Raw genomic sequence first — 144179 nt, 5'->3', positions numbered from 1 at the left:
AAGGCGTCCGACGCTTCATTAGCATATTATGTTTTAGGTAAGTAAGTTATTAGCTTTCCTATCCTAGTTGATGATAGTTAAACTACCCGTACGTTCAAGGAGCTGTTTATCTATTTCGGTTTTCATTCTTTTCCTCTACTAGTAAAAAATGTATTCAAAAACAAAATTGGATGATTAATTTTGCGCCACCTATTATTACACAATTGACGTCAATATAAACGTTTAGATATGATAAAACATAAAATACCTGCTGCTCCTAGGAAAAAAAACCTTAGAGTATCAGAAAGGGCTAAATATCTGGGACTTGTACTGGCTAGGAAGTTACAATGTTCACGAACCTCCTATCCTCAAGGGAAGAGTGAGAACGGGACGATGTAAGACAGGACGAGTCCATTCATGTTCACACAGATGGCTCGAAGCTCGAGAGCAGGGTGACGGAGGTGTATATTCCAAACATCTGGGTATTTACTTCATTTTCGGCTCCCGACTACTGCAGTGGCTTTCAGGCTGAACTGATGGCAATAAAGAAAGCCGCGACACTGGTACAGTGTGATGCGATACCTGGAAATGATATCTACATTTTAACGTTCACAAAGCAGTCGACAATCTCCAAGGTAGTTATGAAATGCCGCACATCTCTTAACGATATGGCTGAATCATTTTGCATAAAGTTAACATGGGTTCTTGGCCATTGCGACATTGAGGGTAACTGCAGAGTCGTTGAACTAGTGAAACTCAGCACCAAATTGATGGGTTCAAAGGCAATGACATAGGCATACCCTTATAGACATGTAGGCTACTTATCCTTGAGGAGCAGCGAACGAAAGATGGCGCATTGAAACCACATGCAGAATCGCCCAACAATTGTGGCCAACTCTCAATGCTAAACGCACAGAATCTCTGCCCAGAGGATGGGTGTACAAGCACATGGCTTCTGCAGAAGTTATTTAGATGACGACGATCTCGCACCTTCTATGCCATTGTACGGCTCTATCCAGACGTAGGTTTACTATTCTACTTATAGGTAGGCAATTTTTTAATTAATTGGAAGATATCAGTTCTACGGATATCAAGAATTTTCTAAATTTTTTGAAAAGCACACATAACCTTACCTGGTCCTAGATAGAAATATGTACAATCCATTTCAATACTTTAAATATTGCAATATTAGACAGGTAAACATGAAATTCATTCTTAAGATGTTGAAATTTAAATTTGAAAAGGTCGAGCCAAGGAGCACCAGGAGATTCGGTGGCTCCTAAAACACTCAGGCTAAAAAGCCCATTGTATTTAAAGCTCTGGAAAGAGGGTAGATAGTCAAGGAGGAAAGGAGAAAAGTATCAGAGAAAGAGACAGGAAAGAATAGAGACAGAGATAGAGATATTTAGTTCTGTGAGAATTTTCAGGATTCTTTGGCAAATCTGTAAACATCCTCCAGTTTTAGAGAACGAATATTACTTATTCTCATGACATCGGAACCCAAAACTCGTAGCCGTGCTCTAGCAAAGGCAGGACACTCACAGAGAAAGTGCTCAGTGCTATCCGCCCCCTCCAAGCATGAGAGGTACACTGGGTCCTCAGTGATTCCAATGGTGGTCAAATGCTGACCCCATGAGTTGTGGCCTGTAATATTATAATACCGACCATCAACCGAATATCTTTCCTTCCCAGTTTTAGTAGAAAGTTTGACAGATTTCTGTTCGGACTTGTCACAAAACACTTTGCAGTTCTGCAGCGTTCTAGACCGGACCATCGCTCTTTATGTAGATTGCCTACATAATCGCTGATCCAATTCAATATTCCTGCGAAACTGATTCCGATTATTGGCTCTAGCCCCTGTGGGGGCACCGTGAATCCACGGTTGGCCAATTCGTCGGCGATTTCGTTTAGTTGAACTCCGGAATGTCCCGGAACCCATATATGTATAAGCCTGTTTTGCCTTGCGACAGAATTAAGCTTTTTCTTACATTCTTGAACAATCTTTGAGGTTTGCTTCGCGTTCAGTGCAGCCTGACTGCCACTGAAAACTCCAATCTGTTTCCTGCTCCATCTTCTCTCGATTATCCATTCGGCTACTTTCAGGATGGCAAAAACTTCTGTTTGGAAAACAGTTGCCATTCCCCCATAGCATAGTGATACTTATTACTATCGTTTAACTACCATCCGGCTCCAGACCCTATCTCATTCTTGGGCCCATCGGTAAAGAAAATATCCGTCAAACCTACCTGCATGGAAATCTGACATCAAATTTCCTTCCAAATGAAACTATGGGTATCAGGTCATCTTTAGGTGCCAAAAACAATGGATACTACTCAGATAGCAACCTAAAGATTTCTATGTGTCCCAAAGTTCCATCTTCGTGCCAGAAACCATATCTATGGAGTCTACTCATTGCTTTTATTGCTTCCTGTTGTATCTTAAGATCCAGGGGAAGCAAATCAAGCATAGCATTTAGGACATCACCAGAGGTTGTATTCATGACACCCGTGATGCATAAACATACACTTCTTTGTAGCCTGTATAGTTCCCGGATTGTGGATTTTTAGATTTATTTAACACATTTTGATGGTAGATCAGCATAGGAAAAAAACTATATGATCCTCATATTTTAGATGTATCATGTGTTCAGCATTTCTATTTAAAAAACACTGGGGAATGGTTGTGTGAAACATTTTATCTCTCTAACTCTTTAATGGAAAGACGTTCTTGGTCTCTTTTGTGGGAAAGGCCACAAAATGCTCACACCAGGGGGATATAGCGTGCTAAACCAAAATATTTGCCCCAAATTCTACTATAAGTCCCTTAATACATCAGAGCTTGAAATTCAACTCAAGCGCCAGAAATACGTCAAAAATCATGCAAATATATCTGCGCACCACCAGTATTTCTTACTCTCGCAACTGTAGATGTACTAAAAATGTGCAGATCATACTTCAATTTTCGTTGACACCACGCGAACTTGTAAAGGGTTTTCCAATAAGAGGTTTTATTTTGATATTCAAAGAAAAATGCTATTTTTTAATATAAATGATCGTATATTTATTTCATTATAAAGACTAAGGTATGCTGTTAATAGTGGAAAATAGCATCAGGCAAATAACCACCACGACCACGCTTACAGGACAATATCCTTTTCATGAAATTTTCCATAACCGAATTGCAAAGTGGCCGCCCTATGTCCTCGATAGCCTCACGAATTCCATCTTTGAAGTCTTGAATCGACCCTGGGCTGTTGGGGTAGACCTTCTCTCTCACGTGGCCCTAAGGAAAAAAGTCACAAGGTGTTAAATCACAAGATCTCGGTGGTCAATTGTGATCACCTCTTCGAGAGATAACACGGTCTAGAAATTTTTCCCGTAAAAGATCTATGGTTTCGTTGCTTGTGTGGCAGGTAGTGCCGTCTTGTTAAAAATAAACGTTGTCCAGATCAATACCAACCAATTCTGGCCATAAAAAATCATTAATCATCTCTCCTGTTTAACACCTAACACCTGTATTGGAAAACCTTTTATTTAATTCCAATTGTTCGCCTGCCATTAATAAAACCAAATACAGGATTAAGCCGTGAATAGTCACACCTCAGTAAGATAGCATATATTTAGGAAAATTATAAAACGTTATGATGCAAAAGATATTATATGCTGTGTGATGCTATCTCAGTACTCTTCTGCTGTTAAACGAAAGACTTCAGCAACAAACTGGTGGTACGACGCACATTAAAGGAATACCAGTTATAGAAGGAGCACATAAATTATAATTATCTGAATGAAGCGCTTAGAAACAACAAAATCGATTAAATTATGTCTTCATGCGTATTAAATCCTTACGGAAGCAGCAAAAGGCCAGCAAAAGCCAGACGACTTGCAACAACAAGGCGAACAGCAGCAGTCACAGCCATGTACTTTTTACCAACAGCCGCTGCAAGACTCACAAACAATTTTCGTTCACTTTAAAAGAGTTAAAAATTAATTAATCTTTACGTGCAACTAAATTAATGAGCAAACGTATCGAATCGCGCAACAAATCAGCAAAAATGTTGCTTAGCAACCAGCGGGAAGGCAACAACAACGCGCAAAATATAATACCAACAGGCAAAATGCCTTCGCCAACCACTGCACGCACTCTTCGTCTGAATACCGCGACTCGCCAACATCCACTTGCTGACTGCACGACGCCTCACAAATTTGCACTTTGCGCATTGGGCATGCCATCTTGCGGTGGCCGTACTTTACTGGCCTAACAGCAGAAACGAAACAAACAAGAACAACAACGGGAGCTTATGGACGTAAGCCGCGTAAATTGGTTGAGAACGCCGACAGGCAGTTGGGGATGACCTCCGAATAAGTTATTTCCTATATCTACATCTCGTAATCGGTATGCGATATACCACATGTTGCATGCTGCATGCCGCCAACTGCATGATCAGTATGCATCATTTTTGCCGCATAAGGATTTATTTTTTACTTAGCTTTGCACGCACTTTAGCAAGTGGAAAATGTGGAACAGCGAAATTTCATCACAATTCTAAACTATGAATGCGTGGCCAAATCGTTTTGAAACCAACGTTTTGCAAGTTTTAGTAAACTATGAAATCAAGTGAATAGTTCTTCGAAAACTTTTAGTTTGGATTTGTTCTTGAGTATTTTTCCTCAAACCCACACCGCAGAACGCCACACCGCTAAAACCAATACAAAAGCAAACACCAGCAACTGGCAACTGATCTACACAAAATCCATGCAACCGTCAGAGCATTGTGTCAGTCGGTGCTTTTCTAGGCCACAAATATAATTATAGCGAATCCACAGTAATCATAACTTAGTACAAAATATGACCGACCATAATTTAGATCAGACACTAAGCAACCTCAAAGTGTAGTCCTTCACTGATGCGGCGGCTTGACCATCTGTTTGGAAGTGAAAAGTCACTCCAGCCGACCAAACCGCTAGCAGCGCACATTGTGCATCTCGCCCAACTCACGTTCTCAGCGGTGAGTCCAACTCAGCTGTGTTTATGCGAGTATGTGCAGTTGTCCTTATTGTTGTTCAACGCAACTGTTTGTTACTTGTTGTTTGTTGCTTGTTGCCAATTGCCAATTGCTTTGTTGGCGATGGTGTTGTACGAGTAAGTATTGGCTCGGCTGTTTAGCGAAGTGCAGTACAACAAAGCCATCATCACGTATTCGGTGTTTCGGTATATTTCAGTTAAGCCATAAACGTTGCTTCGTGCATGCCACGAAAACTACAAATACAATGCAACACAATGGCCAAAGTCAAATTACAACAAAAACAATGATGCATAACACAACAGCTACAGCCAATTACAACAAAATCACAATAGCAAATAAAAATATATAAAAAAGAACGAACTTTTCAAATCTCATACCGATATTTGAATACCCCAAACAACATTCAGGGCAGTTGTCTGATTAAGCACTTACTCACAACATAATCGGTAAATGACTAAAATGTGTCGGTGTACCGAGCTACAAGGGTGGGCCTAGCCTAAATATATATTTATTTATGCATTTAACAATCTAAAAATGCAGTAACATTGCAAACGAATTCGGTATGGCTTCAACTGTTTTGTGTTGATATTAGATTAGGCTAAGGAGATTATCATTCTTCTGTGAAGATATAGAGAGTCTACTTCGGCCTGGAGGCCCATTGTGATACCCATTGGACACAAGTCTCCTCCTCTATTTCCCGATATATTGAAACCACTGCGTTTCTCTGATAAGCGATGAAATACACCACACGAAAAAATTATACATCCAACTAAAATTTTTATATTTTTATTATCAGTTTAGGGCTAAAAGTATATATTTTTAATATTTAAACTTTTAAATAAATATAAATGATAAATGTTTTAAAAATAACCAGAAATAAGCACACATTACACGAAACGCAAATTAATTGTTAACAAAAGTAAAATGTGGAGAACGAAAAAAGTATAAGACCAATTTATTATTATGTCACTGTCTCTGTAAATGTCCGGGTTTAGCAGCTAGACGATTAAGCTCACTGGGTGCTCCTTTCTTCGGCAGCCTGGGGCAGTGCGGCAACCTAAATCCCATCAATATTCTCCATTACATCAATAGCGCTGGCTGGCTGTAAATATCTGTCTGTTGGGGGTCTCTTAATGGGATTACAACGGTGCTTTAGTGCTACTTGAGCAGTGCCAGACTGGGAGTTCAACCATTTCACCTACCTACCTACCTACCTAAGGTCAGGGCTGCAAGCGGCCCATTCTAAAATTGGTATTTTTTCGCCGCAAAAACTTTTTCGTTGCTTTGAAGGCATGAATGGCTGCATTGTCATGCTAAAAAATCCACTCCTCATCGAAATTATCATCAAAAAAAAGTAATAAGTATATTACTTCGTCTAGAAGTTCTATATTACTATTATGATTATTTTTATTTGATATCGCTCCGGATGGGGGCGCAAAGTGCTAATACAAATAAATTCCATTGGGGTCGATTTGCAGCTTTTGACTTTATCTGCGGCCAAGTAAGCGAGTAGTCAGATATCGTGAATTCGTCATACAGGTTTCGTCTCCATGGTCTTTTCGCCCATCCTCTTCGGCAAGAGCCTTGTGGATTCTAGTCTAGAGACATTCTGCTGATGTCAGCTGCAGGTTTACGGATTGTTTGGCATATCCATTTCCATTTTCGTTCACGTTTTTCAATTTCAACCGTCCCTTTTTCGTTTCGAGTAAGCGCAGCATAGCTCTTAAACAGCGGTTTATAAAAGTTTGGAGCTTTTTTGCTGTTGAAACCGCTACTGAACACGTTTCGCAACCAAACAACAGTACAGACTTTATATTCGAAATGAAAATCCTAAGGTTTGTTCTGGCGGTTAGATGCTTAGAGTACCAGAAGTTCTATACACAGTATTCAGACAGTACTCAGTATTGTTGATATGAAACATATTGGCGTTTTGCCTTCGACACTAATGGCTACCCAAACCATGACAGTACCCCCTCCGGAATTGTGTGCCATATTGTCCTCCTTTTCTTGCGTTTATCATGCCTATACATTTGGGAACCATCGCGTTCTGGCAAGTGCATAAAAATGTTCACCACTCTTCGCTTCCTCCTCGTTTCTGCAACTGCGACATTAGAGGGAAACTCCATACGCATCCCATGTGTTCCGATAAGGCAGCGCCCGGTAATGATACTAACCTCTGTACTAATGGAAAGTCGGTCTGGAATGATGAGAGATCTAGTTCTTTATTCACACCCTCTACGGCATACCTGTCTGGTTACCACACATGTTGGCTTTGCTGTGCATCTACTATTGGCCTGTGTGATGTAGACTCACCTGATCCAGAGCTCGTTTGAGGATAAAGGAATGCCCACAAACTGGGCAAAGTTAAATGGCTTAAGATAAGTTTCTCTCCTTTCCGAGCTTGTCTCCGTGTATAGGAACCCAGCCAACATTCGTTGCGCATCGCTTACCCAGTTCCATGGCTACTTTGGAGGAAGTACAAGGTGGCGCAAAATTAATCACCTTATAGGGAAACTCTTGGAAATGGCGACGTCTCTCTATCATGTTTGAAATTTGTGAACTAGACAGCCGCAGTATACAAACAACCAACTAATGCAAGGCGTAAAGATCACGATAAACAAAATTGGATGATTAATTTTGCGCCACCTAGTATAATTGTACTATTGAGATTTTATGGTAGCTTGACTTTCAGAGATCAGTTGTGCCACTGCGGATGAATCTCTGGCTCACAACGCAGCTTCTTTTACAGCTATAGCTAATAACTCAGCTTGAAATTCCGAGTAGGTACCACTCCCGACCCTATTATTTAGTCAGAAGCAAGGTCCTAAACTTTATCCCATTCACATCTTTCTGGGGTACCGGTGTTTATATTAATTTCATCAATTTATTTTTTCCCTGAAGATCGGCAACATCTTTAAAGTTAAGTATAGAATGAAGTTTATTTTGAGGTATTGTAGTTTTGCTGGGTCTGAAAAAATGCAGCCAGCTTATCAACTTTAAAAAAATTGAATACACAGTTGTATAGCCCATTAAATTAGAGTCTAATGAAATGCAAGTTTGAAGTAGCTCGAAATTCTCATTGTTCTCGTACCATTCCTTTCTTATTTACTTACAGATCTCTTCGTGAAGCATAGGACCTGTTCTCATTAGAGGTGGAGAACTATCGATAGTGGGCGCCATCGATATTCGACGATAGTTAATTTTGAACCATCGATAGTGTCGATAGCGCCATCGATAGTATAGCCCGACAAACAAATTTATTTTAAATGAATACAAGAAAATTATAGTTTATTTTAACCAAAAGTTACGGTTCAAAAATAAAAGAATGTTAACATTTTTTTCTTTGAGTCGGGTTCGCCTCTCTGAAATAATTTGGCCCGCCTTGCTGAAAGTTCTTTCGGATTCTACGAACGTAGCGGGAATGCAAAGATATTTGCAAAACAGCCTTTCAATAGAGGGAAATTCAGTTTGATTCACCTGGAAAAAAAGTAATATATTTAATTATATAGAACTTAATATATAATTCGTTTTTTAGGCATACCTTCATCCATAACAGAGGGTCCATATCTTGAGCGGCAATTGCCCTCTCCAGATATTGCCTTTTAGTCAGGATTGCATCCACTCGTGAGTTTCCAACTTTGTTCATCAATCGCTCACCCAAAATTTCAAACAAAGAGTCCTGGGAACTTGTATCTGGTGCGACGGGCAGATTAATTAGGGACTCTTTGACGGGGTATTCTGCTAGTTCATTTTCAAAAAATGTTGATGCTAGTTCAGCGTGTGAGCTGTGTTGAAATCCATTTTTTTTAAAGCGTGGATCCAATAGCGTAGCCATCCTGCAGACTGTCCTTTGCTCATATATGGAAAGGCGTTTCTTTATTGACTCCATTAATATTTTTGTCATAGTTTTTCCTTGCAAAGTTTGTAGCAGAGGTGAAACACTATCGATTTTGCGGAAAAGTCCATATGCCATGGGTATAATTAGGGATATGGTTACATACTTTCCACCAGAAATTTGCTCACTTGCTTGCTGAAAGAAAGCCAATACCTTTTCAATATCTTTTAGCGCAAGTATTTCCTCAGCAGTAAATGGCTGCGGTGCATTTGTCGTTGATAATAAGACTTTGGCAATGGCATCGTTCGTTTCTAAAATACGCTCAATCATGAAATAGAAACTATTCCATCTAGTGGGTGTTTCTTGCAACAAAGTATACGCCGAGACTTCTTGAGCTAATTCAAATTTTTCATTCGCTATAGTGCTTTTTTTAAAGAATCGAACAATTGATTTACACTTAATTACAACTTTTAAAGCATCTTGCACCACCAGATTAATAGTGTGCGCAAAGCATGGCAAATTGCTAATTTGCAATATTTCACATGCTTTAAGCATGGAGCTGGCATTATCTGTTACAATGCATACCGTTTTATTGAGGATGTTACAATCAATAAATATTTCTTCCAATGTATCTGCAATGTTTTGCGAACAGTGATTAGTTGTGCTTAACAGTTTTTTCGTAGCCAATGATGCTGTTTTTAATTCGTGATTACAAACAAAATGACCCGTCACAGTCAAAAAACTAGCATTGGCACTTGATGTCCACAAGTCACATGTAATAGCTATATCCGAAACATTTTGAAGTATTACTGATAACTCCCTACTTGGTGGTAGGGAAATAAATGCGGTGGCAGGAGGGGCTAGAATCACCAGATTCGTACATAGGGGCACACCGCAGGGCGGCGTCCTCTCGCCCCTCCTTTGGCTAGTAGCTGTAGATGAAGCCTTAACTCGTTTAAACGGGGGAGGGGTAAAGGTGGTAGCATATGCCGATGACTTGGTCCTGATGGTCTCAGGTCCCTTCCCATCAGTAATGGCTGAAATTTTGGAAGGTGCACTGGCTACACTCAGCAGGTGGGCCGCCAGTAGCGGTCTCAGAGTCAACTCTGACAAAACGGAGTTGATGCTATTCACCAGAAAATACAAGCCTCCGCCGTTTAAGCTTCCTAGACTTAATAACCAGTGTCTTACACTTTCATCGGAAGTCAAGTATCTTGGTGTAATACTTGACCCCAAGCTCCACTGGAAGCTGCACATAGAAAAACGAGTTAAGAAGGCTAACATAGCCTTCTATGCCTGTAAATCTATGTTCGGCAAGAAATGGGGCCTCAAGCCACGTGTCGTACTCTGGATGTACAACTTAGTGGTTCTGCCAATTTTGACATACGGTTGCCTAGTTTGGTGGTTAGCTCTTCAGAAGGGCTACAACTTCACCAAATTAGAGAGAGTGCAGAGAACTGCATGTGTGGACATCACTGGTGCCTGCAGAACATGTCCCACCGCTGCGCTCAACGTTATACTCCACTTAATTCCTGTGGATCTGCAGGTTAAATCCATTGCTGCTCAGAGTGCTATCAGACTGAGGGAGTTTGGCCTCTGGAGACAACTCCCTGTTGGGCATAGCAGCATCTTGAAGCAGATCTCCCCTTCCTTCTCAGATATTCGCACCGACCTCTCCATCCGCAAACTGTGCTTTGAGGGTTGTGCTAGGGCTATCTTTCCGAGCAGGCAAGATTGGAAAGAGGGGAGAGTTGTTGCGGATATAGAGGCCTCTGTTTTCACTGACGGATCCAAAATGGAGTCTGGAGTGGGAGCGGGGGTCTACTCCAAATCAGCTAAAATCTCGGTCTCCTATAAACTGCCGGAGACAAGCAGCGTCTTTCAAGCAGAGGTCTTCGCGATCCTGCAGGCATGCATAATGCTTCGGGATCGCTGTTGGGAGGGAGACATAAATATTTTTTCCGATAGCCAAGCTGCAATCAAGGCACTGTCGTCGCCGCATTGCAGCTCTCTTCTCGTAAACTCCTGTAAGGAGGAACTTAAACGCCTCGAACGGGCAGGAAACATCTCCCTCATCTGGGTTCCTGGGCACAGGAATATAGAGGGAAATGAAATTGCCGATGAGCTTGCCAGGAAGGGGGCGGCAGAACCGAGTCCAGCTGCCCTCTTCTCAGACATCGGTATCCCCTTGGCCGTCGTTAAAGGGAAACTACACAACTTCTTTCTAAGAAAAGCGCAAGACAGATGGAGGTCTGTCTCATCGTGTGCCATTTCAAAACCACTATGGCCTCAATACGACATAAACAGAACGCTTAAGGTGATGGGAACCCCCCACCATTCAATTTCCAAACTCATCGCGGTGATCACTGGCCACTGGGTGATCGGCACTCACGCGGAGAAGCTTGGAATTCCGTACAACCCCCATTGCAGAAGCTGTGGGGATCCTACAGAGAAAGAGACTGTGGTACACTTTCTCTGCAGATGTCCGGCTTTGGCGGCTAGGCGCTTGAGATTCCTCAGCGTTCCCTTTGGGGATGACTTGACGAAATTCTCCAGCCTAGATCCCTTTTCTCTCCTCCGCTACATCAACAGCACTGGATGGCTGTAGACGGTCTTATCTCCTCCCTTAATCCTTTCACAGGTAGTGGTCCACTCTATGGTATCAAAACGGCACGTAAGTGCTACTTGTAGCGTACCTGGGGTACTCTTGCCATCTTACCTACCTACCTACTGATAACTTGGCAGAGGTTTCCTTGAAATAATTTAACATAAGCACTTCTCGTAAGTGTGTCTTGCTCGGTAGTTTGTATCTAGGATCCAATACCTGAGTGAATTGTACAAACCCTTCATTTTCTACAATATTGTAGGGCTGCACATCTCTGGCAACCATCTCAGTTAAGGCTTTGTCAATGTCCGTCTTTCGCTTAGAATTCGAGTCGTACAAGACGGCTCTTTTGAAGTAGGACTCTACAGAGTTCATACTCGATCTGCAACTGCTGCTTGTAGACACAGTGTCGTTCCTTTCAGCACCTACAGCTCGTGTGCTAGAGTCTGGTTTTTTAATTTCCAAGCCAGAATGAAACCTTTTCAAGTGGTCGTGCAGGTTTGACGTATTGCCGCTTGTCTTGTATTCTTTGCCGCAGTCAAGACATTTTGCAAATTTTTTGTCGCCGGACCTCTTGAAATACTTCCAGACATAGGAAATTTTACTTTTTTTTGTAATACTCTGTCTATCTGGTTCAGAGTCAGTGCTATTGCACTCGCAGTCCTGCTTGTCGATAGTTGAGGGGGATACTCGACGTTTACCTTAAATTCCACACATTGTCGATCAAAATACTTATGTATAATATATTAAACATACCTATTTTTAAAAAGCGCTCCATATCTATCTATTTTTTCTTCTTGGAAATTGCTGATACAGAACAAGCGCGAACATTTTTTTTGGCGATGTGAGACGCCTGCTATCGATGGCACCATCGATAGTGGATGGCCCACTATCGCAAGTGTCTGCTGCTATCGATTGTGGCTCGACAGCGCCCAACCATTGATAGTTTTCCACCTCTAGTTCTCATCTGCCTTATTTGTGGGTTTTCTTGCAGCTACTGCTCTGTTTATGACTTCCCGTAAATTCTATATTTGGAGTTTTTATAAAATTGGTGCTAATCCATCCTTTTACTACCCGAGAACAATGTTTGGGATCGTTATCTTGCCAAATCCATTCAAGCGACAAACTATCGGAGGAATTTTCTACCAAGTGATGTTGCAAGATTTTCTCGTACATGATTCCTGTCATTCCGCCTTGAATTTGTACAATTGTACAATCTTTTTGTTGATTGGTCTACCAGAAATTAAGGGGGGACCCTCATTTATCGGGTCAAAAAAATCGATTTTTTGGAAATAATTTTAATCTATTCTACAACTATTTAAGAATATACTTTCAAAATTTCAAGTCGATATCTGTATTTTTGAAGGAGTGACAAAATTTTTAACAGGACGCGACGGGTGGCCTGATCGCCCGTATCCCAAACTTTAAACGCGTTTTTCTCGAAACATCATTTTTCGATTTTGTGTACACAATTGAGAACGCTGTATTGAACCCATCAGGCTTTACAATAGCTCATTTTAAAGATAATTAAATTGTTTTCAATGTGACATTAAGTGTTTTTTTAAAAAAAAAAAGATTTTCATATTTTTTTGTAATTTTAAAGTCAATTTTTATGCATGAAAAATCACTTTTAACATAAAACTGGGTAAAAAATATCAATTTCGACATTTTTTTTTAAATCAAAATGTCACATCGAAGGTATTATCCTAAAGTTTTAAAAAAAATTTGGTTTTTTTATTTCAGAAAAAAATTCAGAGCGCTAGAATGTACACAGATAGAATGAGGTGCCATGGACGAGGTGTATATTTCCATACTTAAAATGTTTTTTTTCTTCTCCGAAAATTTTTGTAGACAGTCAAGACATTTATTAAAGTACTTTATGAATTACAAAACGTTTGAAGTTATTTTACCTGAGAAAAAAATTCCCAAAAATGATGCATTTTTCGACCGTCTAAATGAGGGTCCCCCCTTAATCATTGGAATCACCACTTTGATGTGGCATTTGATACTCTATTAGGTCCATAAATAGCACAAATTTGTTTGGCCACCTGCTCCAACTGCTTAGCTTGGTCTCATTGGTACCGAAGAGTGCCTCAAATTTTCTCTTTCTTTAAATCCATTTTAGAGCGCTGCAATACACAACTGACTTCACCAAATACAAAATCATCCGAGAACTTTTTTGAATCATATGATGCATTCTATGCATCATGAGATATGGCTCAGTAAAGACATCTTGCCGAAAACATTTAGAACATTTTGCTTCATCTAATGATTTTTTATGCACGAAATTTGAATACACAAAAAGCTAAAAAAATATGTATTCTTTGAAACCAAGTAAACATATTGAAAAGCAATAAAGCATTTAATGAATGCGACAATGAAATGAATTAAGTTGCTTTATGGTACAAGATTCCTACTCAAATGCAAATAGCAATAACAAATAGTGAAAGTAAGCCATTACGACACAACAACAATGCAGGTCGAAAATTAAAACAATATTCATAATCACGCAAACTACTTACAACTAATTTTATAGCCTTTTTTTTTTTTGTTAGCTCATATTCAAGAATATTCATTTGTATTGTACATATACTCATACATCAATAAGCCCACATGTGTATGTATATAAATCAATTTCGCAATCGCAGACAGCATTGACTCAGCATTTCTTAATGTGTTTGTGGTGGCAACTTAAATGCGTCTGTTGTGGCCTATAGCTCTTGGCAACTGTGCACACCCCTGCTATGCAGAATATTCAGAACAAGGCTGGCTGCGGAGTACAAAACCAACCACGAGTAAAGCACGTTGCGCCTAAGGTTGTTTTCGGCTTCGGCAACAACACAACCTGTCCATCTGGCTGGATGGCTGGATGGCTGAACAGCACGGCCAGTAAACCAACAGACTGAGAACAGCAACCGAAGAATGAACTGGCTGCCTAACGAACTGCTTATGATCACTACAACGGAAGAAGAGATGGCGGCAATGTTGGCGATGGAGAACCAACCAAGACACACCGCTGCGACTTATACATACATACTTCTCACAAGGGGTGTTTTGAGGAAGGGAGATTGGTATTTGCTTCGGTTCGGACGTGCGCTGGTGTGTTGCAGACCGAAAACCCGTTTCGTGGGAATATTGCCATGCTGGACCTCAATCAGTGTGGATTGTGGGCTGTTAGACTGCTTGGTTGGACGTTTTGTTCAGCTGGTCAATTTGCAGTGCATATTAACTTAAATGCATATACATACGTACATATACCTATATGTAGAATAAAAAGTTTAGTGGCTTTTAGCGCTGTCGTAGATGATTGTCGAATTTGTGCTGTCTGATGGTTACCAGGTGGTTTGGTAAAAATATTCAGTAGAACACACATAAAGAACATAGTTATATTTGAATTCTCCGCTCTTTCATTTCCTGGGGTCAGAAAAAGGATTTTATCGTATTTTTATAGAGAAATAGAGTAAAATTGAGAGGAGCACTCCATTTCAGCTCAGTAAAGTATCACTAAACCTGGAACCCGCAGATGCTTGGAGATCACCTAATGAAGACTAAATGATTCTCGGTAGCCAAATTCTTAACTTATAATTACTCTTATCCATTACATAAGACTTGAAGTGTTTCAATCTTTCTCTTGTCAAGGTCGAGCATTCATGCAAAATGTGCTTAGATGCTTTATCCTCCTCGAAGCAAGGTCAGCATTTTGTCTCAATTGGCAGAACTGAGATATGCATGTGGCAAAGCGAGGGGGATTTAACACTGCAACTGGAAAGATTTATTGTACTCTCTTCATGGACTTAGAGTATTTCTCTGAGCCCAACTTCTGTTATAAGTTTTAGTATTTGAACCTAAAAATTCCATTGGAGTATATTCCCAGTTAGCAGTTAGTTAATCAGTGAATAGTCAGTATTAACTCACTTTTTATAGATAGATTTGAGGCTTGGACTTCAACCTCACGGTTTTTTGTGTTCTCTACCTCATCCAAACCCAGTTCCCTTATTAAACCTAAGATAGAACTGGGTTGCGCTGGGCGTATATGCCTTTCGTCTGGATGAAATTGGCCAGAGTCAGTGGACCATATCCCAATCCTGTGCAGATGGCCCCGCAATCCCGTGATCATTATCACTTTATCCTTAGGGAAGGTTATGAGTTCCTTAAATTACTGCCAGCTAACCTCTCATAAACTTATCTCTTCACCTTAAACTTCTCCTTGATGGTGTGATGTCTCATAAGAAGGAAGGGTACGAGTCCTATTAATAACGAGGCCGCATCCTCTCCAGCCAATGCGTTCGCTACTTCGTTTCCAATTATACCCCTGTATTCTGGAGCCCATATGAGTCGGACGCGATTGTGCGTTCCTAACAAACTCAGTTCGTCGATGCACTCAAGGACCAGTGAGGACTTAACCTGGCAAGATGGGAATACCTTTAATGACACCTAACCGTCGCTCAGAATGGCAATGCGCTCATTCCGGAGATTCCCATCTAGTATGATCTCTGCACATAGACTGATGGCACACACCTTCCCTTGAAAAATGTTTGGAAAACCACCGATGGCACAGAACGCTTTGTTCTGGGGTCATATATTCCAGTACTTAAGCCTGCTGGTGTTTTCGAGCCATCTGTATACCAGCACAAGGTACGCTCTAAGAGTTTCCTTTCAAGTGCACCTTTTTATTTTCATTCTTTCAGCGGAGCAACTTTGGAAGGCGAATAGTGAGGTCGATGAACTGTGAGAAATGTAAAGGAAAGTAAGAACTCAATTTGGTCTCAAATAAATAGATCTAGCATTATTTGGACAGTTTTTCAAATGAAGAAAGCTGATCTATTTGATGAATACAATTTGGGCAACGGAGTGGCATTTTTCTCATTTAAGCATAAAAGTACCAAGTGGATGGATTTATTTATTTAAATTAAAGTGCAGGTAGGCGGTCGCCGTAGCCGTGAGTGGTTGCATTTAATGTACAGGTTTGAAGCCTCGGGCGCGGACCACTAATTGATAGAATTGAAAGGTTTTTAATATATAATTGCGGTCGCTCCTCGGCAGACGATGGCAAGCCTTTCAGTGTATTTCTGCCTTAAAAGATCTTCTCATAAAAAAACCATTTGCCGTTCGGAGCCGGCATAAAACTGTAAGTACCTCTATTTGTGGAAGAACATCAATTCGCATACGATAAAAAGGAGGAGGCCCAATAAAGGGCCAATTAGTTTTGGAAACATGCAACCACCTTCTGCAGATCTGAATGGTATAAAGGACTCACCCACGCAACTTGTCCCTTGTCAAATATAGAGGATAAATTTTGAGGATTAAAATCTAATTTGCGAATAATTCCCTTACAACGGACAGGTTCCTTAGACAAAGTGGTCAAAGCAAATCGGGTTTTATATTTTACAAGGGACAAGGTGCATTGGGCGCACTCATAATTGGTGTCTACACCCTTTTTGGTCTAGCTCCTCCTCCTATTTGTGGCAAGCATCTTGATGTTGTTCCACAAATGGAGGGGCCTACAGTTTTAAGCCCACTCAGCCCGGTAAATTTTTTTATGTGGAGCTTTTTCATGGCAGATATACATACGGAGGTTTGACATTGCCCGCTGAAGGGCGAAAGCTGCGCACTCCCGGATAGTAGTCATGCAACCATCCATTCGGCTACGGCGGCCGCCTATTAACCTTTACTTCTCGAGAAAGCGTGATCTGAAAGTAGTAAAACTCTAATTGGAACGCATTGGAAATTTCTTCTAGTTTTAATATAAAAAACTGCCAGAGTCTCCTTTCTTTTAATCGTCTTTCCTTTCTCTCAGTCGTAAAGCTCCATTTAGAAATTCATCAATTTCATATTTGGCTTTTCACTTTTTGCCACAATTTCCCAGGCACCATTATTCTTTGCCTATTTTTCATTATAACCCATAGCATACTTCGCTTCGCTTTGGAGCTGCTTAGATAATCTGCACCGAGCGAGAAAATGTTACAACTTCTACCATGACGCCACACAGCAGTATTTTGATTGGCATGACTTGTAAATACAAAAACAAAAACTAGTTTTCTACACTCATACATACCATAAATACATACAAATTGATCCACAAGCTGAATGATGCTTTCTCTACCCCTCCTAAACTAAGTATTCAACAGCATCCATCAAAAAATTTCATCTTTGGCATGCCAATAGCAACAATCCTTGGTATATAAGCAAAGATCCAGCATCACCACCGTCATCATCGACAATATCAACACAGTCAGCAGCAGCAACAACAGAAACAAGCGCTTGGCAACGAGGCGTCTTCGTCACAGCACGCTTTGGCATGCAAGTGTCGGCAACTGCCAACGAAATGCTTCCTTCACATTAAACGTTCCGATCGAACTGTCAAAGTTAATCACTTGCGTATGTGTGTGCACATGGATATGAGAGTGTGTGGAGTTGGGATTTATTAATGAATGTCATGTAGCCAGTCAACAGTCATACGAAGCGAATGAGATATTAGAGCTGGGAGATTAAACGCTCCAAAACGTGGTTGATACAATATATGGATATTTAAGTAAGTGTGTGTGTGTGTGTGTGTATGCATACCCATAGATATATGTGCACTTTGAGGCAGCGGCAAACTTTTCAAATTAAAAGGCATTAGAAGCGTTTCAACGGCATCTAGGTGGGATAAATGTTGAAAGCAAGATTTGTTACTGGTAGTTTCAATGCCAATCTGGCACAGACTGCAATGGTTATCTTCACTAGGAAAACTAAAATTCCTCAATTGCAACTTCCATTGTTAAATGGTAAACGCATTGCTATACTCCAACACTTTCAAACAAAGTGAAGTACTTGGATATTGTTGTGAACAGAAAACTGGCCTGGCGGCACCACTTTGAGGGGCATCCCTGCTCTATAGCGCCGACAAAAACGTTCGAAACTTTACTTAGCCTTTTGATTGTCGTCCTATATCTTCTTCTTCTTGCTTAACATGATAGTCATGGGTGAGCCACTGCTTCCGCAACTATCTTCCACCAGATTTCTCGATTCGCTACTAAGCGCAACCAGTTTTACTCGTTCATCTCTTTGAGGTCGTCGATAACTGCATCTACCCAAATTTTCTTTGGACTGCCCTTAGTTCGCTTCCCATACGGTTGTTTCTTGAAGGCTCGTTTTGATGCTCTTTGTTCTGGCAGCGTGTTCACGCCAGCGTATTGGTTGAGCTTTTATTTAATTTATAATGTTTTTGCTTTTATGTATTTTATGATGTTTGCCCTCAGATAAGGTGTTTAAGTTCAGAGCTGTATATGGTCCTAAATATGGACGACTGAGCCACAAATATCAGAGATCTGACTTACTCAAGCTCGTCTTTCAGTTTCGAAATCGGTTTCCTCGCACGAATTCCCTCCGAGAATGAAAGCGAAGATGATTTAGGACTAAACTTGTTCGCTAACTGTGCAAGTAGATTCATTTACGCCATCGCAACGGTTGAAAATTTAATCAAAAACTAGGAAATGGTATAACTCACAGAAACTCTCACTTAACCTAAACTTCCAAGTTGACAAACCACTCCACCGTTTTTCAAGCTGAGAATGGAACAATAAGAGAAGCTCTCGTCAATAAGATAAGCTGCTCAGCCCTAAAAAGATATTCCTCTCACTTCCTCTCATTCAAATAACTCGACTGCCTTTTTGGTACCAGTTCTAATCGTATTTCGGGCGCACCCTTAAGGGGTTATACGCAGTTATGACTTTCAAAAAAATCGATTTTTTTATTGGATTTTTGTAATGTACATATATTCAAAAGTATACGCACGAAATTTGAAGTAGATCTAAGCAATACTTTCGGAGTTATACCTAAATATGTAGAGATGCCTCGGCACGTTTTAACTGCCAGCAAACTCTGTATTAAAGGTAACTTCGTTGAAGAGGAAAATGAAAGATAGTCTCTGTAACTCACTTATGGCACAGATGAAGAAGTGGTGTTATAAGAATGTGTATTAGTTTCACGCTAAACTTCGCCCCGTACGTAGTAATCGAAGGGATTAAGCTGTGGGTAGTTAGGCGGTCATAAGTCCGGTGTTATATGGTCATGCAAATTTTCATTTCTAATCATGTGACGCCTTCGCTTTGTGTGAAGGAGCAACGTCTTGCTGAAAGATGTATAGCCTGTCAACGCGTACACTATCAATCCAGGGTCTCACTAATGTCTCTATAACGTCGATATATCCATCGGAGTTCACTCGAAATCCTGGAGTAAAGAAGTTTGGTGGCATGACATATCCTGTGTTGCTAACAACACCTAAAGTCATAACAGTGGCCATTTGCCATTTCTGCGGTTAGTCTTTTGGTCTTCGTAAAGTTTTTTCATCAGTAAAAAGCCATAAAATCTTATGCGCTTCAAAGTATTTAATTTTGTTTTCATCGGATAACTTGTTGTTCTCGTTTTTGCTCCGTCAATGATCGCTTGCACTTGTTCAATAAATGCTGCAGATCGGACAGTGTCAGAACGTTCCTCGTATTTTTTGCGTTTTGCAACAGATTCTACCTTCTATTTTTTATCTTGGTGTAGACGATCAGTCACATTAACTATTTATTTTTATTCGATTGGCGTTTCTCTCATGGAACACATAATTCGACCACAGCATTACTAATGAAAACATCATAAATGAAACAGTTAATTATGTATACCTTCTCCCAACACTTCGAATACTGCAAACGCAACTGAAATATTTGGTTCATTCTGTGCTTGCAGAAGTCCGTTAGCCATAGCGTGGCTTTTTTAATTTCACAAAGCAGCTATGAAACTAAAATTTTGGAGTTATTGTCAGTCCAAGCGCCAGCTGCAATTCTTGGAGTATTACGGCTGCCCGCTATTAACCTTAATGAGACAGGAAAGAGTATACAAATTAAAAACGAAAAGCGAACAAGAATGTAAATAAGTGCATAAGTATGTAAATATGTATACCATTAAAATGCAAAGCAGAGATGAACGAGTATGTGAAGCGCAGCAATAATTAAATGATGGTTTTACCCCCAACTAAGAAAGTAGTTAAGCAGCTAAATGAATGGTCATTTAATTTTATTAAGGACCGCCTTAAAGATGGAAGAAGGAATGTGAGGTAGGTAGACTTAATGGAACGAATGCTTGATAAAGGGAATAAATATACCTGTATGTATATGTATATATGTATGTAAGTATGTAACTTGAAGTTAACGAAAATTTAAATGCGCTGTTTAACACAAAAAACAAAAAAGAATGAATATGCATCGAAAAGTCAACCGTTTAAGATAACATTAATTTTGCTTGCTCCTCACTTTGTCAAAGTCTTTCAACGAAATTTTGAATTAACATGCAACAGAAATGGAGTAAACTATACGCTAGAATTTTATTTTGTTTACCCAACAAATGCAATGAAGTAAACGGGGCGAGCGACAGTAAAGCCAGTGGCAACAATTCGTGTACTTCCAGCTGCGCTTAGGTAACTTTTCGAAAACGAATTTTTCAACCCGTTCGCTTATCTCTGGGGACATCAAAACTGTGATCAGTAGGCTGGCGTTGTTTAGATGTTATTTTTCTGCATTTACATATTTACACACACTACTTCGTATTAGGAGTTATGTGTATTAAAAACGAATCCATAAATCAATTGCTAAGTGTTAAATTATTCTTGAATGTGTGTTTATTATTTCAATTTATCTGTACACTCGTATTATATTGAGAATATTTACACAAAGTGGAAGTCGTGTTGAATAGCGATAGCAACCAGATTGAATTTGGGTGCTCAGGTAGGACAACTTAACCGGAAACGATTACACTAATAAGTCAGCTGGAGGAGGACCTTTCATGATATCTAGCGATCTTGCTATTATTAACCATTTCTTTATGGGGTTAGGGATAGTCAAATTTTTCAAAAAATATTGTTTTTCTTTGCATTGCATTTTCTTAAAGTATAATATCTTAAAAATATTGTCTGAAAATTCGAAGTGAATCCCACAAATACTTTTCGAGTTATTCAAAAATTAACAAAGGGCGATCGGGCGCTCCGGAGCGTTCGTATGCTGAAAAACTGGCTGCTGCACGTATGAAAGTGGCAGATAAGCGCGCAAACGATAACACTCGAGAAGGTAGAATGCTACATAGGCAACAGCAAATCCATATTTTGGAAGCTGCTATGACGGCTGAAGAACTATTATATGGCCCAGGAATAGATGACACAGTGTAAGTAATTAAATAATTCGTATAACTCTACATAAATCGATAGCAAAACTTTAAATGCGTTTTTCTCTAGACTATGTTTCCCTGTAACTTAAAAACTGCTTAGATTTCAATAAAATTTTCACTGCTTTTATCAAAACGGCACGTAAGTGCTACTTGAAGTGTGCCTGGGGTACTCTTGCCATTTTATACTGCTTTTGAAAAACATAAAAAAATCGTACCTGACCGAGGGATTTTTTTCAAAAATTTCGATTTTTTTAAAACAATTAATTGTCGGTTTCTTTCTCGAAAATCTGAAAAATATTTCCTGCGGCCGCCATATTGTTGATTTTGAAAAAAGATTCGACCAGGCACAAGATTATCTATTAATATAATAAAACTAATTTCTTTTGTCCGATTGATTTTAGATGAAATTTTGCTAAAGTCAAGTCGAAATATGTTATGTTTTTATTATTTGTAAAATAAAGCTATTGACTAGCAAAAAAAATTGAAAATCATAATATTTTCGGGCATCTGACTACCACTAACCCCTTATTCGGCGTTTTTTTCTTTTTTTTCTTTACCACTTCATACGGGCAGATCCGATGTGTAGAATAAGAATAGAACTAGCCTCGTAAACTGCCTTACGGAACGCCTGCCACTATTTCTGAGTACACCTCCTTTTGTTTTGCTCTAAAGCATCTATTTAATATAAACGATTCCATATTGGCAGTACATATATTGTTTTTGGTAGTTTATGAAGCAAACCTTCGAGCCAAACTTTATCGAATGCTTAAGCGATGTCAAGAAACATTACAGAACAGATTTTGTTGTTCTTCTGCTATAGTGTGGACTATTCGATATATTCGGTCGACTGTTAATTGCTTTTCACGAAAGCCGAATTGGGGTGAGGTAACTATCAGTTTCTTGCTTGTGATTATATTTTTTTAAAACCCTTAGCGAATATTTTTTTATTAAGTTTTCCCATCACCGGTAGTAGTGTAATTATAAGAAGCTGTTGTGAGGAATGCCCATTTTGACTATTTGATCCCCGATGGACCAGAAGCCAGTTATCACTGCCGTGAGTCTGCAGGCATACCTTCGTTTCATATTTGTCAGTATTGAGGTTTGTTTGTGATTGTGGATTAACCATAACGTTCTGCTAAATTTTCTTGTTGCCTGCCACAATCCAATCGGTATAGACTGTTTTGTCGAAGTGGTTTAGTCAAAGTGTCTTACTCCATTCCTCCCGAAATGGAAAGAGAGTGGCAAAATTCCTATTGTTCCGTTGCGACGATATAGTCAGTCCACCCCGAGGAGAACTAGACAGGCAATATTAGACAGGCATGACGATCAGTTTTCCCCTCCTTCTTCAAGGTGTTCAACTGTCTCTTTCTCTTCCGCATCCTGACAGCCTCTGCAATAGTCCCCAACTATTCTGACATGCCTTCCTATAAGACAGTACCCAGGTACGACTCATACAAATATTCTTAAGTCTGTGCTAATAAATTTGAGTAGACTGTTAGCGCGATGCATATTCCATTCTCGTCATGTCTTTATACTAATGCTACAGGTATGTAACTGTCTCCAGCGATTGTTAGCAATATTTATTGATATTTGCATGTTACATATTGCCAAGGGCAGAGGTATATCAACTTTGTCTTGAGCAATTCGAACCCGAGTGCCTAGTCTAGCTAACTCATCCGCCTTCAGTTACGCTCAATGTTAGTGTGGCCCGGCACCCAGAGCAGAGTTATAGAAAAAATCTGTGCCAGTATTCTTAATTGTTATGCAGTAACTTGGAAATTTCATTGAAATAAGTTGAAATTTTAAGAGCGTTGACTTTTTATGGCTTTTTGCACACCATCCCATATAAAAATGAATTTCTTGTGGAAGGAAATATGCAATTTCATTAAAATATCTACAAATCACAGAATGCAGATCGGGAGACCATTCAATAGGCAAAGGTAGCAGATCATTATTGTCCACCTACAACCACAAACAAAAATGAATACTGACAAATATGAACGAAGGCTTCTGGTCCATCGGGGAACAAATAGTCAAAATTGCAAAATAATTTAAAAAATCAACACCAGTTTTTAAAAATTACACCTTTTATATGAAAAAAAAAACGTTAGAAAAATTATTACAAATCATCGTGTTTTTTAAGCCACTTAAAAGGTGCAACTAAGAAATTTTTTGAGCCTGCATAACCAAAAAATTGAAAAAAATTCAAAATAAGAAGTCTAAAATTTAAATGAAAATTCGTTGAATTTTTCTAAATTTTGTATAAAGCTTGAAGGTTTGATTTTCATATTTGGATTTGATTAAAGCATGAAAAATAATAACAAAAAATTTATAACTCGAAAAAGATTTAAAGAAATAATAAAACACATTAAAAAATTCCCCTGCATTATGCCCGCCAGAGTAACATACATTCCGCATTTATGTAAATTTTTAAGTTTCCGTAAACGCGAACACTTCTATAAAAACGGTTAACATCAGTATATTCAGCTCAATGTCATAAAACAGCGCGAAGCCTCTGTCGTCACGGATCTCAAATGATGCGAGCAAAAACATCGACAAATCATTACTAATTGACATACTACAACTTATATACTTTTGTTTATACGTATGTAAATATGTATGCATACAAACAAGTGCATCATCATATCAGCAATATTGATCAATCATATGACCTCATATGGCCAGCAAGTTCTAAATGAACGGTTGCACTGCACACCGGCAAAGATTTGCATGGCTGTGCCCATGACTTTGGTTGCCGAATGCATTGACTTACGAGGATGTTGCTTGTATGAATCGATAAGCGCAAAGCATAAATATATACTTACATACATACAAATTGCCCGATGCGACATTGACGCTGCTGCTGCAAGTGCTCAGACTCATACTCGAATTTCCTGTTTCTTTTACACATCTTCAGATTTTGAAGTGCTTGCAATTTGCATTTGCATTTTCGATTAAATCAAGGTTACTGAGGGAATTTATTGAAGCAATTGACCCACAAATTTACAGTTACTGACTAAATATACTTTTAGTTATAACTGTACATAAGAAGGTACTAATTGTTATACCTCTGATTATAAGGGATCATTGTTCTAATGAAATAGCAAAACCTTGGCATCATCTGTCAGCTCAATTTTCTTGTTTTCTTTTTCGAATCTGACCTCAAAAAAGCCTCAGCACGTCAGATTGAATTTACTGAGTTTTCCGAGGTTCAGGTAGCATCAGCAGATAAAACTAAGTTTAGAAAAGCGTGCCAGACATCTCTTTCTCATGCTTACCGGCGTCTGTTGAACACACCAAGTGAAGTCAAGTCCTCTTCCTCCTGATCTTTCCAACACAAAGAAGGTCTTTCTCCTTCTTAGTACCCCGTCGCATACTATCAAAATTTATATCCATTCGGATAACATGACCTAGCCGAAGCCGCTGGATCTTTACACGCTACACTATGTCCATGTCGCTATAAAGCTCACTTACTTCGGCGAATATTATCATCATTGAAGTCAATAAATTCAGTAGATAACTCCTTGCAATTTTGTTATTTTTATTTGTAGGTGAGTTTCGCAACAAAAAATAGTAGAATACATACGGCCCTTTTTGAAATTAAACTATCTCTTGATTCTACATAATTTCAAATACCAGAACAGCAAAAGAATATCTCCGAGGTTAGCTTCGGCGGCACGTCAAAAACCTTCGCGATAGCATTAGCAGGTTCTTGAATCTGCTGACATTCATGGAAAACTCGCTTCGCGGTGGGCTGAAATAAACCACCATTAGTTAGACTTAGATCAGTTGAGAAACAATTGACGATATCGTCAAAGACGGCTACTTAACTTCAAACTTCTCGAAGCATTTTATTTTTGATTTGTTTATTGCAGGCGAATGAGTTCACGTATCCTTGTAAAATTACTGATATTAGTTTTAAATTATTCGGTAGCACACAATTGCGGCCGATGCTTCAAATCTCTGGTATAAGTTTTTGAATATTTTTTAATTATCGGATAGCTTTTAAAATACCACCGAGATTCAGTTTTATTGCATTGGTATTCCAACAAGCCAACGTAGCCGAATGGCAAAATCTCCGAGTATATTTCTTCCATGCAAAAGCTCCTCGTAACAAACCCATCTTCACTGTTGTTCTTAGCAGCTTACAAACAACTGTTTTGAGGAATAAGACTGTCAGTCATTGTCGATATCATTTAACGGTAGGCACTCAAAATGACCTATTTCGACAGCATGGGGCCAGAGGGAGAGGTGGCATGAATAGATTTAAGTGGGCATGTGAAGAAGGGGCAGCGAGATACCTTCACATGTCGGGCATACCCTATGATCATAAAGTACCGGGAATATTTAAAACAACAAAACAGAGTTAAATTTCAGCAAATTTATTTTATCTCCTTCAAAATATGATCCGTCTGAAGCAACGTGTGCCAATGTTTAACCCAGTCCTCCATGCACCCTTGGTAGGCCGACGAAGTGCCTTCAGCTCCTTTGTCGCATTTTCTTTGACCTCTATCGACTGAAATCTCCTTCCAAAAAGTAGTAAATTCAACTTGGGAAACAAAAAAGAAGTCGCACAGGGCCATATCAGGTGAATTCGGTGCTTCCACGATGGTATTTACTTGCTGTTTGGTCAAATAATCTAGCACAATTTGGGCTCGGTGCTATGGCGCGTTATCATCATGTAAAATCCAACAATTGTTTGCCTACATTTCCGGCTCAAATGATCCGATGGCGCTAAAAAGTGGCAGATGTGTGTCTTACAGTCTTACCTACATAAGAAAAATATATGGGCCGGTTCCCACGTGCGCGGTTCGTTTAAATTAAACATTCCCGGTACTTTTTGATCATAGGGTATGTATGTTAAGTACGTTTGATTCGATTCTGTAAGTCTGATTGTACCTGACATATCTGATATGAGTCCAAGTTCTTAAAAAAGCCATGAAAAAGCGCCTAATAAAAACCGTTCAAAGGCAGCAAAGACTGTAAATCACTCTATTCTATAGTATGATACAAGCATATCAAAGTTGCTAATGCAATAAATCCAGATGTGTAGCTTAATGTACTGCTATATATTTGGATGAAGGCTGACAAATAAGAGAACAGAAAGCGTACACTCACTTGGTATGCTTCGATAATACCTTGGATTCTGGTCACTCAACCGCACACTGTTATGAGTGTCACTTTTCAAAGATCCCCATAACTTAATTGACTAATTTAAAGATATCTTAGATTGAGTATTCTGGGAGGCAGGTAAGCCATACATTGAAACTGACTCGGAAATTTGGTACCCAGAGGCCAGAGGGATGATAGTACTCGTGCGGTTGTCTTTGGTCCGAGTTTTAAAAGATCGATGCCAATGGGCGGTTATAATGGGCGAAAAGATACTACTTCGAAGCGCATCTATATTTTGACAGACAACCCGGCGGGCTTATGAACATAACATCCTAACTCATTGAAGAATGCTCACTGTTTTCAATACCCTTACAGCAAGAAACACTGTCTTACTGGGCTGAGTATCAGAACATGAAGGTCAGACGACAGTGAACAGCTGGACTACCTAGCGAAATTAGGTGCGACATCAAAACTCTATTGGCCAAACCCCTTTAGTGAGTTTACTAAGGCCCAAATAATAAATATCATCAACAACTGCCAAGGAATCCATACGAGACTAGACGGAAGACTAGAGGAAGATATAGGACAGAGGCAGGCAAAACTGTTTATCCTCCATTTTTAAGGAGCGCCAAGTACGCTCTTAAATCTAGATAAAGAAGCCTTACGAACTGGGTATTATACGGGACGTTATAGTCTTTGTTATCATTTTAGAAATCTCGGATTAGCAGAAGATGCAAGATGCAAGACTCGCAAGATGAAGACTCATCCACTTTTTTGTGGTGTAACTTTAATCACTTTGTTATATAGAACAAAAAACCTAAAGAAGTGCTCAAATTCATAAAAAAAACTTCATATTTCAGTCATGTCAATGAACTTCATTTGAGGTCTCAGTGCACTATGACCCAATAATAATAAGAGTATTCCGTACGTTCGTAAATTATTGAATTTAAAATTTTGCTACAGCTTGGTAGTTTCAATTTATTTATGGTGAAATCGAAGTGCGGCAAATGATGTTTCAAAATTTCGGTTTTTTCGCAGGTTATTGCTTATCACACTTGACTCATATTTTTTTAGGAATTTTTTCCTCGAAACCTATTGAACTTAGAAAGAAAATTTTGTTGACAAAAGTTATAGAGAGCTAAGAGAACATTAATAATATATTTTTTAAAAATGGCTAGAGCTTGTAAAAAAAATTAATTTCAAATAACACTTTTCTGTTGCTATTTTTACAATTTTAACCCTAAAATATAATAATAACCCTAACATTTTAACAAAATTTACATTATAGCAATAAAAGACTATGTACAATTTTGGTAAAAATAACAGTAAACACAGCATTCACATTAAAACTATTTACATGCATATGTACATATCTACGTATGGATATTTAAGTGTCAAAGTGTAAATTATGCTTTTCGTTACAGCCTTTTTTGTACTTGTATTTGTAAAAGCCACTGATCGGCAACCGACGCCGGTTATGTTTACTTTTCGAGCTCATGAAAGCAATACGAGTAATCTCATTCATTGAACGCCATGCGGTTGGAAGTCATTAGCACCACTTGGGTTGAAGTTCGAATATGACTTGCAACATGTCGCTTACAACAAGTCCTAGCTCATCAAACAGCACCCATCAATGTTTTCAACTAGTTGCTCTTGGCTGCTGAGAGAATTTATCTCTTACAGTAAAAGAGAACCACAGTGGAACCACTGTTGCTACATAAATATGTAAAATAAGTACAAATACAAATAGTTATTATTCTCTGAATTGCGCATACGCATACATAAAAAATATTTGAGGAATATTTAAAGTAAATTCATAACAAAAGTAAATTTAATAATATTCTTTAGATGTCTTAATATATTTCAATTGAAAGCTCTTCATAAATAATATTCTCACTGGGCGGAGCAATTGAACGGTTTTATGCTCCTTCCGCTCAAACTATTGCCACATTGAATTAGGTAAAATAATATATTCAAACGCATACGATGTGCAATGATTTTAAATGAGAAGAGAATTCATGTCGAAGTTTTGGAAATGTGCCTATAAATTAAGCCATTAACCGGCTGTAGAGTACCACATCTAGCTTATTCAATGGAAGTTTGAGCAAAATACAAAAAAGTTAATTTCTTAAAATCTCCACAAATGGAGGAGCCTGTAGTTTTTAGCCGCCTTCGAACGGCAGATGGTGTTTTATGAGCAGCTTTTTAATGCAGAAATACACTCGGATATTTACCATTGCCAGCCGAGGCGCGACCGCTATTAGAAACATATTTTTTTATCATTTAGTGTTTCGTGTACATGGTTTTGGGTACGTGCATTTCCGAATGGTAGTCACCCACCAATCTACTGGGCAACGGCGACCGCTTCTTCTGATAGGGTGATTAATTTTGCCACACAGTGTTTAGGGTATTTTTTAATAGCTTGAAAATTTAAAATGATAATGCAAAACCGAAATTTTGTTGGAATGGATTTTTTTTGTTATTATCTGGAAGATAATTTCATGGCATTTATTTTTTTGAATATGATATCCAGCATATGCCCGCCGCAGCCACGAGTAAAGGTCCATTCAATCAATCCAATTCTGGCCGTATGGCATCAATGGAGGCTTGAATATTGCAATAAATCGATTGTTAAGCGCGATGCATGGCAAGTTTCGCCGCCTTGTTGGATCCAAATGACGTCGATGTTTAGCTAATTGATTTTTGGAAACAAAAATTCGACAGTTCCTCAATCATTTAGAAAGAAATCAGCACCAATTAAGCCTCCAGTGCTCTATGAACTTCGCAAACAGATTTTTTTTCTTGCAAAGCTAATTTCCACAATTTGGAAGCGTTGTTCTGGCGTTAAACCATTCATGTTGGTCTGCCAAACCTACTGAACAAAAAATTTTCCAAATTTCAAACCATAGTTATCGATATCGATAGTTATCACGCAGCTAAAAAAACAGCCTATATAAAGGATGGTTAAGTTTCAGTGTTGATTTTGAATAAAATACAATTTTTTTTGGAAATTATTGTCATTTCTCTTTATTATGATAATATTGGTATGGCTCAATTATGTATGAAACAAAGTATCGGCCAAATGGCCGTCGCGGCCTCGCGGCCTCAAATAACCCCAAAGAAAGAAGTCCAACGGTGTCGTTGACGTTGAGGTGTGGTTCACATTCAACATCGGCCCCAACGGTGGCACTTTGTATAATACGAAGAAGTATCCCTACCTTTATTTCCTTTTTACAACTTTTTGAGGTTAGGCTTGTGTGAGAAGTATGCATGAAAATAAACCAATTACAGCATTTTACTTATATTTTTATTATATTATAATATTATGTACAAAATTTCGCTGCCATATATTCATTGATACGCATTTTATGACATTTTTAAAGTTCTTGAGGTTGGGTTTGTATTTCGAAGCCCTACATTCAGCATTGCCCTTTGAATAGCATTTTTAATGCGTTTTTGAGGTTAGATTTGTGAGCTTCAAATAAACCGATCACCCAATTTTTCGTTTTTTTCTTGATTTACATATGTCCTTAAAGATTATAAATACATATAATTGGCACTTAACCCTTTTTGGGTGTTTGACTGAGCTGCTCCTCCTATTTGTGCTCCTCCTATTTGTGCGTCTTGATGTTTTCTCCGAATGAAGAGAACTTCAGAAGCCTTTTCATGCCAGAAATACACTCGGAAGTATACCATTGTCTGCCGAGGAGCAACCGCCAGTAGAAAAAACTTTTTTTATCAATTCGTATTTCGTGCCCACACTGAGTTTCGAACCTGTGCATTTCCATATGGTAGCCATGCACCAACCCATTCGACTACGGCGGCCGTATAGAAATTACTAATAAAAAATAAGATCCCTACACCTCCTACTCCTTCTAATTTTTTCCGAAAAATGTATGGGGCAGCACCGCTGTGTGACTTAGTAATTTTTGAAAACAATTTTTTCCGCGATTGGAGTACTTAAACATATCTTTATTTTTTTTTTTCCAAAAAAAGTTAGTTAAAAAAATTGTAATTAACCATCCAAAAAGTCCTACCTCTCTCTGCGCAGAATATATTTAAGAAGATGTATACAATTTTCATTCAGTTAATTATACATGTAAGAATTTTTTTTTTGTTTCTCAAAAAAGATATACTTATACACATACATATTTAACTGGCTATATACATATATACATATCCACATTTTTTCGTTCAAATATTCCTATATTATTTATACGAAAGAATTATCTCTTGAAAACCATCTTTAGCCGTCTTTTCAACGCTTCTACTTTTTGTTGACAACTATTGACAGCAGTACTCTGCATAACTGGATTCGTAAAATGAGATATCAACACGTTTTACGGTATAATTGTGAAGTAAATATTTCCATAATTTATAATGGCTGTCAAATGTGTCATATTTTATCCAATATACATATTTATATATGTAAGTACGAAAATGTTTTTGGTCACTTGCAGCACTTTATCATAGTGCAACATCGTCACGACTACTTTGAATACAAGGTAAGGAGAAAATACGCGTAGACTGAAAATGCTTACCTACCTAATATTTTTAGCATTCAAAGAGTTGAGGTTAGTAAGGAATCCAAAGATTTTTAATGGGATTTTTAAACTGATTCATACTTTCTGCAAAAAATTAATCCTTGTTAAAATTTTTTTTAAGTTATTAGAATTTTTTCATTTTTCATCTCATTGAAAATAGCCAAAGCTCAGCAGTTGACCTAGTTTTAGTGCAACAGATCAAGTCGCATAAATTTTGCACTGATGAATGGCACACCGCAATCCAGTGCGAATGGGAAAGAGCTTCATGCAACGAGAAATATATTGTATAATTGTATGTACATATGTGTGTATGCCTATAACCAAATGTGCCTACTTTGACCGCACCTTTACATACATGTCTACCTATGTATTATATAAATATATAAGCCGTGCGAGTGTTGCCAAACCAAGACAGCAACTGCATTAAACTGTCAGCATCGCCAATAACTATGCCCCTTAGATCTTTCAAGCAGCGGACAGCTGCAGGAGCAGCAGAGATGGCTTTTGATCGCCCGCATTTTGCGAAGAACTGTGGGCTACACATTTTACTCCAAGCTTTCCAACGATTGGCCATTCAATATTGCCTACTTCAAGTAACCACCACAATTAGCTGCTGTAGAAGCTAAGTGTGTGCGCACACATACGCCCACACCTCAATTCAATGCTGACTCATCGATCTTTCACACCAATAGATGGTATGAGAAACTAATACACACACACACAAGCTTATATTGATGTATGTGCGTGCATGCTAAGGCTTCCTGTACTTTATGAATTCCGTACTTTCGGGTTTTAAAATGGCTGTATGTCAACAAAAAGAAATGCCTGCAACACATGAAATAATATAAGGTTGTCAAAAAAAGTCTTGCGGTATTTTTATTGAATTTTCAATTGTTCATAAAATTGGTTATAATAATGCGATTTAAGTCAAATATGCGCCGTTTTGTTCGATGACGAGTTCCCAACGAGATGCCAACTTCATAATGCCCCTCTTATAGAAGCTCGCTTCCCTATTGTAAAAAAAACTCGGAGAGCCAATTTTCACAGGACTCTCTTGTGGACAACTTCCGACTACCAAGGTCGTTCGCCATGGACAGAAATAGGTGGGAATCACTTGGTGCGAGATCCGGACTATACGGTGGATGCAAAAGAACCTCCCATCCGAGCTCCCGGATCTTCTGGCGCGTCACCAAAGATGTGTGTGGCCTGGCGTTGTCCTGATGGAAGACAATTCGGCCTCTGTTGATCAAAGATGGCCTCTTCTGCATGAGTGCTGCATTCAAGCGGTCCAGTTGTTGGCAGTACAGGTCCGAATTGAGCGTTTGGCCATAGGGGAACAGCTCATAGTGGATGATTCCCTGCCAATCCCACCAAACACACAGAAGAACCTTCCTGGCCGTCAATCCAGGCTTGGCCACTGTCTGGGCAGCTTCACCGCTTTTCGACCACGACCGGTTGCGCTTCACGTTATTGTAAGTGACCCACTTTTCATCGCCAGTCACCATCCGCTTCAAAAACGGGTCGATTTTGTTGCGATTCAGAAGCGATTCGCATGCATCCATACGGGCAAAAATGTTTTTTTGCGTCAAGTCGTGTGGCACCCATACATCGAGCTTCTTTTTGAATCCAAGCTTCTTCAAATGGTTTATAACGGCTTGATGACTCATGCCCAGCTCTTGGCCGATGCTACGGCTGCTACTATGCCGGTCTCTTTCGATCAATTCAGCGATTTTATCGCAATTTTTGACGACAGGCCTTCCGGACCGTGGCGCATCTTCGATCACCTCTGCACCAGAATGAAAACGTTGAAACCACCGTTGTGCGGTGGAAATGGAAACTGTTTCGGGTCCATAAGCTGCACAAATTTTATTGGCAGCATGAGATGTATTTTTGCCTTTATCGTAGTAGTACTGTAAAATATGCCGTATTTTCTCTTTATTTTGCTCCATGTTTGCGACGCTATAACTCACGAACGACTAAAAGCAAACAACAATTAATCAAACACGTGTTAGCACGTGAAAAGAGCTTTCCAAAAAGCTCTAGCGTGAACCGATATGACGAATACAACTAGAACTACGCGCTTGCAAAGACAAGCTTGCGGAAATACCGCAAGACTTTTTGGCCAACCTTATATATAGGGGGATCAGATTGGAGGTACTTTTTTCAATAGGGTTTTTTTGACAGATCATGCGTAACTTCTGTCAAACTAAGTACATAATTTTTCATTCAGTATACATTGACATTTCACCATGGAAAGACTTACGCCTCAACAATGTTTACAAATCGTACAATTGTGTTACGAAAATCGACGCTCTGTTAAAAGTTTTCATCGCGCGCTCAGGCCAACTTATGGTGTACATAACCGTCCCACGTTTTTGGCTTAAAGGCTACTTCAATAAGCAAAATTGCTGTATTTGGGCTGAAGAGCAACCCGAAGCCATTCAAGAATAGCCATTACATCCATTGGAAACAATCGATTGGTGCGGCTTAAGGAATCATGGGCTCATATTTCTTCAAAGACAAATCGCGCGCCAATGTAACAGTGAATGACAAACCCTATCGTGCCATGATAAACGACTGTTTGATGCCGGAAATTGAAGCCCGTGATCTCCGCAACATTCGATTCAACAAGACGGCGCTACTTGCCATACAGCCCATGAAACAATGGATTTACTGCGCCTTCGTTTCAGTGAGTATTTCATCTCTCGCCTCGGTAACTCTCGTCTCTATCTTGGCCAAAAGGACCGTATGATATCCCACCTTGGAGCTTTAATTTGTGGGGGTATGTAAAGTCTAAATGCTGTGTTTGAGCTGAATTACGGCCAAATTGCGGTCAACATTTGAAAGGGATTATCTCAAAAAAAAAAAAAATTCCATGAATGGTTCACACAAAAATATGAATCAATCAATTTGAATTTACGTTGTTTTATTTCAATTTTAAATCCGATACCTCTAAATTGATCACCCTTTATTATGTTTTAGGTTTTAAATAAATGAATAGTCCTGCTCTCTATCCAGGCTAGTCGATTTTCCCACAACATTTTTCAATTTCACTTTACAAACATTCACTTTCAATTTTAGCTAAGTATGGTTTTTTGAAACTTTTTTTACTACCTTCTACACCTGGCTGAACTTCATTAAAATGTAACTAAATCTGGCATACTTCTTGTTGCATTTCATTTTATTCATCTGGAGTAATTATCTCAATCGAGCGCGTTAACTACTACTTCACCTTTGTGTTAGTTCGCTATTCGGAATGCTAGATTTTGATATTAGATGCTCCGTGCAGCATGCACTCAAAGACTTATATCAATATAATTTTTTTTTTTTTTTTTTTTTTTTTTTAATACTTTTATTTGCAATCTATTCTAAGAACAATAAGCAAATTATATAACATTGTGGTTATTTGACATGTATTATTGATCTCCAGTGAAAACAATAATAATATACTTATATGTAATACATATATTTATACCAACACGGTTTGCTTTTTTGGTTTTAAATGGACGAAAATTGTACCTCAAATTTTTTTGTTGATTATAATAAAGTATGAAATTTGATGAATTTTCAGCCCAAAAAAAAAGAAATTCTTAGAGCGCTTTTTGAAAAAAAGTGAAAAAAACGAAAAAATCGAATAATATAAAATATCCATATAATTAACGTTACATAAAATAAAAATATTGTATTGTGAAAATATTGACTATATTTTTCATGTAATAATTGATAATATTTTAATATCTATTGAAAATATTGACAATTATATGCAAAAGAAAATATATATCTACGAAAAACAATAATTAAAAGATTGTTTAACTGATCATCTTTCAAAACGTTATACATCTTGCTTATGATTTAGAACTTAATACTTATTCCTAATAACTTTCCTAATAACTTATTCTTATCCTGAAGATTTAAAAAGTTTATATATAAGACATCATGCTCTTTGTTTACTTTCAAAATTCTGCATATGATTGTGATGCGCGTGGAAGCAAAACAATGCAATGCGCTGTTGACACCCGGTCGGTATCTTTAATGTTGTTGAGTGAACCTTTCTTGCATAAGATATTTTATTCTTTTAAGCAGTAAAATTCTATTTTGTTTTTTGCTATGGTGAAAAATACATGTCCTTTAAGTTTTGCAATATTCTTCGTTTGTTAAAAAAGTTGACATTCTTTATTTTATAATGGCGCGGTTATCGTATAAGAAGGCTGGAACTCACGAACAAAATCGTTATAATATAGATTATGTTTAATTTGTTTGAAAAAGGCTCAAGTACTTATTGAAGTTAAAGGAGTGCTAAAAACAAAAATTTTAAATTTGTTGAGGGGTTACAATACAAATGATGAGAGATTACCAGCTGTCGTGTGTGCTAGTTGCAAATTGAAAGTGTATCGTTCATCTAACAATAACTGTGACGAAGAAAAATATAAATTGAAGTTACCTGATTACTGTGAATTTATGCCGCTGCAAAGAAATACTCGAAATTCTGTCATAAAAAAATGCGAATGTCGTTTATGTGAATTAGTGAGAATGCCAACAATTGTCGCAAATTTTCACAAAAATAATACTCTAAAAACAATAAAATCGACAAATAATAACAAAAAATGTGAAAACTGACTAGGTTATTTACGATCAGGACATAAGTGTACTCCTAGTATTTTAATCGCTAATGTCAAAGAGAAAATTGAAAATAATTGTAATGTAACAGAAAAAGAACAGTTAATTAGTTCATTGTTGAAGAGTGTTATAAATGAGAAAAATACCAGCACTAAAAAGAAGACGGAAGATAAAAATCTGGTTGTATTGTCACAAACTCGCGGTAAGCCGTTAATTTTGGATGTTAAACCAAAAATGACAAAAAATTCAAAAATTTCTAATGATGAGCTATATAAATTACAGAGTGATTTAAATTGCAGCAATAATACGATCTATAAGATAGCAAAAGCAGTTCGTAAAGGATCAAACAGTAATCGAATTATTGAACCACATTTGAGAAACAAAATTGTCGAAAAGAATCACAAACTAGATTCATTCTTTGAAGAACGCGATTTTCCATTTATACGTGAGAAGGCTAAAAATGTAACTCAGGAACCAGAGCGAGTTATAATTTGTAAAGATACAAAAGGTTTCATAAATTTCGTATGTGGAGAGCGTGAGCAAAACGCCGATGAACTACATTTTAAATTTGGCATCGATGGAGGAGGTGGATTCTTAAAAATATGTGTCTCATTACAGATTAAAGAAGAATCAAAAACAATGAAAATTCAAAATTCTACGAAAAAATTTAAATCTTCTGGTGTCAAAAAAGTTTTACTTCTATGTGCTGCACCTAACGTTCAAGAGAATTTTACAAATGTTAAACTCATTTGGTCAGCTTTGGACATAAATGATCTTCTCGGCATCGTTGCAACTGATCTTAAATTAGCAAACATCATCACCGGATTAATGACTCATACTAGTACACATCCATGCACATGATGCGACGCTCAGAGTGGTAAATTAAATCTTTGTGGTAACTCTAGAAGTATTGGAAACTGTGTAAGAAATTATGAATGCTGGATTCACGAAGGTAAAAACTATAAAAAAGCCAAAAATTACAAAAATTGTGTTAATCTTCCAGTTTTTCCTCGCTTGATTCACGAAAAGAAATTTTAGACATTATTCCGCCTCCCGAGTTGCATTTGATGATTGGAGCAGTAAACACTATATTCAATGACATGATGATAAAATTTGAAGAAGTAAGTTTACTGTGGGCCAAAAATTGTCACGTTGAAAGGTCGCTAACTTACGGTTCTCCTGCCTTTGAAGGTAATCAATGCAAAAAACTTTTGGATAGTGTCGATAAACTAAGAGCTATATGTAATTTGGAGTGCCTTAAATTTGTAAAAGCTTTTGAAAATTTAAAGAAAGTTGTTGACAGTTGCTTTTCTTCAGTATTAAAGGACACGTATCAAAATGATATCGACGAATTCCAGAAAAGCTTCCTGGATCTTGGTACTTCAGTAACTCCAAAAATTCACGCTTTGTTTCATCATGTGCCACAATTTTGTTTGAAAAACAAATGCGGATTAGGGTTTTACAGTGAACAAGCTGTAGAATCTTTGCATCATGACTTTAGTGCAAGTTGGAACAATTATAAGGTATTAAAAAGTCATCCAAATTATTCTAAGCATTTGCAACGTGCTGTTTGTGAATACAATTGTCATCATATTTGAATTGGTTATGATCAAAAGTTCGTAAAAAAATAATAAAATATCAAATATATTTTATGTTCATGTAAAAATTCATAATAAAAATATCTACAATAACACATTTTTACTTTATTTCATGTTAATTACTTGCTTATTTTATACTATTCCATTATCTTTCGTTTTTTTCACTTTTTACAAAAAGCGCTCTAAGAATTTCTTTTTTTTTGGGCTGAAAATTCATCATACTTTATTATAATCAACAAAAAAATTTGAGGTACAATTTTCGTCCATTTAAAACCAAAAAAGCAAACCGTGCCAAGTTAAGGCTATACATGTGATAACGTTATATGAATATGTTGTAAACTTATTAATAATAGTGATTAGGTACGAAATGGGAGATCTAAAACTTGTTGTCTTTTCAGTCTTATTATTTCATTGGTTTCATCTAAGAGAGTTATTGCAAGCGGGTTTTCATGATAGCTTATCCTTTGCAAATATGCTGTACTGAATCTTTTAATCTCAGTTTTTATGAAACGAATATGTAAGTCTGAATGAATGGCTTTATTGGTAATGAACCAGGGTGCACTCGTTATCAATCGAAGGGTTTTCGACTGATATCTTTGTAAGATTTCTATATTAGAATTAGAGGCTGTTCCCCAAAGTTGTACGCCATATGTCCATACTGGCTTCAATAGGGCTTTGTATAATAATAATTTGGTTTCAAGGTAAAGTGGTGACTTAGGTCCAAGCAACCAATAGAGTTTTCTTGTTTTAATTTTTAATTGGTTAGCTTTAGCTTGTATATGACACTTCCATGTTAATCGCTTGTCTAGGTGTAAGCCTAAATATTTTACACTGTTACATTTAGGAATAATGTCTCCATTTGAAAATAAAATAATCTTAAAATACTTAAAATTTAGGAGCTTGACCTTCAACGAGTGATAGAGGACATAAGCATTCCTCTAAACGAACTGTACACCGCGCATGACTTGTCTCTGACTACTAACTGTAGGGTCTTCAAAACGCTCTGCCCACAACTGAATATGAAAAGGGCAAAATGTCCTACAACTTATAATAGTTAGGAGATGGAAATCAAAAGCAGATATCGCAATGGACCTTAGGGCCACCGAGGGTCTTTTATTAAAATTTAAGTCACTAAGTCGGTGGCCGCCGCAGCCGAATAACCATTCGGAATTCAGAGCGAACGTACCTATGTTCGAACCGCGGTGAGACACCAAAATTAAGAAAAGCATTTTTCTAATAGCGGTCGCCCCTCGGCAGGCAAGAGCAAACTTCCGAGTGTATTTCTGCCATGAAAAAGTTCCTCATAAAAAACTGTAGGCCCCTCCATTTGTGGAACAACATCAAGACGCACACCATAAATAGGAGGAGGAGCTCGGCCAAACACCCAAAAAGGATGTACGCGCCAATTATATATATATATATATACATAACTAAGCACTAATTAGCTCATGTAGTCCAAATGAATACGAAAGCTTCGTCCTAAGAGTATCGGTATCGGAGAGATGCGTATCCTGCCGTATAAAGAGGAAGACCTCCTCTGCATTCGAAAAGCCAAGTGGAAAAGTATTTGGCTTCACTTGGAGTTTCCAATTGGCTTCAGTTAACCCTAAGAAGGGACTCGGCTTTAATCTCTTTGGAGATTACAATGCCAACCAATAAGAAAAGAAATTGTGCATATTTCAAAAACTCTAAACAATAATCGAATAGACGAACCAATTTCTATTTTTCTATCCATATATTTATTTCTTCAAAAAGTATGTTTTAAAAACATCAAAAATCACAAATTCTGCAAATGCGCATTTTCTTGAACAAAAGTTTTAATTAATTACTTACTTTATACTACCAAATATGCAAATATGCCTGTAAATATAAAAGTATTAATGAAAAACGAACCGCAAAACTTAAAAATAAATTGCTTACCACTACACACGCACCATAAATGCGACCCAGTTGCAATCGGAATGGACACTTACTGCTGAAAATCTACAATAATGATAAGCAGCAATAAACGACCTAACCTGATTAACATAAAATCAAACATATTGAGTAATCAAATACACCAGCTAACATAAATTCTTTTGACAGCTGCAACACCAAAAAAAAAAAAAAATAGTAGCACTTGTTCGCCAATTAACCGCCCTGAAGGCTACATTTACTACACAGAAGCACTCAAAAGGGTGTGCATATACATACATACGTATAACGGTAATAATTACCATTTGCGATATAGCAAAACCCACCCCTTCGTTTACATGAAAATATGTTCGCAATTTGGATTTACAGAAAATGGTTTTATTACCACCATAAATTTTCAATGAGCAGCCGCGGTGGTTAGACTTCAAGAAATACAAGTATGAAAAGAGATGATTTACGGCGGTCAAAATTCGTTTATTTTCTTGCATAGATATATACATATATACATATTTATTCAGTAAGCCTTTATTCTCATATAATATTTGCAGTTGAGTTCTTCGAATAATATCGTACGAATTTTAATTTTTTGGTTTCTAAACCCTTTGAAATATATTAAAATGAAAAAATATACTCTTAAAATTATGTAAATTGATGTTAGCTAATTAAAAAAAGTAAAAAAAGAAAGTAAAAGTACTTCAAAATTACGTCACAACCAAGGCTGAACACAGCTACAGATCTAAAATAGGTGCGCATACACTAGAAAGGGTCAAGAAAAAAGATTCAAAGGTCCACATCTGCATTTAAAGCTTACGTTGAGAGGATTTTGGTATTATAATTTTGTTTATTCTTCAAAAAACAGCGGAAATGTTTTTCTTATAACTTGGTTATTTGTATTCCGCTTTTCAAAAATACTTCTAATACGTCAATGATCATGTCTGGAATCATGAATAGTTCTATATTTCTCTCTCATGTAGTCCAGGACTGTGAAGTCATTTTCAGTTACGTTCGGTAGTACCTCCTTAGATAAGATACCTCCTAGAATAAGATAAGCCACAATGGTTAATTCCAGAGTAAAACTCCTAAACAGGCTACAGAGAAGTGTGTGCTTGGGTATCACAGGTGCCATGAGTATGACATCTGGTGATGCCCTTAATGTCTGAGTTGAACTCATGCAGAGTAGCCAAGTGCTTTGTGAAAGAACCAACAGGAAAACAGCGACCTTTCTCCTAAAACTCAGCAGGAAGGACCTGAGAGTACTGGTGGGTTTAATCACAGGGCACAACGTCTGTGGTCAGCATATGGCTACCATGGGGGTCGTCGACAGCCCGATATGCCTATCCTGTCTTGAAGATGATGACACTGCAGAGCATTTTCTCTGTAGCTGTCCTGCATTTTCCAGAATCAGGCTTAGGATAATGGGTTGCGATACAATGAGTATGGACAAAGTTCATACTCTTCCTCTTCCGGATCTCTTAAAATTCATCAATGAATCCAAGAGATTTGTGGAAGAGTGACCTCAACTAATTTATCCGTTTTTACCATCCACCTTTTATCTTTCCTATCTCTATTCCTTCTACGTATATCTATCCGGGTGTAGTACAATGGTCTACTGACTGAGTGCTTGGACTTGTCCAGCCCCCCACAAAACTAATCTAATCTAATCTACCTCCTAAGGTATCCTTTTTTTTCATCAAATTCAAGTACTTTAAAATTTATTAAAAACCTTTTCTCAAACTGTTTGGCTAATTTCATAACTAACTCACTGAAAAATAAAAAAAATTATAATAATGCTGTTTCTAGGAGGTTAAAATAATTGTTTAATGGTGCTGAAATCCTCCATCCGAAACAGTCGTTCATCCAACTCTTCATGCAATTTTAAATCTTCTTAAAAACATTCACCTTTTGATGTCGAGATAAGTTCAGCTAAAACAACAAACAACAAACTTGGTGCAACATTTACAAAAAATTAACAAATTTGAGAAAATTGTCACCAAAATTTTCAACTTTTTAATCAGAATTTTTAGAAAATTTCTGGGCATACAATTAATAGCCCATTAAATTTTCGAAGAGTAAGCTGCGAGTTCGCTCAAAAATCTCAATTTTCAAATACGATACTGAGAATTTTCTTCCATATAAAGCAAATTTTTGTATTACGAAAATCAACGCTCTGTAAAAAGTGTTCGTCGCGCGCTCGGGCCAACTTATGGTGTTTATAACCGTTCAGTAATGAAGCCCATTTTTGGCTTAATGGCTATGCCAATAAACAAAATTGCCGTATTTGGTCTGAAGAGCTATCCGAAGCTATTCAAGAACAGGAACAAGAATTCAAGAAATTACATTCATTGAAAACCACATTTTGGTGCGGCCTCTGGACTGGATATTTCTTCAAAGACGAGGCTGGCTGGCCATGATGAACTACTTTTTGATGCCGGAAATTGAAGCCCGTGATCTCCATAACATTTGATTCCAACAAGACGGTGCTACTTTCCATACAGCCTGTGAAACAATGGATTTACTGCGTCGTCGTTTCAGTGAGCATTTTATCCCTCGTCTCGTACCAGTGGATTGGCCACCATGATCTTGTGACATCACACCTTTGGACTTTTATTTGTGAGGGTATGTAAAGTCTAAACGCTTTGTGGATAAACCAGCTTCGATTAAGGCATTGGAATCCAGCATTACTGATGTTATTCATGAGATACCCACCGAGGTCCTTCAGCGGATCATTCAAAATTGATGTTTACGGATGGCGAATTAGGACCCAGCTGCGGCCAACATTTGAATAGGATTATCTTTAAAAATAAATGTCATGAATGGTTTTACACAAAAATAAGAAAAAATACACAAATCAATTTGAACCAAACGAGGTTTCAGACAGGGTGACTCGCTGTAGTATGCCTTTTTGAACCTGATGTTGGAAAAGATCGTGCGAATCGCAGAACTTAATCACTCAGGCACAATTTTTTATAAGAGCGTACAATTAATTGTTGGCGTATGGCGACATCTTCGGCCGTAACAACCGCTCTGTTAGTTCTGCCTTTTACAAACTGGATAAAGAAGCAAAGCGAATGGGTCTGGTGGTGAACGAGGACAAAACGAAATACCTCCTTTCATCAAACAAACAGTCGGCGCACTTGCGTATCGGCACCCACGTCACTGTTGACAGTTATGATTTCGAGGTTGTAAGAGGCTTCGTTTATTTAGGAACCAGCATTAACACCGATAACAATGTAAGCCTTGAAATCCAACGTAGAATCTCTCTTGCCAATAAGTGCTACTTTAGACTAAGTAGGCTATTGAGTAGTAAAATCCTCTCTCGACGAACAAAACTCACTATTTATTAGGCTCTCATCATTCCCGTGCTATTGTATGGCGCAGAAGCTTGAACGATGACAACATCCGATGAGGCGTCCCTTGGTGTGTTTGAGGGAAAGATTCTGCGGAAGATTTATGGACCTTTACGTGTTGCAGGCCACGCGTATCGTAGGCGATGGAAGAATGTGCTTTATGAGCTTTACAACGACATAGACATAGTGCAGCGAATAAAGATCCAGTGGATTGGTTGGTGGGTCATGTCATCCGAATGGATACAAACGCTCCGGCTCTGAAAGTATTCGATGCGGTACCAGAGGAAGAGGAAGACCTCCTCTGCGCTGGAAAGAACTGGCTTCCCTTGATGTTTCCAACTGGTGCCGGTTAGCATGAGAAAGCTTTGTTAAACTCGCCCAAAATCGCGTAAGCGATTATCGTACCAATCAAGAAGAATCAATTTGAATTTTCGTTGTTTTATTTCAATTTTAAATCCGATACCTCTAAATGGATCACCCTTTACATGGCAGTTGTTGAAAAAAAAATTATTCGTCCTTAATATTTGGCCCACCCCACAGATCAGGGGTTTTTCTGTGCGACACTTGTTACAACTGCGAGCAGGTGCGACTCATTAATCGCTGGCCATTGATATATCGCAAATCATAGATAAAACTGTTTGTTACATGCTTTGTTTGAAATGAAAGAGTTCTAAAAACAAGCACAACAAAAATCCAAGCACACTGACCAACGGATATACTCGCATTTCTACTCTGATAGTGCAGCACAGGTTGCGACTTTTTATTATGCACTACTTGCATCATCAATTTGGTGGGGGGTTGAGAACAACCACGTTACAAACCAAATACTATTAGTTTTTATACTCGTTTTATTGATTAAGCAAATACTGTTCGAGGGTTGTTGTTAAAATTATGTGCTCTAACGCATTTCCTAACGCTCAATTTAGCACCCTTCGGAACTCGAGTCAAAAATGACAAATGATCTTCACCTTAGTGATGTGCTAGAGGGCAAGGACATACACAGATGCAGAGAGAAGTAAATGCAGTCCATATTGAATGAATAAACTTGCTTTGCTTTTTGGGTACTTTCCCAAAACTTGCTTTTAATTAGCCAAAATGGCATCGGAGCCTGAGGGTGTTTTACTACACGTTTGAGCCTACCAACAGTTGCGGACATTGAAATCCGGGCGCCATGTACTTAAATGGTAATTATTCAGTTGGGGAATAAGTTCGTAGCGTTTTTACCGAAGACAAAACACAATAATTATATCGATTAGTTTATCAATTATATATTCACCGTTGTTGTTTGCAACCTCTTTCCACCTCTCGACCAATTTTTTGATTCCGTTCCGCCAAAAATCCACTGGTTTGGTGTCAAAGAAGTTGTTCAGCTAGTTTTTAAGGACCTCTTTGTTATTGAAGGTTACGCCCTTCATATGGTTTAACAGGGAGCAAAAGAGATGGTAATCGGTCGGTGCACGATCCGGAGAATACGGCGATAGCTGAAGGACCTTGGTGTGCGACTTTGACGACTTGTGCAACATGGAGCCTGACGTTATCGTGAAGGAGTATGATTTGACCATGTTAAATAGCCTCATTCACGAGGTGTAGCTAGGTAATGTAAAGCTCCTTGTTGACCGTGGTATTCTTTTCGAACATTTCCCAGTGCAACATACCCTCCCAGTCTCACCAAACACATATCATGATCTTCTTTGAATGAAAATCCGGCTTCACTCTCGACTTTGGTGTATCTCCTGGAGCCGTCCACTCCTTTCTTTGCTTCACATTGATGCAAAGGCTCCATTTCTCATCTCCCGTGACGATTCGGTACAAATAGCACAGTTTATGACTGCGTATTGCTCGATGACGCGCGAGATGCTGAGAAGCAATTCGAAGGCGACCAATTTTTCTGTAAAACCCATTTAATGAAGGTAGTTGAGAATCGTTTTGAGATCGCAGTTCATTTTTTTTTCACCAACTCACTCCTTCAAAAGTGATTTGTTACGTTCTTCATCGAATTCAGAAGGCCTTCCGCTGCGGGACGTGTCATCGATGTCAATGTTGCCATTTATGAAGTTTTAAAAGTTATTTCTGTGCTGTAGACTCGCCTATGACACCTTCTCCATACTCGTCGAAAATGTCCCGGGCTGGTTCAGGACCTCGATGAAAAGCAAAGGAGAGCAGATGCCGAAAATGTTGATGTTTGCCTTCTTTGAGTATTCTTTTCATTCTATTTCTAAGCCTCATAACTTAAAAAGCTTAAAAACTTAATTAACTCAAAAATATAATTAACATATAAGGTTGTCAAAAAAGTCTTGCGGTATTTTTATTGAATTTTCAATTGTTCATAAAAATGGTTATAATAATGCGATTTAAGTCAAATATGCGCCGTTTTGTTCGATGACGTGTTCCCAACGAGATGCCAACTTCATAATGCCCCTCTTATAGAAGCTCGCTTCCCTATTGTCAAAAAACTCGGAGAGCCAATTTTCACAGGACTCTCTTGTGGACAACTTCCGACTACCAAGCTCGTTTGCCATGGACAGAAATAGGTGGTAATCACTTGGTGCGAGATCCGGACTATACGGTGGATGCAAAAGAACCTCCCATCAGAGCTCCCGGAGCTTCTGGCGCGTCACCAAAGATGTGTGTGGCCTGGCGTTGTCCTGATGGAAGACAATTCGGCCTCTGTTGATCAAAGATGGCCTCTTCTACATGAGTACTGCATTCAAGCGGTCCAGTTGTTGGCAGTACAGGTCCGAATTGAGCGTTTGGCCATAGGGGAGCAGCTCATAGTGGATGATTCCCTGGCAATCCCACCAAACACACAGAAGAACCTTCCTGGCCGTCAATCCAGGCTTGGCCACCGTCTGGGCAGCTTCACCGCTTTTCGACCACGACCGTTTGGCCTTCACGTTGTCGTAAGTGACCCACTTTTCATCGCCAGTCACCATCCGCTTCAAAAACGGGTCGATTTTGTTGCGACTCAGAAGCGATTCGCATGCATCCATACGGGCAAAAATGTTTTTTTGCGTCAAATCGTGTGGCACCCATACATCGAGCTTCTTTTTGAATCCAAGCTTCTTCAAATGGTTTATAACGGTTTGATGACTCATGCCTAGCTCTTGGCCGATGCTACGGCTGCTACTATGCCGGTCTCTTTCGATCAGTTCAGCGATTTTATCGCAATTTTCGACGACAGGCCTTCCGGACCGTGGCGCATCTTCGATCACCTCTGCACCAGAACGAAAACGTTGAAACCATCGTTGTGCGGTGGAAATGGAAAGTGTATCGAGTCCATAAACTGCACAAATTTTATTGGCAGCATGAGATGCATTTTTGCCTTTATCGTAGTAGTACTGTAAAATATGCCGTATTTTCTCTTTATTTTGCTCCATGTTTGCAACGCTATAACTTACGAACGACTAAAAGCAAACAGCAATTAATCAAACACGTGTTAGCACGTGAAAAGAGCTTTCCAAAAAGCTCTAGCGTGAACCGATGCGACGAATACAACTAGAACTACGCGCTTGCGGAAATACCGCAAGACTTCTTTTCCAACCTTATATGTAGTTTTGTAGAGCAGAAAGATTCCTAATATTTCCTTGAATACTTACCCTTAGCCAAACAGCAAACAAATCGTATTATTCCCCAACCCAATATATGCAGTATAAGATCCCTTGGACCTAGAGTGCGATAGTTAAGTTTATGGGCTCATTTTTCGCTACAATATTTAAAGTAATATTGAGGCTCGGGGAACTTGTCTTCCTAAAAACATTCAATAAGGTAACACTGATTTTAATAAACTCCTAACCTCAATGTTCTAAAGAGGACAGGGACTGTAGTACGGAAGATGACATAAATAGAGTCTGTATATGTACTGACGGATTTATGCTTGATAAATAGGTTGGTGGAGAAGTTTACTCTGAAAACCTAAGCATCAGTGCATCCTTTTGCTTGCCTAATCCCTTTAGTATTTTTTAGACAGAAGTTATCGCTTATTGCTCTTAAAGAAGAGACCCCTAACTACCAGGGAAGTTTATATCTACTCGTCAGGCAGCTCTGAAATCGTTCAAGTCAATAAAACACTGGTCAAAAACGGCAGCCCTATTATGGCGTACGTCTCCTTCAGTTTTAAGGCGACTCCGAATGGCATGTGTTTTTTATGAGGAGCTTGTCATCCAAGGAGCGACCGCTATTAGAAAAAACTTGTTCTATCATTTGAACAGAGTTTCGATCCTACGCACTTCTGAATGGTAGACATCTAAAGGTGGTCGCCGAAAAAATATGTACGTATGCGGGAGATTAGTTAAAAAGTTGAGTACAACAAATCTGCTATTTAATATTTTATAGACAGTTTTCAGGGGATGGATATCGTAAGAAAAAAATGGTCTAAGGAGCTTTGAAAAGAATCACAGCAAGATAAATCGCATCTAATAACAGGATCGTTTCGAAACAGCTAAGAACTTTAGAAGGGGAACTCAGAGGAAAGACTGGTACTAAAATTACTCCCAAAACCGCTCGACAAAGACTTTGTAGATGATGATGACTTTGTGGATGATGGCTCAAATGCCCTACCACTCCAGAAAGGTCACATAAACTTGTGAGATAGTCTGTTGTGAACAAAAAAATAAATAAATTGTTCTTAGCGTTACACAAAATCGTTTTCTCCAACGATAACATTTTCTACAACAGCGGAATATCGTACGTGAACAGAATAATCGGCGAGCACCAGCGCAAAGGATGTGTGGACGTGGATAGCTCGTTCTAAGAAGCTGAACGGTAAACGCAAGTATCAACAGATAACCTCCAGGACACAGGGCTGCTATTAAAAATATTAATTTTTTTGAAAAAAAAATTTACTTTTTTTAGAAACAATGACCTGATGAGGTAACATCCTAAAAACGAATTTTTTCTCCAAAAAGCTCTATCATGTCAGCAATTTAAGATATTTTTACCCAATAGTGTGAAAATGAAATTTTTCTTAGATAAAACTACATAGATCATTATTTAACGCGTTTTTTTTTAATTTCCAGTACTGACCATCCCACAAAGATTTTTTTTTCTCCAAAATGCAAAGGTGCGCCGTTTTAACCATTACAGCTCGAATACATCGATATTGTTGAGTTCTGGTAACATCACTCTGTACCATTTACCATTGACGGAAGGTAGAAGGCACAATTTCGTTGTTTCGAAAGAAATAAGGTCCGATAATGCCGCCATGGCGCAGACCACATCAAACAACAAATCTTTGTGGATGTATTGATGCTTGATCGCACACTTGAATGGAGTCCGTTCCAATAACGGCAATATTATTTGTTGACTTATCCGCTGAATCAAAGATGGAGCTCGTCCGAGAAGTATTTATTTATTTTTGCCAAAATTTGGCTTATTTACAACTGAGCCGGCATTTCGATAATACTTCTTAATCTTTTGACAGCTGGATATCCTACCTAAATTTGGTAGCTGCTGAAAAGTAGCACTTGGAAAAACTACCATTGCTAGTTGGACAACCTTTATAATACTATGTAGATTTAGATTTAGATTTATTGGATGTTTGCACTCGGACCACATGGTCTTTGTGCTTTATAACACCAACAAAAGCTCAAACACTGGACTGAAAAAATGACCAACAATAAATTTTTGGTTGTTCGGATTTCATTGCTCGCAACTGTACACACATACATAGGTATACTGAACGTGCATGTGCGAGTTTGAAAATTTCCCATGTTCCGCAAAACCATTCGATTTCTTTATTTACAAAAATAATTATTATGTTACTTTATGTTCTCATACCGTCAGCTACTATTGTTTTGGGCTTTATTGAAGACTTTAAAACAAAAGAATGTACTATGGCAATTTTTGATGCTCTACCACTTTGCTTTTCCATTTCTTTTGTTCACTCAACACTTTGCGGCACTTCATGCTACCTCTGAGGCATTCGCTAGAGACTAAAGCGTCCAACATAAATAGAATAAACAATCCGGGTAAAGTATCATAACTGAAAACGTTTTCACGCTTGAAGAGGTTTTCAAAAACAAATATCAACAGTAACACTCAACCGCTAATTAGTTAATTGGTTTTTACGTTTGCTGCAAAGTTTCTGGTGGGCCCGGTAAACCACAGTTACTGCAAGTTGAAGTAACACTTACTTATAAATTAAGCAAACAATCTGCAAAAGAAAAATGCGAAAAAGGGAAGAAAAACAAAAAGACATAAATTGACAAAACACCTATAAAACGGTACTTTACTTCATACCGCTGAATTAAATTTTGATTCCTTAAAACAATGCCGAGACTACTATTTTTATAAAAAAAATGTATAATATAGAATAGGGTGGCCAAGCTCCCTGATAGTCCGTGTCATTTTTCAAACTTTGAAATTTTTCGCAAGCCGCAATTAAATACGTATTTAACACCTAAATATGTAAAAAAGGTGCTAAAAAATTTATTTTACAGAAATTATATTTATTGAAGATGCTTTCCATTTCAATTCAACCGGGCTATTCGGGTCATGTTTTTCGATTTCGATGTAACTTAAATATGTTGCTCTCTGGTCAAAATAATGAGACACGTATTTTTTTGTTCGCCTGAAAAAATTTTTTTTTCAAGAGTTATCGGCAATTTTGTTTTTCGGCTCAAACTCGACTTTTTTTAATTATATAAGAAAAATTTTTTTTTAAATGCCCATAACTTAGTCAAAAATGAACCGATTTTAATAATTCTGGGTTCAAAATGATCGTAATTACTTACACGAGCGACTTCATGTAGATATAATTGCAAAAAAGTAGTTGAAAATTTTTTATTTAGCAAAAAAAATTTTTTTCGGGCGAACAAAAAAATACGTGTCTCATTTTTTTGACCAGAGAGCGACATATTTAAGTTACATCGAAATCGAAAAACATGACCCGAATAGCCCGGTTGAATTGAAATGGAAAGCATCTGAAAACATATAAATAAAAGTATTATATATACAAGGTGAATTCCAAAACAAACAAGACTGAGCTAAAATAGAAACGACAGAAGCTTTGTTGACCCAGAAGAGTGGATCGGTGAGATGGTGCATTAGCATGCGCCAGCTTTCTCCTTCACGGTATTCAGGGCGAATTTGACGAATGCGATGCAACAGACGCTTCAAAACGCCAAGATTAAAATTGCATTGACGGCTTGGCCCGTTGGAACGAACTCCTTGTGGACAAGGATTCCCTTCGAATCGTAAAAACAAATGAGCATCAACTCGATCTTTGACTTCTCCAAAAGGGATTTTTTGGGTGGTGGATCGTCTGGGGCCTTCCATTCGGCACTTTGACGCTTAGTTTCAGATTCACGTTGGAAACACCATGTTTCATCACCAGTTACAATAGTGTAAAGGAAGTTCTCGTCTTTTCTCGCCTCTTTAATGAGGTCTTTAGAATGTTGAATTCTGAGCAATTTTTGGTCCTCAGTTATCTTGTGTGGAATGAAACGTGCACAGACCTTTCGTAAGCCCAAATTATCAGTTAAAATGCGATAAATCGATGTTTTGGAGATATTCAACTCCGACTCCATGAATTTCAACTACTGGTAAATTTACGAACAATTTCGAAGAAGTTTTCGGTGATTACTGATTTTTTTCTACATTTGAGGTTATGTAACTAGAGAAGGTTTTTTTGTAAAAATGTCATTAAGATTTCTTTAGTATTTTCTGGTATTTTTTTGCTTATTTTTACTATGAATACACCTTAAAATGTGTAAAAAGGTTTTCAATCTTAAGAAGAGTTGAGAGAAGAAAATTTAAAATTCTTGCATAACCTTAAAAGGAGCAAAAAATTAAATTTGCACTTTCAAATTTTATAAGAATCAACAAATTGCCATTAGCACTAAAATCTTTTCATAGTGAACTTTTTTAACTTCCTTTGTTCAATAATATACTTTTTTTTTTACTTACAGCTTCGGTAGCTTTAAATTATAATAGAAAAAAGAAACAAACACCAAACTTAAAAATTTTCTCATTTTGCGTATAAAAAAGCACTAAATTTATTGGGAAAAGCAAATGGTTGGCAACACTGCACAACTTGGCAAACGTGACGTCACGCACTCTCTGATGGGCGCAATCTTGTTTATATCATTCTTGCAAATTACTCTGATTATACTAGGGTTATTTGAAAAGTCCGAGAGATGGCACTACTGGCGCCTATCGAGGTTATGTTTTTAGTTAGTAGCAACTCTTGAAAGAACACACCGCAAGTTTCAGCCAGATTAATATATTTCTTTCTGTTTGGCATTCGTTTGAATCGAGGAAGTCGAGTGATTTTCCTTTTCCATCACGACAACGCATCAACTCACACCGTAGCACTTCTGGTAGCAAAAATAATGGAAATATGGTTCCAGCTCGTTTCACATCCCTCCTATTCTCCAGACTTTGCTCCATCGGATCCCTTGGACTACTATTTGTTCCCCAATTTGATGAAAGGGCTGGCGGAAAAAAGATTTTATTCAAACGAGGAGGTTATTGCAAAAATGAATGGCTATTTTTCAGACTTGGACAAATCTTACAATTCAGAAGTGACCAAAAAACAAGAATAGCATTGGACGAAGTGTATAAGCTTAAAAGGTGACTATGTCGAAAAATAAAAAAAGATTTGGCTCAAACAACTAAGTAGGTCTTGGTATGGCACGGTTTTTTCAAACAACCCAAAACGACCCTAGCTAAAGAATATACAATTTTCAAAATAGTTCATAACCAGTAAAAAAAAATTTGAGTTTGCGTATACACTGTATTTCAATAGTACAAGGTGGCGCGAAATTAACCACCCTATAGGAAAATTTGTAATTTTTGCAAATGGCGTCGAACGCCAATTATATTGGACGATGGAGCGCATTTTTTTATTTAATAAAAAAAATATTAAAAAAAAACATGATTAATTTTTCGCCACCTTGTATAATACCCTTTTCAGCTTCTTGCTTTTTACAATTTCATTTTCAAATTTTATCCTTAAATATAAGTATATAAGTAAGAGCTAATCTTTATTGAAAAAACGCCCGTTTGATGTTGCAAAGATAGACAAACACAAGCCAATAATAGCATAACCATAAGCTCCACCATAACTGGCCCTCACTAATTTTGTTGGCTGATGGCCAGGAGACAGACGACTAGCCAAAGTCGTTTTCATGGTGAAAGAGCAAAATTTATGATTTCATTAAAATAGCAAATTTTATCTGCAAGCGAATCTGTGGCATGTCATGTTCCTGTACTGTTACCTGCCACATTGATGGCGATACGCGCCACTCGACGACAGACGACAGTCGACACTCGCTGCGGCGGCAATTTGGCGCGAACAACAACCACAAATTGCCAGTATACAAAGAACAGCGGCAATTGCGGCAACAGCATAAAAAGCAACAAGTGAGTCCGTTTCCCCATTTGAGGAGCGCTCACTTATTTCTAAACCCATACATATATACACAATAAAGTGCATAGGTACATAGCATAACTGCTCGGCCCTCTTGTGGTGAGCGATAATAACTTGGTAAGGCAGTGCGCCTGCTGCGATCACCACAAATGGTAAGCTGAGCCGTCGACTGTGCCAGTAACACCATGCTAACTTTTGCGATTTAAGCCCGCTTAGCGCTAGTGACGATACGATGGCGGCGCTTATAACTTACTGCTTGATGGCAGGTGGCAATCATGGCAAGTCTGTGCTGGAAATGGTTTGGCGCCCAATCAAACCAAAAAAACTATTCATGCGGCTTTGAGACCACAGTCGTGGGTGCAGCAGTGTTCTATTTTGATGCCTTTGCCAACTATGGATGCTGGATGCTGGCTGCGGACTGCGAACTGCTGACTGCTGGTCTTTGAGGTTAGTGATGACGCTTTTGATGACGATATCTGTAACTGGCTGTGAAATGTACAAATGACTTTTAAATGAGTTGTAGCGCAACGGATGCTATAGATGTTTTTGTTTGGAATCAATGCGTTGGTGGTTGTCGATGACTATTTGTGGCACTTTACAATGGCTTTTAGGCTGAGTTTTGCAACCCATTTAAATTTACTTTTTTATTTCCTTATTTTTTATGAAATTCATGCTCTATTGTGAATGAGTGGGTCAACTATTTTTTAGCATCTTTCTGAAATTTGTGTCACTACTTGCCTTTTGATGCTATCAACGAATCGATGAACTTTTTTCTCGAAATAACATACGATGCTGCATGTGGACCTGTTGTGGTTAAGCTTCTTTCTGTTTCTCTTTTGAATAGCTAAATGAAAATGATTAGCCGAAATTTAGATTTGGATACCCAACGGGTTCAAAATAAGTCAGCTGGGCACGCCGCCAAGAACAAATTCGTTAAGACGCTTCCACCTCAGTAACACACATTAAATACCTTGCGTAGAAAGACTCTCGCCTAGACGTAAGCAAACAGAAAGATTGCTAATTACAGTTGTGTTAACCACTTCACACTACTGATGAAATTCATCAAGCGGATAATAGCTAAACCTGCTATATCCCCAGGCGTAGCAAGAAAGTGTCATCCAAAATGAACGTGGCTTTGTTAGGCTTAGAAATTCTATCGAGTGTATCCGATCCATGGGTATGCTTGTCCAGCGCACCACGAAACCCACCTTTCCAAGAGCAGCTGAAAAGTAGTCAAGTAGTTTCCTGCTATATCCTTGTAACCAGGTGCCCCTAAACTCAAGGTATTCGAATGCGGTCGAAAGGGAAGTGAGATATTCCCCGACCAGCAAGTTTTGAACGTCATTTTGAGCAACGAGGTTCAACAATTATATTTTATGATTTCGAATCCAAGCACTCTTAGACCTCATATTTCCTAGTGGTAGTATAAATTTCTTATCTCTAAATGTCAATCACTATTTTTACGAACATCCTGTATCTTCAGTTTTAGAAGTAGAATTTTATGAACTTTCTCGCCTGAAGCCTGATGAAAAAATTATATTTAATTATATATATGTATATAATTGGCGCGTACACTCTTTTTGGGTCTTTGGCCGAGCTCCTCCCCCTATTTGTGGTGTGCGTCTTAATGTTGTTCCACAAATGGAGGGACCTACAGTTTCAAGCCGACTCCGAACGGTAGATATTTTTATGAGGAGCTTTTTCATGGCAAAAATACACTCGGAGGTTAGCCATTGCCTGCCGAGTTGCGACCGCTATTAGAAAATTGTTTTTCTTAATTTTGGTGTTTCACCGAGATTCGAACCAACGTTCTCTGTGAATTCCGAATGGTAATAACGCACCAACCCATTCGGCTACGGCGGCCGCCCAAAGAAAAATGTGAGGCAAAAAAATTTTGGTGCACAGCATCAAATTTTAATTTGGAAATTCTGCAACGTTTCCAATACAAGGCCCTACGCACTTTAGTAAACGCTCCGTGGTATATGACGAATGCCCAAATTAAACGGGACTTAAAAATGCCTTTCATTTTGCATTCTATATGTATTGCTACCGTCTATTTGATGGTTAAATTTTTTATTTCGTTTTTAATAAATTAAATTACTCGCAGTGAGATTTTGCACTGCTAAGTAGCCGACTAGTTGAGATTAACTTGACACGCTAAAACGCTGAAAAATTTAGAATCAAATTCTACAAATGTTCAAGCTTAATAAAAGTCATACTTTTTTGTCAAATATCAACATTATTTAAAGGAATTTATATAAATAAAATGAATTAATTAAATTAAAATAAAGCAACGAAAATTCAAATTGATTGGGCAATCTTTATTATTTTTATGTAGAACAATTAATCAGATTTATTTTATTAAAGATAATCCTTTTCGAATGTTGGCTGTAACTGCGCCGTAATTCAGCCATCCGTAAACATCAATTTTGAATGGCTCGCTGAAGGACCTCGGTGGGGATCTCGTGAATAACATCAGTAATGCTGGATTCCAATTCCCTAACACTAGAACTACGAACCGGTCAAAATGACCGGTTGGAACATTTATTTCCCATTTCCTCTTAAATATTCCAATTACATATTTTTCGATAATGTCATGATTTGTTCTTACGCTTCCAATTTTCAGAGTTAACTATGTGTTATACCAAATATACGAACCGGTCATTTTGATCGGTCATAAAAATATCATGAATACTTTTTGTATATTCTTGAAATATTCTTTTTGAATATGGAAAATTCCTGGAATTCAAAGATTTTGCGTTTTCCATATATTATGCGAAAATTTGTATAACTGTAATCTATACTAATATTATAAAGAGGAAAACTTTGTTTGTTTGTTTGTTTGTAACGAATAGGCTCAAAAACTACTGGACCGATTTTAAAAATTCTTTGACCACTCGAAAACTACATTATCCATGAGTAACATGGATTACATTTTATTTTGGAAAAAAATAGGGTTCCGTAAGATATTTGGATTTTTCGGACACAAACTGAAAAAAATCTTATATATAAAATAAAGTCAACTTTTTGTGTGTGTTCGCTAACCGGCCGTGTCTGCACCGAATTAAGCCAAACTTACACACATTGTTAAGAAGGTATTGAAGATGGTTTCCGTATTGTTTGGATACCTATTGGTGGATAGGGCTCGAGATATAGGTCAAAACGTGGACCCGGGTAACCTTCGGATGTGTATGTACAATATGGGTATCAAATTGAAGCTGTTGGCGAATGCTTTAGCACAGAGTATTTTTCATGCCGCTCCGTGACTAGGGTCTCGAGATAGAGACCAAAACGTGGAGCCTAGAATGTGTTTGTACAATATGGATATCAAATTGAAGCTGTTGGTGAATGCCTTAGTACAGAGTATTTTTCATGCCGCTACGTGACTGGCGTCTCGAGATATAGGTCAAAACGTGGACCCGGGTAACCTTTGGTTGTGTATGTACAATATGGGTATCAAATGAAAGCTGTTGATAAGTGCTTTAATACGGGGTAATTTTCATACCTATTGATGACTAGGGTCTCGAAATATATGCCAAAACGTGGACCCGCCGTGTCTTTGCACCGAATTAAACCAAACTTACACATATTGTTAAGGAGGTATTGAAGATGGTTTCCGTATAATTTGGATACCCATTGGTAGATAGGGTCTCGAGATATAGGTCAAAACGTGGACCCGGGTAACCTTCGGATGTGTATGTACAATATGGGTATCAAATGGAAGCTGTTGGTGAATGCTTTAGTTCAGAGTATTTCCACCCGCTCCGTGACTAGGGTCTCGAGATAGAGACCAAAACGTGGAGCCTAGAATGTGTTTGTACGATATGGATATCAAATTGAAGCTGTTGGTGAATGCCTTAGTACAGAGTATTTTTCATGCCGCTACGTGACTGGCGTCTCGAGATATAGGTCAAAACGTGGACCCGGGTAACCTTTGGTTGTGTATGTACAATATGGGTATCAAATGAAAGCTGTTGATAAGTGCTTTAATACGGGGTAATTTTCATACCTATTGATGACTAGGGTCTCGAAATATATGCCAAAACGTGGACCCGCCGTGTCTTTGCACCGAATTAAACCAAACTTATGCACATTATTAAGTAAGTATTGAAAATGGGTTTCGTAAAGTTTGGTTGTAATTCGGAGCAGTGGCAACGAGTACAGCGTTCTTTTGAGCCAGCCATAATGTCGCTTACTTTTTTAACGCTTGGGGCGGAACTGAACTGTCAAATTGACAGTGTGAGTTACAATGTGTCAATATTTCTTTCTGATTTGGATGCCATAAGGAAAAAACGTAAGTGCAACATGTAAAAATTGTTTGTGAATTTTTTTGGAGTGGATTTTGGAACAGTGAATAATTTCTTACGAAATTTGAGAATTTAATGTGAAATCCGAATGAAATTATGTGTTCGTGGAAAAAACAATTTTTTTCGTTTTTTTTTTTTTGAAAAATATAAATGGATAATGGTTAAAAAAGCTCCAATGCTTAATAAAACATATAAATTGAAACGAAAAATGCATGGATGATCAGGAAAAAAGACGATTGTTTATTCATATGCGTTGATTTGAAATTTAAAAACAATCTTCTTTTTTCCCGATTTTCAATTTATATTTTATATTTACTCAAAAACAAATAGAAAAACAAAAAATATTGTTTATGCCAAAGCGCTTGAATAAAGAATAAAGAAATAAATAATATGAAAACCATATATTTTCTGTTCTAAACCATATCTATTCTATTTTAGTGTGCCCAGCGAAGGGGGCCGGGTTTGCTAGTATGGTATATACAGTTATACTAAATCCGTAATATGAATACAATTTCTACAGTCAGTCTGTAACCCCTATACTGATAAGTTATCATAAATCGTAGCATATAAACATTTCAATTTAGTATTCTTACTTACCGTGTATAGTTGCAAATGACAATAAATTGAATATTTTTTATATTTCTTTATAATCTCACATTATTCTTGCATACATTGTAAGTGGTTTCTGATTGAATATTTTTTTCATTATTAGAAAGGGAAATAAAATTATAGTTTTCAGTTAGAAGTTATTACCCTGAAAATGCCGTCACATTCGAAAAAACAAAATTTCTTGAAGATATAACAAATATATGCGAAGATATATCCGAAGTTGTCTGCAAATCAACAAATATTTCAGCGGTCCAGTTTGATAAAGAGAAAGTCTATGTATCCAGTGATAGTGAAGAGGAGAACATACTCAAGGTATGTAAAAGAAAAAGTGTAAGTTTTTCGTCCTATTCCGATGAGAGTGAAGATCAGCAAACTGATATTGCTAATGGAACTATATACAATAAATGAATAAAATATGTTTCTTTTGCTTGAAAATTTAATTATCTTATGAATTTTTAGTTTTATTTCTAAATTTCTACTGTTTTGTGTAGTTAAACAAACAAACCGGTCAAAATGACCGGTTAGTTGAAATAGGTATATGGTAAATCTTCGTAGTTCTAGTGTTAATCAAAGCTGGCTTATTCACAAAGCATTTAAACTTTAAACCCCACGAATAAAAGTCCCAAGGTGTGATGTCACACGATCTTGGTGGCCAATCCACTGGTCCGAGACGAGAGATAAATTGCTCACCGAAACGACGACGCAGTAAATCCATTGTTTCACAGGCTGTATGGCAAGTAGCGCCATCTTGTTCGAACCAAATGTTGTGGAGATCACGGACTTAAATTTCCGACATCAAAAAGTCGTTTATAATGGCGTGATAGCGTTTGTCATTCACTGCTACATTCGCGCGAGCTTCGTCTTTGAAGAAATATGAGCCGATACTTGCTCCGGCCACACCAAACGGTCGTTTTCAATGAATGTAATGGCTGTTCTTGAATAGCTTCGGATTGCTCTTCAGCCCAAATACGGAATTTTGTATATTGACGTAGGCATTAAGCCAAAAATTCGCCCCAACGTTGAACGGTTATGAACACCATAAGTTGGCCTGAGCGCGCAATGAAAATTTTTCACAGAGCGTCGATTTTCGTAATACAATTGTACGACTTGTAAACGTTGTCTTTCCATGATGAAATGTCAATGAATACTGAAAAAAGTTATGTATTAAGTTTAACAGTCGTCACGCGTTGTCTATCCTATTGACCCCTATTGGAAAAAGTACCCCGAATGTAATCACCCTTTACATTCATAATGTTGGAATTACAATAAATCAAAATTGTCATACTTTGAGACAACTGTGTCAGTTATTTCTTTCTCGTGCTAACCGACACAAGTCCAAAAATCTTCCATAGAATCTTTCCCTCAAACACTCCAAGGGACGCCATACGTTATGCTGGAAACAGTCACCGACGTACGTAGTCCCTTACCGCAGCCCCTAAAGAGCACAAAATTGAGCAAAACTCATCCCGTAGAGAACAACTGCGTTCTGTCAGTTACATATTTTGTGTGCGTATGTGTTTGGTTGTATCTACACAATGATGCCATTGATATTTTTGCTTACACACTTTTTTACAGTGTTTGGCAACACTGTGTGATGAGAGAGCAATCCTGAGAGGAATTTTCAAAAATCCTGCGACAAAATCTACGATACTACGATACGGAAGAGAAGTAATTTTTCATTTACAGCTGACAGGAGACTGCGTTTACGTCGGTGACTGTTTGCTGCTGAAAACTGTCAGCTGTTACGATCAAACTAATGAGAGCCCTATGTAAATGAAAAATTACCACCCTTCCGTATCGTAGTATCGTAGATTTCATCGAAGGATTTTTGAAAATTCCCGTAGAACCATGTCAGCTGATTGCTCTCTCACCACAGAGTGTTGCCAAACAGTACCTTTCGAAATCATTTACGAAATAAACTTAGAAAAATTATAATTTTTATTAAAAGAACTTAAAAACACTGTTGAATAATGTTAATTATAGATAAATGAACTATTTGCATGGCTTTGGCTTTGGTTTATCAAAAACATCAATGGCAACATTGTGTAGATACAGCCAAACACAAACACACACAAACCGATATATTGTGTAAATATGTAACTATCATAAAAGAACGCAGTTGTTCTCTACGGGATAAGTTTTACTCAGTTTTGTGTTATCTGCGGGCTGCGTAAGGAGCTACGATACGTCGGTCAGTGTGCGCACTATTAGTTTTGTTCGTCGAGAGAGCTCTTTACTACTCAATTGCCTACTTAGTGAGATTCTCCGCTGGATTTCAAGGCTAACATTGTTATCGGTGTTAATGCTGGTTCCTAAATAAACGAAGTCTCTTACAAGCTCGAAATCATAGCTGCCAACAGTGACATTTGTCTTCCCAGTTTTTCCACCATGCATTAAAAGCAACAGGAATTCATGCTTTCAACCGACTCGAACACTGTTTTTGTTTTTTTTTTTTTGTGTTCAAATATTGTTCAAATTCAAGCATTTGTGGAGTTATAGAGAAATACTTTTAAACCAGCAATTTTCTTTGCAATAAGAGAAGCGATTAGTATTCGTTTCACAAGGATTACATGGAGGTGAAATAATTACGTTTTATAACAAGATGATAAAAGCTGTACACTCATGTCTCAATTATTTCCAAAATAGTGTATAATTTATGGATTAATGCATCCAACGCGATCAAAGTGTTAATTTGAACATATTTTACAAATGTCAAATGTTGTTCAATCTTCAAAGGCCAACGTCAGTTCCTTAATGCACAGCGCATTCATATCTATGTGTGAGTTTGTATAGTTAAAAGGAGCCCAGCAGGAAGCTAAATTAAATATTTTTAACATTATAAATGGTCATAATTAATACATCCACAAATAGATCCTGTCATTAATCGATATATGTGCATATATACACGCATACGTATGTATATGAAAACCTACTTGAATAGATTGTCTTTTCATTACATCAAAAATACCGATAGCACCACTTCCAAAGTTAATTAACAAACCCTTTCGAACAATAACTACTTTGTAAACTCAAAAGGACAAAGGAAAACTTCAAACAATTTACAAATTACCATTTAGCACTTTCAAAACGGTCACCCATTTCAAATAAAATTCATTAATCAAATCGCAATTGTTGTAGTAATCTGTGGCACTTAAGTGAGTGTAAGAAATTGCATTCCAATTTAGCAATTAATTACGAGACTTCATTAAAATTTGATTGCCTTGAAACGCACACACATGCGCACACGCCAAGACTGAAAGGAATAAATATATCAGTAAATACATAATTTAAACCCTGGTATGTACGAATAGGTAGTTAGCAAGGTTTCAGCTTTTTAATTTAGCGGTAAAGTGCCAAGTAAAATGTACGTAACAGAACCTGTAGTGCAATTCGCTAACTTTAAACGATTCGACAATTGTTATTTTTGTCTACAATATTTGCCGTTTGCACTAACGATTGTGCAATTCACAAACTAGTGTCAACTACTACTAAAAAGCTTCTTCAATTTAATATGTATAAGAATGTTTAAATAAATTCATTCTGGCCCTTCCGTCAGCATATCAATCAGCCTCTCGTGTTAACCGTGGTCTGTGAATGATCGAAGCTAAATGATTTATTTTCAAATATTGAAGTGAAAACTTCTTTAGAATCGTTGGGAGTGATTTGAGAAAAAGTGAAACGAAAAAAGCGACACTCTTGGCTACGAAGCGTTATATTATATGTTGATATAAACGTAGCGACGAACTAAATAACTTTTAGGCCAGCGCCGACAGCATGGCGCGATAGCCAAGCGGCTAGCAATGTGAGCTTCCGATCCAAAATTCTTGGTTCGAATCACAAGAAAAAAATTTTTTTATACAGTTATTTTATTTTATTTTATGATATGTTTATGAGGAGCTTTTTTTCATGGCAGAAATACACTCGGTGTTTTGCCATTGCCTGCTGAGGGGTGAGCGCTATTAGAAAAATAGTTTTCCTTAATTTTGGTGTTTTCACCGAGATTCGAACTGACGTTCTCTCTGTGAATTCTGAATAGTAGTCACGCACCAACCCATTCGGCTACGGCGTTTGTTTAATTTTACTGATGCAAAAATGAGGAAAAATATATGAATAAAGTTTGCTTACTGTTTACACATTTTCCAAAGGTGACGGAGAACAAAAAAAAAAGTCGATTTTCAAACAAATACGAGTGCATATGTGTAATTGTGTTAGAGTTTCGGTCACGCCCCAGCAAAACCTGCGTGCATATGTGTTTGTAACATTCAAAAAAATGTAATTGTGTTAGAGTTTCGGTCACGCAGGTTTTGCTGGGTACGCTCATAATAGCAACCGCGTGTGTATTTTTATATTCGTAAATATTTTCATTTTTAAGGGGGTCTTCTGGTCTCGAGGCCCTGAAATGAAGGGTTTTTTTGGGGATTGATTGTGACAAATCCTGTGAATATTTAAAAAAAAAATTTTTTTTATTTTAAAGGTACATGTCTTGGCTTTTAAAAAATGGTTTTGACTTTGAAAAAAATTAACACCCGCGACCTTGAAATGGCGCTGAAGACGTCCACCTCCAAACGAAACAGGTCTCCATTTTGGTGACGGTTTTTCCACCTGGGTAATCAGAAAGCAAAAATTTGATATGCGTTGTCTTCAGAGTTGCCCTGGTTAAGTTTTCCGGTGACAGATTTTTTTTTTTTTAATTTTTTTCAAAAGTTATGCAACAATTTGCAAAAAAAATTTTTTTTTGCTCATTTTTTGAACTTTAAAAGGTTATAAAAATGGAATGAAAAAAAATTTCAAAAATCGTACACGGGGAAACTTAGCGGTAAGTTTTCCGAACCTTTTAAGACCAAAACCATTGAAATCGGAGTATAACTACTATGAAAAGTGTGACCAAAATGCTTAAAAAACACGATTTTCGGGGAAACGCGTTTAAAGATAAAGTTTATGATAAAACGGCCGGAGGAGGGTACACTTCGGTGCCCAGAAAAATGTGAAAAAATGCGATTTTCAAAAAATCCTTTCTGTGGCGTATTCTCGCATACACATGCAACAAAATTATGCAAAAAAAAAATCGATTTTAGCGCATGATTCAAATGGCCGCCGCGTCTTTGCCAATAGTGATTCAAACTCTCGGTAACTCAGTCCGGTAATAGCGTCTCGAATATTGACCCGCGCTTGTATAAAGTGGTTGGCTTATTAGTGTAGACTAGACTAGAGAAAACAATTGGGAGGGTGTCAAATCGCATGATCACAGCGGTTAATTGATGAATGATCACCGCAAAATGACTCCGACGTAAAATTTCTCCTTCACAACTTCGAGCTTTGCGTAACTTTTTTGGCATGCAGCGCCATTTTGTTAGAACAACAGCTCAGAAATATCAATGTTGTCAAGCTCTGGTGAGAGAAAGTTGGTTAGCATAGCTCTATAACTGTGTCTCCCTCCTCATTTCGAAAAAAATAAGGTCCGTCATGGCCTAAACAGCACCAAAGCAAAGTCAATCTTTGAGGATGCACTGATGCTTGGTTGAACACTTGTGCGATTTCGTTTCTTGGCATAGCCGCTGAACGAAAAATGAGCCTCGCCCGAGAAGGTGGGTTTTTGACCAAAATACGAGTCCACGCACAAAAATTCCAGAATCTAAATTAGTGAACTCAGGGCTTTGTCTATAGTCGCGCGGCTTCAATTCTAGCGGAGCATAATTTTATACATACGCAGATCACAATCCAACCTTATAAGCCGTTATTGGGTTGACTCTCTGGCGATGCCCAATTCAGCTGGTCGCAGCCGAATCAGAATTTTTGGGTCTTCTTCAATACTGACCGCTGGGCCTTCATTACCAATCCTGGAAAGGTGGGTCCAACTTAAATACACATGTATATAAATGAGAAAGTTCCAGTAAATCGAACATATTAGCGAACACGCTATGTTCCATATAAAGATTTCTGAGAAAATGTTTGTAAAAACTAGTCCAGAGGATTTTTACTGCAGTTTAGATTACATAGAACTGGTATTTCCTTCTACGCTCCGATAAGTAGGTTTATATGTCAGTAATTTGGTATATACGCCTGGCTGCAAATTTCAAAGCGAGGAACACATTCTCGTTGTGAACGCATGCGTGCAAGCACGTCTTCGCATGCCAATTATGCTGCCACGCTGTTACGAAACGCGGCTAAAGTACCACTGGCACCCAACGCATCACCACACGTACAAAATTGGTGTGCTAAACTAATACCGATAGAAGCGGACCATCAACAACATCTTAAAATCTTTGCTGCTGTTGCTGTTGCTCTTACCATTACTATTGCTGCGCTAGCATTATTGCCAACAATATGGTGCGTCATTTATGGCAGTTAATTAACTGCATTGCAGGAGGTGTGAAAATATTCAAGGATGGAATTTATTGCTACATATTTGATAATTAAATTAGCCGCAACCATTTTAGGTACCAGTCTACTGCTACTCCTGCTGCTGTGCACGTCTGCTACACCGTTACACTGTTTATGTCTTTTATGGCAGCAATTAATAACCATGACATGCCGACAACACTCGGTTTAGGCGACATATCGACAGCCAATCGCGAAAACAATGCGATTACAAGAGCGTAGCCAGGATTTCGGTTAGAGGGGGTCCCACAAAAAACTTATATATTTCACTAAAATATTTGTTTTTACAATAATATTTTTGATTTTTTAGTGTAGATGATTTAAGACTTCTATTTTGACACTGGCAGCTATTTCGTGCTCAAAATATTAGCTGGCAATCAGTGCCGTGAAAACAAATTAATTGCCTATCGCTGGAACATGGTCGTGAAATATTGTAGGGGTGTCCTAAAAGGTCGATGTTGTGTAGAAATACAGCATCTAGGTACAATGAAAGGAATAACGTCCTAAGCAATCGCAAGATAGAGCCAGAAATTCCCCACAGGGTCTTTGAAAATTGGGTTGCCAGGATGAGTTTAAGCAGCCAAATGAATGTAAACGTTTTCTACTAATAACGAGAATATTATTATATAATGTTTTTTCATCTTATTTTAAATAAAAACTACAGACCCATTAGCTTTGTATTTACTTGTAGAGAACTGAATAATAACCAAAAGTCGTGAATCATCGTTTTAAAACTTTTTCCTCAACTGACCCCCTGCCCTACGCTAAATAGGCCCTTGTCCATTCATGTGCGGACAACATAGCTGAATTTTTTTGGGAAGCCCACTGCAAGCACGAAACATAAAGCGTAGGAAGAAGTAGTTTGTAATAGCCAGCAGGCAATGGCAAATTTTTGATTGCATTTCTGGCATGCTTCCATTAACACCATCGAAGGCAGCCCAAACCTCTTCATCTAGAACTCCATATCAAGCGTTCCAGCGCTTTATTCACCTATAAGTTTGTCAGCGCTGTCCAGCCATAACGCCTGAAACAATTCGTACGGAGTTCTAGCTTTACACTTGTAGTAACATCAAGACGCTGACAACGAATTGGTGAAGGAACTAGACCAAACATCCAACCTTAATCAACTAAGTGAAAAAGGGGTTAAAACCGGCGCAAAAGTGTACCAGGAGGATATCTTAGAAGGCGTGGTGTAGCAGTTGTGCAATACTCACTTCAATAGAGAGCGTAGGATCTTCCAGCAAGATTCCGCTCCAGCCCACAAGGCAAAAACCACCCAACAGTGGCTAAAAAACAATAGTCCCGGGTTCATAGCCGCAGAAGATTGGCCGTCTGGAAGTCCAGATCTGAATCCATTGGACTACAGTTTGTGGTCAGAATTGGAGAAAATGGCCTGTCGAAGACCTCAAGTCTCAAAAGAGAGTCTCAAGCAATATTTGGTTCGAGCAGCGACGTGCATATCCGTGGAAACCGTGCGTGCTGAGTGACCTAATCGTTTGAAGGCTTGTGTAAGAGCAAATGGTGACCATTTTGAATGAAAATTGAAAATTTTATTCTTTAATATTTACATGATGAATAAAACTAACTTAATTAAAAAAGTATTATAATTTCATATCTATAATGGACTTAACTTATAACAGAACTTATGGCAGGATTAAGTATAATTGGCGCTTACACCCTTTTTAGGTGTTTGACCGACCTTTTCCTCGTATTTGTGGCGAGCGTATTGATGTTATTCCACAAATAAACGGAACCTATAGTTTTTATGCCGACTCCGAACGGCACATGGTTTTTTTATATTTCGATTTTCCATGACAGAAATTCACTTGGAGATTCGCCATTGCCTGCCGAGGGGCGACCACTATTAAAAAACTTCTTCTATCAATTGGTGTTTAATACGCGCGGTTTCGAATCTACGCTTTTCCGAATGGCAATCATGCACCAACTCATTCGGCTACGGCGACCACAATTACCTAGTTTACAGGTTTGTTTATTTGAGTTTGATAGCTCCCAAGGTTGTTAGCGCACACCAGCGTAGTGCATCTAAACACCTTTGATGAATTTTTGGAGCCTTGTTGTTCAGGAGACGCTTGTATTGAGTCTTGCTCGTACGGCTACGACGTGTTGGTGCATGCCTGTTGCAGATGTTGAAATTTTACCAAAACAAAGTTTTCAGTGTAAACTAACGCAATTAACCCTTACACGTTTTCTGTTTTGACTTACTTGGGGAATTCAAGTTGAGTTTTGGGATATAGAGTATTAAGAGACTTATAGTAGAATTTGTCCTACATTTTAACCCATTATATCCCCCTGTTTTTAGTATTGTATTTTTTACCTTTCCGCAAAAAGAGACGAAAAGGAGCCATCTATTGAGGAGTTAAGAGGGTTAATATGCTCCACAAAAATGTTTCACCTTTTTTTTACATAGAACTGCTGAACACATCATATATAAGTATTTAAAATGTAAGGATCACTAAGTTTCGTATGCAGATTTACCACAATAATGTACAAAAAGGTGAAAACTTGTCACCTCCGAAAATGAAATTCAGACGTTAAATTTCAAATCGCCGATATAAAGGATGGACTCGAATAATATTTTTCGGGCTGAAATCATTATAACATAAAATTCCTATTCATTTTAAACTGCTGCTCCTTTTTAATTTATTTTTTTGGTTTTAACAATTTTCTTTAACAAATGCCCAATATTTTTCAATGGGTTGCAATTGTGGACAGTTTGGTGAGTGGTTTTCAAGGCGGCTATAATGACACCATGCTAAATCGGGCCAGAACAGAACTGAGTCCGTATGTTGTTTTATGAATGGCAGCAAACGTTTTCGCAAACACTCCATCATATAAATTTCTTAATTTATAGTAATGAACGTTTTGCTTTTTATACCACATTGGCAGATTTTTAATACATAAGTTACCGTACTTTTCGACCTATTAAAGTTTTTGCTATGGCATTATGTGTCAAGTGACTATTTTCTTACTTTTTGCGTACAAACTTAACCGAACACATTTTGAAGAATACGTGGAAGTTACGGAAACCGAATACGCCAATTAATAACGACAACAAACACTATGAATGCGTGTACTAATTTTTTATTTACAATTAATACAGTTTTTTTCCTGTACAGTCCTTGCGTATATTTGTTTTTGGTCTCCTCTACCAGAATCAATTGCCGGAGCCGTGATGTTTTTGAAAAGGTTTCATTTTGAAGTACAGTGTAATACCAATGGAATAACAATACCTGTTTGTCCAAAATTTCGAATCTCATTCCTCGAGTGTCATCCAGTGTCCATTGGACATGTTCTTTCCCTTTCAAAAATTTTTTGGGGACATATTTTATTTGTAGAATTGAACAGTGCCTACTGCAAGGTGCAACAATTGATTTGATGCCAGTAGAGCTGTGTTTTTTGTAGCTATGAATCCTTTTGAAACATACTACGCACAAGCCAATAAAGTGTTTTTTCTGCTTTTTCGTTTTCCTAACAAGATTTTTGGAAGGAAGCAGTTCGAAAAGGCAATGACAACTTTTTACTTCACTCTAAGCGTTTTTTTTCTTTATATTGTATTTGAAATTTTTTCAGATAAGCGTTGTGATATTTACTCCTTCAAATCTGTCACTGTCATTCCTTTCAGGACAAAGTTGAGTCAGTCCGTTTAATTTTATAAATGGTCGTATCATTCGAAATAAAATAGCTCCTCCTCCAATTCATGTGTGCGTCTTGACATTTTCCACAAATCGAGGGACCTACAGTTTTTAAACCGACCACGAACGAGGAGATTTTTGATGGCAGAAATACAGCTTTACCACTGCCTGCCCAGGGGTGATCGCTATTAGAAATCGCTTTTTCTTCATTTTGGTGTATCTTATTCTAGATATATGTAGATATGTATAAAACATCTGTATGTATATACATATGCCCAAATTGAACTAGTGAGCTTCCACTACGAGTACAAAACCCACTTAAGATTTACAAATAGTAACTATTACTATTATGTCTTCATTTATTGTTTTTTTATTCTCATACATTATCGGATAATGTTTTTATGTATACATGTGTAAGCGTATGTAGGATATTTAGTAATAGGAAAAATATTAATACGAATTATTAAAAGCCTTCAATTGCCTTCAGGAAGCAGCTAAATCCCTTGTATGCCTGTGATTTGATTGATCACCATTTTTTGTATCATAGTAAATATATATATACCTATAATTCTATATACTAATTATATGATTACTGATTATCTCTAACAATACTAGCTTCCCGTTTTTTTTTTTTTTGTTAATTTGAATCTAACCCATTAATTCTTATCCGAACCATATTCACATATACATATTAATTTACTAATACTTTTTTTGCTACATCAATTTTTCTTTGGAGCCTTATTCATCAAAAACCATGCTATCCCTAGGAGGCAACTAGGTGGACTATTTACTTTACCACCTTTTGACAACAGATTTGCGGCTTCTGGGATTGTATACTCAACAACTTCAATAATTTCATCGCCTACACCACCACCTTTAGTAACTTGATCATCATCGGTCACCTCGGAGTAAAACATCCACTGAGCTGCACCAAAAGAACCTACACCGGACCTATGTAAATTTCAAAATAAACTATGTTATCATGTAATTTAACATGTGATGTTACTACTACCTATAAGACATAACTTGTTCAAAACCATCGAGAGGTACATCGTAGCCACACTCTTCTAATACCGCTTCACGAACGATCTGAGGCAAACCCTTGCCCGTATCCAGAATACCAACGCACAGTTCTAAAGTGATACCAATGTTTGGGCGAACTCTCTTCAAGTCTATTTCTGCCGCATCATATCCGCAAGCAGTATATTTACTATAGTAAACAGCTAAAAGACAAAAATCAAAGTTAGTAAGAATGTGCTAGCATTTAGCTAAGGCCGAGGTCGTTACAATGCAAAGGCACAACGCACCTGGTCTAAACTGCTTCACAAAGATTAGAACGCGGCGTGTTGAGTTGTACAGAATTATCGCAACGCTATCATGTACTTTTAATAAATCCCAATTTTTTTCGACACCATTCTGTACATAGTAGAGTCTAAAGGGCTTCACGTAAGGCGAATCATTTGGCAGTGGTCCCATCCACATCTTTGTTATATTATCCATTGTATCACAAAATTTACTAAGTGCCCATTTACACGATGTCTCCACTGGAAGGGAATAATTTTGTTCGGGGGTGAAGGACGGCCGGGGAAGAGGGAAGGGAATTTGTCTCCTGTACTGGCGACACGCTTTGCTCTTCTTATTCGTATTTCCAATCTTAAAGCAATTTTTGACAGTTGCTTCATTCGTTTTCTGCTTTTGTGGAAGAAAGTTCTAAGTTATGTGTTGGTTTTCATACAAACGGAAGAAAACAACGATGACAAACATCCGAACGCTGCTTGGGAAATGCACGATTATTTTTGCTAGTAAATTAGGTATAATTTAAAATAGTTATGGGACATGTTTATGTTGATTTCTAATTTTTCCCTGCATTTCTAGATACTCAAGTTAATTTTAAGTTAATTATTTACATATGAAGTATTTTTAATTTAATTTTTTTTATTCAAGTATAAGAATTTATAAATATATTTCAATAAAAAAAACAACAAATTATTTATTATTTAACCAGTTTGCATTTTTCATTCATATATTTAAGAAATTGTTGACGAACGTTTTCCGCTTTACATGTAAGCGTGTGCGAGAATACATCCGAACCATACGATGCTAAAGTATTAAATGTCAAAATGTCGCCGAAAACAATTTTGCCCGTGTGCCCGCGAATGAGACATGAAAAGAGAATTTCCAGTGTCTCCCTTCCAGATGTCTCCGTGTGTAAATGGGGTGTAAGTTTCCGCAGTATATGTCGGTAAAATATATTGAAGATAAAACGAGCGGTCGCGTAACGCTAGAGATGTAAATAATGATACGAAAAAAAAAACAGTTTGTACTTTGATAAGAAATTAGCGTACATTCAAAATATTATTAAACAATATATGCACACATATGTATACATGCACGCATTTACTTCGTACCTATTTCACACTCGAAATGATGTATCTTTGCATGCGCAAAAATGCAATGTAATTTCAAACCAGAGTACAAGAAAAATCGAAACGTGCCACTGAAAAAAAATTACTCTAGGTAAAACACAAGTATGATAAAATAGTTTCTGTACGCCGGGGGAAAATGTACAATTGACAGCCACTGTCAATACATTTACTCTTAAGGTGAATAAAATTCTATCAGTCTTGATCTATACTGTGAACACAGTGGCAACGCAAAAATCACGAATAGAATCTATGGTGAAAAAAATGTAGAAGGTGTGGCCAAAATCAGTCTGTTAGTCGGCTCTCAGCGGATTTTGAAAGAATCAGCTGATGAGCTGACGTAACCTAGGTCATTGTAGCGGTTTGCTTAAAAAAAATGGAGGCTGGAATTTAGAACAATGCCGATTTTGGAATTTCTGGCAAACTATAATGTTTTTTTTTAATGAAACTTGGTGGAGATGTTAGTGAGGTGTTAAGGAACACTCTTTATAACTTTAAATTAATCGGGAAATAATAATTTTTTAATTATTTACATTCAAAATGCCCTTGGGAACATCACTCTAATTTGCCACATTACACTCTATATTTTTTAACATTTCACTATAAATCACCAAATATACACTCACACGCGTGTTTGTACCGATTTTTATGCTAATATTCAAATTATATCTATTAAAATTAAATGCAAATTCATTTGCCTATGCAATCACATTCCAATTTTAAGCGCGAACAAGAAGAAGATTGGAATTACAACAGTATGGTGTTGCCGGATGCCTGCAAATGAAAACAAAAATTAAGTACTTGAGTTTAGTGTTAATGATGGGAATGGGGGTTATTGTGCCTGCTTACTACATACACGCATATGACGTTTTCATTTTGGGTTCAATGGTTTTAACACGGAAAGGAGTTCTACGCAAAAATACTGTGGATTGCGTAGTCGGAGTTGGACTGATGAGGGTTATTTTTTTGAAGCGCGGCCGAAGGCCGCCCACGCGAAAAGGAGTTCTACGCAAAAATACTGTGGATTGCGTAGCCGGAGTAGGACTGATGAGGGTTATTTTTATGAAGCGCGGCCGAAGGCCGCCTACGCGATAAAGAGTTCCACGCAAATATACTGTGTTAATTAATTTAATTTTAATTACTTTATTATTTTTTGTGATACGCTTAATATCATTGTTTTTAAGTTTAAATGAGTTGTATGTTTTTATTTTCAAATTCATTTCTCAACTTTAAATTACAGCAAAAAATACTGCAGTTTTACAATGAACCTTCCACTGAACATCCCTGCGTGCGAACTTCGTTTTCATTTCAGGTGTATGGCAACACCAACTTTTCGCTAAATTATAGAACTTTAACATTAAATTACTTAAAAACTATAAGCCTCCGGCAGGTTCTGTTTTCAGTTTTAAGATGGGGATACACCCCTCTATCACCCCCTTTTTACCGTTTTTTCCAAAGCGATCGGCATTATACTAAATTCTAGCCAAAATGGAGATTGTGTTGGGATATGCTTTTTGCTTTTTTAATCCCTCTTTTTTTTATTTCATTTTCTTCTTTATTAAGCGTTCTATGTAAACAAAAAACTCATATCAATTCTCTTTGCTCTAAGGAAAATGGCGCAATTTAGATTTCACTCTCCTCATTCGGCGAATGGCATTAGTTTTTGTTACGGTATCTGCCGCTCTCTGCCTATTCATTTTAAACTGCTGCTCTTTTTTAATTTATTTTTTTGGTTTTAGCAATTTTCTTTAACAAATGCCCAATATTTTTCAATGGGTTGCAATTGTGGACAGTTTGGTGAGTGGTTTTCAAGGCGGCTATAATGACACGATGCTAAATCGGGCCAGAACAGAACTGAGTCCGTATGTTGTTTTATGAATGGCAGCAAACGTTTTCGCAAACACTCCTTCATATAAATTTCTTAATTTATAGTAATGAACGTTTTGCTTTTCATACTACACTGGCAGATGGATTGCCAAACCAAATTTTTTTAGGGGACTTGCATAACTTTTTTAGTTTAAAAGCACCTGGAACCCTCCTCTCTTCGGTGTAGAATAAAACTCAGCACCCTGAATCTGATTAAAGTTGGTTTTGACGTATGTTTCATCGTCAAGCCATATTTATGGATGTCTCAACTGAATAATTTTCCGCACATGCTCTAGCATTCTTATTGGGTTTATCATTTCAATTGGATGCTACAATCTTTTTATATGATCGTAAGCCTTCACTTTTGTGCACTTTTTAGACCTAACCTTTTGACCTATAAGTGAAAGGCAAGGTTTTTTTCGAAATAATGACACCCCTTCTTTGGCTTGTGACTAAGACGCAAATCCTTTTTTTCTTCCAAGGTTTCATTAAACGTTTTTAATACATAAGTTACGGAAAGCGAATGCGCCAATTAATAACGACAACAAACACTATGCATACGTGTACCAAGGTGGATTTATTAAGGTGACAGCATTCACCCAGCTGAATTTTTCACCGTAGGTATGGCTTACGTCAAAATGATATGCTTTGTTTGTATGTATTGGTATGTTTATATTCGTATGTTTACATTTGCTTGCTGATTTTGACGTCATGGTTGGACCAAACGCAACCACAAATACATGTAGGGTTTTACTTATATGTGTTTGGTGTCACCTGTAATAAATTCGCCTTGACGTGTACTAATTTTTTATTTACAGTTAGTTTTACGCAAATGATGAGTGACCGAGGGGTGACCTTTATTAGAAAACCCTTTTTCTTCATTTTGGTGTATCTTATTCTAGATATAGTATGCCCAAATTGAACTAGTGAGCTTCCACTACGAATACAAAACCCACTTAAGATTTACAAATAGTAACTATTACTATTATGTCTTCATTTATTGTTTTTTTATTCTCATACATTATCGAATAATGTTTTTATGTATACATGTGTAAGCATATGTAGGATATTTAGTAATAGGAAAAATATTAATACGAATTATTAAAAGCCTTCAATTGCCTTCAGGAAGCAGCTAAATTGTTTTTATGCCTGTGATTTTAGTGATCAACGTTTTTTATATCATAGTAAATATATATGTATATAATTCTATATACTATATGATTACTGATTATCTCTAACAATACTAGCTTCCCGTTTTTTTTTTTTGTATTTTTTTAATTTGAATCTAACCCATTAATTATTATCCGAACCATTATTATTTTGCTACATCAATTTTTTGGGGCCTTATTCATCAAAAACCATGCTATTCCTAAGAGGCAACTGGGTGGACTATTTACTTTTTCGCCTTTTGACAACAGTTTTGCGGCTTCTGGGATTGTATACTCAACAACTTCAATAATTTCATCGCCTACACCACCACCTTTAGTAACTCGGTCATCATCGGTAACCTCGCAGTAATACATCGTCTGAGCTGCACCAGAAGAACCTACACCGGACCTATGCAAATTTCAGAATAAACTATGTTATCATGTAATTTAACATATAACATTATGTAACTACTACCTATAAGACATAACTTCTTCAATACCATCGAGAGGTACATCGTAGCCACACTCTTCTAATACCTCTTCGCGAGCAATCTGACGCCAACTCTTGTCCTTATCCACAATACCAGCGCACAGTTCTAAAGTGATACCACTTTCTGGGCGAACTCTCTTCAAGTCTATTTCTGCCGCATCATATCCGCAAGCAGTATATTTACTATGGTAGACAGCTAAATGACAAAAATCAAAGTTAGTAAGAATGGGCTAGCATTTAGCTAAGGCCGAGGTCGTTACAATGCAAAGACACAACGCACCTGGTCTAAACTGCTTCACAAAGATTAAAACGCGGCGTGTTGAGTTGTACAGAATTATCGCAACGCTATCATGTACTTTTAATAAATCCCAATTTTTTTCGACACCATTCTGTACATAGTAGAGTCTAAAGGGCTTCACGTAAGGCGAATCATTTGGCAGTGGTCCCATCCACATCTTTGTTATATTATCCATTGTATCACAAAATTTACTAAGTTTCCGCAGTATATGTCGGTAAAATATATTGAAGATAAAACGAGCGGTCGCGTAACGCTAGAGATGTAAATAATGATACGAAAAAAAAAACAGTTTGTACTTTGATAAGAAATTAGCGTACATTCAAAATATCATTAAACATTGAAATATATGCACACATATGTATACATGCACGCATTTACTTCGTACCTATTTCACACTCGAAATGATGTATCTTTGCATGCGCAAAAATGCAATGTAATTTCAAACCAGAGTACAAGAAAAATCGAAACGTGCCACTGAAAAAAAATTACTCTAGGTAAAACACAAGTATGATAAAATAGTTTCAGTACGCCGGGGGAAAATGTACAATTGACCATAGATAACAATTGACAGCCACTGTCAACACGTCTACTCACAAGGTGAATAAAATTCTATCATTCTTGATTTATAGTGCCCACACAGTGGCAACGCAAAAATCATGACTCGAATCTATCAGTCCGTTAGCCGGCTCTCAGCGGATTTTGAAAGAATTAGTTATGAGCTGATGTTATTTTATAGCGGTTTGCTTACGAAAAAATGGAGATTGTGTTGGGGATATAGTTTTTGCTTTTTTTGCTTTTTTAAGCTCGTTTTTAGTTCCTTTCTGCAAATTTGTTGTATCAAGAAACGCTTGCTAGCAGAGTCCAGTAAAACATTTTGTTTTAGCAAGAGGGAAGAGCACAATGCCGTACGTAGTTAGAAAAATTTACCAATTTAGTATATATAGTGTGAACACTATTTTGTTAATAGGGCAAATATTCGAAAAAAGATCGTTCTATGTAAATATTTTCATATTTTTTATAAAAATTACATTTTCTCAAAAACTCATTTTAAACCGTAAAGAGTAGCTGTGACAGAATTTGTAATATTATCTTTCAAACGATGTATTAAGCGAAGTAGTTTTGGAGATCCTAACGTTTTTAAAATGCGTAAAATTTACCTTTGACATTCGATATCTTACATATTGTATGTCCGTATTTTACCACCGTTGTAATCGTCACAAAAAGTTTTATGGAACCTCATTTTTGATTTTTGCAAATGAAGCAGTGCAGTTTTTTACTTATACCACGGCAAATACATAGCTTAGTAGCAATATACCGAAAATTTAACAACGCTACAATTTATTCATTGCATTATATTACAACTTCTAAATTGATTGATTTTTGAAGCACGAAGTCATAAACTTATCATTTTTATTTAAAATATAGACATTTTAATATATCTGGCACGGCTATGAATTGACGTTTTCACTTTTGCCTTTCTACAGTTGATTAGTCAATTGTCAGAAGTTTTCCTCAACTGCTATCGCACATTACGTTAACTATACCGTGCGCGCTGAAAATTTGGTATATTTTGGGTGTTAATTACACAACCTAAAATTGAACAGATCTGTAATTTCTTTCAGATCGGTGACTGATCGAGAACATAAAATATCTGTACGAAAATTTTACAAAAATGCAGCCCGTCAAAGTAATATTCTCGAATGTTGCACGGCGCACTTTCTCTACCTCTCCGAAGACCCTTGCGGCGAAGCAGTTGACCGTGCGAGAAGCCTTAAATTCTGCTTTGGATGAAGAAATGGCACGCGACGACCGTGTGTTTCTGATGGGTGAAGAGGTCGCCCAATATGATGGCGCCTATAAAGTGAGCAAAAATTATGTTTTCCTTCGTACCTGTAGCGATATCGTCAACATGAATATGATTACGTAAACGAATTAGCACCAACCAGTTAAAGAACTTAGAATTAACATCAAGTTAATAGTGTGTGTAACGGGTGACAATTTTGTGGACAGTTGTCGATAAGAGCACGCGCAGTGAAAGGTATTCGTCAGATTAAAATCTGATGTTTTAATAGAGGCTAGACATTTAGCTAGCAAAACCGCTAACAATAGACATAGGAAGGTCAAACTGTGTGTTACGGGGCTTTTAAATTATTTGGCAGTCTTATCATTTTGCAACATGTGCTTCACGCGTATGAATTTTGGATCTGCTGATAAGTGGTCATCGTTTGGAGTTTTGTTTACATAAATGTTTAATACCAAGTGAATATTTCAGAATTGAAAATTATTTATATATATTTATTTTCCTGTCAGGTATCGCGTGGGCTCTGGAAAAAATATGGTGATCATCGAGTAGTGGATACTCCCATTACAGAGATGGGTTTCGCCGGTATTGCTGTCGGCGCTGCTATGGCCGGTTTGCGACCAATTTGCGAGTTTATGACATTTAACTTCTCAATGCAAGCTATTGATCACGTAAGTATAATCAATTTTCTTCTTTTTTTATAGTTGCGTAGAAATATTCGGGTAGTTTCCGCTATTAACTTCCAAGTGAATTTCATTGAAATTTTCTGTAAATTGCATCGAAATTCACTCGGATATGAATCCCAGAACTACTCGATTGTGAATGCGAAATTGTGGTAATATGCAAGCATATAAAAGTACGCCTAGATATAATGATTATGGGATTTTAAAATATTAATTCGATTCAAATTGCAGAACACTCTTAAATATACAGGGTTTAAGTAGATTATAAAGTTTTAGCAGCTTCTCCAATGAAAAGCCAATTTTAAATTAACGAGAATGCAAATTATCATCCACCAATTTGCATAAGATCATCCCAATTACTTTTTGCCGGATATTAATTTGAGTAGTTTCTGTAGCGTGGGCAGCTTTCCTTGTCTTCCATCGGTTTTTGAATGTAACATTTGAGCATACTAAATTGGAATTAAAACAAATAATATAAAATATCTGTTTGCTCTAAGGGCATGGCAAGTATCAAAACTACGAATTGAACGCTATAAACTTTGGAAAATAAAGATATTTTTTTTTATGTCACGATTCCATTCGGGATATTCTTGGTAGATAAACTGCTGACTATTCAAAATAGATCTTGACATGCGTATCATATATATTTTCTTTTAGAAAATTGTAAATTTGCCATAAATTTTTGAAGTATTAGCAGAACTTTACATTTAGAGATATAGGCATAAGAAAACATATTAAATTCACAAACGTATACATGAATATATGTATACTATTTTCGTTTTCAGTGAGCCCAAGTCCATATAAGTGTAGATTGATATTTTTTCTCGATCAATTTTTTAGACCAAGAATTGTCGTTGGTTTTGTTATTTTGTTTGTTAACAAAGAGATGCCCATGTATGTTTTAAATTAAAAATGTCTTATAACTGCATTCTGCAAACATTTACAATTATTCCGGTCATGCATACATTAACTCATATTATCTGTCTGCAAATCCATATATATTTAATTGGGTAAATTAAGCTGCATGCAAGAAAATGTTTCATCAATTTAAAAATATTAATTGAATTCTATCTGCCACCGTTCAATCATATTGATATCGTTTATCGTTCAAATTTGTTCACGCTGCACATATTGACACAGTTCGGTTAGGAAATACCAACACTTTCGGTAATGGGTATAATCGGATAATATGGGTTAATTCGTAAATTTTATTATAAGTCGCATACAAGCTACAAATTTAATAAGAGAAAATAAAATTTTTTAAAGAAAAATTTTAATTAACCCATATTATCCAATTATACACAGGTGAAATTAATGTCAAGCCATCCACACCTTGGCTCTTTTAAATGTTTACAAGCATCCGACATCGCTAGTTCTTATCCCATCAGACAAGCTTCCATACTGCAGCCAATGACATCAACTTCAATTGGTGATTTTCCAAGCAGACATGAAATTATCGAAAGTCCTCGAAATAAATGGCTGAGTGAAATCAACGATATTGTCGATGAACCTACAATGCCGCACGAAATACAAGCACCCACCACAACATCCATAAGCAATGGGAAAATGGAAGCGGCACGTCTCATTGTTATACGACGTCGCAAAATGAAAAAGCATAAGTTGAAGAAACTACGACGCAAGATGAAGTTCGAATGGGCCAAGGTGCGTCAACGACGCGAGATGCGCAAAGAAAAGGCATTCCAAGCCAAGTTGATCGCTCAAGTGAAAGCAGGTGAAGCCTTCAATGCAGAGCAGTACGTTGAAGAGCAACTGCGAACTGCTAATGAGAATCCATTACCACGTACCTGGAAAGGGCGTCGCTTACCTGCGTTTATTATAAAAGAAAAGCTGGGCATTAAGTAAACGTTATACATAGAAAATTAGGTTTAATAAGTTTGTATTTAACGAACGCGTGTTGGTATTTCATTTGTATTTACATGAATAAATTCGTTCGAGGCTAGTATTTTCCTGTTCGAATCGCATTGTATTTGATGGCTTTTATTTCTCATTTTCATAACTATTTTCGCCCAAAACCAAAGGTTATCAATTCAGCAGCCAAGACTTTCTACATGTCTGCCGGTGCGGTCAACGTGCCGATAGTTTTCCGTGGTCCCAATGGAGCTGCCGCTGGTGTTGCAGCTCAACATTCTCAGTGTTTCGCAGCTTGGTATGCGCACTGCCCCGGCTTGAAGGTCATATCGCCTTATGACAGTGAGGATGCACGCGGTTTGCTCAAGGCTTCTATTCGTGATCCTGATCCAGTGGTGTGTCTGGAAAATGAAATGTTGTATGGTGTTGCATTCCCAGTGGAGGATAAAGTGTTGGACAAGGATTTCGTATTGCCCATTGGCAAGGCAAAAATAATGAAGCCCGGCAATCACATCACTCTGGTGGCACACTCCAGAGCTGTGGAAACCTCGCTGTTAGCTGCCGCCGAATTGGCTAAAAAGGGTGAGTTAGTTCGAATTTGAGATGAACTTTATTTAAATCATATATCTATGTACGTATCTACATATATATATATGTGACTATTCGTAGGTATTGAAGCTGAAGTTATCAATTTACGTTCGATTCGCCCACTGGATATGGACACCATTTGCAAGTCCGTTAAAAAGACACATCATCTTGTAACCGTGGAACAGGGCTGGCCACAACATGGTAAAAAAAGCGTACCTGCTAAATTGCACGCAATTAAATAATGAATAATAATCAATTCTAGGTGTCGGCGCTGAAATTTGTGCTCGTATCATGGAGGACGAAACCTTCTTCCACTTGGATGCACCTGTTTGGCGTGTGTGCGGCGTCGATGTTCCCATGCCTTACACCAAGACCCTCGAAGCTAATGCATTGCCACAGGCTCAAAATATTGTCGAAGCTGTAACCAAAATTATTGGACCCAAAAAGTAGAGAATTTTTCACCATCTAAATCTCACCTTAGTAAAATTTAAATTGCTTTAGCAGAAAAATTGTTCGCAAGCAATTTCACGCAGAACTTGATTGTTTATGATGAAAAGATTGAACATCACACTTATACATACATACACGAAGTCTTAAGATTAAAAGCCGACAAACTATTTTATTTTGAAACATTTACTGTCAGACAGAAGCCACAGACCTAAAGTAATCATACATACAAAAAAATCGAATCATACAATCGAAAATCGACTATAAGTCAGAGAATTAAAATATATTTTTAATTAAAAGGCGAAACACACTTAATCGGAAATAGGAATAAGGTTTCGTGCATTTCACCTTACGGCCGGCTATGCATGTTTACGATAACGTACAACAGCTGTGCTAAATTTCTGCCATAATATATTTTTAATGTGACAATGGTACGTGGATTTATGCACACGTAAATTGTGATTATAATTTAAAATATCTTTTAGTTAAAATTTTTAAATTAATATCAATTTTAGAATATTACAAGAACAGCGGTTAAAATAAAGGCTATAATGAGGACTAAGTTCGGGAAATATAGTATTTGTTGTATTATATGTATGTACATCGATATTATACGTACTATATATACATTGATAGTACGTATGTACATATGTTTGGTTTTCATATAACTTCTGAAATACTTCACCAATAATGGCACATCCTCCCAACAGTAGATATCTGCATATACTACTAGGAATTACATATGTTGAAAAATATTGTAACATACAATATGAATTTCTTGTCGCGGTGCAGAGTGAGCGTTCGTTTATATATCCAACAAATAGACAAATATCCCGCTAAGTGTAAAGTTTTTAGTCAATCCGTGGATAAATAACGCTGCTACGGTGCTGCTATATATTAACCCTTGTTTGAATGACTCATCACAGTTTATGAATTGAACTCCTACTTCCTCATAGCCGTTGGAAACATGTTTTTTTTTTTTGAATTGTTAAAACGATGTCACGACAACAATACCATTCAAAAGCCCCACAATAGGTATAGCTCTGTTTGATGGCGTGCACGGTTCTTTGAGTGAATACGACCTCATCGTCGACCAGGTTATGTAATTCTGAGCGAATTTCAATGCAATTGCCAGAAAATTGTAATGAAATTCACACGGAAGTGAATTACAAAACCTGTCCGAATATACTATTTTTAGTAACTATCGTCGTTGGGATAAACCCGTTTAAAACGACTCACTTCTTCGACTTTGTCCAACAGTTAACAGGATTACTGCAACAACAATATCATTTCTAGGTTTCACAGTCACAAATAATTACTACATTTTCCGTACCCACGACCGTCGATTCTACTTAACCGGAACGACCCGGATTTATATCCGGCCAAGGACTGTCACTTCAGCAGCATTCTCCGTATATGTATGGGGAATTTTTATGCTGCTACAACAACAACAACCATATTCTTTTGCTACATAAATGTTCTTCAATTATATTTTACTTTAATTGTATATATGTATGTGTCGTAGGAGTGTAGGTACTTGTATGCAAAGACAAAAATATATATGGATACATGTAGGTATACCCAATATCTACGAGCATAAAAAAAACGAAACGAACACTAAAATCCATATTAGCCCTATCTTCGCCATCGAAGTATAGCGCTTATTCGATTTGCTGCTGTAGTGATTAGACCACCCGTTAAACTTGATTGTTGTGCAGCTACGTTCGCAACTAAATCCGATTCATTAATCTCAGGCTCCTCTGGGAAATTTGGCACCGCTTCCCAATCCAAGCGTAAAGAATTGTCATCTGCAATATTTTTTTTTTTTGTAACTACTTGAGTGCGCCCCATAAATAACATTGTTTATTCTCACCTTCCGACTCTGATTCAGTAGCCGTTTCAATACCCTTAAGCAAAGAGTCCACCGATTTCATTAATGGTGCATTTGATAACTCGTGGAAACCATGACGACCTAAATTGCTCTTCTCTACGTCTAAAATGGCCAATATGTTTTCCAGTGTATGATTTTCATTATGGTTCCGCAACTGTACCTGCTGTGTGTAGGCGAGGTACATAATGTTTGAGTTTAAACGCGATACTTTGCGCAAAAAATGCTCTTCGTTGAGTATTCGGCAAAAGTCACTGTAAGAAATATTTATATGTACATACATACATATGCTGGCACAATTTTTCATTTTATTTACCCATATGCCATTTTATGCGGCAAACGCACATTCAGGTAGTAGCTTAGGAGCTCTGTCAGTTGTGTGGTATACGTTAACGCGCCAATAATGCGGAAAGCACTAATACGGCTCGGCGCTACCTGATTACCTTCATTCTTGGGTACATCATCTTTGTTGTCGGATAGCCAATCTAAATAGGCAGTATAATCGCCATTGGCTGGCAATGTAGGAGCTATTATACGATATTGCATCTCACTTATGCCACTACCGTGAAACACCCATTTACCACGTATATAAGAAGTGTTTTTAGCGTCTGCCAACTGTTCTATGGTATCGGCTTCGGTACTTCCAGCATCGTTACCTGGTCCACATTGCACGGCTCCGCGTACGTCACCAATAATAGTTTTGAGTCGCTTCTCGTCTCTTAGCACAACTTCCGAAATGGGGAATATGTACTTAACCAGCTGGTTTATATCATGGCGTGTTACCTGCTGTACTTTCTCCATCATTGCATCATGCCGCTCGCGTAGTTTATTAATTTTTTCGAACCGATCAAAAACGTAATCTTCCAAAGCCTTCACCTTGATTGGATAATTTGGCAATTGCTTGTGTTTGTCATTATTTGCCTTACATAGCTGATCTCGTTGATCTTTTAGATTTGCTAATAATGTTTGCTTCTCCGCGATTAATCTATTAAGCAGCTGAATCCTTTGCTTTTTCCTTTTAATTTCGGATTGTAGGTTTTCACTTGAGCGCTGTTTACGCATAAACTGTTCATAGCGATTGCTTAAATCCTTGATACCTCCTTTTATTTTAATATATTTTTGCTGTTTCTCGAACAGGCTGCAAGAAAAGAATATTTAATAAAATTCCTACCATAAATAAATGCGTAACTCACTTTTCCTTCTGCGTACAGCCAGCAACACTGCTGTGCACAACGTTACCATTACGCACACACGAGCAACAATGGAAATTCTCCTGGGGCTGGGCTCTCTTACACTGTGGACAAATATATCTCAGGCAGAATGTTTCCTCTGAATGTGCATGACCAACCAGATCTCTACAAACATCTTCGCTTGAACTAGACACGTTAAATTTCAGATTTGGTGCATTAAAGCTCTCATCTGACGATGAGCAGGACATAGATGCCATAACATAATCTTCCACTACCACAACCAACACTACCTGCCACCTAAGCGCTGCGTCACAGTGCTATTATCTTAAATACAACGAACACTATTATGTTTGCTTCTGATTCTTTAGAAAATTATAAATATGCTGTACACTTGATAGTTTTATCACTTCTTTTCCAACATAAGTTCAAAGTGTCCATTTAACAAAATATTTGTTAAGTTTATTTATTACAATGACAGCAAAATGCAAAAATTTTGTTTGTCTTCTCTCACAAATGTTTTATTTGACAATCAGGGTTGCAGATTACCGTCTTCTCCTGTCCGCACATTTATGCCTTTTAAGAGTGCAAATACAAATGATAGACTAAAGTTAAATTTTCACGCTTGTTTGTGTTTAGCATATACGAAAGATTCAAACAAAGTCCTTGCGCACCCATGGACTCTTTAATTTATCTGAGATATTACAGGAAAGTGAAACACTAGGTATGTTTATTTGATGCCAAAACAACCTGAAAAAGTTTCCTTTGTCGATACTCGGCAATTGAGAGTTATACTCAGAGAGTAACTTGTGTTTCTCACTTGTCCAAAAACGCTCGAAATTTTTTTTTACTCGTTTGCGAAAACTGTCAAACTGTTGTGCAATAAAAATACATGATATATTTGTAATTTTTTGGGGAAATACGTGGTATAATGACGTACGCTTTGGGAAAAAACAAATGTCAAGGGAGCGGGGCGGCTAGAATAGTGCATTCACATCCTAAAACGGAAAACTGTTTTAAGTAATTTGTTGTTGAAAATGTGTTATTTGGCAAAACGTTAGTGCTGCCAGTCAATTGAAAAGGACGAAGTTCGTGTGCAGGTTCCTTTGACTTTTACAGAGGTGTTGCTAGAAGGGTATTGTAAATTCGTACGATTTTTGCCCACATTTTCGGCCGCGTTTAAAGAAAATAACCTTCATCGGCCCAAATATTGCTAGCCATCCACAGCATTTCTGCGTAGAACTCCTTTCTGTAAAGGCGACTTCCACTGTGCTTCGAAAAAATTATCCTCAGAAATGAAAACGCCATGTGTATGTTAGCACTGAATTGATATACTTAATTTTTGTTCGAATTTTCATTTGATTAGGTCTACAAACACAATATTATTGTCAGCTCCAAATAATTGTTATTTTCGTTTAAAATTGAAAAGTTATTACATTGATAAACACATTTGCGTTTATTTTTTATTCAAATATTTTTATTACATAATACACAAGTTTAGAAGAAAATATGGTATCATGCGCCAAAATTTTTCATATAGAATTGCACTAAAATTAACACAAATTTTACCTCAATTCCATTTACTTGTACGATTCCTTTCTTATAATACGTTCACATATAAGTAGATTATCTCCTTTTTCGTGCTTAACTCCCAATCCGTAATAAAATAAGTGAGATTACCCACACCCAAATTTCTTTCGCGAAATCTGAGATTATAAAATAATCCTAGATTATTACCATACTTTTAAAGCCTAAACACACACGGTTGTTAATCGAGACTAAGAACTTAATCCGGAATTATCTCGAGAATTAAGTGCAACTTAATCAACCAGATCAACTACTACACATATGTAATTCCCATAATTTAAGAGGGGAATATTAGATGGCAACACTCCCGAAATGAATAAGAAAGACTGGATCAGTGCTAGTTTGCACTAACACACTCGAAATTAAATTAATTCTTTTGATATTTCGGAGCAGTTTGAGAAATTGAAAATTTTAAATTTTTTTAAATAAATTATTGACTTTTAATATCAGAGCAGCTTATACCCGTGTTTGTTGTCTACGGTCCGTATTTTACTTACAAAACTATTCAATAAACAACTCATCTGTTCACTAGACCGCGTCTGTCACACTACAATTTCAATCAGATTAACTGTCCAAATAATCCGGATTAACGCGGCCGTCTACCAATGCCATTATTTAGTAGCATTTAAAAAAAAAAATTGAATGTAAATCCTTCACGTGACAGTTCACAATGATATCCGCAAATATCGTAAGAGCCCAAGAATGATAGAATACAGGATTGCACCTTCCGAATTCGCCGGAATTACCTGTTTGTGATGAGGAAGCAGAGAACGTTAATGTAACTGTTTTTAATGGCGCCACCATAGATACTCAATTCGCCTTGGTAGGAACACATGAATAACGAAGCAAAATGAGGGGAATTACTTGATTGTGAAGAAGAAGAGTAGGCAAAAACAGTGGAAAGAACCAAACACAATACGTATACATATATACTTTCTTGCCGCAGCCGTTTCTTCCGCATAAAAACGCAAACAAACTCAATTTATAGGCTTTATATTAATTCGTGTTATCACAATTTAACACACGACCCTTCGTTTTCATTAGTTTTATTTAGTTTAAATATCACAAATCACAAAATACCAAGCCATTTACTGAATTTTCATAAACACGTAATTTCTCATACTCTTGTTTTTTTGGTTCGTTTGGTTTGTATTGCGAAGGGAGCTGACGTCACACTTGTCAAAATCGCCTTAGATACTCAATTCGCCCAGGCAAAATGAGCTACGATTAAGACGAATTCACATAAGTTGACTTTAATGCTGGCTCCAAAGAACGTTCATTAAAAGTACGTTCACATATGCAGTAGTTAACAATAAATCCACAACATACATCTACCCGTTATATATATGGCAGATTACCTGCGAAATTGACAATCAGCTGTTAATACTGTTTCAAAAAGTTATTCTTCATAGAAATTGCTTTGGCGGAATATTATAGATAACAGAGGGTTGTATTTGAAAAGTGTGGTAATAATCTAGGATTATTTTGGGAAAGAAATTTTGTATGGGTAATCTCGGTTTTGAATGAGGGACTAGTAGTTAAGCACGAAAAAGTAGATAATCTGCTTATGTGTGAACGTATTATAGTTCAAAATTCTTCATCAGTAGTGTGTTTGTTGGCAAATATCGTTTTGCAAGTCATTTTAGTTTTTTTATTTAAAATGAATCGGTATACTCGTACTTATTAAAAATCCATTGTTGTCTTCAGTTTGTAAAGTGGTTTCTAGCAAGGGTAGTTTATTTTGGACTAAATGTACTCTTCTTTTATTTTCAGACCACAAGCCGTGAAAAAGAAGGCATAAATTCAACTAGACGTTTATAGAAGATACATAATACATGTATGTATATATTTCAGGAATTGTAACAGTAAAATTGTGTGGAATTCAATTTATTTAGAATGAAATAAAATAAATACTCATAAATTGTTATTGATAACTAACATATTTGCATAACTTTTTAATTTAATTTTTTCCCCATGTGTCGATTTTACGGCACCTCAACGGTCTGCATTTCTATCCGGCCAAAGGCTGCCGCCGCTACATCTTTTCCGAGTTGTCGGAGACTGCAAAATACTACTAGAATACAAATATCAGACCAAATGAAAATATTTGGGTTAGTTTTTCTTTTAAAAGTAAGAATTTCACAATGAGTTTATAGTCTAAATAGATCGGTAAATTGTTGTTTTTAGAGATTTTAAAATTAAATTGTAAACTTTGTTCATAAATCACCATGCTATAGTGGAATATATGTGTGGGGATGTGTATATGTTTACATACATTTTAGATAAACATAGAATAGAAAATCCTTGTATTTTATCCTTGCAATTTCATATCATATATATTATATTAAAAAATACAGCTGATATTAAATCCGAATACTATATATTTTTATTCAGTAATCAAACTTTTTTTTGCAGTAATACAAATCAAATCAAATGAGTCATGCGCGTAACATTATGGACCTCTTGAGATCCTTACATACCGTAAACAAAGGTGTTCCCCCACCGAATCGCTCAAGTGATGAAACAAAAATATTTATATTTGCTGCCCAGTTATTAATTACAACTACAATATAATTTGAGAATACAAAGATAGAAGGTTGCATTGAAAAACTAATACAAATACAATGTAAAGCAATTAAATATGACAAAAATCAGTAAGTCAGGTTAGCTTTAGCTTAAAATAAATAGCATAAAACGCGCTTAAATGCTAGGTATATAGATATATGTTCAGATGTAGTACGGGTGTGTTTGCGTGTTGACTTATAATTGCAAAGACCGCAAATAAGAGGATAAATAAATTAAGTGTACATTGAACTGTAGTTGCAGAAAGTTATACAACGCATATTTAGTTCAAATGTTTAAGCTATGGTCGCTAAAAACAATAACGGACTGAATTAAAAAATAACGCTTTCCCCGGTGACATCTTTTTCTCAACTGCCGTGCCTTAGTATTATACAAATGCGTTTTTACAAAGATAGCAAAGGAGTTTTCGTCTATTACGAGCTTATTTTAAGATATTTGTTTTCTTTTCATTTTCACCCAGTTTGACGTAAATTCTAAAATCTAATTCGCGACTGTTGGGAATCTGTTGATTGTTGGCTTGTTGACGGTAGTGTTGATGACAATGACGGCGGGAGTTGCGCCGGTATCGGTAAAGGCGGCTGTATCAACGTTACTGGCCCACTCGACTTCAAAACAGATGACGGCGGTGGTGGTGGTAATGATGGAGGTTCCATGTGTGTTGGTAAAAATAATGGCAGTGGTGGCAAAGCGCCAAATGGAGGTTTTCCCACAGTTACACCAGTTACAGTGCCTGCTGTTAAGAAAGTATCAGTCGCTACGGATTGCGCTTGCGCAAAACGCGAAAGCGCTGCTGCCGATAAGGTGCTAAAATCGCTTGTATCAAAGGTTACTGGGGGTCATTGAGCGCAATATTCTTTTTTGGAACCATTTTGCGGTGATGGCAGATTAGTAGTCTTTTGTTGTGACAAATCCTAAACGAAATATATTTTTTATTGAATTAACAGAAGATATAATAAAATAAATATATTAAAACTCCTTACGAGATCCTTAAAAGTGCGAACAACTTGCTTGTTGTCATAACTTGGAATGCCGCTCAACAACTCCATTCGTTTACTCTTGATATTTTGACTATTATTGTTATTCGCGTTGGTGTTATTATTGTTATTTGTTATAGTGGACGGACCCGACTGAAACGCATTCACATTCACCGTGTCCATTGCAAAGTTCGAAGATGCATTTTTCTTGTATTTTTGTTTCGGAGGTGCTCCCACAGGCGCTTTAACTGTGGCCGGATAAATACTAACGATCTCCACGCCATCCGATTCACTGCTGCTCTCTCGTCGATTTGGCGCACTCAGCGCTAAGGCAGTTTTTGTGTTGGGTATTACAGTAATTGGTGCATTACTGCTCCCCGGTCGTAGCATTTGTTGTGATGTCAATAATATATCGCTCGGGCTACGGTAGTTATCTAGATCTATAACTTGTACGTTTGTTTCGCCCGATCTGGAATGTTTTGATTGTGATGGTAAAGGAGCCGATGTGCTGACGATGGTAGTTGTTAACAATGGCGGAAGAGCCGAAGTCGATACTTGAGATGAGGTGATAACGGCGTTGCTGGTCAATACGTTTTGCATATTGAATTCCAAATTTGTTGAAGCAGGGACAAAAGTGGGCGGTTTTTTGTTGTTATCGAGAGTGGTATTGGTGCCCGGCATATTGCTTTGAGCTTGTAGTTTTGATGTCTTATTTGTCCCCTTAACGCCAGCTTTTCGTTTTAGACTGTTCGAGGCGCCGCTACTTGCTACGGATTCAGTGTCGGAATTGGCGTATGAACTGCGACTGCCCGTGGCGAATTCTTCAAACTGTTTCATGTAAGCGTTATTACAGGTAATGGTCTGTGTAATAGCAGCAGAGGAGCCCGAAACCGCATTGTTACTTCCCGGTGTAGCATTGGCCGGGTTAGAGTTACAGCCATTTTCCTTTTCTTTCTTCTTGTCTTTCGCTTTTTTTGCTGCTGACTTACGTTTTTCGATCTCGCGCTGAAGCTCCTCAAAGCGCATCCAATCTTTTGGCCAAAGCTCCACAACTTTATCTCGCAAAAATACATTGATGAAATCCTCAAGGGTTTCCTTCCGGGTGCCCAGCACTGGAAATGAGGTCCAACGCACTTGATAAACATCGTAGAGAAGATTTCTGGAATACGTCATTATTTACTTATATAAATTAGGATTTTTAAATTAATTTTTTGTCTGCTTACCGCAGGTTATTATTCCATGGAAATTTCTTCTTTGGCATTTTTGGTGGATACTCGGCATTTATATTAACCGCGCTAAAAATATGATTTATGAGTTGCATTATATAGGTGTATATATGAGAAAATAAATATATTTATCTTACAGTTCAGCATGTTTGCGAATATCCGCTTCGAAGTTAGCAATGACGCTTGGCATTGCTTCTATGATCGCTTTTCGCAATTTGCCAAGAGCTCTTTTGCTTTTCATTTTTTCCTCTTTAATACGCAGCTGTTTTGCTTTACGCAAGAAAAAATATTTAGGCAGCACAAGGTGATATTCTAAGTGTGCGAAAACCATGTTTCTATGAGCTTTTTCAACGCATAGCAATGCTTCATCGATTCTATACCAAAATTGTATGGAAAAAGAAAAAAAATTTAATACCAAAACAAAAACAAAAAACAAGAAAATAAGAAAGTTTCGTTAAAACATACTTCAAAAAGGCTTCAACGAGCGTATCATCAAACTGGAAACGTTTACCGATCATATTTTTCATTTTTATAATTTCTTTGAATTGTTGCACATCCGCTATAATTTCCGCTTCGATGTCAGGCAGTTTTGTGTCACCTGTACGTAACTCTAAACGTATTAAAAGATTATTTTGTTTCAGTTTAATTTCAATTTTAATGTCTAACTTACTCTCAGTACTTTCACCATTGCTACTTTTCGTTTTCTTTTCATCGGGTTCAGTGTCATTGGAGTCGCTATCATCGCTAGACTCATCCGATTCGCCACTCGAAGAAGAATCATCTTCTTCGGATGATTTACTGGCAGTTCCTTTCAATTCACCATTAATTGCCTCGGAATTTCCACTAGGTCCACTTCCGCTACCACCTTCTTGCATTTTTAAAAAGTTGTCGCGCTTTGCTTTCAGCATATCCTTTATGGTGGTGGTTTTAACAATTTTCTGCCGCACGCGTTCTTTATCCGAATCCGAACCAACGGACGAAGGTTTGGGTGAATTTGATGTGGACGAACTACCTATTCCTGCATTTTTTACCGACTTTCCCTTTTTAGCATTGCCCTCCTGACTGTTCTTGGGTTTTTTCGACGGGTTGGTGATCGAGTTGGAACGGGGACGTTTCTCTACAAGTTGCGTTGTGGCACTGCCATTCTTGTTACCCTTTACGGTATCAGCACTAGATATTTCGCCCTCCGATTCCACATTTTCATCGGCATCTTCTTCACTGCTAGAGGAGCTATCTGAAGAAGATGAGGATATAACGCGCTTTCTCGGGCGATTCGGCATTTTTATAATTTCGTCCGTTTTTGTGGTCGTTGATTCTGTGTGAAGTTTTTGAAACTCAAGTGGACCACAGTTGATGTAAAAGCCGCCCTCTATTGTTTCCATCTCCTCCGGGATAATTTCATCATACTGTAGTAAATTCAAGAAATTTGCACATTGTATGTAGCAAAAAACTTAGGTTAAGAATATAGTTGTATACTTACTGCTTCCGTATTGTCTATAAAAGAATCCGACTCATCATAGCCTAAACCTATGTCACAAAGATCATCTTTTTTGCTGCGACCTCGGCCGCTGCCATACGCACTCCCATATTTCTTTTCTAGTTCGTGGGCGATTCGGGCTACATCATTGTCGTTGTCGTTGAAAGGGTCAGTGAAACCATTTGCTTTTTGTTTCAATTTCTTCTGCTTCTTCTGCATTAGAGAAAAATATTTATAATAAATACTAATTTTAGATAAAAATTATTTACATACCTTTTCCAAATGCAATAGTCTGGAATAATTAAATTCAGGATACTGGCAGGAGTCTGTAGGGAAGAGTTCTATTGTAAGCCGCATTGTTTTGTTGCTTTTACGATCAGCACTCGCACCAGTAGGGCCTACACGATCAGAGTTTTGTTGGCCAGAGAGAAAATCAGCGCCGAAACGTGACGAGCTCGTGGTTAAAGCACCACTGTTAATACCCCCCGAAACACCGACAGTAACGCTGGCTCCAGCACTGAAGTTGGTGGTAGACGAAGTGCTACTGCTCAAGGTGGTAAACGAAACTCGTTTCATTTCGGACATTTCAACATTCAGTTTTATTTTAACCAAGAAGAGTTCTAAATATTAAAAAGTATTGAGGGACAATTTTTAACACAATCAATTTGACCATTCATTACTCGCGAAATATTTTTATAGTCAACACACACCTTCCAAAGGTTGCAAACAAAACTAAAAAAATCTTTGTTTAAATAATTGTTTATAGATTTTCTTTTTTTAATTATTTTTCCTTTTAATCGCGTCTGTAGCATGCACTTCTTTTCTTGTGCTTTGCGCCATTGGCGCGTTGTATTATATTTGCCTCAACCAATTTTTTATTGCAAGCGCAAACACACTCTCTTTTCTATCTTCCTTCCTTCGATCAACACTTTTCCACTCGTATCACACACAAAACACTAGAATGCGCTGCTATTGCAGCCACTGCTTTTATTTCTGCTACTGCGGCCTTTTTACCTATGCCTCATACCCAACTCTAAACCGACGACGTGACCAAAAGTTTCACACACTTTATAACTTACTGAAGATATGTTTCACTCCACAAAATTATAACATTCGGTTTCTCCAATACGTCGCACACTGTTTTCTGAATATTTTAAGTTTCTGCAATTGAGGTGGTTGCCCTTTTGCAAATCTGCTAATTTTTCAATCCATAAGAGCTTAGCGTTTTGTTATTTTGGAGCATCTTACTATTTCTTCATTCCTCTTAATTCCACTCCGCGGTTGTATTTTCTTACAAAAAATGTACGATAATATAATGCAGCTGCAACTCTGTCCAAAAATAATTAAGAGCTACTAAAAATTTTAATTAATAAATGTATATGAAAATACATCCTATTAATAAATAAATTTAAAAAATATTTATTTATTTCATTTCAATTACACAATTTTTAATGATTAGTTTTTAACTTTCTTCTAGTACTTCAAATTTTAAGCTTAAGCATATTTGCAACTCTGTATTGCAAGAAAAAATAAAACAAAGTACATACGCTAATTTCGCCTTCTATGACATTTCGCGAATGTCACTTAATGCAACATCGCAAATAGGTTGATACAAATGTGGTTAACGGGTTGCCAGAAACTGAAACAGCATAAGCACTCAAATTCATGAAGCAATACATGCATATATCCAAAAATTATTAATTATGCAATGTGATTCATTATATAATTGCAATGCTAGAGCATTCAAAAGGCGTTTTCGATTCGTCACTTCTCTGCTCGCTTTGTTTGGGTTCTGCTTGCTGACGAAAAATCTGTTTGTGAAGGCAAAGTATCGAATAAAATTCGCCACTCGCTAACACAAAACGAATCGAAGACGAATTTTTACCCTACATCTACACCGGCTTAACATTTTATTTATTATTTTTATTTATAACTAACATTTCCCAGTGGGCTTCGCTCCACCATACATAAAATGTTTTTTTTATATCGCAAGAAATTTTTCATATTAAGTTTTCTTTATAAAACTCGTAAAATGTTTAAACAGTTGAATTAGTTGATTTTTTTCATTCAACATACTTTCTAAAGATGTCACAATAGCCTTTTCTGTACTTTTTTAAAATTTGATTGTGGTGGTCACCTATATACAGGTAAGGTGAAAGAGCCGATAAAAACTTGTAATTAAACTTTGATTCTTTAATTTTCATTTCAATTTTTTACGCTAAATAAATTATGCTAAAATAAATAAAGTTAAAAATGTTTTTCCAGTTCCTTGAATGCTCCAGTTTTTATTATATTTTCGTCCAAAATTAATATTAACATAATACAACACACAACACTTACAACCACAACAGTACAACAGTACAACAGAAACGCTCATAAGCGGCTGTGTATTTGTTGTTGTTTTTCCCATACAGGCATTTCGTATGAGAGGAAACCATTACTCACATAAAATGTCATAACAGGAACGGCTGCACCGATTTCAATCAAACTTCACACAAACCACCTCCTCAAAGGTAGAAAAGAACTCTAAAATTTTTGTGTCAATCGGTTCGGCGGTTCTTGAGTTATACGATTACCAAGGAAATGTAACTTCTTTTTATATATATAGATTTACAAAAATTTACCGAGAATAAACGAAAACTTTGCGTTGGTTTAGTTTTGCTTACAACAGTTATATGTGATAAGTCCTATTGTTTTATGTGCTCGTTCTTTGTTTTTTTCTAGATGATTAAATTTCATAATAATAGAAGATAAAACAAGGAATATTCAACCAAATTTTATTTTATAGGTGGCACTCATCAAGCGAAATGCTATAGAAAATAAAAAAATGGACGCGACTCCTCTGGAGGAGAAGCGAAATTGCATTTTAATAAAATCTTAAGAAAGTCTTGAAGAAAGATATTAACTAAGAGTCACAGTTATTAGATATAATAAATAAAAAGATTTAACCAAACATATTTAAATGCAATAACAGCTTAAAATGGTCCAAAGGCCAGTTTTTTTAACTTGGGAATTTATTATAATAAAGATATTGAACGGAATATATTAATTTTTAAAGGGTATATAAGAAGGGCTAGAAATCAATCGTCCAATTTTGTTTTTTAATATCTTTTTTGTTAAATAAAAAAAATTATTTCGAGTAGTGGAAGGTGGAGGCGTTCACGAAGTCACTTTCGAAAATTTAAGTCTTTCGATTGGCTATGGGTTTCTTGTATTTGCATATAAATCGTTCTCTTACAGTATTTCTTTTGTTTAGACATTATCAGTTGTATGAGCTTTATCCAAAGTCTCAAACAAATATCTCCTACTTATGCTATGGTTGAGTCCTGCAGAGTGCTTAAATTCAAAAAATTGTACGTTAAAATAAAATAATTTTGTTTTTGAAAGAACATCCATTATGAATATTGGTTCGGTTTTAATTTTCGAACGAACTAATTTTTTGGTGGTTTTCGTTAACGTGACAAATGAAATGAACAGATATATAGTTTGACCGATAGTAAAGCATTAAAAACCTTAGGAATATTCAACCGCATTCAGCTCATGGAGAGACGGCGGGCTGAAACTAAGAGAACTTGATGAATCTCTTGTTATGGGGCAACATAAAATCAAGGAAAAGCTTAGAGGTGAAGAAAAAAGACTACGAAACATAAGTTGTCTACATTATGGAAAGTCTTTACTTTGAGAGAACATTGAGAAGTGATTTAAGCATCTCATAAAAATCCCAAAGGAGAAACTGAGAATAGTCATCGAAATTCCATTCTCCAGAAACATCATTTTTTTCCTTGCTCAAAATGTAAAGAGTGCTTTGTACGGAATTTTCTTTTTAATGAAAAGTTATGCGTAAAAAATATAGCTACGATAATCGTTCCGCGTGCCATGAAATTGCCAGTTTGCACACGATAACTGATTGCTAACGGAGATGTGGAGCAAAAATTATAGAATATTATGTACAACGTGATGTTAAGTAAGTAGGATGTTAATAATAGGGCCGAGAATAAAAAGTTTTTGGGTTCGGAAAAAAGTACATTTGGCAGCACTCAGCAGATTAACGTACATCGACTTCTCCCACTTCTGCTTTCTTAAAATTAGTAACAGAAAGAAAAAAGATTCGAACAGCGTCAAAAAGTGAAAAGTGAGGAAATCTGCGCGAGAAGAAAGGAAAGGAAAATTCTTGTGTGAAAATTTGTGGATTTGAAAAAAAGTATCAATTAAAATAAAACATTGTTGCATTGACGAAAACTTAAATGCAAGAAGCTGGAATTGCTGACATCTTTTAGAGTAAATGGGAGTCGAAGAAGTAAAAATACCGACGAAGCAGTATAGCAAGCAAATATACTCGGCTAAAGTAGCAATTGTAGATTCAGACCAGCAACTGCAAATACAAAAGCAGAGACAACGGCAGCAGCAACGACCACAACAGCACCGAAAAAGACAACGTCGGAGCGACCGTTGTGGCTAAATAGAAGAAGAGCCACAGGCAGCGGTAGCTCCACCGCAATCGGCAGCGAGGTAGTGTAATTGCAAAGTGCAACTAGGGCCTGCGTAAGAAGGTGGAGGAGAACAAAGGGGCGACTCATAGTAATTATAAAGTGGAACAATGTGTGACGTTTGCTCAGATTTTCTGCATTTGCTGGAGTCATGTAAGTATTAAAAAATCTTGGAAAGATAATAGACTTGCACCACCGGTAAAGTGGTTACGTTGACAACGAGTTTTTTAGCAATACTTACTTGGTAGTAGGTCATAGAGAGGGGGAGAGATGGATCGAAAATTTAAAACTGCGAAATTCATGCTATTTGGGTTGATTTCTACTAATTACATGCATACTTTTTTGTATATCGAACTTATATTGTTTTGATTTACAGATGAACTTCGAATAACCAGTAACGATGCAAAACATTCAATTCTCTTGAAGAGTGAAATTGAAACAGCTTTTGGGTATATTCAAGCATGGCCACAACGTCAGTGTATGTGTCTGTATCGGGACCCGAAAAATTTCGAACGATTCAATCTTGTAGTTCAATCTATGATATGTTTGGCAGTGCACCACTTGAAGCATATTGAACGCTTGATTGACGACTACAAGCGACTGACAGCATGTAGTTTGGGGCAAACAACAACGGTTGCAGCTCAGCCGCAATCGCAGCCAGGTGGACAAACAGCAGGTGCTGGCACCTCTGACAAAAATACAAAATCAACATCTAATAAGAAGGCTGAGAAAGATTCAGACTTATCATTAGAAGACAATGCGAACCATAATATTCGAGATGCCGAAAGTGGTACAGAAGAACTAAAGGAATCTAAAAAGGTCGAGCGAGATGTTAGCTCATCTCCGCCTTGCTTATCACCTTCATCACGTAACGTAACATCTCCAATAATTCCATCATCACCGCCACCACCTGCACCTTCAATGCGACTACCGCAATCGAATACAAATGCATCAGTAACAGATATAGCCTCGAATGCCGAAACATCGATTTCTTATAAATCTAATAAAAACGCATCGTCATCAACATCTTTATCGCAAATAACTGAAGAGCCATGGATCTTACCAGAAGTAGAAAAGCTCTTCATATTGGTATCTAAAGTGTTTTTGCTAAATTTTCCGTTATACATTGCATACAAGCACGGTACGCATGCGCGCCTTGATGATATCTCCGCCGAAGAGGCGCAACATTTAGCAATATTTTGTGACTTACACGACAATGAAATACCAGTATATTTGCTGCGCAATATAACATTGTTTTGTAATTCAGGCGGTTTCGCTGCAATGATGTTATGTTTCGAGCAGCCAGATCTACCAGTAACCACTGCACAGGCTATTACTGCCACTGTTTCAAACATAAAGCTGTGGCTTAATTATGGTTGCATCGTGCAGTTGTTTGTGCCGCTGCGCAGTCGAGTTCTTCAGTACATGTGCAAATTGTCAGATCAAAATTTACGTTCAGCAGCAACACGTGCGATGGCTGATTTTGTATGGTCAGCTGTTCGTGATCCGCTGGATGCTTCGGTCAGCTTTGATGTCGAGGGTCTGGCACTAGCATTCAAGTACTTTACATCAACCACACTTACAATGCGCTTAGCGGGTAATTTCCATTACATTGAATTAAAAAATAATTATAATTGATTTTAATAGTTTCCTGTAACCTACCTCTCTACTCTTCCTTTGTCTAAAATACCTAATTTTTCGTACTGAAAAAATAAAATTTGCCGTGTATATCCCTTCAGGTATGGCGCAGATAAACGCACATATTAACCTGTTCAACGAAATCTGCACCACTGAAACTGTTGGGGAGGTGGAGATAGTGGGTCAGAAAATTGCGAACTGGCTCACTGAAAATCAGATTATACAACATCTCTTCGGGCCTAACCTACACGTTGAAGTAATTAAACAAGCGCATGTTGTTCTTAATTTCCTTGCTGTGGAAAATCAAATTACTGAAGAGCATATTAAACTAATATGGCAAGCTACTCAACTTAAACATTGCTCCAAGACTATTTTTGATATATTGCCGGCGTTGGTAAAAAATCTGGCACCTCGTCCAGCTATGCATTTATACTCGTTACTTTGCCATATGGACCCTAAAGAACATACTGAGCAAAGCATTTATATTGCGTCTGCACTTACAAAATTAATTTGGTCTCGCGATAGTTCTCGTAATCAGATGAGCTTGATGCAGGATCATCTGTTGGCAGCTCATGTGACCGCTTCTAGCTCGGACAGTGGCAGTATGGACGGCAGCAACTCAGATGATGAGCCCGGAAATGGTGATGATAGTAGCCTAGCTAGTGGTACTCGCAAGAGTCCAATTGATATAGAAAATGTGGGATCGGACACAGGAGCACCGCCACCTTGCAAACAGGCTCGTCATAGGCGTCATGTTTGCGAAGCCAATTCTGAAGGTAAGTGTTGTTAAAAATAGTTTTTGTTTTACTCAATTTCAATAATTTACAGAAAAAGGAAGTCGTTCAAATGCTGAGGATTTAAATTTGATAAATCAAAAGATGGATATTAAGTGAGTCATATATAATTTAAAAAACTATATTAATTGGTAATACCGATGCTTGTGTTTAAATAATTAAATTTTTAATATTATTGTAGAATGCAAAATCACCGTATAGTGAATATAATCGACAATTCAAGTAGCGAGGATGACTTGCGACAGTCCGAATTGGACATTCAAATGCATCTAAAAAAATCGCGAAAACGTAGAAAAAATAGCAATCTGCCACTTACGCGTTTAGCACACGAAATTGTTGAAGCTATTTGGGACGGTGGTGAGGACGATGATGCCAGCAGCGACGATGCGGATGATGCCGATGAAGCTGATGGCGAAGTTTTAAATGACAGCGACGATTGCAGTGAGAACGGGGGCCAAGTTGTACCTAGTGCCGTGCTAAAACATCTTCGCGGAGAGGGCCCTTATATACGAGCTATTGACGAAACGCACATTAGTGAACTTCTAAATGGTGCCGAAATCGACGGGTATTCGTCACCAATGAGTAACAAATCTGAAAAAAATATGGCAGACTTCGACGACGAAGATGTCTCGCCATGCGAAGAGGAGTTAAGCCAATTGCATGCATTACGGGTCTCGCATAATTGTGTGCCGCCCGCCTTTGCGGCTGCTGCCATGGCTGCTGCACATTCGAGTATTCAACAACACCAGCAACAACAAAAGTCAGTTGAGGCAGTAACGGCGGGTGTCGTAGCGGATGTCGTAGCGGGTGTTAGTGATACCGTAGCAAATGCGGCCGCAGTAGCCGTCGCCGCAGCCACACGAGTAGATGCAGACTTACAACAACAAGTGGCGAATGCGAATGCCGCTGCAATTGCCGCCGCATTAGCAGCAGTAATGGTGCGACGCACTGGCGATCCAGCTGATGTTGATATGTTGGAAAATAATGCAAAAGTAATATCACCGCAAGCGCAGTTCGCAGGACGTGTATTGCAAAGTGCTGTACAGCAACCGCAGCAAAGTGTGGGACAGTCAGTACCGTTGTCACCACAACAGACACCACCACAACCGCAACAGCCAAGTTTTAAGATCAACGATGTGTGCCAACCGGGTAACACTTTATTATGGGATTTGTTGCAAGACGACAAAATTGTAAGTTGCAGCTAGAGTGAAAACAAGTTTGGTTATTAATTTTTTACTATTACTCTGACTTCTCCTATTCTCATTGTTTTAGTTTCAATTGGGTGAATCCTTGGCACTTGAGGCAGAAAAGGCATTAGCTACTTTGCTTTGTTTTAGCATGGACCGCCAGTTACGCACGAAATTTATAGAAGGTTGCCTACAAAATCTGGCCAACAACCGCAGCGTGGTTGTGAGTCTGCGACTGTTGCCTAAGCTCTTCGCATCGTTTCAGCACTTTCGACCAGCAGACACGCACCATGTGACAATGTGGGCTGAGAGGCAGCATCGAATGATGTACCATTTCTTTAACAATATAAGATTTTATGCTAAACGTTATGCAGAGCTCCAAGGCAAATTGGCTAGTGGGGGTGGCGAAACTCCTCCTGACGCTGTTATGTACTCCCATAAGACTCAAGTCTCGGTGCGCCTACACTTTTTGTCTTCCATTTTTTCGACTTTGGGATCACCAAAAACTTTTCGGTGAGTTCACGCATTTTCTATGTACATATATTAAATATTGTATTAAATACATTCTTGCCCTAATCACTATTAAGTCGTACCCCTACGCTTTCTGCTCATACAGGCTTTGTTGGGGAAAAACTATACATATATATAGTCACTTGAAATTTGCATGCTCTAACTACATACATAAAAAGGGTGTGCAGCACACTTCAAATTGTGTTTTATTATACTAAAATTTATTCGCTATAAAACTGTGTGCCCAATTATTATTTTTATTTTTTTTTTAACAAAAAATTAAAAATTTTGTTAAAAATTTGTTGAATTCTCAAAAATCTTGTAAATGGTTTTAAAGTATTTAAATACCCAATGGATTTTTCACTACTTTTTAACAATCATTGGATTTTTTACTGCAACAAAGTACGTTGGTTGGTTAAAGGTGGTGATTTGGCAAGAATCCAACTAGCGCTTCCGTGCCATTTTGCTGCCACATGCTCGCTACCAATAAATTATACGGTTATTCCTTTGCGACTATATCCGGTCTGAGCGATTGAAAAACCTTATAAGATTGTTTACGTCTATAGCAGCCAGCTCCTTGAGGTTTTCGAAAAGCAGTTTACCAAGGTTAACATCCGCGCCTTCCATAGCGCAGGGCATTCACGGGGGAAGTGGAAGATAATTTCCTTTTCTCCGGTAGATTACAACTATGACAGTATACGATGTGCGTTCAAAAAATAAGGTGCATTTTCGAATTTCGCAGGCTACGATTATTATTTCTTTTTTTATGTTGGTGGACTCGTCTCATATATTAGATATTTATGTTCACGGTTTTGGTGATACAGCATGTTTAGTTTGTTTGTGAGAGTCATAAACGAGAGAAGTCTTTTGTGTGTTCGGCGATTCTCTGCTATCGACTCTTGGCTCTTCTGGACTCTTCCATTGGGACGATTGGACTTTGCTTTCGATGCCATAATCATATACCCATGATTCGTTATGACCCTTTTAAGCAAATCTGGATCATCGTTGACGTCTTTCAACAATTCCTGAGCGATGCTTATGCGACGTTGTTTTGGGCCAAAATTTTGAAACGAACTTCGCTGTCACACGCTTCATGCCCAAAATTTCCGAAAAGAGCATGACCTAACCGATATGCCGATATCGTCAGCAACTTCTCTAATTGTGATTCGACCATTCTCCATAATAATTTTTCTCATTTTCTTAACATTTTCATCGGTTGTTGTTGTGCTGGGGCGTCCGGAGCGAGCGTCGTCATTCACATCTTCTCGACCTTCTGTGAAAAACTTGTACCACTTGCAAACATTTTTTTTAATTCAGTGTACTCTCACCATATGCCATTGTTATTATTTCCAGTGTTTTTGAGCACTTAATTCCATTTTTTACACAAAATTTGATGCAACTTCTTTGATCCATTTTTTTCGATAGTAGAAAATTGCCGAACACGCAAAACACGTGTCTTATTTATGCCTGTCACAAACAAACTAAACATTCTATATTGCTAGAACCGTGTACCAACATAAAAAACTAATAATAATCGAAAGTCGAATGTAAGTTATTTTTTGAACACACCTCGTATATTTTAAGGGGTACCCATTTTGGCTACTTGTTCTCCTATAGACCAAAAGTCAGTTATCACTGCCGTGAGCCTTCAGTCATCCCTTCGTTTCATATTTATCAATGTTGATTCGTACAATCCGCGATTCGTAGGTATTTTGAAGAGATTGCATTATTGATTGCACCCAGTGGTATGAATACCTTTTCTGCAAAAATGTTACCCATGGCAGATCCCCTTCTGACAAGTTCGTCTGCTTTTTCGTTTCCTTCAACATTCCGAAGCCACGGGACCCAGATTAAGGAAACGTTATGGTTTGCGCTCAAGGTGGTAATAAGGGTACTCCTACACAAAGTGGGACTCGCGGGAATATTTCGTTGATTTTATAGTTACACTTGTAATCATATTTGGCACTTTCGATTCACCACCTCTCGGCTCTCTAGAGAATTCCGCTAGCTTACAAGCAATATTCTTAGGCCAGTGCTTTCAAGTATAAGTAGGGATTTTTTTTTTATAATACTTTGCATAAAGTAGCGGAAGGCTTTGAAAAGTAATGGAATTACAGAGCAGTTTGAGTGTCATGTCGCTTGCCCTCTTTTTGGCCTTTTTGTTGGCACAATTTCAATGTGGGCTCCTTCGATGCGTTCTTAAAACACAATTTGCTCTTCATTCAATGACAGTGAATTAAAATATAACAGATATCACTTAAACATTAGCAATAGCTTTGGAGAACATCGTCATAATATTGGCTGGACTGTTTCTTCGTTTGCTGATCCGGTCGTTGTTTGCTTAAGTGTTTTTTACTTCCGTACGTAAATTGCTGAGAACATTGTTACTATATATATTATTTTACAAATAATCGAGATTGGTAAACGGAAGTGATCAAATAAATCTCGGAAGCCACATACCTCATGTCCAGCAAACCAAAAAAATGCCTACAAATTGGTATCTTGAAATACGAAAAGCTGTCCGGAACCTTTTTTCCGCATAAACGCCACTATTTTGCTCCATATAGTGTTTAATTAAATTTCTACGATTATTATTACATATCAATTAGATTTGTGTTTCTTATTTGAAGTTCGAACCACATTTCATTTTCTTCATCTTCGTTACTGCAGGTGATGAAAAGTCCATTAGGGACGTAACGAGCAGGAACTTCTGAATTTCACGTTTTCGATTTTTAAAATTGTTTCGTTAATAAATACATAAAAAGCCTACTGAATTTGATGGTGAAAACCAAACAGACAGAAAATTTATTAATCGATTCATTGAAAAAAATTTTTTTTTAATATAGTATGTTTTTTTTCGAATATTTCTTTTTTTGGAGAAACATGCAAACGAAATTTTTTAGTGTGAAATGTCTCCTTGACAACGAGCATAACTTTAAATTGTTTGATCGATACTTTACAAGATATTGATCATTACAGCCATCTATTGAGAGAATAATTGATTGCTTTTTCTCCAAACTAATATTTATTATAGCGTCCCTTGCCGTCCATGTATTCATGAGGAAGAACTCTTGCTAAAGATGCCGGAGCAATTGTGGTAACGTGGGTGCAATCAAAAGCGCCTATTACTTCCTTAGAGCCTTTGTTATGAAAATTGAAAATTTGTTTGTTCTGATAAATCGTAACTAAATCCAAGTTCAAATGGAATTCTAGATTTCCGAGCGTAGTTATAATGCAATTTCAATTATTATATAAATTAAAGTAAAATTTCTTTTTATTCGTATTCATTTACACATTTCCTGGCGATTATTTCTTGACCTGAGAAGTTTGCAAAATGTCTCACCGGAGGGAATAGTTACCTTCTTAAAGTGGTTTAAGCAACTTAGTTAGCGGATGGAAATTAAATGCAGGTATCACAATGGGCCTTAGGGCCACCGAGTGTCTGGTCTTTGACAAGCAACCTGGCTAACCTAACCTAACCTAAACATTGAATCATGAAAACATTACCGCCCTAAATCAAATAAAGGCTAGCAATATCTTCCTCAATATTTTACTTTTAGTGATCTGAAAAAATAGAGCCTGTTTTTTGAGACCAGATACTGCCTGCTAAATAGCAACTGATCTAATAATGACATTTCACCGCTCAAAGTCTCCATTTGTGACTAATTTACTGAATAAAAGGATTTTGCGAGATTTTTTGGCAGAGCAGGCAGATTAGTGTTGATGGGTGTAGCGAGTGTGACCGAGGCGGAGTCTCGTGAACGTTTCGATGTGTCCTTTGGAAATTGTTGTTGGCTAGATAGGGATCGTGAGCTCTCGATTTCTAGCTGTTTAATGATGGTTGTAAATATGCTAATCCTGTATTCTTTTATATTGGAGGTGTCTTAGGATTAATTGGCGGACTCCATTTTTTCTATTATGTTTTTTTGTTGTAACAGGTGTTATATGCACTGATTTAGCGGCGTGACATACTCTCTCGTTGCAGCCCAGAATAGCGATTTTTCCAGGTGTCCACAGAAGTTTGATTTTTTATTCGTTTTCGATAAGCATACCTCTGATTGAGTTGCATGTACTTGAATTATGAGTTAGATTTTCGACTCTTTTAAGGACCGACAAACAATCGGTGCAAATGAGAATTTTTGAAGTTACTTTCAGCGCTATAATAATCACGCTGCGAATGGCGGGGAATTCGTTTCAACTGTATATACTTAGAAGCTGAGGAAAAGCACTTGTGAAATTTATATATCGCAGCGTGTTGTTGAAACCTTGTTGAAGCTTAGCTGTGAAAATTAATTAAAGAGTAGTTGCACAGGATGTCCTTTCCACGTTTCGGCGGCCGCAAAACGTGCTGCGCTTAGCTGTTTGTCTCTCTCTAAAGCTGCTTCATTTAAATTAGTAGGCATACTAAACCTAAATTGTTATCCTGGTATATTTTTCGGTCAATTAATAAATACTTTGGAGATATTTTTGAAATTTTAGCTAGGCAGGTAGGTCGTAATGAAACACTTAAACCTGGGGAAGATTCATTGTGATACCACTGCAACTTTTTCTTCCAGTGTGGGGTCCTTTTTGAACCTTTATGTAGCATTTATGAAAAATTAAAAAAAATTAAAAAAAAATTAAAAAAACTTGTATCTATATTACATTTTCCCCAAAATGTTATGCAATAAATAGTATCTACTAATAGATTTCGGTATAAAATTTTTTAAAAAATACAATTCTTTCAATTTGTAAATCGGAATATATAGTAATGTTGTTTAGCAACAGTACTCCAGTACTACAAAACTACAAAGTTTAAGAAAAATCTAATCCACTATTTCCTTTTTTATGGAACTGCCTATGTACGATATTATTCCGGAAAAAACTTTTAAAAGTTATATTTTGTTTTAAAATGTTTTACAAAAGAAAAGCTGATCGATTACCAAACAAAATATATACGAAGTCTGTTCAAAAAATGTGACATTATTTTTCTCGAAAAGTATTCATCAATATATAAGTATAAGTTCAAATGTATATTTAGACACCTTCAAAGTAACTCCCCTCAGATATAATACACATGTGCAAGTGCTTTTTCCAAACCGGGAGTACTTCAGACAACCTTTTTTTGGTATGACATTGAGCTCTTCCAGAGCGGGGTGGTTGGACGTTTTCAGTTTTGAAAACAGAAAAAGACACAAGGGGAGGGAGGCAAGTCTGGTGAAAATGGTGTCTGACTCATGATGACGGTGTTGTTTTTTGGCTAAAGAACACGAACAAGCAAAGACGTGTCATGCTGTTGGCAATTTTTCATATGTGGAACTCATTTTCAAAGTCATATCGGCCTCAGTAGCCGCCTAAAGGATTTCACCTAACATATGTATTATGCTATTAGTCGAAATAACTGCATTAAAATTGGCGGTAAACACAAATAAACGGCCAAATCCTTTTTCGAAGAAGAAGCTCCAAATATGAATCTTAACTGGATGCTTAACAGTTCGTTGAAGTTGTCTATTATCAGTAGAACACCAGTACCGGGAAATGTAACTATTCGCCCGAAAGGAAGATTCACCCGTGTACCCAATTCTGTTCTTATTTTACCTTAGCCCATGTAAGTCTTTTTTCAATGTGTGGTAATGAGAGCAGTCGAAATGTGTCTTTGGATGCATTAACAACACTTTTTCTTCGAACTGCTTCAGTTTCACCAAACGATAAGTTCGGCTTTGTCGCAAGGAGGTCAATGATCTTCTGATCTTGCTTTGGAGAAGTATTTTTTGGCCTCGTCCGGGGAAGTCGTCGCAGTTTTTAATTTCGGTATACCGTTGTAGTTATTTTTTTATGAAAGTCTTCGACTTCAAATATTTTCCTGCAGATACATGCGCCATTTTGGACTTTTAGGGTGTATACATTGGAGCACTGTTTCAAATCGTTTTTCATGCGCGGCACTCATTTTGTAAAAATTTCCCACAAAACTAACTAATCGCACAACGCGTATTGCCAAAAGGATATACTCTATTCACGACTTTAACCTGGTCCCGCTTCTTTTAGGCAGATTATGCATAGCCAGCGAAATTTGAAGCCGTACTTGTAAAACCCATATTTTTTTTAAAAAACCTTGCTAAATATTCAATTAATAAATAAATGAAAAATATAAAAAATAAAAAAAAAAATGTAAAAAATAAAAATAAATATATAAAAACAAAAAATGAAAGTAGAACAAAATGAAATATAAAAAATAAAAATGAAATAAAATATAAAAAATATTTATTTCTATTTTTTATTTTATAAAGGTTTACATAACAATAAAATTATTATACAAACTGAAAGTAGTGCAGCGCTAGCATCGGAGGCTTTCGGCTGGCAGGTTGATTATAGCTCGATTAGATTCGACGAAGTAGATCAGTATCTTTGAGATAGTTATATAATATAAATATGTTGGCTTCGGTTGGGTTTTTTAATATTTCAAGAGGGTCACTGTTGCGAAAGTAATGATGTTTAGTCGATGCAAGGTTAGGGCATGAAGACAGAAGGTGGTTTATACTCAGGGTGGAGTTGCAAAACGGGCATAGGTTGGGTGGAATGCCTTGAGGTATATGGGCGTGTGTAAGTATTGTGTGGCCTTGTCGAAGGCGTATGTATGGTGTGACCATATTCGTTGGGATTGACTCACTAAAACCTGGTTTTACACGCTTAGGATTAACTAAGGAGTAGGGATGGTTATAGTTATAAAAAATATATATATAATATAAACTAAAAAATATACAATAAAAAAATAAAAAAAATATGGAAAAAACAAAAAAATAAAAAATAAAATAAAAAAACAAAAAAAAGTATTCATTTCATCAATAAAACAATAAAAAAAAAACAGTTAAATACAAAGCAGTGTTGCCTTAATGAACGCGACGATTGAGTCGAACAAATTAATTTCCTTATGTTTATTATTACATGATAAAATATATGTTACATATAATATATTATTTACATACCATTTTCCTACTAATTTACGTTTTATTCTTTTTTTAAGATTAACATTGGAACAAGTGGATGCATTGTGGGAGTGGCTAGCACATGACAGCGAGTGCGCCGACTGTTATTTTTCATGGTTACAGAGTCAGGCTAAAGGCGGCGACCAACATGCTTTGGGTATAGATGCATTGCAACATTTATACTTGAAAAAGTTGCCAGAGTTGCGTCCTGAAGAATTCTCTATGGTGGCACTGGGTCTCTTTCAGCAATTGTGCAGTCTAGCTCGCATGGCTATTGCCCATTACGAGAAACAAACCGACTCAATATCATCGACATCATCGAATATAGTAGGTATGTATCATTTGTGGAAGATCGCTCTGCGCGCGCACAACACAGAGGTCTCCTTGGCTGCCATTCAATATATCAATATGTACTACATGGGGCAACAATTGCGCTTGGAAAAGGAATTTGTATCGCAATGTATGGATAATTTGGTGCAAGCAACCAATGCTTTGGAAAGGTTAGTTTTATCCCAAAAGACGGTGAAATGACGATTTTAAATGTTTTGCATTGCATTGTAGCAACGAAGATGAAAATGCACTTATGTGTGTGCAACGCGGCCTTATGCTGCTGAATACACATTTGGAGACGTTTCGTCGACGCTATGCATTTCATTTGCGTCGTTGGGCCATTGAAGGCAAAGGCGTCTGTTCACATAGTAACCTAAAGAACGAAGCCTCTGGACCGGCTATACGTATCGTCTTGCAACCGGCTGGCCTCTCCGAAAAGTCCGTCCTGCATATGCATGCTTGTGATTTAATTGCTGAACTTAAAGCTGAAATATCTAAGTGGTATGGCGTTTGCTTTTATTATTAAATAATTGCGTAATTTTTCCACTTTTCCGCTGTTTCAAGGTGGGAAAATCTACAAGGCAGCACTAGTAGTGGTGGTGTGTCGGCACCGGTTTTGGGTCTTTTGCTAAGTGACGGTCCGTTGCGCATTATAACGCAGGGTCAAGAATTGACATCGGACTATGATGAGCGTAGTTTGGGTGATGCCGGGTTCAAAGATAATCAGGTTACTTCACGTTTTTCCTTATTTTATTTACTCTTTTTTTTTTTTGTGAGAGTGAATTTGAAAATCAACTTTATTTGTTATAGATTGTGTACGTGTCCTTGGGAGGTCGCGGCGCCAGACGCAAGGAGACGAATCTCGATCACCCATCCATGCAGCCGCCACCGCCGAAAGAATGCCTACCAACAGTATTATTGCTGCAGTCGCGTTACTTCGAAAAGCTTTTTTGCTTAATGCAGACATTGGGCGATATGAAGCCCCAAAACTCAAATTTGCAATTGCATACTAAAGCACAGTTGCTCTCTAGACGCGTATGGGATATATTGGCAATATTGCCTACTAATCCACTGATATTGGATGCCTTCAAAGGGCTTGGTAGTGATCTGAATGCTTTCGAACGTTTCAACAGTGAAGAAGAACAGGCTAACAAGCGCAAGGAGATTAAACAGAAACTCAACGAGTTACTCGATGCTACCAATTTGCAAAAATTTATGTACTCTTTGCATATTGTCGAAAGTCTCACCTTGAACAGCGTGTTGCAACAAAAGGGAGGTGGCGGCGGCAATGGTTCGACGTGTTGTGGGTTTAGAGGCGGTGGCGTTAACGGTAACGTGATACCTATGGATCAATATGTGCGTAGTAGTAAAAATGGTGGCAGTGCTAAGCGGAGCTCGAGCAGGCGGCGTAATAGCAACGAAGGTTCGAATGTAAAAGATGAAAGCAAACGCAACAACAGTGGCAACAGCAGCGGTGGCAGCAGCAGTTGTAGTGGTAGTGGCAGTGTCAGTGGAGGTGGTAGCAGTGCAGGAACGGCATTGGAATCGCTTTCCCACAAGGAAAACTACGATTCAGCTGTGCAAAAAGAATTGGGAAGTACCAGCGCTGAAAGTGAGTTCAGCAATGAAATGGCTAGCGAAGATGCGCCTAATCATGACAAAGAAAATAATCAACCATTAGTGGGTCGACCACATAAACGTTTCAAACGTAGCGATAGCAATGCCAATTTGAACGATGAGAAAGAGAGCAGAGATGTTATTAGCGCTGTGGACACCTGCAGCAGCGCTGCGGGCGGAGGCAGTGGCAATAGTACTAGTGGTGGTGCTACTGTTACACCGGGTGGCAATGCACGCGCAACATTGGACATGAAATGGAGTGAAGTGTTTGTTCGTTGTGGTGGCTTGCGCTTACTCTATGAAATTTTCATTTCGGGGCAACTACAGCAGAGCGCACATCATCGAGAAATGCTCAACGAGTGGAGGCACGATTGCTTGGCCAGCCTGCTGCGTGTGCTGTGGCTTTTAGGCTTCGAGGAAGTTCAAGCCGACGATATGCATGTTGTGGTTTCACGGCCACACGCTTTTATGCTAGAACTAATGAACGTAGATCCATGTCTGCGCCGACTTGCATCCATACTTAATGACGAAGCCTACCACAATTATGCCGCACTAATTCCGACCACACAATTTCAATACCAATATCCATATCAATATCATCATTTGCGCACTGGCTTCTGGGGACGTGCCCAAGTTGTACAATTCACAATGAACATAATGGTGAGCTTCGTTCATGCGTCGGCTGAGGCACGCCGACTACTTTGGACACAACCAGAGTATTGCAATTGGGTACAAAAATTCATTTTGGAGGACCCGGAGCCGGCAGTACGTCGTGAAATATGTGCTGGACTTTATCGTATTTGTTTGGGCAATGCACAAAGTTACCAGGTACTGCTGGCACCTTTGCTGCGAAAGCTTATTTCCTTCCTTCCACTAGCGGAAAAGATGACGTCTTATGTGCAACACACGCAGTATTTGCTGTCGGATGAAGGCAAGGAACCGTATGGGCCAGCGTGTCGCGACTACTTTTGGCTTCTCGCACGTCTTGTGGACACCATGACGCCGGACATGGTGAAGTGCTCACTGGAAAATGAAAGCGAAGGAGATGCTATCGATATTGAGCGACTTTGTCAATCCGTTTCACAAAGCATATTGTCTCGAGATTTTTTCGAAACCAGACACGGTTATCAGGTAATTATGTTAATAATATTAAATATGGCGTGGTGAACCTTGGGGAGTCTTGAATCCTAGGATCTACGATTTTTAACTAAAGTTTGGAGCTAGAAACTTGAAGTTTTATGGTACTATAAATTATAATACTTGATTATGGAGGACTTGGCTTGGTGTTTCCAACTGGCACCATTTACCACGAGAAAGAAACGACTGGCGCGCTTTGTTCAACTCGGCCCAAATCACTTAAGCGGTAATTCCGCCAATCAAAAAGAAGATAATTTCATTAGCTGTTTTATTTAAAACAGCGTCATCGTGCATTTTGTGTTCCAAATGTATGAGTTTTTAAAAGTGGTGACAGTGTTCAAAATTTTTTTATAAAAACTAAGTTTATATAATTTTGGAACAAAGGAATTTTAAAGAAGTGCTCGGTTTTCGAAAGGTTTGAAAGCGAACTTTTGTTCTCTAATTATTATTTTCATTTCGGCATCTGCTCTTGTTAACATGTCAAATGAGACGTAAACATTATTTGGTTCAAATATTTTTTCTAACCTTTGCGAATTATTAATCGATAGGCTAATTAGACCGCCATAGCCGAATGGCTTGATACGTGACTACCATTCGGAAGTGCGTGGGTTCGAATTTCCGTGCATGAAATATTAAAATGGTGGAAAACGTTTTTTCTAATAGCTGTCACCCCTCGGCAGGCAATGGCAAACCTGCGAGTGTATTTTTGCCATGAAAAAGCTCCTCATAAAAAATATCTGCTGTTCGGAGTCGGCTTAAAACTGTAGGTCCCTCAATTTGTGAAGACGCACGCCCCAAATCGGAGAAGGAGCTTGGCCAAACACCCAAAAAGGGTGTAAACGCCAATTACATATATATACATGTATGCATACTAATAAAACTATATTTTGAAATGGTTTATTATTTGTTAGGACGATGGCCTGGTCGGACTCATCAATCTGATGTCGAATTTCGTCAAATACGATCCGACGTTTAAGTTCAGCAGTTCAGCATTGCAGTTCATCGACAAGATTTTTGAATTTCTTTTTGATATGCCATCGCCAATGAATCGACACAAGCCGAAATGTAAATCCGCAACATCACGAGCTGCTGCCTACGATCTTTTGGTGGAGTTATGTAAAAACTGTCCTAAGAATTATGTATTTTTGCATGCGAAACTGTTGGCACAGCACACGCCCGGTGCCAAAGCACCGTATCCATGGGATTATTGGCCACGCGATGAGGGTCGCTCCGAATGTGGCTATGTAGGTTTAACGAATTTAGGTGCCACTTGTTACATGGCCTCCTGCATTCAACACCTCTACATGATGCCACAAGCGCGCGCTGCTGTACTGAATGTACCGCCGACGGGTGCACAAAAGCATGGACCAACTTTGTTAGAGTTACAACGCATGTTCGCCTACCTATTGGAGTCTGAACGCAAGGCATATAATCCGCGCTCTTTTTGCCGTGTTTATCAAATGGATCATCAACCACTAAATACTGGCGAACAAAAGGATATGGCAGAATTTTTCATTGACCTCGTCTCCAAGCTGGAGGAGATGACACCCGAGTTGAAAGATCTTGTTAAGCGTCTGTTTTGCGGCACACTTAGCAACAATGTGGTGTCGCTTGACTGTGGTCACGTTTCGCGTACAGCTGAGGAATTCTACACAGTGCGTTGCCAGGTAGCCGATATGCGTAATCTACAAGAATCGCTTGACGAGGTAACTGTTAAAGATACGCTTGAGGGCGACAACATGTACACGTGCTCACAATGCGGCAAAAAGGTGCGTGCGGAAAAACGTGCCTGCTTCAAGAAATTACCACAAATTTTATGTTTTAATACCATGCGATACACCTTCAATATGGTCACCATGCTGAAGGAGAAAGTCAATACACATTTCTCATTTCCCATGCTCTTGAATATGACTGACTACGTGGAAAAGACGCTAATGCCACATCAATATAAGGGTAAGTAACTCATTTGTCTACCTGCTAGAGGATTTTAATTTTATCTCTATTATTTCGTATTTGGACACAGAGGAACGTGAAAAACGCAGGCAAGAGTTAGAGAAGCAGAATGCGGGCACTGATAATGCAAATAAAGCCATGGAGGAAGATATTGAGGAATGTTTAGAGTAAGTAAATCAAAGAGAAACTGGAAAAATATTTAATTTTGATAAATTTTATTTATGCTATGTTAATAGATATGAACTAGTGGGTGTAACCGTGCACACTGGCACTGCAGATGGCGGCCATTACTATAGTTTCATTAAAGAGCGGAACAAATCAGCTCTGCAACATGATCGCTGGTTTCTGTTCAACGATGCTGAGGTGAAACCTTTTGACCCTTCACAAATCGCAGCTGAGTGCTTTGGTGGTGAAATGACAGTAAGTAAATGAGACAAAGCGAAAAATTATACTAAACCTCAACGAAACTTTTAACTGAAATGCAACGGTAAACACTATTATTTATTTTATTGCGCAAAAGCTTAACCCTTTCGCGGACAATAGGTTTTGGTATGACGTTTCGGTGGGGCATTTGCTATATCTTCAGATATAATGAAGATAATCAGTTCGGGATTGCAGCGAAATGATTGAAATCAATAGTTGAATTAACTTTTGGATATTATATATACATTATATATTTGCAGATATAGCCGTCATGCCCTATTTATAATCCAAATTTGATAACATAGGGCAGACTGGGAAATCCCGCCTTTGTGGCTGGGGTAGTTGCAGGTTTGCCGTATTTGTTGCAATAATTAATGACAGAAAATGTCGTCCTACCCCTATGTTTCTACACAAATTGGACGCCGTTTGCCGGTTTGTCCACGAAATGGTTAAATCCAATACAGTTGAAATCAAAAATTTTAAATTTAGTACACCAAAATTTTTATGTTCTTTAATTTTTTTAAGTAAGGTTTTTTTAGAATTACTTTAGTAAGTCAATGCGCGTATGAAGTTTGAGGTAGTCCTTTTTGAAGTAAGTGTATACATATAAAAGGTGATCCATATAAAAGCTTTTTTTTTGAAGTAAAATTAAACGAAAACAATTTATTTTGGCCAAATTTTGCTTTATTAGAAAAGGCGTGGGATCGTTTGCCTTGCGTTTATGGCGTACGATTTCATTCAGGTGGCTGCTTTCATTACCTTGTTAATAGTTTAAAACTTTATCTTATGATCGACTTATATGCTATTCGCCATTAGGGTCTGGATCGTTTTTGACTTACCTACATAAAATCGATCTATAATGATACCCACAAAAAGTTTAACGGGGCTCTGAGGTGACCAAATGATACCAACAAGGAGGTTGATTGGATAATATGAATTGAACATAATGTGAAAAATATCGATTATTTGATGGGTGAGACTTAAGTCCAATTTCACGTCACTCAGTCGGTAATCATGAAACATAGTAAAAAAATATTCGATTCAACGGAAGGTTTAAATCTTCACATCTCCAATTTCAGCTTTCAATCAGTCCGGAATCATGAAATTTAGTCAAAAAACATACGATTCAACTGAAGGTTTAAATTTTTTTGAATATTTTTATAAAAAAAACACTGGCTGCAAAAACATACTGAGTTATTGATCAATTAAAAAGCTCATTTTGGGAGATTGTTAGGATTCAAAAACAAAAAGTGTATTATGTGGATGTTATGCGACATTTGAGAGAGCAAATTCATCGAAAAGCGCAATATTTGTAGGAAATGCTGTCATGCACCGTCTTAAAATAGCGTGAATTTGTGACCAAAAATACTACTCATACTTGTAATTCCACAACCACCTCACCTTATATGGCTCCGTCTGACTTTTTTCTCTTTCCAAAGTACAAATTATTGCTTTCAGAAACCCGTTTATAGTTGACAAAGGTCATAAAAGAGAATCCTCGGCGAGAACCGAAATCGATTCCGGAAAATGAGTTTGAAATAAAGTATAGTGTTTTGATGACTCCAATCATCACTCGTTGATATACGTGCATTATTTCGGAAGAAGTCTACTTTTTTGAAATTTAGAAAGTGTTTGGTGGGATTTTACACCCAAAAAAAGTCAGGGTATACAACGTTGGGTATTACAATTTTGTCCAGAAGAATTGTTTATCGACCTTTTCCGGTCTAGCTTTTTGTTCCGCGGGGGCTATTTTATTTCACCCCTACTGCCTATTTCTAGAAGGCATCCGCCAAGTGTGGACGCGCCCTCTAGAGTTTGCAAGCTCCCATGGAGGAAGGAGTCTACTTCGAAGGCGATACAATAAGATATTTTTATTTTATCATTACTACTATTTGTAGGGGATATATACAATATAACCCTAACTTAATTAGCACACTGGCTACCAGGGACTTTTATTATTTTTTAATTTTTTTATTTGTCAATTTTCGGTAATATGACATAATGTATTGTACAATAAATAAAATAACAATAGAAATTTTCGTTCTCGAGTGCTCATAAATATGCATTCTCTTAATTTTGCAGAGCAAAACTTACGACTCTGTGACCGAGAAATATATGGATTTTAGTTTCGAGAAAACCAATTCTGCTTATATGTTATTTTACGAACGTCGGCTGCCAGAGCACTTGAAACAGCGGCACTCGGAGTTGCTGGCATCGCCTTCCTCTAGCACTCGCTCACCGGACAATGGCAAAATGAGTGCTACAAATGATGAGGTTGAAATGGCGGTGAAGTCAAGCGCCGACAAAAAGGATATCGAAGGAGCAGATGAAGATAACAAGAGTGATATTGAAAGGCCTAGTAGTGAGCCCAATAGCGAAAAGGATCCGAAAGTTACAGAGACTGTTAGCAAAAAATTGGAGGCGAGTGACTGCAGTGCTGGCGGCAATGAGCCGCAAGCGTCCACTTCGGCGGCAGCTGCTGCATCGGCTGCGAGTAATAAAATGGCAGTTGAAGCTGGCACCAAATGTGTGCGTTTGCAGATACCACATCTAAATAAGGAATTGGAGGATTGGATTTGGCAGGATAACAGACAGTTTTTGCAGGACCGCAATATATTCGAGCACACCTATTTCAAGTAAAAATAAAAAATAGTCTTTTGCTTCCTGGGCAAAACGTAAAATGCTTTATTCTTTTTTTCAGCTTCATGTGGCAAATATGTGGCCATATTCCACAAACTCTGTTGGCGCAAACTGATGTCACTTGCATGGCAGCAAAGTTGTCAGTTTCATTCTTCATTGAAACTTTCATACATGCCAAGGAAAAGGTGAGTGGTGTGGTTTTGTCATTTTCAAATAAATTAAACAAAAACCTTTCTACTTTTTTCCACTTTAGCCAACAATGGTGCCATGGATCGAGTTGTTAACGAAGCAATTCAACGCTAGCCAAGAGGCATGTGAATGGTTCCTCACACATATGTCTATCGAACCGTGGTGGCCAGTTCAAGTGCTAATACAATGCCCAAATCAAATGGTGCGCCAAATGTTTCAGAGGCTTGTTATACATGTCATTCAAAGGCTGAGGCAAGTAACCGCAATACACACTACGCTTGATTTAGCTTTTAAATTCTAATTGGGGGGTTACACTTTGAATTTGTAGATCTTCACATGCTCATTTATACTTGAAAACAGAAACAGATGATGATGGCAAAGAAGTGATGGGCAATGCTTCATGCGTAACACGTTTCATTAGTTCCCTGATATTGCTAATGGAACACGGTGCTAAGGCGCATTTACGACATTTGTCCGAATTTTTTGGCTTACTCTTCGAATTCTCACGAATGGGTGATGAAGAGACGGTATTTTTGTTACGTATCAATGTAATTAAGAGCGTTGCGGACTTTTACTTAGGCAATAAAACACAGGATTGTGTAAGTACTGTATTCATAAGAATAACGGAAACGAAGTCAAATAAAAGTATTTGTGTATAAATGTGAAGTATTTATTCATGATTTTTACCATGCTTACAGATCGATGTTGGTTCCGACAACGATGATAATTCATCGGATGAGGCTTTATCAGTGGACAAAACGCGCCCTGCATCTTTGGACAAAATGATTGCGTTGGTGGCGAATTTGGTGGAACGTTCGCGCGGACAAGATTTCCGATTGCGCCTTTCGACAAAGGATTACAATGCGATAGCTGGTGGCAAGGTAAGAAATTATGCACAATGAATTAAATAAGGAATTATTTTTTATGCTTCAGGCGTTGCAATACACTTGAGTAATTAATTAATAGTATAACCGAAATAAATATGAACAGATGCATGCCAAAATATTTAGAATTATGAAAGTATGGATGCTGTGTATATACATACAAACCACATATTTTTTGTTAGGTATTTACATAAACTTCTCCTCCAACTTTGTAGCAGCATAAATATTCCTCATATTTGTACGGGGAATGCTGCTGGAGTGGCAGTCCTTGGCTGGATATAAATCTGAGTCGTTTTGGTAACGTAGAACCGATTGTCGTAGAAAGCTTCTATCGCAACTTGCGATGTGTCTGTGATATTGTTTCTATAAATACAAATAGAGCGTTCCACATGCACTGCCGAATTTCAGATAGTTTTTAGGGGAAGTATATACAGAAAGGTATTCACGGAAGTTTGTATATGCCTGCCAGGGGCGATCCCTATTAGAAGAAAAAAATGCACACCGAATGTATTGCGGCGGTCGCCTATATTCGATTATATATATATGCACATATAATTGGCGCTTACGTCCTGTTTGGGTGTTTGGACGAGCTCCGCCTCCTATTTGTGGCATGCGTCTTGATGTTGTTCTCCAAATGGAGGGACCTACAGTTTCAACCTGACTCCGAACGACAGATATTTTTTATGAGGAGCTTTTTCATGGCATAAATACACTCGGAGGTTTGCCATTGCCTGTTGAGGGGTGACAGCTATTGGAAAAAACATTTTTTCATTTTTGGTCTTTCATCAAGGTCCGAACCTACGTTCTCTCTCAATTCCAAATGGTAGTCTCGCATCAATCCATTCGGCTACGGCGGTCGCCTGCATTCGATTACTCGTATCAAAATGGAGACATCTCCGCGAAATTTGAGGCAAATTTTATGCTTGGCCGAAATTTGTTCATCATTTAAATGGACGGAATTCGTATCTTTGCCACAACATAAATTTTCAAAATTGGAAAAAAATATATTAAGTTAGTTGAGAATTTCCCAAATAAGAAATGCTCTCAAAGACAGAAATGCAAGTATTTAAAAACAATGGAGAACGGAGTTGGATCCACTAAGTTTAAATTTATGTTTAAATTTTTGTATCTAAGTTTAAATGTGTGTTTCTTGTTGACTTAAAACTGCTTCAAATTACGCTTCTAAACCACATGCTTGGCAGAATTATAGTATTCGATCTCTAGATTATACAAAATTTGGTTAGTCATTGAACTAGAAAAGCTACCGCTTCCATCTCTAAGATTACTGATATTATGAAAAAGGTGAATAATTTTATAGTTCTTGGACTTGGGCTGGTTCGCTTAATGTTCGGTTTCGCCCGTACAGATTTTCCTATACGTTTTACTTTTCAAAGTCATTGCCTAGGTAGAAGTATACAATACACATGATTTATTTTGCTTATAAAAAAGTTATATAACTACGCCTCACTAAAATATTTCAACCCCATTTTTGAGTTTACGATTTGTTCGATTTCAAAAAAACATGCACCAATTTGAATACATAACTTTGTTTAGTGCAAAAATGTTTGACTCCGATATATAGGGGGCGTGGCATCTGGTATATAGACCAAAATGCGAAAACCAATAGTCTCTAAAAATCAATTATGCTAGGGAACTGAAACTTTGCATGAATACATAAATTGTATATACCGTACTTATGGTAAAAAGTGGTAGATATTGGAACACGAGGCGTGACACTTCCCATATAAACTGAAATTTCAAAATTGCTTTTCTCCGGAATCACAGAAAGCTAAGCTAATGAAGTTTGATACATTAAAACACAAATTGGTGGGTATTAGAAAACGGGGCGTAGCACCTCCCATACAAACTGAAACTGTCAAATAGTTTTTCTCTATAACCATTTATGCTACGGTACTGAAATTTAATTAAATTACGCATGTCGTACTTACGGCGTAAATCATTAGGAATTGGAAAAGAGGGCGAGGCACCTCCCATGCGAACTTAAATCTTATGTGTGTACAAATAAAATGTAGAAAATTAAAAGTCAAAATGGAAATTTCAAAATCGCAAATCCATTTTTATGGATCGCTACCAGGCTTAAAAAAATGTACATATTTTATCATTATTGAAATTTGATAAACCCTACTACTTGTTTTTTTTTGCCACGGGCGATACTAGAGGGTTTTTCAAAGACGTGCTTTGATGCTGTTTTATAATAGAAATTTAAATTATTTCAGGTTTCACTATTCTTATTCAAAATACGGCTCTTGATAATTATATGTGAAAAATGACATCATTTAAATGTGTCCGCGTCTACAGGTAAAATCTGCCAAACAGTCGATTCATGAATGCCGAATGCCTAATTGTTGAGAAGGCGAGTTATCGATGTTGCAGGCTGTTCTGCAACACTTTGCGCTACCTCAACAATATTCTCTAGTCCTTTTTCCATCCTCAACCGAACCAGTTTCTTGAAATTTTTTCACCAACCTCTGAATTGTTAACTCATTCGGATGATTATTTCCACGAAAAAACTCATGAATTTTAAGTTCTTAAAGATCGGCTATTTCCAAAGTAAGTTTCAATAATTTTATCGCTTTGTTCCATCGTGTAAAATCGTACATCTGCCTCCTTCACAAATGTCAAAGATGACATAAAAAGGTACTGTCTAGGAATTATTCACTACTGAAAGAGCCTTTAGTGTAAATAAATAGTCCAAACTTGTCAATATGTGGTGCTTTTATAATTTATAAGTATATAAAAAATATGCTTTCTTAAAATTGCTGAATATTTATTTATATTTTTTAAAATACTAAAATGCCAACTGCAGGTCTAAACCAAAATGTAGGTTTGATCTCAATAGAAAAGAATGCACTTACACCACTTACAAAATAAACGTTTCATTTTAATTATATTGATTTTACCCACTTTCATCTTCATTAATAATAATAGTCATATTGTTGCTGTTTAAAAAAAAACTTAATATTTTAAATTCTTTTATAATTTAAAATTCTTTTATATTTTTAAGATTACTGATTGCCATTTCACTTATTTTTCAACTACCAATTTTCGACAGGGTTTTCCATTCTTATACCAACAAATCAAGGATAACATTAATCCGCATCAGACTAAGCATCTGATACATGCACTTTGTCGTTGGGATGATCGTTTGGCGAATCAGATTATTACCATGCTATTCTCGTCCGTCACTAAGCACACGGAACTTTGTGGTCCTTTCTTCAAGCTGCTCACGTTACTTACCGAAACTCAAGGTGGTCCCTCCGGTTTGCCCTGTTTCTCCCAATTGGTGTTGCAACGTGTTTGGGATGCGGCAGAGTATTGCCCTCAGTCTGCGCTTGATTGGCTCGCTTTCCAAGCGCCCAAAAATAAAATTGCACATGCGTGGATCCTACAATCGGCTGATAATTGGGTGGAACAATATTTGCTGGCGCACAACAATTCACGTGTGCGCAATGGTGCGTATTTTTGTGTTTCTCTTTAAAGTATTAAATAGCCAACTAATATTTTTGTCATTACACAACAGCTGCTGCTTATTTGCTTGTATCGTTGGTGCCATCACAACCCTTCAGGGCGAACTTCCGCACACATTCACTACATAAATTATCGGCGCATGTTTATCGGTAAGCTCGATAGTGGAATTGTTTATATTTTTTATATTATTTTCTATTATTTACAGTGATTTGAATAGCGACGCTCAAATTGTCTTACACAACATAGTCAATCTATTATTACGGCTTCTCCGCCCGGCTCGTGCTTATGCAGACATCGGAATACATGGCACTACTAAGCTTACAACTTATTTTAGCTTACTTAGCTACTGCATGGTTTCAAAGACTGAAAAACTAATGGTAAGTAATTATTATATTGTTGCATAGTATAATTTAAGTCAGCACTGAGTTATTTTAAAATTTAAATTAAACCTTATAGATTGGACCGTATATGAGAGCTTTATGGGATCTATTCCATCCACGTTTGTCGGAGCCCAGCGTACCAGCGCATCACAATAAACACGCGCTACTCGCATTTTGGCACCACTCCATTGTCGATTGTCCCGAGAATGCGCTAATTGTGGCAAATTGTCATGAAATAACACGGAATATTGCATTTAATTACATTCTGTAAGCAAAATCTTTTTTATTTTGTTTTTATTTTGTATTCAATTCATTTTCAACTATTTATAGTGCCGACCATGATGATTCCGAGATAGTCGCCTATAATCGCTCCATGCTGCCGGCTTACTACGGTCTATTGCGTTTGTGTTGCGAACAGAGTCGAGCACTCACTCGGCAACTTGCGGCACATCAGAATTTGCAATGGGCTTTCAAGAATATAACACCACATCCGACACAATATGCAGCTGCAGTCGATGAGCTGTTCAAGCTCATGACTTTGTTTGCCGCAAGACATCCGGACGCAAGCGAACAGGAACAACACGAAGTGACTACATTCCGACGCACAACACTTTCGGCGTACTTGACTGGACTAGACGCGCGGGTTTCTTGGGGCACCCTCATAAATGCACTGCGAATTTTGGGTATGTTCGAATTTCCAAATAATCATGCACTTTTTATTAAAAAAAAGCACCAAACAAAAGTAAATACATATCTACTAATATTCTAAAATACCACTACTCCACGAAAAAAAAAAATTTATAGAATTAACACTAAAAAATTTGACTTCATAGCTAATACATATGTAAATAAGTTTTTTTTGCTACTCCTGTAAAATTTCAAAATCTTATTTATTCTTGGATAATGTAGCCTAATGGATTGGTGTGTGACTACCTTTGGGTTGGGCATGGGTTCGAAAGCCGTTGCATGGAATAAAAAAGGATCGAATTTTTTTTTTCTAAATGGCAGACGATGGTGAATTCGCCCTTTACAAGGGCGTTAGAGAGTTAGAAAGGTTGAATTTGCATATCTAAAAGACTCCAATTCAAAATAGTATAACTTTTTTTATATTAATCGCAAAAATATTTTTAAAAATGGATTTTAAAGCTGAAGAGTAGTACTTTGCGATGCCGTTGTGGAAAATTAAAAAAAAAACTTTACCTTGCTCAAAAAAAAATTTAAAAAAAGGCCACAGTCTGCATTTTTTGACTATTTAACCTCGAATTGCCAAAAATCCTGACGTGCTGGAACATTTTTAAGGTCATATTCGTTTTCAGCACAAAAAAACCTTCAAAAAACACCCATAGCCGTTTTAGAAACTGTACCTCGCAGGACAGTGTAATTTATATATTAGTATGTACATAGGTATATACAAGGTGGCACAAAATTAATCACCCTATTGGAAGATTTATAATTTTTGACATATTTGACACTTGTGAATCAGACGTTGCAATGGAGCTCAAGATTTTCTACACTCAAAGTCATCACATGAAAAATTATCATGTCAAAGCAACAACAAAGTTATCGAATAAGATTCGCTGCTAGCGAGTAAGGTTGTATCTCATTAACCTGGAATAACTCACTGTCGTATAAACACACGTAATTTAAGGCAGCTCTATTCTAGCGTTCATTTACACCAGTTGCTTCATCCATTCGCTAGTTGCTAACGCTTGGCGAAAAGAAGAATCCTAATGAAATTGAAACTTGCCTAATATCGGAAAAGAGAGTTGGCCGCATTAAATGTGGTACGTGTTACCAGTTTTATGAGGTAGAACACCCAAGTCACATTAAATAGGTAGCAGCAGTATGATTGTTTTAGGTACTCTAAACCATCAATCTTGAATAAATCAATACTTTACTCATTACATTACATTACAAAAGCAAAATACATTACTCTTGTTGTTTTTGCTCTACTTTTGCTACCTGTTTAACGTGCCTTGGTTTAACTATACTCACTAGTGGTGAATATTGCTCGATAACTTTGTTGCACACACGCATGCATATTTTTCGTGAAGTGTGCGAAGCCCAAACAAAGCGAGCAGAGAAGTGGCGAGTCGCAGGCGGCTATACATATTTTTTGAAATTTTACAGGAAATGTATAAAACTTGACCAAACGTATTTAGTTATAGAATCATGTTTTTTTGTTTGTGTCCCAAATTGCTTTGCATAGCTGGAAAGAAAATTAAAAAGAACTTAAAAAAAAAAAATTTGGTGTTGTGCACTCTTGCACTTTAGTAACGATATTTATGTATATATTTTTCATTATGAGTTTGCTAATTTTTAAATTGCATCCCTATAGTTGATAACGATGAAGATCGACTTCTCGTCATCTACAATGGCGGCATCGAGATGTGTTTCGAGGCGTTGCACACGTTACATTCCATGCATCACGAAGCAACGGCTTGTCACGTTTCTGGCGATTTGCAGGAGCTACTTAGCGAGTTGGTATTGCTATTGAAAACGTTACGCGTGAGTACGCGCCTGGACGCCCCATCGGTTGCAGCTAGCGTTAGCAAAAAGCAACTGCAACACCAGCAGCAACAACAACAACGACTGCCTGACGCTGTCAAGCGATTGGCTACTTTCCTCAACACATTCAATCCACCAGAAATTTGTCGTCGATCGTTAGACGTGCTTAAAGAGTTGGTGCGCAATCCCAGTTTGGATGTAACTAGTATACTGGCGCCCATACTCATCAATTGCCATCTATCGGTGGCAAATGCGCCGAGTAATATCGGCCCATTGGGACCATATTTTCCACGACGTGGCACTAAAGCGCCATGGCCAACTATGTCCAAAAATACGCCGCGTCCACCGCGCCCTATGGTGCAAATGAGTATACCACATGGTGAGATATTGCAAAAAGGTGTCGACATAGAGTATGATGCACAGGTTGAGGCTTTCTATCGACCTTACCACGACTTCTTGGATGTGATGATGCGTATGGCGGTGAATACAAATCAATTAAATGATACGTTGGTGAAGTTAAGTTGCTTGGTGGCGATCGAGGCGGCTCCTTTGCATTTCAGTTTGTTCCCCAAATTTTGGGTGGGCATTTACAACAACAAAAGCACAAATAAGTATGTTAAAAGAACTCGCTTTGCGTTTCTCAATAATCAAGTTCATTAAAATATTTGTATTTTTCTAATTTAAAGATACGCTGAGTTGCTGATCAACAATCAGTACCTGGTGGAATACATACACATAATATTAAGGGACGAAAGAGTCTCGCTCAGTGATCATTACATAAGAAACTTCTTAGAAATCTATTATCCCAAGGTAAGTCTATATCACGTATTTATTGTTTTCTTTTTTGGTTGTATTATGCCACTAAGAATTTATTTTCTTTCGCGATCGATTTTAAGAGGCGAAATTTTTATTTTTGATGTGTTCCAAAAATGTCACAAATGATCTTTTTAATTGAACATTTTTTATCACGACCGCTTTTTTGCAAGCAATGTCGAATCTGCCAGTGCAATTCTGTAATCTCAAATTATTAGTATAGTTTCGGTTCATTCATTGAGCGAAATTAATAAGCTTCCAAGTAAAATATCGTACAGTAGTCACCAAAATTATTCAAGCTACTAAAAGCCTCAGAATCTAATAAAAACAGCTTTACACTTCTTTATGTAAAATATGTAGCCCCAGCACATTCGAGGCAAACGACAAAGTCAAGGTGGTATTCTTTCGTACTGCTATTTAGTTTTAGCATCTTGAAAATCCCCTAATTATCAGAAGAAGTTTCCTGATCTCTTATATGCTCTATAATGGCATCCGACCAAGTTGGTGGCAACTTATGTTCTAAAATAAATCTAAATAAACCTATTTGAACTTTCTGGCCTCTCACAACTTGGAGGAAGTAGGTCGAGCTGGAGTTAGGAAGTGTAGATGATGCGACATCAGTACCGGGCGGAATTCCTATTATCTATTCCCACTCATCGCAAGTAACCGCAATCGTAACTAAAATACTAAAGCGCCAACAGACACCACCTTTTGGGGCAAGATACATTGTTGACAACATACAACGCGATTGAGCAGCCGGTATTAACCTAAGAATGCAGCACCAATTTAGCGGCTGCCAACTTGTAGGACGTAAATCTCTCGTAGCATCGTAGTTAGAACAGGGAGGTCTTTTGGTATTGCCAAAATCCACCTCCAAAGTGAGGTCCTTACGTTCCTTGACAGGAATAGTGCTCGGCAAGAAGTTAACCTATGGGCAGTAGAACTACGTTTTGGAAACCGAAACCAAACCGATGTCCAATATGCGAAAAGGCCCTTCTCTATAATTCGACCCTGTCGGAAAAGCATGTTTACTCTTTTTTCCTTTCGCGTGTTAATTGACGCCTATTAGATACAAACATTGAAATATAGCTACATGGGATACTTTTATAGTCCAAATTTGTGTTCCACATAAAGATAGCCTCCCGGACTTAAAACACTAATCATAAACAATTATCTGCTTTTCGAAGGTAATATAAAACTGTAGGACCCGCCATTTGTATGACAACATCAATCCTAATATTCATATAATTTAAATTCGACGCTACATATGCTGTTTTGGAGGAAAAATTACTTTCCACTTCTTCTGAGTTATAAATTTATTTTATCGGTTTAAGAATTTACTCTCCAATTGCATATTTGTATGTTCTTCTACTGTTTAGATATCCGCCCAGTTGCCCATTGCACGCCTTCTATACACAATCAGTTATTCCATGCACTCGAAGGAGGATCTAGACGATCTTTGCGGCGATTTGTTTGCCATACGCGTGATAGCACAATGCACAGGTATACCGGCTTCCGTCCGCAAACAGTTAAGAGGGTCGCTGAAGGCTTTGCTTTATAAGAGTTCTCGCTATCAAGAAGTAGCTGAATTGGAAATTACTCAAAACACGAAAGTGGACAAAGTAACTGATTCGCCTAATGCTGAGAAGACACCTGCAATAATGGATGATGATGATTCAAAAGATCCACCAGCGGAGGTCAAACCGGAAGGTTCGTCTCACTCTAAGTTGATCGACATGAAAGAAGCTGCTGAAGAGGTACCAATGGAAGTCGACGCCGAGACTGATGCGAAAAAAGATGCCAAGGATGCCAACAAAGGAGTAGAGGCTATGGAAACTGATAAATCTCCGTCTAATGGCAAGAGTGGCAGTAGTGATAGTAGTGAGAATGCAAATAGCGATGCTAAGTTGGGAACTGACCAAGAAAACACTGCCAAAGCAATGAATGCAAGAAGTGATATGGGTGAGCAAAAGGAGAGTGGAAAGAAAAATGACGAGGAGCCTAAAGAAATGCTGACTAAAACGCCAACAACAACACCAACACCAATAAAAATGTTGAGTAAGGACGGCGAGGAGAACGTAGCGGATGACAGCCACGGCAGTAATACTACTGCTGTGGCGTCCGCTGCTGCCACAATACTTGTGGAGCAATGCAAGAGCATACAAAAGAAACCTGCTGAGGTGCGTTTGTTCGAGGAGCACGAAAAACGTATCAAACTCTTGCTGACTATGGAGACTTACATCAAGAGTATACTCGTGCTGATGCAACGCGACGAAAGTAGCACATCGCCAACGTCCGCAGCAGCGAGCGGTGGTGGCGGCAGTGGCGGCGGCGAAGACGGCGAAACTAGTACAGATGTACCCGAAGTAATGTGCAAAAAAGGCACAAATGTATCAGCCATTGCAACAACTTCGGCCTCACCACCCGGCTCAACTTCTGGCGCGTCAACTGCCAAAAAAGAGGCAAAGCCATTGCATTGCATTGAGAGGAGTGACGCGAAGGAAGATACAAGTGATAGTCGCAGCTCTCCAATTAAGGCCCAATCCAGCACGGTAGCAACTAAGGATAATAACAATTCGGCAGCAAATCCAAATCCGATAACCGGTACCCAACCAACGACAACAACGACACCAACACCCTCGATATCGGCTGCCACTGCCGCGGCGCTACATTCTCAACAGATTTAGTTATCGTTTAATGATTTGCTAAATATTTTGTTTTTCGGTAAAATGCTGGAATAGTGCCGCCACTAAGTTGAAAGTTGAGTGCGAACCAAATGAAGGCTTGCGCGCTAGCTGAAACGTCGGACAAATTTTGTCAATACATAATTACTGTTATAATACCTAAATATTTTATTTTTACACACAATTTGAAAATCGAAAGTTCGTTTCTTTCGTTAGAACTATTAATTTAAATGAACTTCTTTCCGTAATAAAGCGTTGACTAACCTGCTTAAATATTTATATGAAGAAACAAATCGAAGTACGCTTGAATTATGTAAAACGAAATAATATAAAAACCTTTGCCGCACCTGTTTAGTGAATATTGTTTTTATACATTTCATTTCATTTATCTCTAAAAGTAGTGCAATGCATTATTTTAACTGATTTGCTTCTTTTTGTATAACCAGAATTAACAACGTATTACAAAATATATATAAATATATTAAAATAATAACAAAAAATAGATGATGCTAATAGAATTTCTGACCCAAGGTCAAAAATGTGTGTAAGAAAAATTAAAAGAAAAAACTGAAACTAACCCAAGGTTGGTTGTGTGAAAAAAAATGATAAAAAAATAAAATAAATTTTAAATTAGAGAACAGGTAAATGACCATTTATTGCATAAACTCCCCTTTGAGACCAGCAAGAGACGAAACCATTCTCTGCTAACTTTCCTTAAGCCCGGGGAAAAATTTTAATAATATCAAAATTAAGTTTCATAAACAACGTTCCTATTTGCTAATTAAACTTATTTTGAGTTTGTCTTATACTTGAAATAGTAATTAGAATTATTTTACGCTAAAATATTGTATAATATTTTGCTAACACAAATTAATGTTAAAATTTATTTTTCCCAATTTTTTATGTACGTATATTTATTTAAATGTACTTACATTGGCCAACTTTTCATTGAATTATCATATTGGTCTCAAAGTGGAGATTTTGTAAATAATTATCGAGGAGATTAAGCAGCGAAAAAACAAAAAACAGAAAAATTTGCATATATTTAAAATTGGATATTATTTTGCACGTTTTAAGTAAATGAGTTAAGCTTGATGGCGAAGGAGTGAGAATAATGCCAATACGACGATCATGCTTAAGTAAACAATTTGAATAAAGGAGTACACAAAAATTTATTCCAAAAATTGTATTGAATATTTGGCAAGAAATATAAATTATACATTCATGCATACATACTTACATATAAATGTGTACAGATAACAGATGGTTACGCCTGCAGGGGCAATGAATATTTAGTTAATGTAAATGCTTACATGCACATACATACCCATACACGTATATCGCATATCGTTGCACACGCGTGGTTTTATGTAAAAGTGCATGAAATAATGTTAAGGCTTTTATACATAATAATTATACGAAACTGATAAATTATTCGAGAGACTTTTCACATCTGAATGCTTTTGCCAATTGATGAGCACGACAAGGTCTTAACCAATGCCACACTTAAAAACTTACGAAAACAATATCTTGAAAATGTCACTAATATTAATGCTTCTATTCGTTTTGTATTTTTATTTTTTAATTTTTTTTTTAAATCTTCTTTTTCTTTAATATTTTTTTTTCATTGCGCACTAGAATATTAAAAAAGTGAAATTTAACATTTCTCTTGTTTGTTACTTCTTCCACTTATATTTTTTTCTATATACATTTTTTAAATATGAGTAGAAATGTCGTTGAAGTTAGGTCGACATTTTTTTGAATCTTTATTTAATTTTTACAGTACCAAAATATACATTAAATTCTTTCCAGCAACTTGTATACGAATATAATAGAGGCGTTCACGCCGATTTCGTTGATTCTGCGGTTTCTTAAATGGCATCTCCGCCTTATAAATCCTCATATCCACGTCTTGTTTTCTTTGGCTTTACAACAGCTGGGGAATACTTTGCTTTTACCGCAGAAATTCTCAAGCTTTCCAATTTGGCAATTCTTGATCGGTCTTCACAAAATACGTAGCTATACGTACAACTGCCGTATCCGAATGGGTTGTTGTGTGACTACCATTCAGAGGTGCACAGGTTCAAAGTCACCTCGGAAACTAAACACCAATTAATAGAAAATGTTTTTTTCTAATAGCAGTCGCCCCTCCCGCAGGCAATGGCAAACTTCCGAGTATTTTGCTGCCATGAAAAGCGCTCTGCATTTCGGAGGCGGCATGAAACTGTAAGTTCCGCCATATATATAATTATTATTGGCGCTTACACCCGTTGTTTTGGGTTTGGCGGAGTGCCTCTTTCTATTTGTGGCGTGTGCCTTGCAGCTGTCAAACAAATGGTAGGATCTACGTAAAACCACTGACTAAGCAACGAACTTGGTGTCAATACCATTTATGCGTAACGAAGTCGGAAATGTGAAGTAAAAATTAAATAAATAATTCAAAAATGTTTTGTTTTACTAAAAGTTCAGGCAGAGTATAGCTTTTAGATAAGTGAGGGAGTTAAGAAGTTTGAGAAATTTTTGTATTTGGCTTTTAAAAATTACATTTTGTGCCAGTCATTGTTGGTGTTGTAAGAGTACACTAGTGCACAATTTTTTCACATAACGGTTAAGAATATTATGAAAAGGCATTGTTTTTCAAAGGCAGGCGAATGTATTGGGAAAAATCATTGTTACTGTATTGCATATGAGTCCTTTCTTAAGAGCACCACATTTTTGCTGTCTTGTTGAAATAAAATTTTTCTGGAAAATATTCACTTAAAATGAATTGGCAGGGCTCCATATCGTCAAGTTGTCATATGCAAATATGGATTTACGAGAAAGTGCTACACAATGGCATTGCAGACAAACAGATGTTAAAGCAAAGTTAATCCCGCCCATAAATTAGAGTGAGTGCAATAGATGGTGAATTTTTGTAAAAAATTTCAAAATTTTTTGTAAACTTTGTGAAATTTGTATTTTTATAAATAAAAAAAGGCGGCTGATGAGCTGAAATGTCAAAACAGCAACAGCATCAAATTCCTTTTCTTCAATAATAAAACAAATGAACGCAAAGAAAATGTTTAATGTTTATAAAAACAAGATGAAGAAAATTTTCATCAGAAACTTACAAAGGAAGACGTAAAGTATGGACAAGGTAGCGTATAACTAATCAAGCAATTTTGTATTCATTAAGTTTTTTACTAAAGACAAAAAAAGGATTTTGAGTGATGGAAATCTTAATATTGCGCTCCATTGTTTGTCTGTTTGTATGCTGCAGCTGTCTAGTTCAGATGTGTCAAATATAATTGACGTACGACGCCATTTGCAAAAATTATAAATCTGATAGAGTGATTAATTTTGCGCCCCCTTATACAATCATGCATACATACATACTTTAGATGTGTTAAAGGTTTTCATAATCTAAAATTTTATCGTGACATTTTAAATTTTTCATTTCCGCCAAATAATTTTAACACGACAGCAATCAGTTTGAAAAGCTCAAATCAGTAATAGAAATGTGGAAAGCCTTTCTTTGACTTCATTGAATATTCAGTTATGTATATATGTATTTTTTTTTTTTGAAAATGGTTATATTTAATGCACTGGAAAAATTATACTTTTTCTTTTTTCCGAATGCCTGTTACATTCTTTAATTTCAAAAAAAAAAAAAAAAATTTAACTAAGGTGAATTCATATAAGGTGGTGTTATTAGAACAGCTGATTTGTTCTTTTTTTACGCATTGGTGGGAAGATTGTTAAAATAAATTACTTTGCTTACATTTCGCCATCATTTACATTTCGTTTTCAAGTAAGAAGTTTGAATTATGTAAAATAATTTAATAATATTACAATTCAGTACATTTTGAATTTAATTAAATTTTTTGTAAAAATAGAAACAAAACAATTCTAACTAGACAATTCCTTCCTCGAGTATATCACCTTAGACCTAATCGTTTGACAAATCGGCAAACAAAATCTATGTTATTTTTGTTTTTGTATTATTGCTACCACTTTAATGACTTTATCTTGAAAAAAATTATTCTTTGTAAATTTTTCCGCATAATTTTTTCTAATAATGAAATGACTAATTAATTGAATGTTTTAATTAACCGTTTCATTTAACGTACACACACATATTCACCCATACACTTACCGCATATGCAAGTAATACTTCAAATTTATATAATGACAAACAAGAAAAGGAAGGAGAACGGAACAAAGATTTAATTATAATTGCAAAATAAAGAGAAATAATGGATATGTAATGGAATCGTGATGAGAGTGTAGAGAAAAGTGTAGTAGCAAAACGAAATTAGCTTGTGTGAAGTTTTCGTAGTGGCGCCGCTACGTATATGTAGTAGTATAGGATATCTTAATTAATTGTAATTACGAAAAAAAAACGAAAAAAAAGTTTCACATTTGATAATTGTACGAAAGGAAAATTTGTAAGCAAAACCGTCAACTTAAAAAACACAATTAATTAATAGAAAAAAAGAAGAAAAAAGAAAAAAAAAAGAAGCAAAAGGACGGCTGAAAATCAAATTGTATGAATTCATTGGCACAGCAAAACTTGAATTAAAATTACACACTTATACATAATTACATAATATTATATACAGTACATAAATGCGTACATACAATACACGTGTAAGTTTATTCATATAAACTTATAACTATAATGATTATTAAAGTAATATAAAAAGTTAAAAAAAGTGCTTAGTTTGTATTTTTAATTACGAGATAAGATGGGTAGGGGTAAGTGAAGAAGTAGAGTAACACAAAGATGCAATTCGAAGTGAGAAGATCTTTTATAGCCCAATACCACGCCGATAAACTTCGATACCTAAAAATCTGTAATAATTGCTTAAAAGTCCTTGCTACCATTCCTTGATGGCCATATTGAAGGATCAACCATATGTGTACATGGTTTTCAACGAATACAAATCTAGAACGAGCCAGCGTCACAAAAACAAAAAACAAAAAATATGTTGAAACGTCGTCGACGTTCTGTTACGGTATTTGAGGACAACATTAACTTATTATATGCATATCTACAGAATCATTCAATAAATTTTCCATTAGCTGTAAAAATCTCCTCGATTCGAGTTCGGAAACGACTGCATGCCCGAATAAAGTGCTCCTTATTCATGTTGACTGTTAATTGCAACCTTCAGGGAAGAAGTGGTTTCAGAAGGATGCTTATTGGCTTCACGCTCAACTACGCCTCATACGTAGTAATCCAGGCGATTAAGGTCTGGGGAGTTAGGCGGCCATAAGTTCGGTGTTATGTGGTATTGAAAATTTTCAACCATTAAATCTTGCATCGCCATCGCTTTGTGTGAAAGAAATATGTGTAGGCTGTCACCACGTGCAATATCAATCCAGCGTTTTACTACTGTCTCTGAACCTCGATACATACAGCAGAATTCATTCGAAAGCCTTGAGTAACATGAGTGGGTGGCAGGACATGTCCTTTGTTGCTCACAACACCTAAAACCATAAGAGTGGCTGAAAACTTCGTGTGCATGACAACAGCAACCTCTGTAGGATTGGAATATAGCCATTTGTCATTTCTGCGGTTGGCCAGATGGTCAATATTTTGTTCGTCAGAAAAAAAAAACCATAACATCTCAGTCGTTTTAGAGTGGTTAATTTTGTTTAGAAGGCGTTTCGATCGACTAATTCGCTGTTTTCGTATTTGCTCCGACATAACCTGGCTTCTGCGCATAACGCAGGATTTATACCGGAAATCTTCATGGACAACTTGACGGATGAGATTTTCAGAAACATTAAGCTTCTTCGCAAGGACCCTCATTGATTTTGAAGGGTCCTCGTCAATGATCGCTTGCACTTGTTGAATAAATTCTGCAGATCGGATAGTGAGTGTTCTTCGTGTTTTTTGCAATCTGCAAAAGTTCCTGCATCGCCGCCTGAAGCTCTCAATGCACGGCGAACCTTATGAACAAATAAACGAGCGCTCTTAAGAATATTTGCGATTTCTAAATCGGTGAGATTTGCACATTTTCGACTATAACTGCATGCCTCTTAATTTCTTGAGCTACGTGTCTTATCTGAAAAAGACTAAAAAGAAAAATAATATTGGGTATGGGAATAAGTGCCTGTCCTTTCTTAGCTAAAGTTACGCATTATTTAAACAATTAAATACTACATTATATTATGTGAAGTATGGGCCATTGGAAGCTACAACTTTACTCCATCTTTCAGGCAGCATACGAATTCCTCTGACGAAAAATTCAAGTTCTTTTGGCTTGATCATTCATTTCGTTGAGTCAGCTTGCGAGACCCTCGTAAGAAGTGAACCGCTCTCCAATAAGGGCAGACTGCATTGATCTGAACAGATGATAATCCGAAGGTGCAATACCAGGGAAATACGGCGGGTCGGGCAAGATTTCCCAATTCAGTCCCTCTAAATATTTCTAGACCGATTTAGTAACGTGTGGCCTGTCTACCGTCAGTTTGTCATGTCTACCGTCCCATTTTGGCGGAGAGCTCGATTCAAACACATTAGCTGCAGCCTGTAACGATCGCTAGTGATGGTTTCAGATGGTTTAAGGAGTTCATAGTAGATGACACCCCTCTGATCCCACCAAATGCACAACAAAACCTTTGAAGCATGAATATGGGTTATCATAATAGATCAATTTTTCATCGCCAGTGAATATGCGATGCAGAAAACTTTTTCTTTTCTATCGTTTAAGAAGAATTTCACACGTCACCAAACGTCTCTCGAAATTCCTCCTTTTCAATTAATGTGGCGCCCAGTTACCTGCTTTCTCGACCATTCCCATCGCGTGCAAAAGTGTACCGACGGTTGATCTGTTAACATCCAACTCTTTATACATATCATTAAGGGTTCGACATGCGTCTTCATCGAATAATTGTTGTAGTTGAGTACCTTTGATGCCCATTCGCGATGTTTATCACTCACGTCGAAATTGCCACTTTGGAAGCATCGAAACCACTCTTTTCAAGTTGTATTTGATGGAGCGTGATTACCATAAATATTGCTACCTCCAGCTGGAATCGCATCGAATACTTTCAGAGCCGAAGCGTTTGGATCCATTCGGACGATATGACCCAGCCAGCGTAGCCGCTGGATCTTTATTCACTTCGCTATGTCTATGCGGTTGTAAAGCTTATCATTCCATCGCCTGCGATATTTGCCGTTGCCAATGTTTAAAGGTCAAAAAATCTTGCGCAGAATCTTTCTCTCAAACACTCCAAGCGTCGCTTCATCGGATGTTGTCATCTTCCACGCTTCTGCGCCATACGTTAGGACGGGCATGATGTGAGCCTTATAGAGTGTTAGTTTTGTTCATCGAGAGAGGGCTCTCCTGCTCAGTTGCCTACTTAGTACAAAGTAGCACTTGTGGCAAGAAAGATTCTACGTTGGATTTCTAGGCTGACATTGTTGTAGGTGTTAGTGCTGGTTCCTAAATATACGAAGTCTTTTACAACCTCCAAGTTATATAATAATGCGCTGACTGTTTGTTTAATGACAGGAGGTACTTCGATTTGTCCTCGTTCACCACCAGACCCATTCGATTTGCCCCTTTATCCAGTTTGGAAATGGCAGAACTAACAGCGCGTTTGTTAAGGCCGTTGATGTCAATATCATCGGTATACGCCAACAATTGTACGCTCTTATAAAAAATTTTGCTTGAGCGATTAAGTTCTGCGGCTCGCACTATCCTCTCCAACATCAGGCTAAAGAAGTCACACGACAGCGATTCACCCTGTCTCACTGCTGGTATTGAGCAACGTCATTTTACATAGCCGTATTAGTTTTCCTTTTCGACGAAAAGATGGTGTGTGCCGATTCTTCTTTCAAGGGTTTTTTCCAAGATTTGGCGTATTGTGAATATCTGGTCGATGGTGGACTTTCCAGGTCTAAAGCCACACTGATAAGGTCCAATCAGTTGGTTGATGGTGGGCCCCAGCCTTTCCCACAATACGCTCGCTAGAACCTTACAAACGATATTTAGAAGACTAATCCCGCGATAATTGGCACCGATTGCAGGCTAAAAAGGCTCTGCTCTCTGCGGCCCCACGCCTTAACTCGCTCTGGCTATTATCAATCACTCCTATTAGAAGGAGATCAGCTAGGTAATATGTGAAGGTGAGAGGAGGTGTCAAAGTACTCCAAGGATGGTAACATCTATTAGTTAGAGCCTTAATAACCGCTGTAATATTATATATAAAAATATGACTCTAAATGCGTAGTTCAAAACTTTCGGGGGCTGATTTAATTAGCCCTTTCAGCGAAACTATGGTTAGACTGTCTTGATTCTCGAAAAAGTGGCCCTATAAATCCGAAGTTAGAGCTTTCGCTGAGGCGCTGTTTAATGTGTTCGGTCTCTTCACCATCCGGATTGTTTCTCCGAATGTGGCAGCTATTTGGGCAATGGTTTAGTGTCGCTTTAGTATTTCCATGAGAATGCGTTTGTTCGATTTTAAGAGACTCGGTAAGTTTCACGTTCGTCGAGTGCTGGCCATAGTGAACACTAAAATATGAGCCATCCTAATGTCAGAAAATGAACACCTTTATTATTTCGCCATGATCTAGAGACAAATATAATGAGTTCAAATCAAAAATGAAAATAAGGAAATTTCAAATGTGCGTTTATCAAAATGGTTGGTCAACTTTGTATTATTACTCGATGAACATTAGTGAGTTTGTTTGCCGAAAGGGCACTGCAACTAGGAAGTAAAATAGGTTATTGATCGTATAATATACTTCTGCTCAAATATGAACGAGACGTTATCAATAAAACGGTCCGCGTATGACATATGGCAAAAATAATTTTTTTTGTTTTTTGGTAGGACTGTTATAAGCTTACATGGCAAATTTCAGCGTGATATGTCACATAGTTTGTTTTCTGTGCTACTGTAAACAAGTCAAGCTCGAGTGTGTTTTTCAAATTCTCTTTTATGACTTCAATTGTCTCAAAATGTTTTCCACGGAGCGGCAACTTGAGCTTGGGAAACAGGAAAAAGGCACATGGAGCCATATCAGGCGAATACGGTGCTTGCGGAACGATATTAACATTATTTTTGTTCAAATAATCGCGAACAAGACGTGATGTATGAGCTGGTGCATTATCGTGATGCAAGAACCATGACTTGTTGTCCCACAATTCCTTCCTTTTAAGACGAATGTTCTCGCGCAAACGCTTTAAAACGTCTAAATAATATTCAGCGTTAACCGATCGGCCTTGCGGAAGGAACTCCGAGTGCACCACACCTTCGTAATCGAAAAAACAGTCAGCATAACCTTAATTTTTGAGCGACTTTGGCGTGGTTTTTTGGGTTGATGTACGGCCCTCTTTGAACGATTTGTACCACTGGAAAACACGTGCACGCGATAGAGCAGAGTCCCCATAGGTTGTCTGCAACATTTTTAAGGCGTCTGAAGCCGAAATTTTTTGGAATAACAAAATTTCAAACAAATTCTTTGTTCAACTGTTCGTTAAATTCGAAAAACACACTCGAGCTTGACTTGTTTACAGTAGCACAGAAAACAAACTATGTGACATATCACGCTGAAATTTGCCATGTAAGCTTATAACAGTCCTACCAAAAAACAAAAAATTTATTTTTGCCATATGTCATCCGCGGACCGTTTTATTGACAACGTCTCGTTCATATTTGAGTAGAAGGTAATAAAGAAAACAGTAGAGGCAATTTTTCATGTTTTTTAGTGAAATATTGTGTTTTTGGTGAAATATATTTTTTAGCGGCTAAATATTTTAAAACTCACGTGGAGTTTCACGAAAAAAACACTAAAAATAAAATTATATATTAATTGCTCAAGGAACTTGATTGATTTCCATTTTCTTGTTTTCTTGGCTTCCTCTTTTAGGTGATAAGATATTTTTCTTTATTTTAAGATGTTGTTGTAAGTGCAATTTTCTGTATTACTTTTTAAAACTCATTTTGTTGTAATTATTTTTTTTCATATCAAAGGACAAAGTAACAAAAATAGTCCTCTAGTTTCAACAACTCGTCAACAGGCCGTCTTCCGCTGGCACAACCCGCTGAAGTATTACGTTTCCGGGGCTGTGTAGGGTTTTATAATGCTTTGTGCATGGAGTATTATTTAAGACAAAAACTTAACTTAGATATTCTAGAATCCCTCTTTGCGTATTTTGAAAACAATGACTAATATTTTTGAAATAAAATTCATCATCTCCTTAGGTCTTAAAAGTCGTTATATTCATTCGTTAATCGATTAATCAAAAATGCTTCCATGACTTATGCACCCACAAAGCTATCGTCATGCGTAGAAGACACTGCACAAAAAGGATGACAAATATGACAAGTTATAAGGCCATTTACTAGTATTATTTCAGATTAAGATGCCGTGCAAAGGATGTGAAAAAGGTATTGCATACTTAGCTTTATTTTTTCAACTCAATATAGTGTAACTAATATTTTAATTATATTTTACCGTAATTACAGAATGCAAATGCACACCAGAAAAATGCGATGAGCAATGCAAATGTGCAAAGGGCAATAAATGTAATTGCCATGGGGGCAATGTAGAAAAGACTGAAGGAGTCGCTGCCAAGTCTTGTTGCAGTGCAGGTGGGGGTGAAAAGAAGTGTGGAAATTAAACTAATTGTGGCACAGATTTCGAAATGAATGCACATTTTCCAATAAATCTTTAAATATTACGTATTTTTAAGATGCATTTATTCATACTTGTAGATATATTTTAATTCCTTTTACTCTGTATGGTTGGCCCCATACCCATATTCATCCGAACATTCTTTTTAGGTGTTTGGCCAAGCTCCTCCTCCTATTTGTGGCGTGCATCTTGATGTTATTCCACAAATGGAGGGACCTACAATTTCAAGCCGACTCCCAACGGCAGATATTTTTATGGGGAGCTTTTTTGTGGCAGAAATACACTCGGAGGCTTGCCATTGCTTGCCGAGGTGCGACCGCTATTAGAAAAAACTTTTTCTTCTTTTTGGTCTTTCACCGAGATTCGAACTTACGTTCTCTCTGAATTCCGAATGGTAGTCACACACCAAACCATTCGGCTACGGCGGCTACGTACATACATATGGTTTGCGATAAAATTTGATATACATACCAAAAAACTATTTTAGCTATAAACAGTTCTTGAAATTTGAATATTAATTGGACGAGAACAAGACGCAGAACCTCTTGTCATCAAATAAGCAGGCAGCGCACTTGCGTCCCGACACCGAAGTCACTATTAACATTATTTTTTTGTTGTTTTTTTGGGAGCCGATAATAATGTCAGCTTCGAAATCCATTGAAGTTTCCTCTTGCCAGCAAATGCTGCCTTGGCCTAAGTAGCCAGTTGCCCACTCTCGAAGCAAAAAAAAAAAAATATATGTATGTCCTTCCATTTGTGGAACAACATCAAGACGCACACCACAAATAGGAGGAGGAGCTCGGAGCACCCAAATCGGGTGCACGCTGACTCCGAACAGCAGACATTTTTTATGAGGAGTTTTTTCATGGCAGAAATACACTCGGAGGTTTGCCATTGCCTGCCAAGGGGCGACCGCTATTAGAAAAAACTTTTTCTTAATTTTGGTGTTTCACCGAGATTCGAACTTACGTTCTCTCTGAATTCCGAATGGTAGTCACACACCCTTATTTTGCGCTGGAAGGGTTGGTTTCACTTGGTGTGCTCAATAGGCGCCGGATAATACGAAGAAAAAGCGATTGGCGTGTTTTGTTTAACTCGGTCAAAGTCCTTTAAGTGATTGTCATTCCAATCAAGAAGAAGAAGAATTGAAAATCAAATTATAATTTATTGCATTAAATCTTTCTTAATAGCTTAAGAATTCGCTCACATAGTGATCCATAAGTAAACTCAGCCTGCTATTAAAGCCCATTTTTTCAGCGCAGGCTTAACCCAAAAATAATAGATTACCTATTTGTGCTATTTTAGAAAACTCGCAGTTAGACGATACCTGTTTTATGTCATCTTTGACATTTGAAAGGTATAATTTTACACTATAGAACAAAGCTTGAAAATTATTGAAACTTATTATGAAAATGGTCGATCTTTAAGAACAACATATCGCAAAATTTGTGATTTTTTTGTGAAATAATCATCCGGATGAGTCGGCAGTTCAAAGGTTGGTGAACAAATTGCAATAAACTGCTTCGGTAGAGAATATAAAACAGACTGGCAGATCAATAACTGAACGTTCTGTTGCAAGAAGAGTTTTGCTGAACAACTTTCAACATCGATATCTCGACGTTCTTAAGAATTAGGCATTCATGAATCGACTGCTGGGCAGATTTTACCTACATATATTTAATGTAATGTAATTTTTCACATATATTTTGAATAAAAATAGTTGAAAGCTGAGAGAATCTAAATTTGCACATGCCTTATTTGAATGACCCTTTATATAAAATGTCATGTATTATGTGCATGCGATAGTTTTTAAGCCGATTTGGAAGCACAGGTATTTTTTGAGGAGCTTTTTCATTGCAGAAGTTCACTCGGAGGTTTGCCATTGTCTGCCGAGGGGCGGCCACTATTAGAAAAAAACCTTTCCATGATTTGGTGTTTCATGCACGGAAATTCGAACCTACGCACTTCCGAATGGTAGTCACGCACCAACCTCTTCGCTTACGGCGGCCGCCATCATCAACGAAAACAATGTGTAAGCATGATATATGGTAATGCCTCTTATTCCAAGAAATACTACCCAAGTTGAATTTAAAAAATTGTACAATACTGCTGAGAAGCCAGCTAAAATTAATGGTTTTATAAAAAAAAAGCGTACGATTTCTGAAAGACTAAGCGTTGAAGTTCATTATCGTAAATAACATCCTTAAATTAATTTATTAGCAATTTAAAAAATAGATTTTTAAAACAGAAATACTAATAATTAATAATAAATACGACTAATAAATACTCCTGGTTTTCAAACCCTTCTTCCACCTCAATACTTAATTTAAAAAAATTTCATATTTTTGATAGTGATGACTTAGGAGGAGGTTTTGGTGGGATTAAATCTTCGGAAAAAATAATATAATAATAATGAAATAATTTGCAAACCCAAGCATGAAGCACGAGGAAAGGCCAAAACAGTTCTCAAAGTCGTTCCAACAAATACCCTGCCCTATCGAAAGATGTTATAATTTTTGCAAATGGCATCGAATGCCGATCATATTTGGCACTTGTGAACTAGATGGCTGCAGTATACAAATACACAAGCAACGAAGTGAGTGGGTCAAAATAAAGATTTCCATCACTCAAAATGTATTGTTTATATTTAGTTAGAAAAGTCATTCGAAAACCATTGGATGATGAGTTTTGCCTTTATGTATAATTTGTTAACTATTCTAGCAAAATTTTCCCATAATAACTTGCGAGAGTGAAAGAAAAAGTATGTGAGAATGGAAGACTATTTGACGGTAGAATGTCGTGCGATTAAAGCAGCTGGATCCACGATTTTTTTTAAATACCTACCTCAAAGAGCTTTATAACTCTATACCAAATCGTAGTTTTGAAGAATTGTGCAGAATGCAGTTTACTACCAAAACGTCTTTTTATCATAACATTTTCCTCTGTGGCCTTGATTAAAGAGACCAAAAATTAAGACTTGTCGAGATTAAATAGATTTTAATTTACAACTACTATAAAGGGAACAGGTTTTCTAATACTCACTTTTTTCCAACATAATTAAAATTTTGGCAAAATCATTTTTTTTTAAACTCTGCAAAGAAATTCGATTCAAAATCAAATTGAAAATATTTGGCTTAATCAAGGGAGAGAGAAAGAAGTCATAACAGCGATTGAATGGGGTAGCACATCTTTATTTGTATAGAGACTCAAACTCCAACGGTGGGAAAAGTCTTAGAAAAAATTGCTGAAACAAATTCTACTTGAATCGGCGTTGCAGTTTATTATCTACACATGGCAATAAAAGTGACTTGGAACATTGCCATGGCATACGGTTCCCTGTTACCAGAATGACCTGGGTTTTGACTAAGGTTGCCGCTCCAGTAAACTAGCCCTGCCTAGTACACCATACCTCACCCCTCATCTATCGTCATTAGAACAGCTCCATGCAATAAGACTGCTCCCAATACTTCTTCTCAGAGCTGGCATTGTTGCGATTTCAACAAATACTGCATGCGAGTTTTACTAAATGCTGTAAAAGAGCGTAAAAAACAACGTGAAGTATTAGTGGGAACTGAGAAAAAATCAACCGACCAACAAAATGATAGTTATATATATTAGTTAAGGGAGACGATGAAATGATTCAAATCGAAGGGGAACGATGATGCAGTGGCCGAATTTGAGAACAAGGCCGAGATTGATAGTGAAAGCGATACTGAATTACAATTCAGGATAATTTCTAGTTTAAATTTAGCTTAGTTTGTAATTCAGTGCTTAATATTTTGAAAATTAAATACATATATCTCATTTGTATTCGAAGTTTTGGTTTGTATGGAGTGTACGGAAGTAATTTGAAAAATAGATTTTTTTGACTTTGACAGCTAAAATAACATTTATGCTGTGCTCTCCTCTTGAACGATCTAGAAGCACCTCTTTGAGCAATACAAGTGTTTTTTCTCTATAGGGTTTCCACTATAACTATACTAAGTCGTTTTATTTATCTCTCCAGTACAGGTTTGACCAAAAATATTTATTCGAATAAAATACAAACAAAATTTAAATTATTATACACAAGAAATAATATTACATCTTATATAGGTTAGGTTAGGTTGAAGCGGTTGTCCTGTGGGACACACTCAGGCTCATAGCCCATTGTGATGCCGCGTGGGGAGCTTGTCCCTATCTCTCCTAAAACCAGTGTGTGCTTTTCAAAAATTTTAAAATATTTCTGATTTCTGTAGAACTGAGATCTTCTAACTCATTAAAAAATTGTCTACCCAGAATATTAAACCTGCGTCAGTGGCACAGTAGGTGCGAGATTGTATAATATAAGATAAAAAAAGGATAAGAATCCTTCTAGTTTCACTTTAGTTTTGAGAGATCTTTTTAAACTGCAGCGAACCAAATATCAGGAACGATTACATTTCTAGTTTTTTCGACGATTCTTCGCGATTCCAATATGGGGATTTCGATTTCTGGCACCTGCCAGATCATTGCGATTTGATGTTCGAAAACGAAAACAGAGCAGTGAAATTCAACACAAATTCAAATTCAATTTCATGTGAAAACGAATTGTAGCACATGCCCAATAATTTCAAATTCACATATCTTTGCATCGATTAAAATAACAATTTGGTGCGAAGGCTTCGAATTAACAAATTGAGGTCGTAGTGATTTCTACCCACATTTTTCCAGTAAATCCGTATCTCAGAACATTCAAATTCCTGTGCATGAGATTTATCTCTCACGGATGTGAGACAGTGAAAGTGAAACAAGGAACAGATTCACAGTGAATTTGATTGAAATTCAATGGGAAGTTAATTGCAAAGGCTGCCTAATTAAAAGATATGAGGCATTTTATGTGCCGATTTTTTTTCTCTGTAGTTTGTATTTGCGTCTGCAGTTCTCGATATCATTTTGTTCACTCTCACCGCCAATAAATTCAGTCTCCATCACTCACCAATTAGTCTCTCTATTTATACCTAAACAACCGGTGATATTTGGGCAAGTACGCGAATTATTCTAATTGGGTTACAGGGGCGTAGCATCACAAGAGGCAGATCGTCTTTTGACCACATATTGACCGCAGTTGCGTATTTATTTACCATATTTATTTCTTAATTTTAATTACTTCTTTACAAAAGTTAGACTTGTCTAAGCAAAACTAAACACATCCAATTTTAGAATAATATATTGTATAATACAAAAATTAGAAAAGATTTTTGGTATGCTGTTTTATATCTTAATAAAATTTTGTAGTAAAGTAAAGTGCAATATTGGAGTGTCTCCCTTTGCGCATTTTCTCTATATACGATAACAAACCCACTGTATCATATAAAATTTATTATGTGCTATAAAACTATGTACCAAATTTTTTTAAATCTGCTTAAAAATTTTGAAATTTTAATGAAAGGAGTTTTTATAATTTTTGTATAAAATTTGAAACATGGATTAATATGGTCCTTGTTATAGAATTAATGAAATTTCTTTGTAAAAGAAGTACTTGAAATTAAAAATATATAAATAAATAGTCAACTTTGTCAATATGTAGTGCTTTTAAGTTTATAATGGGGTATAATACCTACAAATATCCAGTGGAGACTACATAATGCCCTGTTAAGAACCCACTCCAATATTGAGTTTTTCGACTTGGCTAGCTTTAGAGAGCTCCCTTCGCCGCCCAACACATAGGTAGGTTGCCAGTAAGCAATAAGAGCTTGCCACTTTACAGTCAGAGTACTCACCTGACATTCACCGAACTGATTTTAGGGCTATCTGTCTAAATGCTCGCCACGTGTAGTTAATGGAACTCCCACAATCTTTGCTCGACCAGGCAAGCAGTAGATCCTTTTTTTGGTTTTTTAACTTAGCTAATGGAGCGATCTTGAAGAGCGTGAAATAGGTGAAATCTACGCTCACCTAATGAATTTCTTTACTATATACTTTTGATACCAATAACTTACTGAATCGATGCTGATCGAATAAGGTGGCGGCAGCACATGTTTCTCGTTTCAGTGTGAAGGTAACTTGCGTGGACTTTGTTGGATTTATCTGTATACCAACTATTGAGCCATTTTTCTATATCTTTAATGTTTTCTTGTAGAAAATGTGTCACCAAAATACTGTTGTGACTAGTAATCATAATGACGATATCATTCTCAGTAAATATTTTGTATAATACGGGACCAAGAACATTCCTTGTGGAATACCTGCAGAGATCGGGGATAAATTTGTGACTTCGTCTCCCAGTCTGATTTTGAAATACCTGTCATTGAGATAGGAGTGTAACACCTCATAGTAACTTTTTTTTCAATTTATACAGTAAACCGGAGTGACAAACTTTATCGAATGACTGTAAAACGTCAAGGAAAGCCGCAGTACAAAATTGTTATTTTTTTTTTAAAGCTTTGCGTATGGTTCCGTTGTTGCGGGCTCTTGGCGGAAGCCAAACTGATGATTGGGTATTAATTGCTTTTCTATTAGTATTGGCTTAAGGGGTCTTTTTAAAAAAACCTTTGGTAAGACTGGGAGAAAACTAATCGGTCTATAAGAAGTAACAATCTAGTGGTTTCCCAGGCTTGGATATTAAGATAATTTCAGATATTGCAGTTCCCTGCAATGTTATTATGTTGACAATGAGGTGGGTCTAGGTCTAGTTCAAACTTGTTCAATCGCTGTGTTGCACGATTTTTTAAAGTTTCACGTTCGATGTGAAATTCTGGAAACTTTGGCGAAAGCACTAGAGTTGCTTTTTATAATTTGCGCCTTTGCAACATTATGTGTGACAAACTGTATTAATTTTTTTATTTTTTATCGAAAGTATATGTAAACTTACACACGAGAGTTTCTTTTTTTCAGTGAGTTGAAAAATTAACATTAGTTCTCGTTGGATATCGCTTAATTTGACAATTGCCCAAAAAAGGACTCTTGTCGATTGGTGTACAGAAATGTTGAAGAAATTCAGCCGCGTTGGCTTAAAGCACGTCTATGACATCGTAACCGGTGAAGAATTTTGGATCCATGCATATGAGCAGGAAATGAAACAGCAATCGACAGTGACAGTGTTCCAATACGAGCTTAATCCAGCAAAAGTTCTTCACGCAAAAAAGCACCTCAAAGTAAATGGTCGCCGGTTTTTTCGCATTAACTAGAAAATCTGGTCATGTCGCAACTGTTCCACTAGAGAAACTTAAAACCGTCAATTCTGAGTGGTACACAACTATTTGCTTGCCAGAGTTTTGTGGAAAATTAAGGAGAACCAACCGCCGAAAAGGAATCATCTTCCATCAAGACAATGCGAGTTCTCACGTATCGGCACACAACTTCCACAAGCAATTTTTGAGCACTCAGAAGATTGAAATAATGGGTCATTATCGGCTTACAACCCTGATTTGGCACCTAGTGATTTCTTTACAAAATAAATAAAATTCGAACTTAACGTTTTTCAACGCCTTAAGAAGGTGATGAAGCCTTTAAACAGTTCGTGTTGGAGATATCCGCTTCTGAGTGACAAAGGTGCTTTGAAAATCGGTTCAAGCGAATGCAGAAATGTATTGATTTCCAAGGATAATATTTCAAAAACAATAAATTAGTATTACTGTGTTTTCCGTTATTATTTTACTGTGTTTTCATTAATGGCATAAAATATAAAAGGCAACCTTCGTACAGAGTTCTAGCTGCCAAAAATTCAGCCATTGTTGCTCGCAGCCTTCTAAAATTGATATCATAAACCTTTTGTTTGGACGATTGCTTCATTCTTTTCTTTGCGATTTTCAATGGTAAATTACCGTCAAGCATCACAAAAGTATAAGCTTAGCATTTGCAGCAGGGTTGTGAAGGTTTATAAGTGAAACTTTTATTATTACGTGCTCAGTAAAGGGTACAGGGAGTATAACCATTCGATTGCTTCTTTGATAGCGGCTCCTTTTCTTGGAATATAGTGCAGACTAAATTTGAGCCCATTTGGAGATGGTGGCTAAAGGAGCGACACAAAGCTTTTCCCCAAAAGTTAATGTCGTATGTTTTATGTGTTACAACAACCTAAAAATACATTTCCTTTCCAATTAGTTGTTTCAACCATAAAAAAAAAAAAAATAAATATTACAAATATATATTATTACACTTTTGTTATATTTGGCCGAGCTCCTCTCCCTATTTGTGGCGTGCGTATTAATGTTGTTCCACAAAATAACATCTCTTCCCCCGTATCTTTGATTGTCTGTATTTTATTTGACAAGTAATTTACAGGGTTCAGCACACGAAGTGTAACCAATTAAAAAGGCCACAAATTCAGTTTGGAAAATTACAATTCAAAGTGAAAAATGTGTGAAAATAATACAAAATTAAGAATCAATTTACTTTTGCTCCATATGACCATCTGTTGGCGTGACTATGGCCTTGAAACGGTTCAGAAAGGAATCGCTAGCTGCCCGAATGTGACTTACAGGTATTTGGTCGACTCGCGACTTTTTTCAACGCCTCGAGACTGAATCTTTTAGTTCGGATCTTGCTCTCCTTGTGAACGTTATGAAGTTCGGAACGTTGTTTTTTAGCCATTCTTGGTTCCCTCGAGATTTGTGAGACAGTGCAGAGTCCTGATTAAACGCCCATGGTCTGCCACCTAAATGTTTATCTACCTACGGCTTCAAACAACCTCTAGAATACTTTCCGGATAATATTTTGCATTTACCTTGACGTCAGGCTCGATGAAAACGATTGAAGAGTGCCCACCTGCGGTTACAGCGGCACAAACCATTACCTGTGGTGGGTGCTGCCTCCTGGTGGCCAATCGATGACTTAAATTCTCGTATGAAGAGTGGGCCAATTAAATCCTATCGTTTTGGGAGTTTACGAATTGCTCAATTCGAAAAATTTTCTCGTCACAAAACGCAATGTTCGAAAATTGACCACTTTCGGCCAAGCCAAGCAACTCCTTCGCTCTGTCAAGTCTGACTTCTTGTTACTTTGGTGTGAGATCATGCGCCTTTTGGATCTTGTAAGGTTTGACTTTGAGATCATTTTTCAGTATGCGGCGGATGCTAAGGTCAGATATTTTCAGTTCCTTCGCCATTTGATTGGCACTTCGTCGGGGATTTCGCTCAAGTCGCTTCTTTACTTTTTGAACCATTTCACGTGACGTTGCAACCTTTTGATGGCCCACATGACGTTTTGCGATGCTACAAGTACCACTGTAACGAGTAATGGTGCGATAAGCAAACACTTTTTTTACTTTAAGGTGCTCTTCGGGCATCAAACTATCACGTTTGAAAAGGCAAAATGCTTCCGCACGCTTGTAAACAATACCCTGGAC

At 37.3% G+C, this 144179-nt stretch overlaps 7 protein-coding genes across 12 annotated transcripts; 3 read left to right on the top strand and 4 right to left on the bottom strand.

Moving 5' to 3' along the window:
• Positions 1-67397: 67397 nt before the first annotated feature.
• LOC129235696 (uridine diphosphate glucose pyrophosphatase NUDT14-like) lies at positions 67398-69659 on the bottom strand. Its single transcript, XM_054869686.1, has 5 exons — positions 69488-69659; positions 69305-69360; positions 68387-68601; positions 68092-68302; positions 67398-68030 (listed from the first exon to the last, which is right to left on the bottom strand). Exons 3-5 carry the CDS (start codon positions 68577-68579, stop codon positions 67799-67801), a joined length of 636 nt encoding a protein of 211 aa, XP_054725661.1. The 5' UTR covers positions 68580-68601; positions 69305-69360; positions 69488-69659; the 3' UTR covers positions 67398-67798.
• Positions 69660-72329: 2670 nt separating this feature from the next.
• LOC129235704 (uridine diphosphate glucose pyrophosphatase NUDT14-like) lies at positions 72330-73862 on the bottom strand. The gene is made up of 4 exons (XM_054869696.1): positions 73690-73862; positions 73287-73557; positions 72992-73202; positions 72330-72925 (listed from the first exon to the last, which is right to left on the bottom strand). The coding sequence occupies exons 2-4, from the start codon at positions 73477-73479 to the stop codon at positions 72697-72699; spliced, it is 633 nt and encodes a 210-aa protein (XP_054725671.1). The 5' UTR covers positions 73480-73557; positions 73690-73862; the 3' UTR covers positions 72330-72696.
• Positions 73863-74758: 896 nt separating this feature from the next.
• On the top strand, positions 74759-79264 carry LOC129235690 (pyruvate dehydrogenase E1 component subunit beta, mitochondrial). Of its 2 annotated transcripts, XM_054869680.1 has the most exons (6): positions 74760-74867; positions 74927-75165; positions 75615-75776; positions 77828-78239; positions 78327-78446; positions 78508-79264. In XM_054869680.1, exons 2-6 carry the CDS (start codon positions 74977-74979, stop codon positions 78693-78695), a joined length of 1071 nt encoding a protein of 356 aa, XP_054725655.1. In that variant the 5' UTR covers positions 74760-74867; positions 74927-74976; the 3' UTR covers positions 78696-79264. The 2 variants fall into 2 exon arrangements, with proteins under 2 accessions (XP_054725656.1, XP_054725655.1); XM_054869681.1 differs by lacking the exons at positions 77828-78239; positions 78327-78446; positions 78508-79264 and adding an exon at positions 77094-77775 and having other exon boundaries at positions 74759-74867.
• Positions 79265-80151: 887 nt separating this feature from the next.
• Positions 80152-83057, bottom strand: LOC129235689 (beclin 1-associated autophagy-related key regulator). The gene is made up of 4 exons (XM_054869679.1): positions 81774-83057; positions 80897-81718; positions 80566-80834; positions 80152-80500 (listed from the first exon to the last, which is right to left on the bottom strand). The coding sequence occupies exons 1-4, from the start codon at positions 82025-82027 to the stop codon at positions 80328-80330; spliced, it is 1518 nt and encodes a 505-aa protein (XP_054725654.1). The 5' UTR covers positions 82028-83057; the 3' UTR covers positions 80152-80327.
• Positions 83058-85717: 2660 nt separating this feature from the next.
• On the bottom strand, positions 85718-90853 carry LOC129235688 (yemanuclein). Of its 5 annotated transcripts, none has more exons than XM_054869676.1 (9): positions 90325-90853; positions 89888-90234; positions 89618-89827; positions 88808-89543; positions 88603-88747; positions 88275-88511; positions 88135-88206; positions 86918-88070; positions 85718-86848 (listed from the first exon to the last, which is right to left on the bottom strand). In XM_054869676.1, the coding sequence occupies exons 2-9, from the start codon at positions 90197-90199 to the stop codon at positions 86774-86776; spliced, it is 2940 nt and encodes a 979-aa protein (XP_054725651.1). In that variant the 5' UTR covers positions 90200-90234; positions 90325-90853; the 3' UTR covers positions 85718-86773. The 5 variants fall into 5 exon arrangements, with proteins under 5 accessions (XP_054725651.1, XP_054725650.1, XP_054725652.1 ...); XM_054869675.1 differs by having other exon boundaries at positions 89888-90346; positions 90694-90853; XM_054869677.1 differs by having other exon boundaries at positions 90694-90853.
• A 2876-nt stretch (positions 90854-93729) lies between these two features.
• LOC129235687 (ubiquitin carboxyl-terminal hydrolase puf) lies at positions 93730-124593 on the top strand. Its single transcript, XM_054869673.1, has 26 exons — positions 93730-94254; positions 94478-95698; positions 95841-96515; positions 96568-96628; positions 96715-97723; positions 97806-98233; positions 105231-105692; positions 105754-106023; positions 106087-106249; positions 106333-108270; positions 109188-110229; positions 110300-110396; positions 110466-110649; positions 112735-113288; positions 113354-113477; positions 113546-113733; positions 113810-114080; positions 114180-114362; positions 117439-117838; positions 117907-118003; positions 118060-118231; positions 118311-118501; positions 118565-118917; positions 120573-121353; positions 121429-121552; positions 122935-124593. The coding sequence occupies exons 1-26, from the start codon at positions 94212-94214 to the stop codon at positions 124240-124242; spliced, it is 12339 nt and encodes a 4112-aa protein (XP_054725648.1). The 5' UTR covers positions 93730-94211; the 3' UTR covers positions 124243-124593.
• Positions 124594-134519: 9926 nt separating this feature from the next.
• Positions 134520-134922, top strand: LOC129236044 (metallothionein-2). Its single transcript, XM_054870232.1, has 2 exons — positions 134520-134625; positions 134704-134922. Exons 1-2 carry the CDS (start codon positions 134601-134603, stop codon positions 134856-134858), a joined length of 180 nt encoding a protein of 59 aa, XP_054726207.1. The 5' UTR covers positions 134520-134600; the 3' UTR covers positions 134859-134922.
• The last annotated feature ends 9257 nt before the right edge of the window (positions 134923-144179 follow it).

The sequence above is a fragment of the Anastrepha obliqua genome, chromosome 1, assembly GCF_027943255.1.
Source record: "Anastrepha obliqua isolate idAnaObli1 chromosome 1, idAnaObli1_1.0, whole genome shotgun sequence".
In the NCBI taxonomy this organism is placed as follows: Eukaryota; Metazoa; Arthropoda; class Insecta; order Diptera; family Tephritidae; genus Anastrepha; species Anastrepha obliqua.
The sequence above is the reverse complement of the archived record's forward strand: the minus strand, read 5'-3'. Positions and strand labels throughout refer to the sequence as shown.

Excerpts from the sequence above, each read along its gene's own strand:
- LOC129235704 (XM_054869696.1), bottom strand. The coding sequence starts at position 73,479 with ATGGATAATATAACAAAGATGTGGATGGGACCACTGCCAAATGATTCG. Across the intron at positions 73,203-73,286 it reads TGTGAAGCAGTTTAGACCAG|CTGTCTACCATAGTAAATAT; the intron begins GTGCGTTGTGTC and ends TTTGTCATTTAG. Across the intron at positions 72,926-72,991 it reads GAAGAAGTTATGTCTTATAG|GTCCGGTGTAGGTTCTTCTG; the intron begins GTAGTAGTTACA and ends AAATTTGCATAG.
- LOC129235688 (XM_054869674.1), bottom strand. The coding sequence starts at position 90,199 with ATGTCCGAAATGAAACGAGTTTCGTTTACCACCTTGAGCAGTAGCACT. Across the intron at positions 88,748-88,807 it reads CAATGGTGAAAGTACTGAGA|AGTTACGTACAGGTGACACA; the intron begins GTAAGTTAGACA and ends TAATACGTTTAG. Across the intron at positions 88,512-88,602 it reads CTCGTTGAAGCCTTTTTGAA|AATCGATGAAGCATTGCTAT; the intron begins GTATGTTTTAAC and ends ATTTTGGTATAG.
- LOC129236044 (XM_054870232.1), top strand. The coding sequence starts at position 134,601 with ATGCCGTGCAAAGGATGTGAAAAAG. Across the intron at positions 134,626-134,703 it reads GTGCAAAGGATGTGAAAAAG|AATGCAAATGCACACCAGAA; the intron begins GTATTGCATACT and ends CCGTAATTACAG.
- LOC129235696 (XM_054869686.1), bottom strand. The coding sequence starts at position 68,579 with ATGGATAATATAACAAAGATGTGGATGGGACCACTGCCAAATGATTCG. Across the intron at positions 68,303-68,386 it reads TGTGAAGCAGTTTAGACCAG|CTGTTTACTATAGTAAATAT; the intron begins GTGCGTTGTGCC and ends TTTGTCTTTTAG. Across the intron at positions 68,031-68,091 it reads GAACAAGTTATGTCTTATAG|GTCCGGTGTAGGTTCTTTTG; the intron begins GTAGTAGTAACA and ends AAATTTACATAG.
- LOC129235689 (XM_054869679.1), bottom strand. The coding sequence starts at position 82,027 with ATGGCATCTATGTCCTGCTCATCGTCAGATGAGAGCTTTAATGCACCA. Across the intron at positions 81,719-81,773 it reads GGCTGTACGCAGAAGGAAAA|CCTGTTCGAGAAACAGCAAA; the intron begins GTGAGTTACGCA and ends CTTTTCTTGCAG. Across the intron at positions 80,501-80,565 it reads TACTGAATCAGAGTCGGAAG|ATGACAATTCTTTACGCTTG; the intron begins GTGAGAATAAAC and ends AAAATATTGCAG.
- LOC129235687 (XM_054869673.1), top strand. The coding sequence starts at position 94,212 with ATGTGTGACGTTTGCTCAGATTTTCTGCATTTGCTGGAGTCAT. Across the intron at positions 94,255-94,477 it reads TCTGCATTTGCTGGAGTCAT|ATGAACTTCGAATAACCAGT; the intron begins GTAAGTATTAAA and ends TTTGATTTACAG. Across the intron at positions 110,397-110,465 it reads GATATTGAGGAATGTTTAGA|ATATGAACTAGTGGGTGTAA; the intron begins GTAAGTAAATCA and ends CTATGTTAATAG.
- LOC129235690 (XM_054869680.1), top strand. The coding sequence starts at position 74,977 with ATGCAGCCCGTCAAAGTAATATTCTCGAATGTTGCACGGCGCACTTTC. Across the intron at positions 75,166-75,614 it reads AATATGATGGCGCCTATAAA|GTATCGCGTGGGCTCTGGAA; the intron begins GTGAGCAAAAAT and ends TTTTCCTGTCAG. Across the intron at positions 78,240-78,326 it reads CGCCGAATTGGCTAAAAAGG|GTATTGAAGCTGAAGTTATC; the intron begins GTGAGTTAGTTC and ends GACTATTCGTAG.